This window comes from Poeciliopsis prolifica, unplaced genomic scaffold (assembly GCF_027474105.1).
Source record: "Poeciliopsis prolifica strain line A6 unplaced genomic scaffold, Auburn_PproV2 SCAFFOLD159, whole genome shotgun sequence".
Classification (NCBI taxonomy): Eukaryota; Metazoa; Chordata; class Actinopteri; order Cyprinodontiformes; family Poeciliidae; genus Poeciliopsis; species Poeciliopsis prolifica.
This window is the reverse complement of record NW_026562534.1, coordinates 145,832-290,010: the sequence shown is the minus strand read 5'-3', so window position 1 is coordinate 290,010 and position 144,179 is coordinate 145,832. Positions and strand designations below refer to the sequence as shown.

At 39.2% G+C, this 144,179-nt stretch overlaps 3 protein-coding genes and 2 pseudogenes across 3 annotated transcripts in view; 3 read left to right on the top strand and 2 right to left on the bottom strand.

Annotated features, from left to right (window-relative positions):
* Window positions 1–7,115, top strand: part of LOC129356176 (podocalyxin-like protein 2) — a 9,947-nt gene extending 2,832 nt beyond the window's left edge. Inside the window, 13 exon segments of the mRNA XM_055025776.1 lie at window positions 436–601; window positions 604–777; window positions 1,471–1,574; window positions 2,136–2,346; window positions 2,867–3,016; window positions 3,105–3,250; window positions 3,326–3,400; window positions 3,944–4,100; window positions 4,480–4,541; window positions 5,110–5,289; window positions 5,607–5,742; window positions 5,745–5,767; window positions 6,448–7,115. Coding sequence (XP_054881751.1) covers window positions 436–601; window positions 604–777; window positions 1,471–1,574; window positions 2,136–2,346; window positions 2,867–3,016; window positions 3,105–3,250; window positions 3,326–3,400; window positions 3,944–4,100; window positions 4,480–4,541; window positions 5,110–5,289; window positions 5,607–5,742; window positions 5,745–5,767; window positions 6,448–6,507 — 1,644 coding nt within the window. The 3' untranslated portion in view covers window positions 6,508–7,115.
* Window positions 7,116–11,893: 4,778 nt separating this feature from the next.
* On the top strand, window positions 11,894–14,227 carry blcap (bladder cancer associated protein). Its single transcript, XM_055025772.1, is given in 3 exon segments — window positions 11,894–12,068; window positions 13,666–13,997; window positions 14,000–14,227. Coding segments are annotated over 2 exon segments (261 nt in total). The 5' UTR covers window positions 11,894–12,068; window positions 13,666–13,813; the 3' UTR covers window positions 14,077–14,227.
* Window positions 14,228–15,496: 1,269 nt separating this feature from the next.
* Window positions 15,497–46,646, bottom strand: LOC129356181 (RIPOR family member 3-like; annotated as a pseudogene).
* Window positions 46,647–60,372: 13,726 nt separating this feature from the next.
* On the top strand, window positions 60,373–112,232 carry LOC129356175 (chromodomain-helicase-DNA-binding protein 6-like; annotated as a pseudogene).
* A 22,190-nt stretch (window positions 112,233–134,422) lies between these two features.
* The window catches only part of LOC129356178 (R-spondin-2-like), a 13,473-nt gene continuing 3,716 nt past the window's right edge, over window positions 134,423–144,179 (bottom strand). Inside the window, exons 2-5 of the mRNA XM_055025778.1 lie at window positions 141,232–141,338; window positions 139,444–139,789; window positions 136,994–137,131; window positions 134,423–134,622 (exon numbers count right to left, since the gene is read on the bottom strand). Of these exons, the coding sequence (XP_054881753.1) occupies window positions 134,423–134,622; window positions 136,994–137,131; window positions 139,444–139,789; window positions 141,232–141,338 (791 nt within the window). The remainder of the gene's footprint in view (window positions 134,623–136,993; window positions 137,132–139,443; window positions 139,790–141,231; window positions 141,339–144,179) is intronic.

The window sequence follows — 144,179 nt, the reverse complement described above, 5'->3', positions numbered from 1 at the left end:
TAAATTCTGCTGAACTTGTCCTTTTCTTGAATGATAATTTTGTTTCCAGAGACTTCATAATGAATTTTATTTTTACATTTTTTAATTTTTTACAATATTTAGTATGTTTCCCAATTAGAATTGAATGTTTATTGATCTTTAAGAATGTGTTCTTCCATTCAATTTTTAAAATTGAATGGTTGTGTGACCATTTTGAAAATGGTCACACAACAACAATATTGTGCTCTGCAGATCATCTCCAGGTTTCATTTTGTTAATGGATTCATCGTGTTTTTGGAAAATATGCAGGATTTTCGTATGAGGCTCTTTTATTATATTAAAAGTCTGTCGTCAAAGTCTAACATGTTAAAACATTAATTTGACAGAGGATTCTTACCGTTTAAGACAGTTTAGTTTAATCCTCCTGGAAGCTACCTGATGTGTCCCATGTTTCAGCGGATGGTCCACCTGGCGGTGCCGCTGGGTGCGGATGGCGCCGGGGGACACCTGGAGCTCACGGAGCCAGAGGCAGAACGTCGCGGCGGGCTCGGAGCCGGCGACGCCTCTCAGGAGGCTTCCGGCTTCTACGGGACAGACACGGAGGACAGAGAGCGTGGAGACGACGGGGAGAGGATCAGGACAAGAGAGGAGGAGGCGAGGACGAGTGGGAGAGATACGCAGCGGAGGACAGAGAGAGACAGGGGGAGGAGGACAAAACGGGACGAGAGACGGATGAACGTGGCGTCTCAGAAGCCGTGGAGGTCAATCACACGACTCCAGATATCTACGCTCTGATCGGTCAGTGACTCTCATGTTGCTTTACGCCAAATATTTACCCAGAAACCAACATGGAGAACTTTCTGAAGTTTCTGATGCTGCTACAAGATAAAAAACATGACAGCATTTTACAGATTGTAGGAGATTATCTCTGTTGAACCAGCAGAACAGAGACTCTGACTGGTGGTCACCAGACTCCACTTAGACCTGATTTGGACTCGCCCATCAAATACTTGAAATGTGACTTGGATTTGCTCCTGAACGACTCAAGATTTGACTTGGACTCGACTTTCAAAGTGAGAGATTTGACTTAGACTCATCCTCAAAAACTCTAGACTTAACTTACACTCATCCTTCAAGGACTTTTAATTTGACTAGTTTTTGGATTCTCACCTTCAGAGATGTTTGTCTTGACTTTGACTCATCCTTAAATAGATTTAGACCAAATCTATTTAAGGATGGGATTTGACTTACACTCACAACCAACTGTAGGTTTTACTTGGACTCGCCCTTCAAAGACTTTGTTTTTCTCATTTTAAAGAATGGCTGCGAGAAATGGTCAGTTTTGACAGGAACCAGTCAGACATAAATGTTCCTAATCAGCACTATCAGCAGATGTGATTTCCCATAAGAATGTTATAAATAGTCTCAAACTGCAACTGCTTTTAAAGGAAAACCAGAAACGTGGTTTTGACATGCATGTTTTTGAAACAGACTACAGGTCTTTCTTTCATCCATCCAAGGAGCCCAGCAGGTCCTTCCTGTCTGAAGAGAACGATTTCAGGCCGCAAGAGCATCGCGGTCCCTCAGTCTTGGAGGTAAAGACAGAGAAATGTGTCTTTTGCTTTTTTGTTTGTATTTTATTGCAATCCACAATAATAAATCTTGCAGACATGTTGCAGCGTGATGTCACTTGTGCAAGATCCCGTGCCCATCTTTGGTTATCAACATATTGCTCAAAATCTAAAATGATATGTAAAAGAAAAGGGAAGAGTAGCTTTTCTACTAATTGTCAACACTACAAGAAGTAGTTGACAAGATCAGGAAAAAGCCTTAAAACAGAAAAAGAAAAATAGAGAGGGAGGTGGAAGTAGGTCAGCTATGCTAGCTTGACTTTGACAACCGTAACATGCAGTCAACCTGTAAAAAAGATTGCTATAAAAGGTGACCCTACTATGCTTTATGTTCCGGTTTGTTCAATTCTAGAGTTAAGAAAATCTCTCAGAGTGCCAAAAATGGCCCCCGGGCCACAGGTTGGACAAACCTGTTCTAGCATCTTAGAAAGTGTCAAATCATGGTTGCTTATAGAACTTTCAACAACAAATCAACTAAAACATGAACTATGTCTTCGTCTTCCTTTGCTTTAAACCGACCTCCAGTTGAGTCCTTCAGAGAAAGATCTGTGGACAGCAGAGAAGGACGAAGACGTTCAGTCCAGCGGCTACGGCGTCCTTCGCTCCTCAGTCGCTGCAGCTCGGACCTCTCCAACACCTCCTACTGATTCAGCCCTTTCTGCAGAATCTGACGGCACAGCGACACCAGAGACCGACACCGGAACCGACTTTGGACTTCTGGGAAGTTATACAAAAGGTAAATTCAAACAAAATATTTCCTCATTTTCTCTTGCTTTTGTTACTTTTTTTACACCTAAATGTTTCAGACTGTCGTGGGCAAACTTTAGCTAATGTGCTAATAGCAGGGCTAATTTTTCATTTAACTTTTAAAACGTGAAGTGAATTTAACTTCCCCTAAATTCACTTTTCTGGATAAATTTTAAAGCATTAATTTACTTGGATGCTCTGTAAAGGTCCAATTGAATAAACTTAGTTTGAGGCTAAATATTTAGCTCCAAGCATAATATCTAGCTTCAGATGAAACATTTACCTTGCTACCTAAATATTTGGTTTGACATTTATAAATTAAATGGTAAAAATATGATGCTAAAAAATAAATCCAAATTATTGCTTTTAATTTTTTTTTTTACAAAACGTAATTTAAGAGTAAAATATTTTGAATAAAAGTGGCCCAAGAACTGAGCCTTGAGGAACACCAAAGCTTTGCCACATTAAGAATTTCAGCTGGTGGTTTCTTATCTCTGGCTTGACTTCAGATGGGAAGGAGGAAGCAGGTCTGCCACAATCAGGAGTAATTACCCAGAATCCCACAGCGCCAGAGGTCGGGTTGGCACCCAGCAGACGACCTCTGCAGCCCAGTTTGGAGCAGGAGGAACACTGGGAAGAACGGGAACATGACCTAAAAGGTTAGTATTGATCGACTCTTTTCCAGTTTGGAATGAATAGAGAATTAACGTAAAGTAAACTTTGTATTTATTTCTTGTTTTGGATCAGAAGACGGAAGAGAGGAGTTGGAGGATGAGAGGAAGGAGAGAGAGGGAAGCAGATTCAGAGGAATCATCCCGCTGACCACAGACCCGTCCCATACGAATGGATTCACGGCGACCGGGTTTGATCCCGGACTGGAGGAGCCGCGGCAGGTTGGTTGGTTCAAACTCGACGATTCAACCGGAAACAGAAGAACACATCGAAACATCTCCACTGTGAATGTTCAGGTGGTTTGTGTGAACTGGAACGAGCTGACCGGACGGGGCTATGTCGTCCTCAACATGACGAAGAACATGAACTGTGTAAGTATCAAAATGCAAAATCATCCAAGTTTGGTACCGATCAATGAAAACCTAAACCTGCCGACCACGCATCAGCTCTTAAAGGGGCAGTGTTATGTGTTTTCCAGGCACATTGTGCTGTTTTATAGCACAATCAAGTAACTATGTTACCTTTAGTTGTTATAAAAATGCTACATTTATCAAAATATGACTTAAAAATATTTTTTTCCTGATTTTATGCTTTGAAATTGGGCCTCCTGCTCTTTCTTAAGCTCCGCCTCCAGGAAGTCGTCCCAACATGTCTCCTCTATTCACCCTTCAACGTCTTTACCACTGAGAAGTAACTCCAGTAATGAGATGAGCAGCTGCTTGCTAATGAAACAGCATGTCAGAAATAGTGATCCTCACTATTGCATCTGTTGCCAGGAAAGCAACAAACCGCCGCTGCAGTGAAACAGCGGTCGCTGTAGTAACACGATGGATTTTAGAGAAGCGTCACTTTTCATCAGTTTGAGTTTCCAGGTGGAAAATGATGCAGGAAAACGTGTTTTGTTTGTGAGACAGGAGGAGTTCCGGGTCTGCGGGGGCGTCCAGCTGCTGAAGATCCTGGAGCGGGAGTTTGCACGCAGAATGAACAGCCCTGAAGGATCATGGGTACTTTACCTCAGCAAGCCGACTCACCAGGAACAGCAGCTGCTGATGAATGTTGCATCTGCACATGGTATACGCATACGAGCCTCGCAGCTCAGCTCACCTGAAACCTAACGGCCCTTCATGCTTCATCCGCAGCCGAACCGTCGACAGTCACATTGTTACATAACAAGCTTTTTATTTGTGAAGATGTTCAAAGCCACTTTCAAAATAAACCCAAATAAACAGAAGGTCATCTGATGACAGATCAGGATATTACATAATTTTCTTGTTTTTATGTAAAATTCTTCTTTTAAATTTGATGCCAGACGTCGCATGTTTACGTCAGTGGGGACGGATTTCGTTCAGTTCGTATGAAGCATGTCGGGCCTTGAAGCATTCGGATGTCAGACACACAGGAGTAATTAAACTCCTGTAAACGCTGCTGATCGTCACCTGATGTCTTTCAGGAGTCATTGCTACGCAGGAGGTGCTGGACATGTTGGGAGAGATCAAAAAAGGCCTCGATAAGGTGAACATACAGGTTGTTTTTATCTGGTAAAAAATACATTCACAGCTTTTCTTTGGTCCCTGTCTAAGCAAGCAAACTTTCTTGTAATTTTTCAAAGCTGTTTTGCTCTGACTGGTTTTCAGTTCTTCAAAATTAACTGATATACTCTGCAGTCAGTTTTTAGATCGCCCTTTTTGTTTGTATTAAGCTAGATGTCCTTCTAGTGACATTTAACAGGCAGCTGTTATGCAAATATCTGGTTCTGCATGTTTTTGTTCTTCCATTTGGGTTTCATCTGCTTCTAAAAACAATCCAAGCACCGTCGACTGTCCAAGCAGTGGGCTTTTAAAAAAACCCAATGGGATATTTTTGTCTGGAAGATGAGCCATTTTAAAACCCTCCCGATTGTTTAGTCACAATCAACACAATCAATTAAAAACGATGTGGGATTGATCAAAGTTCTGTAAATAGTTTTTAGTTTTCTTTTTGTAAAAATGGTAAAACTGATTTCTCCCACTGTCCGGTGTGTTGATATTTGTTTCGTTTGAGTTCTGCGGGATAATAAAACGTTCTCTGTCTCGTTTGTCAGCTGGGGATCCAGAACTACAGCGCAGCAACCAGCTGCCAGTCTCGGCCCAGTAAAACCCGCAGCGACTACGGAAAACTCTTTGTGGTTCTGGTCATCATCGGCTCCATCTGCATGGTCATCATCACGTCCGGCTTCATCTACATCTGCTGGCAGAGGCGGCTGCCGGGAATGAAGAGCATGGTAGGCCAAGAATCTGGTTTAAATAGATGCATAAATCATTTTAAATATTATTTTATATCTATCTGGAATGAGGCCAGTGAGATAAGAGATTAAATGTGTTGGATTTTAAATCATCTTTAGTGAGGGAACAATTAAAGAAAGACATTAAAAACCAATCTTCAGCTTTAAAGGCTCAGAATAATAAACTCTGACCTCCTTGGCTTATTTTTGGTGTTTTATTGTTTCTTCTTTTTCGACCACATAAAGATTGAAATTGATAAAACTCTAAGCTGAGTCAGAAGTCTCTGCCTTATTTAGTCAATCTGCCTTTTTGGTAGTTTCCTGCAGAGGAGCTTCACTCTGTGGAGAACGGTTACCACGACAACCCCACCCTGGATGTGACCAATGACAGCCAGGCTGAGATGCGGGAGAAGAAGCCGAGCACCAATGGGCTCACGGGGGCGGGAGGAGGGGGCGGGACGACAGCAGTCGCTGGCAGGTGATTGGATGATGGATTTACACTATTTTTAGCGACTTATTTCTATTTTTCTGTCTAATGTTTGTTACTTTTATGGAAGAAAAGAGAGGAAAACATGATACTTTGGGTAGAATCTGCCAATTCAAAATCTCAAAAATGTATTTTAATCATTAAATTAATAAAGCAGCAAGACATAGACATGAAACATAACTAGTTAAAGAAAATTCTGAAAGTTCTAATTTTATCAAACAATCTGAATTTCCTTGTCAGAGGCCCATTTGGGGATGTGTAAAGCGAATTAACTAAGGCTATAAATGTTGTAGAGCTCAGTATTTGTTTATATTTAACGCTTGTCCTCATGAAAATACATTTTTCATCAATATTATTGAATACTTGACTTAAAACTAACTCTTATATTGTGCTGAAAGTTATTTGTATGTTAGGTTTGTCTTAATTCTAGTGTAAGAAGGAAGGAACTACACCATTAATTGCAGAGTGGGTGTAAGAGAAAACCGTAACTGAGACTTTTTAAAATGAAAATAGATATATTTCTGCAGAAAATCCAAACATACTGGATCATATATCAATTAGTATTTACCTCTACATTTAAATACTACTACTACTACTGAATTTATGCTGCACCCAGCAATCAGGATGCTTTCAACTGATTTTCAGTTCAATCTCTCATCTTTATTTTTCAGGCATTTGTCAACCAGGCAGCAACTGAGGATGACGAAGAGGAGCAGGACACACATCTCTGATTGAGGAAGAGGAGATTTATTTTATTAGAAGAGTCTAGAAGAAAGATCACTGTGATGACAGAGGAGAGAAGAGTAGCAGCAACTGGGAATATGAGGGTCGTAGCTGGAGGAGTCACTGAGGTCAAAATCAAACTTTGAAGCTTCATCAATCGCTGCAAATTTATCCAGATGACATCAGAGCCCTTCTGTTTGGTGTGCCTTAAGCTCTCAGCTCTCCGGACTGAAGCTGCACGAAACGATTTCACAGTCGCGACCAATCACCTCTTCATCTGCAAGCTTTAGTAGCTTTAGCAGCGCAAATGTTTGATTACCTGCAACAGAATGTACCTGTGTCTACGATGACGTGTTAGGGTCAGAAAAAGAGGAGACTTCCACCAAAAATCTCCAAAATTTTGACAAAAATCTCAGAAATTTTCCAGAAAAATTATGTTAGTTTCTGAGTTTGAAAAGTTGTAAATTTGTTTGCAAAAACACAGAAAAGTTTAATTAATCTCAGAAATTTTCCAGAAAAATTATGTTAGTTTCTGAGTTTGAAAAGTTGTAAATTTGTTTGCAAAAAACTCAGAAAAGTTTAATTAATCTCAGAAATTTTCCAGAAAAATTATGTTAGTTTCTGAGTTTGAAAAGTTGTAAATTTGTTTGCAAAAACTCAGAAAAGTTTAATTAATCTCAGAAATTTTCTGGGAAAAAAACATAAAAATTGTTGAGTTTCAAAAGTAAAAATATTTCAACTTCTGAAACGCAGAAATTTAAATTTTTTTCTAGAATTTTTTTGATCTTGATGTGAAATATTCAGCATTTTTACACAAAAAAATTACCCTGGTCTATTTTTTGTCTTCAATGGCTCTAAAGCGCTGTCTTATGTACGGATGGTTGTTGTTACAGTTTCAAACAGCAAACCGTCTGTAAAGTTGTCGCTGTAGTGATACAGAAAGTATCACTACCTGCTCGAATGCCAGGTTGTTTCAAATAATTTAAAAAACTTTCATCAATGTGACTCAAATTCAGTTCGAGAAAGTTCGCGCACTTTCAGCTTTCAATAAAACTTCACAGTATTTAGTAAGTTTCTGTCCAAACCTCCCATGATTGCATGCAGTCATATTAACCAGAAATAAGGTTCTGTTGTGACAACAATTTCTCTAATGTCTGATATGTTGCTGTTTTACGCTGTGTGTGCAATAACACTAGAAATCCACAACGATTTGCCAGACTAAACTCAAACGGCCTAATCAAAGTCCAGACCCAAGTTCTTCCAATCTGAAACATGCTTGCAAGATAGATTGGGCAGAAACTGCAACACCAAGATGAGTTATTAGTTGAATTGTGTGTCACATTAAAGGCATGAAAGGTTTCTAACCGATCAAGTGAATTAAATCTCACTTTTACGTCAAACTTTTTGCATTTTAACAAGCGGATCCAGACTTTTAGATCCACTGTTATGTTGTAATTCTGCTGTATGTTGCTTTATTACAGTGATTCTACTACTGAAATGAATGTTACACTGAGAGTAAAATATTTGCTGCTAGCCAAGCATCGCTTTCACCAGCAGGAACGTCTCTTAAAGTGCGACACCAGTGACTTCTCCCAAATCCCGAACAGCAGGTTTCACCTCTATCAACTGTGAAAGAAAAGTTTGGCACTTTACTGATTCATTTTGGAAGGACGACCTCTGAGATGCTGCATCATGCTGAACTTAGCCACACACAGAGACTGGAATATCACTATTTTTGCTTTTAGTAGTAATTTTACCTGCTGGAGAAGTTAACTGTTTGCTGTGCAACACTTTACATGAAGCTTTACCTGTGCTCTGTTAGCCTGATGTGCTTTTATAAATAGTGCTGGAATGGTCACTTTAGTTTGCTCCTGACTTATTGTTGAGGCTGTGACACATGGGCAACATTCTGCCCATGTGCCCATTGGTGCTCGGCTATAAACAACCTGGACGTTATATCTGTAACGTCCGGTTGAATCACCCAGCTTTAGTTCGAGTGTTGGGTTGATATCATTTGAACTCAGGCGGGACACGTTGCAGTTATTTTTTTTACATCTCACCATTAGAAATGTAATGCCTAGCTCTTCATTACAGTTGAGCCACAGTTGTCATATTATCTCATTTGGTAACATCACTAACATCTCCTCAGTGCCAACATTAAAGCCACTGTGCTTTATACCGCCGGCCAGCAGAGGGCGACTGCTCTGGTGACTAAAATCAAGCAAAGCCAGCCTGTGGAGCTATTTGTAAAGTAACATGGTCAAAAATGAACAGCAGTATTTTGGGTTATTCAGAACATAAAAAATTAAATAAATCACCCGTTACTCAGTAATCATCAAATAAACAGTTTCAAACTAAATATTAGCAAGGTAAATATTTAGTCTGTAAACTAAATATTTACAGACTTCTAGATAAACTAAACATTTAGCTACAAGCAAAATATTTAACTTCTAACTAAATATTTAGTTGACTGGCTAAATATTTAGTTTGGAAGCTAAATATTGAGCTACTGAGGTAAATATTTAGTCCGTAAACTAAATACGTAGCTAAAAGCAAATGTTTAGCTCAAAGCTAAATATTTAGTTCGCATGTCAGATATTTAGCTTCAAAATAATATTTAGTTTGGAAGCTAAATATTTACCTAGGAGATTAATTAACTAAAATACTTAGATTGTGGCTAAATAGCTTGCTAACTAAGCACTTAGTTTGGAGCTAAGTGTTTAATTTAGCAAGCCACGTGTTTAGCTTCAAGCTAAACATTTTGTTAAGCTAAATACTTAGTTTGTAAACTAGATATTTTTCTACTAGGCTTTTTAGTTTACAAATGAAATATTTTTTCTTTAGCCAAATATTTAGATCAGAGTTAAATATTTAGCAAATATACTAATTTTACCAATAGATAGGATAGAGTGGACTGTCAAAATCAAGGTCTTGTTAAACTAAATAAATTTCTGATGGTGAAACTGGTTGACTTGGATTGTAGCTCATGTCACCTCTGCATTCATTTTCCTCTTCACATGTACAACAATTTAGCTTAAAACAACAATGTTTGAGGTGAATTAGCATGTTAGCTAAATTTTTAGCTTGCTAAGAAAACATTTAGATTGGCGGTGAAAATTTAACTTGCTAACTAAATATTTGTTTGAAACTGTAACATTTAGAAATGAACAAATAAGATGGTTAAAATATGACTTGAAGCAAAGAGCCATCATTTTGTCTCCTATGACAGAATAAATAACTCAAATGATCTTTTTTTACTGTAATTTTGCAGATGGTACCGTATAGATACAGTACGGGTCGGTGCAGTTTGGAACGCTATTTTGCTTGTTTCCAGTCCCACTTTAGTTGTAGGACCAAAGCAAATGTTGTTCTGTAGCGTACCAGAATGTAAATGGCGTCATTGTTGGTTATTGTGTCTAAAATGTATGAATACATATATGTTTTATTCAGCCAATGGGTTTTGCCTTTGATGGATCACTTTTTTGAAATGCAATTTCTTACATACTGATATCAATCTGCATATCAAAACTTTATTTTGCACACAATTTTGACTCAAACGTCACTAAATAAAGTAGCGGTTCTAATCAGTACTTTATTTAGGTTGTTCAAAATTTCACTTTAGATTTGTAGCGTTTTAAATCTATTAAAACATTAAGTCCATTCATGTATTTGAAGGTTGTGTGTTAAGTCAAAGGTTATTAATTCAAAAATACATCCAACCTCCCTGCTGAGGCAGCCACTTATAACATTCAACATGCTGAGGTGAGTAGTTCCTCATTGGGACAGACTGAGTGTCTGTATAGCTTAGCAAGAGCTTAAGTGACATTAGAGGTTATCACTGCAACATTTATGGAACATTTGTATCAGATCCTCTACTATATATATATGTATATAAATATACATACAGACTTTTTTAATAGTTTAGTTGATTTGGAAGGAAAATAGAAAGAAATTTGGCAGATTTCAAAATGTTTGTGTAGTTCTGCTATTTTGGTCACATTAAGTCAGAACTGGTTTCTCAAGTCCTTGAAGATAAAAATAGACCAAATTGTCATGGGCTTAAATCTCATGTTTATGTTGTTTCTAATTATTTAAACTCTATTTGACAGATACTGCTCCTCATTTTCATGTTTATCTTCATATATACCACAGTATACTGGCTGTAGTTTGTCAGATAAACGGGATCAGTGAGGTGTTTATTAAGTAATAGCAGTTTGAACCTGTTTATACAACCGCCTGTAGCAAAGGTCGGCCATGTTGGGAGCACTACTCTTAGCTCAGGCGCCCATGTTGATGAGATTGACTACCACTAAGTGACAAAAAGCTAGCATGTAGCTTTCAGAGCAGCACCAAAATAAACTAAACCATTGAAGTTGATTTTTGATTAATACACAATATATATAATTTATGTTGCTGTTTTCTCTTGCTGGTTTTATTCTGTATAAGGAATTTCGCTGCTTGCAGTTTATGGGATTAAAGGTGCAGGTTATAGCAACAAACATTTTTTTTTACTAAACATTTTGTTTTTATTTATTTGTAATTTTGATTTCTTAACATGTTAAATTGAACTTTTTGATTGCCAATTATTCTCCTGTTCATCGCCAGTAAACATATAAAAAACTACAAGTTAAAACATTCATATTTTGTTTTTATGTTATCTATTTAGTACATGATACATCAATAAAAAATGATAAAAGCTTCTTTGATTTTAAATCAACTTTATTTACAGTTTTGGAGTTTTATAATTAATATCATAATTAAAAAATATGTTTATATTTTATTGGGATTTACAGCCACAGACCGACACAAAGTTGGGATAATTCACAAATAAAAGTATGTTTTTCAAATGTTTCATATTCTGCTATGGTCTTGGCTATTTTACTAAGCAGCATAATGAATAATAAATGTGATGATTAATACCAACCAGACTCCAGAGGAAAACATTCAAGATTAACTTACTTCTTATTTTCCTCCAAAGATAAATCAATTTAGTGCAAATAATATTTTTAGTTTTTCCATTTGTTTCATCGCCTACTGTTATTACACTCCAGTCAGCTAGATGGCAGCATTGCATTTTACCAGATTGTGAAGTAAAGTGATCAATATCTTGTAATTTTAACGAGTTTCATATGTTGATAAAACATTCTGCTCTTTCATTTGTGTCCTAGCTAGTTGTAATAGTTAAACACTTCCATATGAAGAACTAAACAAAGTGATAAAAACAGAGGACTTTACGCTACATCTGGTCAATATCTGCTCGATTAATGACATTTAAAATAATTTAAAGAAAACCCAGAGTCACCGACCTAATCAGGAGAATTTACTTCTCTGGCAAGGGCTTGTTTCAGGCCCCAGTCCAGTAGGTGGCGGCAAGTTGGTTTGGCAACTGCCTTTTGGCAAGAGAAGAAGAAGCGGGGGGGAAAAGACCATGACGAGGAGGAAGAAGAAGAAGAAAAAGAAGAAGAACTACTAAAGCCGTTGGCAGCTCGTTAGCCGTTGCTACATACGCAGTCTAGCAGTTAAAAACGAGAGGTTTCTATTTGCTGAGAATGAACCCTACCGATGTCAGGTTTGCTCATGTTATTTTTTCAACTTTCACTGTGTCATGTTTCCGTGTTGTTATGGACGTTTTCTCTTTTGTTTGTTCGGGAAAGTATTTATGAATCTGTGTTAGCTTGTTGTTAGCTTTCCATCATGCTGTTGTTTCGGGTTTTATTCCAAGCGTTAAAGGCCCCGGATTGTGGTTTAACTTCGCATAATTTAAACAATAACTGAAACCAACCACTGTATTTAGTTCGCAGTGGGTTTCTGAACAGGCGTTGGAGATTTTAACGTGTTGTTTGGTAAGTAGCTTTAGCGCTAAGAGTTGATGATAACCAGTAATCAGAGTCCATAAATTCACCTAACCAGAAACTGAACCTTAGACTTTGATATTAAACTACCTGAAATGTCATGTCGCATTTTATTTAGACTAGCTGTGTTATAGATGCTTCCTCCTTTCAGGCAAACTTATAGGATTACTTTAATCAAGCTAGTAGCTTATCTAAACATTTATAAAGAGGTAAATAAAACGTGTAACTTTAATTTCCTTTGGGTTTGTGACCCCTGCTGATACAATGAGAGTCTGTGTAACGCAGGTAGCTGGGCAGTGAACTCAGGCCGGGTTTGGATCCAACCAACAGGCGATATTTAATGCCATCTGGTCATGTGGCAGACAGGGAAGCGCAAACAGCTGCTTCTGCCAGAAATAAATCAGCCAGCAGCGTCTTTGTTTTCCTGCTGAAAACAGACATGTCACAGGCTGAGACGGTTCATGTCATTAAGATAAAACTTCTTCATCTGGATTAAAATGGCAGCAGCTGGATGGGGGCTGAGCCAAATAAAAGGGAGATATTTAGTTTATATTTTGAGTATTAAGTCAGAATATTGAGATGGCAATACATTTGCAGTATTTCAAAACTGCAAATTTTATTACTGTTCTGAAAATCATTTTGATGATTTATGGTTATAGAAACTCATTTTATAGATCTGGATTTTTTCCTAGAAGTGCAGATTTATAAAACATATCTACAGCAAGGCATAATAGCTTTTTTTGTTTTTCTCCCGAAGTTTCTGTCCTTTATACTTACTTAAGTAGTTAAAAACTAATGCAAAGTTAAAATTCTTAAATATCAACATTTTAAGTTGTTGTACAAAAGCATTTTTTAAATATTAATTCTTGACTTTTGCATTTTTTTATGTTAGGTTTTGTTAATTTTATGGCAGTAACCTGGTTACTGAGGAGGGAACTGAAAGCAGAAGTTAAGTTAAACTTTGAGTGGTTATGAATAAATATAAATAAATGGAAAAGGGTGTGGACATTATTAGTCATAACTACTGTGCCATTAAGCTGATAATCTTCATTAAACATATCTATTTATCCAAGTTGTACAGATCAGGAGAAGTTTATGCGGACATGCATAAAAGGTCAAATGGGGTCAAACTAGTCCAGCTGCTTTCTACTGAAGGACATCGTTTTGTTTTTTTTAAATTACAATTTGTGTTTCATTGACAAAACATCAATTTGAAAAACTAAAAGTATTTCAGATATTTAAATCAATGAGATGTTTTTATTGTAAATGTTGATTTTCTGTCATTTTGGTTTAATTTATGCTCTTTTCTTCCAGGGATGACCTGACAACAGAAACCTCCAGCAGCTTCGATCTCGTCCTTCATCCCGGTTCTGTTGGCTAGAACCACGTCTTCATCGCCCCCCGCCCCTGACCTCCGCTCTGACCTCTGACCCCTGACCCCGTACCTCCCCCTGCGGTGACGATGTACTGCCTCCAGTGGCTGCTGCCGGTGCTGCTGATCCCGAAGCCGCTGAACCCGGCGCTGTGGTTCAACCACTCCATGTTCATGGGCTTCTACCTGCTCAGCTTCCTGCTGGAGAGGAAACCCTGCACCATCTGCGCCCTCGTCTTCCTCGCCGCGCTCTTCCTCATTTGCTACAGCTGCTGGGGAACTGCTTCCTGTACCACTGCCAGGACGCCGCGCTGCCCGCCGCCGCACATGACCCCGCCATCATAGGGACCTAGGCGGCGGCGGCCCGCAGCATGATACTGCCACGCTGCAAGGAGAAGGAAGGAGGAATCAAAGGGATCCAGTGAAACTCTGCACACCGACCGGACAATCACCGCCTGGAGTCCTTCCTGTCCATCAGATACATGCTGAGCTTCCTCCAGTTCCTCCATGGTTCACCTTTGACCCCATCTAGTTTTTTTGTGTTCTTTCCTGTGCATGGTTTGCTGGTTTCAAAACATTCTCACAGATTTAATGAATTCTGAACAAAATGCTGAAACTTTCACAGAATCTAAACGCTGTGAGTTTTTTTTTTCCATCTTGATGTGTGAAAGCGGAAACAGTCGGCCATTTTTATCAACCGTAAGCAATACAGGAAGTGAGACCCTCACTTGCAGACGGCTCGTTTCTCCAGGTGTTTTCGCTGTTCGCTCCTGCTGGGGGAGAGTCGCCTCTGATGTGCAACAGGATCGTTTTAATTTAAATAAAGTTTCCTCTGTGTTCAACCTGGACCGGCGCCACCGCATGTTTCTGTTCAACCTGATGGCACGACGAAGCGCTGCGGCCGTTGCGTAGACAATCTCTGACTCGCGCACAAAAGAAAACTAGAAAAATTTGAGTTTGAGGTGAAAATTTACTAGAAAACTTGAAATCAAAAATTTTCTCTTGAAACATTAAATTTCCTAGAAAACATTGCCTCTTTCTAGAATATCTGATATTCAGCTCAGAAATTTACTGGAAAAAAAGGACATTTTTTAATTTGAAAAGGAGAATTTCTTTTTTAGCAAATTCAGTTTGGCAGAAATAATTTTCATGTATTTTCCGCGCAGTCCTAACTCGTATTTGTAGCTCAATGCAACACAAACAATCAGCGTCTCTCAAGTCATGGAAGAATCTCAATCAGATTTTCCACGTCCTGTTCTGGTACCAAATTTCTACATTTATTGCTCTTATGAACACCTGAATATGATTTGGTTTTCCTCAGAATTTTCAACAATTTGAAATAAACTAAAGAAAACCAGGGACAAAAGTCAACCCCTTCTGTGCTCCAGTTTGCTGGTTGAGCCACTAGAGGGGCAGCACTTTGTCTACAACATACAGATTTTCCTGAAGTTTTGGAGATTTTCTAAATCCAAAATAAATTATCAGAATTTTAAAATGCTGGGTTTTTTCATTACAATAATTAAATGTTGAAATTTAAATTAAATCAGCTCTGATTTTTTGCTTTCACTGATAAAATAAATGCGGCCAGAATGACTGATATTTTCTTACATCTTTTTCTTAAATTGTCCTCAATTCATGACGGGTACCTTTATTTTTTATTACAATTTACCATCTGAATATATGTTTTCCGTTCATAATGTTTGTACTAATCTAATCTAAATTAGTTTGAATTTCTTCAGGTCTAATTTTTTTTCATTCAATTACAGTCAAAGCAGCTGGAACCGTTTTGGGATCACGCTGGGTTTATTCATCCTTCTGGGCTTTATAAGCACCAAATATTTACTCATTATGCGTCTTATCACAAACAAAAAAAAAAAAAACATCAATTATGATGAAAATATTTCATTTTTTCCATCATGAAAGAGTCCAAGTCATCTTAAAGCTGCATTTTCATGTTAAATAAATGTTTCTGCAACAGAGAGTCTCTTAAAACAAGATTCTGACCCAAAAATAAAATGGTAAATTGAAGTTCTGCTCAAAGTTCTGCAGGAAAAAGTCAGCTCTTCTTCTCCGATGCAGGTTTTTGGTAAAGTTTGTCTCTGCATTTTATAAAATGGTGATTTCCGTCTCCCAGGTTCTGATACGCTTCATCCTGCATGTCCACCAACATCTGCTCCATCCTCTGGAAAGCTTCGAATCCTTTCTTGCCTGGAAGGAAAAACACATCACGAAACGTCAAAAACCTTTAAAAAGAGTTCGGTGATGAACGATTATCGATCAGGCTGTTACCAAACGATAAACGGTTTCCTTGGCGACGCCACGAAGATCTTCGTCTGTGGATCTGCACAGATCGGCGATCCGCTCCACGCTCTCCGTCGCCTGAAACGCGACAGTCAGTCAAGAACTGGAATAACAAAACCTGTTCGGTTGATTCTTCTGTGGTTCTGCTCACCCGGAGGCATTTCAGAGCCAGGCAGGAACCCGTCTGGATCAGAACATCAGAACTTTTCAGACTCTCTGTGTAGAAAACCACCGACTGCAGCAAACAGAGGAAAAACACAGAAAAAGGGATTAAAGGAAGTTTAACTGAATCTGGTGAAGTTTTAATGAATCCGTTTTATTTAGAACACCAATTTCAGAACAGAACTTTGAGTCAAAATAAATGTTTTTAATTCAAGTAAAATTTTACAGTTACATTTCAAAACCGTTTGAGAAATTGATAAAATAACTTTGGTAAAGTTTATAAATGTAACTAAATGACAGTAAAAACAACAACAAAACAAAAGAGGTAAAGCAACTAACTACTTGTGATAAAAAATTTCAAATAGAACTAAAAATACCGGAAATTTTCTAGTTTCTAAATCTATTTTTAGAAACTGTTAAAAAAAGGTAAATCTTAAAAAAGACAGCTAAATACATTTGTGATAAAAATTAAAAAAATACACATTTGTTAATTTCCAAAATTATTTTTAGAAATGGGTAGAAAAAAATAGAAAATTAAATTTTTAAATAAAAGATAAATTATTTAGAAACCTCATGCAACATTTCTCCAGCCAATTTAAATAAGCAATGAAGGTGGGATCCTTAAACAGAGCAAGTCTATAAAACACAGAAAAAGTGAACCGGTCCGGTTCTTCAGAACCACCTTGCTCCTGAAGGCCTTGCAGCCTGCGGCTCTGCTGATGCAGCTGGCTGCAGCTTTGCAGACTTTGTGGTTGGAGTCCACCAGGGCGGGCGATAGTCTGCAGCGTGCTCTTCAGGGGGAGGAGCTCCGACAGGCTCCGCCCCCTCAGCTTGTTTAAACACTTCCTGCGTTTGGGCCGTTCAGCGCCGACAGGATGTACTCTAAAAACAAATAAACAACAGATGAGCTAAAAAACAAGATAATTGTAAAGCCAGGTGAATTAACCAACGAGCAGAGCAGAAATAAAGACGTTTTATTCAGTTTGTTCACTTTTCTCTCAGTGAAACTCACTTTAAGGATTTTCAAGGAAGTCTTAAAACTTTTAAAGCACCACAATAATGATTTGAAAAAAAAATTAATTATAACATGATATGAGTTTACAACAACATTTAATTTTTGAATATTCATTGCTATTATGTCTTGTAATGGTATTCTACATTCAGGTAAATAAATATAAGAAACTAAAATATAACAACTATGTTTTGAAATGTTTAGACTGAGAACAAGACATATAAAAAAGTTTAAACAATTTTTATATTGTTTAAACTTTAAGAAATTATTGAGCCATTAGAAAAAATAAATATTCATGACTTTGAAACAAATGGTGTCAATCAAAGACTTTCCTGCTGAGATTTAATACTTAAAAACACAAAATGCAGAGAAAGGTATGAGAACATTTTCTCATCAAGTTTTCTGGCTTTTGACAAAATGAATTTCCAAAATTATTCAAAATTACCATTACCTAGCAACCCAAATGGAGCTCCAGAACATTTGGTCAGCTGGTTAAACTGCTGAACAAATTCAATGTTTAAACACAAAATGGAAAGAAAGTTACAAACTGAAATCTCTGCAAAAAAAGTTCAAGTTTTCTAGCGTTTAGCAAACAGAAAAACTTTCAGTCATCCTGACTCACTAAAAACAAGAAAGTTTATAACTTCAAACACTGAGAAAAAAAGTCTCTCTTTTATTTGGTGTATAAAGATATGTGGCTTCAACTGTTAATGTTTCGCAAGTTTAGGTTTTAAATAAAATAGAATGAACTTATTACAAAACGGTGCAGAGTGGATGTCAAGTGGAGAAATCAAACTCTTTCCAAAACTTAAAGCCTCATTTTCAGTGCATCTGTTTTTATAAATTGTTTTTGACACCCATTTTTCTTGTGTGAATCTTTATACCTGAAGCTTCTGTTAAACCAGAATTTCTCCTTTGCAGGATAATAAAGGCTCTTTTTATTGTATATTAATTGAAATTGAAGAGTTTTAAATTATTTCAACCATTTGTTTAGAAGTGAAAACTGTACCTTCTCTGGACAGGCGGGAGATGTGCTCCCCAGATCCTGGAAGCTCCAGCGCTTCAGATAAACGGAGAGCTGGAAAAGAGTGACCCTGTCCAGGCTGCAGACGGGCCGGCCGCCGGACAGCAGCCTGCAGGCGGCCTGCAGCTGCTGCAGGAGTCTGGAAAACTGCAGAGGCGACAACACAAGAAGAAATGCACAAAAACATTCCCAGGAACCAACCCGGTCAGTTTGTTCGCCAGATTTGCACCTCTCTCCGACTGTCCAGGCAGCTTGGCCTTGACTTTGTGAGTGTAGCGCTTCTTCAGCGTCCTGGAGAAGTTTTCCGCGCTGCAGTAGAACGGAGAGCCGCTGGCGTTCACACACTCCTCCCAGAACAGCAGGATTCCTCTGGACCTCTGGGCCTTGGGCAGGACTGCAAGAGCACGAGGAGCATTGAGGTTCCCACTGAGCATCTATACAGTTAGTGTTTCCTCCTAACTGATTCAAATGAAAAATAGTGGAGTTGGGCGAAAACTAAAAAGAAAAACAAAAAACGTCACGCCACTTGGTTGGCAAGACTTGACACAAAACAACTAATCAATCGTTTTTGATATTGACTGATATAAAACGCTTATTTCATGGTACGTTTGTCAGCCATATTGTCCAGCCCTACTGGATGGTGAGTTGAGAACCAAACATTTGTCTCTTCCAGTGATAAAACCAGCTGACCAAACATGCTGGAACTCTGCTTGGGTTGCTAGGTAACGGCGCAGCGCCCCTGGATTGAGACTTAATCTGATACCAAAAAAAACTTATTGCCTAAACCATCTCAGTGTGTTTTTCCAAGCGCTCCGTTTGTTTTAGAAGCAGTAGAGAATTAAATGGAAGAATAAAACATGTAAAATTGACTATAGAACGTTAAATAAAGGGAGTGAGCAGAAGGACTTGTTGTCCTCTGACCGTCTCTCGGTGTGATGCTGTCGCTCTTCTCCAGCAGCAGACCGCAGACTCTGTCCAGAACCGCCGTCTGGTTGGACATCTCCTGCAGCAGCTCCCGTCGAGTCAGACTGAAGTCGCTTGTTTTCATCATCTGGAAACAAACTATCATTTATTGGCTGCAACATTTTCAATTTGGGCTCCAGTTTCAATGTCCTTATTTGCAAAATTAAACAGAACCGGTGATCGCAGATTATAAAAAACATTTTGAGGAATTAGACATCAGTTTTGAAGTTTTTTTTTATTTGCTTCTATGTGTATGGAGGACTAATCCTAACAAAATTATCAACAAATATCAAGCAATTTATGTGCCAAATATTGAATCCAAGAAAAAAAAAGCTAGCTTTTTTAATTAAATATAAATTATTTATCATTTTTATCTGTATTAATTTAAAAATAACCCTCTTCATTTTTCTTCTTTATTTCCAATCTTATTGTTTATTAGTTTTTTTTTATTTATTTTTCACATTTTAATTTTTTTCAAAGTATTACATTTCTGGAAATGATTAAATAAAATATGACAGTAAATAGATATATTTGAAAAAAACGTAATGAAATAAAGTGGGAATTTTTTTGCATGCCATATTTGGCATATTAATAACATTCATTTATTTAAATATTTATTGCCATTTTTGGCAGGATCAGGCCTCCGTATGTGTGATGATCTTTAGTTTTGAATTGTTGAGTTTTATCTGGTTGTTAATTTGATCTTTAATCTGACAAACGCAGCAGGGTTAGCATCCCGTACCTGCAGCAGGATGCAGCAGATGTCCAGGTGCGTCTCCAGCGCCTGGTCCAGACCCCAGTTCCCAGAGGTCAGTGGGGTGATGACCGGCTCGTCCTCCGAATCTGATTGGCTGCTTGCAGACAGGAGGCCAGACTCTTCAGGGTGCTCTGCTGGAACGAACTGATGCTGAAACGGGAAACAAACATTGGTTTCAGAACCGGCTGGAGGTAAATTCATCTACATTTTCATTTTTTTATTTCCTTTGGGATCAATAAAGTATTTCTGAATTGAATAACTGTGTGAACTTTTATAATTTAACAATGGAAGACTCAGTTAGCATAATTTCAGATCATTTAATTGAGTCTCACTGTCCCAATTATAGCAATAAACGATAACATTGTTGGTTTGGTTGAAAATAATGGAAGAACACATTCTCAAAAATCAACAAACTTTAATTTTTAATGTACATTTAACTCTGGAAGATATTTTACATATCAAAAATAAAACAGAAAAAACAAATCAAATGAATTATAAAGTCTCTGAAAATAAAATTGAGGGCAAGTTGAGACCAAAACACCAAAATCAAGACATTTAACATTCTGGTTGAGGGACAGACGGGAAAAAAAAGCAAATTGAAATGATTGAGATACTTTTGATTTAAAATACAATTAATGATTAACTGCGACAGGTTTAATTTTCACACCGATGACTTAACCGCATCTAGATTTGACTTTAATATCAAATTGTATTTACTCTCAACTTAATTTGTGAATTCTTTTATTCTTACATAATTTTACAGTATTTTTATAAATGAAATGTGTTTTAATATAATAGCTTAAATAATAGCTTAACCATATTCCACTTTATTAAAAGCCCGAATATTATTTTATAACTTCACTAGTCATTTAGTTTTTATTTACATTTCCCCATATTTGTGAGCAATATGATGAATATTGAGTGGATAATATTACAAAACCTTTATTAAATCTTTTATTTTAAAAAGATTTTGCCATCTTATTTCTAATATATTTGATGTGACGCTTCCAACTAAGTTTGTTTCCTATAATAACACATTTAATCTCAAACTCTCGTCAGATAAAATGTTACTTTAGATAAAATGTTACTTTAGATAAAATGTTATTTTAGATTTTGTCCGGCTGTAAACTCACCCGCTGTCCTTCAGCCTCACGCTGCCCAAACAGGAAGTGTCATCATCTGCGTTGAAGTCGTTGGACAGGAAGTCGAAGCTGCCCAGGACTTCCTCGACGGCCAGCGTTTCCTCTGATGCGGAGCTCCGGAGCAGGGAGAGGTCATTCTGCAGGAGGAGACAGAACATCAGGCCGGTTCTGGTCCGGATCAGTCAGTGCTGATGTTCTGTTACCTTCAGGATGGTTCCCAGGTGCTGGATCTGATGCTCCAAAGCTCTCTGCTCCTTTTCAGCATCACTCTCACTGCCAAACGATTTCTCCAGCTCCGCCATCAGGACCGCCAGGCGGACGGTCTGCGATCGCCGCTGGGCGCCGCTGGGCCCGGGTCGGACCGATGGACCGGACGGAGCTTCAGCTGGGAGGCTCAGAGATTCCTGTGGAGGCAAAAGAAAAGAAAAATCTGTTTGAAAAATTCTTGAGGTTAATCTCAAGAATTTATGAATTTGAAAAGTCAAAAATTTGCTGGATAAAACTCAGAAATTTTCCATGTTTTTCTGTAAAAATGTAATCTGAGCTTCATCTCAGTTTTTGAATTTTTTCGCAGATTTTTTGACTTGAAACTTTTTCCTAGCAAATTTTTGACTTTTCAAAATTTCCAGGTTTTCTAGAAAATGTCAGTTTTAAAGCTGAAATGTCGCCTCTCCAGGGCACCATCATGCTGGACCTAAAGGTGATGCAGCGCCACCTACCTGTTGCCCTCGCTGCTGCAGAGCTGCACTTTGCGTCTCGGCGTCGGTTTCTCCTGATGGATTCTTCCTCAGGATGTCTGGAGTGCTGCACCTGCAAAAACCCTTCACAGCGTTAGCATCGCAACGCTACCGTCATTTAATACAGTTAAACTTATTGAAGCGCATAGTTTCTATTTAAAACAGATTTGTAAAATGAGGAAGCAACTACAACTGAAAAGGAACATAAAAAATGTAGATATGGAACACCGATGGTGCAAAGATCCATTTAAATTAAAGGATCTTATTTTATGGAAAAGTTGATGGTAAAGTAAAAAAAAAAAAAAAAAAAACTAAGATTTTTATACCAGAAACTAGTCAAATTCTAAGATTTAGTAATTTTGCAGTGTAAATCTCTTCCCTTCTCACCTGGGTAAGGCCAGATGAGACGTTGTTTTAATGGTTTCTGCTGATGAAGTCTTGGACAGGCCTTCCCACTCCTCTTTGTCCGCCTTCCCCTCCACGTGCTGCTCCTCTTCCTCTTCGAAGGAAAGCCGAGTCTGACTTCCTGCCAGGCTGGTGGACGGGTAGCTGTGAGCGCGAGCGAGACGGAAGGACCATTTTACACCGAAAGTTTGTTTTAATCACAGAAAACCCTAGCAACCCCGGCAGAGCTCCGCCCGCTACCTAGCAACCCCGGCAGAGCTCCGCCCGCTACCTAGCAACCCCGGCAGAGCTCCACCCGTTACCTAGCAACCCCGGCAGAGCTCCACCCGTTACCTAGCAACCCCGGCAGAGCTCCGCCCGCTACCTAGCAACCCTGGCAGAGCTCCACCCGTTACCTAGCAACCCCGGCAGAGCTCCGCCCGCTACCTAGCAACCCTGGCAGAGCTCCACCCGTTACCTAGCAACCCGGCAGAGCTCCACCCGTTACCTAGCAACCCCGGCAGAGCTCCACCCGTTACCTAGCAACCCCGGCAGAGCTCCACCCGTTACCTAGCAACCCCGGCAAAGCTCCTCCCGTTACCTAGCAACCCCGGTAGAGTTCTGCCGGGGTTGCTAGGTAACGGGTGGAGCTGTCCTCTTTGAATGAGGTTCATCAGGAGGATTTTTAAATAACTTATTTCCACCAATCAACATCGACTTATTGCCACAAAACATTTTTGAAATACTTGGGCTGTTTCTAGAAGAAGTAAAAACCCAAGTGGAAATGTGTAAAACTTGATTACATTCAGGAAATCTTATGGTTCTGTCGTGGATGCCGACCTGGGGATGAACCGGCTTTCAGGGCCTGACGTGCCGCAGGTGTGCGACGGGTCGGACAGGTAGCTGAGCAGCGACACGCCTCCTCTGCTGGAACGGCTTCTGGCCACCAGGGACTGGAGGGATCCCTCCTGATCCTGCAGCTCACGAACCATCGACTGCAAAGGATCAGGCATCGATCCACAATGTTTAGTTTCTCCTCTGTGTAAATATTAGTTACTAAGGCAGCAAAAACGTTTCACCTCCAGATTCAGCAATATGAATAAAAACAATAAACACTTTGGATCCAAGAGAAAGAAACTGACTGTATGATATTTTAGATCTGGTCATGTAAAAAACAACCTGTGGCTGCATCCTGTTATCCATGTAGCTTTAGCCCATAGTGAGCATGTTAAATATTTACAGTTCATTTCAGACTAATTAGTAACTTTATCCATATGGCCAGAGAAGAATGCCAAATGGCAACAAAAATATCTCATAAAATATTTAAATATGTCATTAATTTATTAAAACTGGAAACATAGAAATAATTTAAATAGAATTGCATGTGCCTCAAAAATCGATTTAATTTCAAGGTTAATTTTTCATCACAATAGCAGACATCATCGTTTCCTCTCGTCTCGCCCAAGAGGTGAAGCTGACAGTTTATAATAATTCATGAAGGAACGTGACATAATTTATGACATCTATGCTGATAAGAAGTCTGGTTTCTTAATGGTATGAAATATAATATTTAATTCTTCCATGTGTTGTACTCACTATAAAGTATTTTTCTGTGAATGACGGTGTGTTTGGCGCCGTCCAGCTGTAAACCGAACCCTTCCTGCTCAGCACCGACTGCTTGCCAACGGACAGCGGCTTCATCTTCTCACTGCTGTCGAACGGACTGGAAAAAAATACACATATAAACAGATGATACCGAGTCTGTGTGCAAATCATTCAGAAATATCACAGTAGGGCTGGATAGTCAATGATCGATATCGCAACAGACATGATCAATATCAATTTGTCTTGCCAAAAGCAAACAAAGGCTATATAAATAAGATTAAAATGACTTAACTACTTGTCATAAGTAAAAATCTGCCAGTGGAAATAACTTTTTTTATGAATTGACTTAAATGAAGCTCCTGAAACGTGGTGAAAAGGTTAAGTTAGTTTTGTCCTTTTTAATGTGGAATAGGATCTTTACACTGGAAACTAGAGGACAATGCTTGTAGCCACATCCCAGTTCGTCCCAGTTCATCCCAGTTCATCCCAGTTCGTCCCAGTTCGTCCCAGTTCGTCCCAGTTCATCCAGTTCGTCCCACTGTGTTTGGCTTCGTCCACTTCATGGGCATTTTTTCCCAATATTCAGGGTCGATGTTTTGCGTGGTGCTTAGTCACATTTGAAGAGTTTTTAATGAGTTTTCATTGATTTTCAGTCCAGTACTTTTCATTTTCTGTTCAACTGATCTGTAATTCATTTGGACAACATAAAATCGTTTGGTTCTTCATTCCCTGCTGGAGTTTAGTCCCATTTCTGTGCCTAAATCTATGAAACAGGCTGAATATAAAGGTTTTCCTCTTCTCTAAGGGTCCTGTCTGCTTTTGTGAAATGTTTTTTGTTCTCTTCTTTCTGCTGTGAAGCAAATGTTTCTGCAGCTTGTGTCGAGAAGCTGCTTGCATGATCTGCAGGCCGCTCTCATAAGGTGAGAATAAACACTTTGACAACAGTTTGACATATTTCACTCCACAATAAGAACCAGCTGTTCCCGCCACTTCCCTAAATCTGTGCTGCCCTTTTGAAATTTTCCTCCATCCACCTGAGTCTTCGCCATCTCCCCGTTCGACCCTTGACCCCTGTCGTCAGGGACAGACCGAGTGCCTTTGCACCTCGGCGGCGTTTTGATTCGTGTTGCGTTTCGGGCGTTTGCGTACTTCCAGGTGACCTCCAGCTGCAGCTTGATGGTTCCCAGCTCTGTGATGTCCACCAACATCAGCTGAGGCTGCGCCACGAAGAAGTCCACGCTGGCGCAGGTTACCACGCCAACCAGCAGCCAGCCCAGGCCCTTCGCCTCCATCACCTGATTGATGGATCACAAACAGGCACGCAGGATTTCAGTTACTTTTCGTCCAAACAAACAAACTCAGTACATATTCAAAATCCACTTTACAGCTTAAATATATTTTATTGTGCACTTTGAGTTTCTAGGGATGCAGCAAAGATACATTTAACTTTTGTTTGGATCATATTTTTCAATTCCCGATTGTGTTTTTTTAAAATAATGACATCACAGCATGGGGCCATTTTCCACGTGAGACGATTAAAAGCCATCATTTTTCCTCCAGTTTGGCTCAAAAACTGAATCAAAGAGCCGATAGTCTGATGTGAGCATCAGCGCTGATCTGCAGAGGATGTGTTAAAACTGGTACAAACTCAACTCTGATAAACTCTTCCTCTGCTCCCCCTCACTGACTCTCCTGCTTTTCATGTATGGAGCCAGAAGGGCCAAAAAAGCCTCAACATTTGACATGACTTTCACAAAGTAATTTTTTTGTTTTTTAACAACTTCCTAACTTAAAGTCAAACACAAACAGTTTATCTAATCCGAGTGTCTGATATTTCTGACTGATGAATGACTGTCCTTCAACACCAACCTTGATCTCAAAGTTATGGTACACGTGGGGGAGGAAGACCATCTCCTCTTCATCCCAGGACTGAGAGTCATCCGACTCGATCCTTCCTCTGATTTTCCATCGCTGCCGTCCCAAACGCACCACCACCTGGTCATGTGACAACAGGAACACATCAGTTTGGAATAAAAAAGTGTTTATAAATGGATTTAATCCAAAACAGAAGCAGAGAAATGCACAGAACTCCAAACGTAACAATTCAAGCTGTAAAATAAGATTCCAGCCTGTGGTTTTGCTTTGTTTCACAAGCAAATATAAACTTAAAAAAAAAAAAAAAAAACACTTGGTATTTTATTCTATGTTGCATGCCTTTGTGTTTTGTGTTTATGATGTAAAGCACTTTGAAATGCCTTGTAGCTGAAATGTGCTATACAAATAAAATTTGATTGATTGATTAAAACTTTGTAATGCCATTAATCTATTAGAAACTCTCCTGTGTAAACGTTTGAGGATCTTGGCAGCTCCTATAATTAAACAAACTGAAATTGCGATACAAATTTGCTTAGTAGAAACACGTCAAAGTGAAAAGCATTCATGTTTGTCAAAGTTTTGAATTGGCTTTTCAGCTGTATAGAAATTATTGTATTTTGCAAAACTGCAACAGACATTTTTTGGCATCAAACAAGTCATGATCAAAAACCAGATGTTGCTTCTGACAGAAACGCAGAAGAAGACGACAGGAGGTGTAGGAGGAAGATGGTGTGGCGTATTTTTTTAAGACTTATTCAAGTGGGTTTTTAATTTTCCTTCTTATTTAATGGAAATATCGCAACTGAGAAATGTAGTTTTTTGAGATTAGCAGAATATTGACAAAATTTTGCACATATTTGTAATGGAAACTTAGCCACTGACGAAACGCTGCATCTGAGATGCACTGCAGAGCGTTATCGCAGGTCCTTCCCTTCAGCTGTAAAGCTACATTCACACCGTTCATCAGCGTGACCCAAATCCCGACTTTCACAGCAGCAGAAAGGATATTTCTATTATACTCCATTTTAAATCTGTCTGAAATTATTATTTTTCTTTGAGCGATGTCATTTTATTGTCGCAAAACACTCTGATCAATAGTTTTTTATTCATGAAGAATAATTTCAAATCACTTGACATTAACAAATTGATACAAAACGTGAAACTTCTCACTCACTTTCTTTTACATTCACCAACTTTAGTGCTAATTTCAAATTGAATCAGAGGAAATGTAATCTTTGCAGCTCCTTCCCACGTTATTATTGATCATCATCTCCCCTTTATGCCAGTTGGATCCAGATGTTCAGTGTTTTAGGGGGAATCTCACCTCGTATTGGTCTCCAGGGCAGAGCCGAGCGAAGCCGATCAGTCCTGTAAATACAAACGTGTGTTAGGACGAAGTGCTGAAAGACGATGCGAAGCCGATAAACTGCGATCTGCTCCGGGACTCACCCTTCATTTTGATGTGCAGCTCTCCCAGGAGGATTTCCAGATCTCCCTCCATGGTCGACATGTCCTGAACGGAGCAGCGGCAGGAAGGAGGAGGGAAAATCAGAGGTTCAGCTTCATTCTGCACTTCAATTTAGCATATAAACACAGTCAGATGTACATGCAGGAACATTTGTATACAAAAAATGATTGCAGTTAAACACTAATCTCCATATATGGAAAGAAACATTGCAGCCGTCTAATCAGACCTGAGTCACAACAGATCAATGACAAAACTCAGTAAATTTTTACTAGAATTTATGTTTTTCTAGCTTCAGTAGCTACTTAATAGGACAATTCTTTGCGCAATTCCTCTTCAGAAAAATCTATAGAAAATAATCACAACAGCCCTGGAATTATTTATTCTAGTTGCATCCCCCAAAATTTAAGTTTTTCTAGACCTACAAAAACAATAAATGCACATTGCATGCATTTCTTTCACAAACTTGTTAGACTTTTATGCTTCAGATTGACTACTTGGTTCCTATGAACGCTTTGCATGTTTGTTCTACCGTAGGCCAGGAGCAAACCACCAGCAGTACCTGCAGGCTGTGCCGGTGACTGCGGCCGAGCTCCAGCAGACTCTCCCTGGAGGCTCTGGTAGACGGGGACAGCGAGAAGGCCCTCTTCATGTTCACCGCTCCCTGGCACAGCTTCCACTGAACGCAGTACGTCTCGTACAACTCCTCCACCTGCAGAGGCAAACAGAAATCACCCCTCAGGCGTGACGGTTCAACAGCACAGGGATCTTCAAAAGCTACAAAAACATGAACACCTAAAGGGGAATTTATGAAGCAAAATTCACATTTGGCACATTTTTATTCTTCCATTTGGATGTCTGTTACTTTCAAAAACAGCCCAAGAGCTTAAAAAAACAAAAACACATTAACTTGTGTTTCAGCAACAAGTTCGTGTTTATTGGCGTTTGGAAACTGAGTCATTTCAAAAATCTGCTGAATTTAATGCCACAAATCTGCAGGCACTGCCCGTTACCTAGCAACCCCAGCCCGTACCTAGCAACCCCAGCCCGTCACCTAGCAACCCCTGCCGTTACCTAGCAACCCGAGCTGAGTTCCGCCCATCACCTAGCAACCCGAGCCGAGTTCTGACACACTCATTGGGCGGGAACCAGTCTGGCCACTTTTTAACACATTTGGTTGGAAAGAAACAGCTTCGGCCAGGTTGTTAAAATCTGGGCTGCTTTTCACAACGTTTAGCAGGATTTTAAGGAGGAAAATTATTTTGAAATACTAGCAGGAAAGCACAAAACGGTCACTACAATGCTGAGCTATTAGGCCTGACACCATATTTTGCCGCCACCTTTAAACAACATAATTTACCTTGCTCATTTGAAACTCTAATCGTCGGATGTATCTCTCCAACGCTTTAATCTCCTGTGAAAACACAGTTTCAACCACATCTTCATTTTCTTCCTCTTCACCAGTAAATCAAAATACCAGGAAGGTAAACAAGAGTGAAAACTTTTTTACCTTTTCCAAATCATATAGAAATGCCTGGAAATGGAAAAAAAAATTCCATTATTTACACCCTGATTGTTGCCAACCATACAGAAAATAATGGTTTGAGTTTTCCTCACCAGCCTGGAGTTCCTCTTGGTTTCTCTCTGCTGTGACGACAGGAGCTCCATCTCTGCCTGGTGAACCTCTAAATATTCCCTGCACACAAAACAAGACAAAGTCTAAGTTGCACACACTACAACGTCACAAAAGACAGTCAGCAATTTAGTGATTACATTTCAGTTTTGTTAAAGATTTTGGTTTCTTGCTCAAGGACATTTTACCAGTAAATTGGGAAGTGAACAAATTACCTTTTTGCTTTAAATGCACCGATTACCATCAAAGTTTATTCATGGGGTATTAAAAGGTTATAAAAATTACTTAAAAATGAATTTGTTAGAAAAGCCAAAATTTGCTCTGGTACTTTCTTAAAACTAATTTATAATAAAACTTAGTGAATCTGGTTTCAGATCAGAAAAATCAGAAGCCCCAAACATTTTTCATAGACTACAGCTATAAAAAATGTTTGATCTTTTTGTTTTCCTTTATTGTTTTGATGCATTTAATGCTGAAGCTGCCAGGAACAGCTTCAGCCATGCACGTGATCTAGACTGATGCTATCGCCACCTGCTGCCACAGTTTGGACACTGCAGTATATTTTAGTTAAAATTTTATCGGAGTTATTGTAATGTGATTAAATCAACCAGTTAAACACATACGATATTCTGTAAATTAATGTCTAATTAAATAAATCAAAGTCACTCAGTAAACAGTTGGTTGTATTTCTGCTGTTGAATCATAACAGACTGTGAAACAAGACGGTTTCTTCATACTTGAGTCCGCTGCGGAGAGCTTGGAAAACCCTGTCCACCTGCTCCGGCTGCGACCAGGTGGTGGCCGACCCTCGGCGGGGAGAGAGGTGCATTCTGGGAGGTTTACTTCCCGCTGTGGCTTTGGAGCGGAAAGAGCCACGCATTGAGGAAGACCTAAAAACCAGAACAACACGATCAAAAAACATATTTAATCTGCAGATTTTCCAGTGGAAAACTGAAACTCATGAGGGTTCAAGAGTTTCAGCGTTTTGTGACGTTCGTGAGACGTTTCTGTTTCCCATGAAAGCCTCAACATGATGGTTCCTGGGAGACAGACTGAAGAAACGCAGCAGGTTTTACTGAATGTTGCCGTTTGTATACAGCACAAAAACACACAGGAAGCAGCCGACGGGATTTTAAACATTTCACACTTGATTTTGGATCACAAAACCTCTCCGTGTCTCCGGAGGCGGGCGGTTTGCACGTCTGCGTTTGTCATTAAAGCGCTTAAGTGTAACGTTTAAATTATTGAGTTCCGTGTCTGTGTTGCTGAAATATGCTATTCAAATAAAGTTGATTGAATCTGTTCACCCTCAGAAAGATGGACAAATAAACAGACCAACTACAACAAGGTCACAAATTGGCAAAAAAGTTAAAATACAAATTTAATGGCGTGAAATTTCACAAAAAAATTAGGCTTTAACCGAGTCAAACTCAAGAATAAACTTCTGAAATTTAAATAATTTGTAACAGATCTCATCTATAAAAATTGCTTCTCAGTTTTATCACAAATAAATCTTTGCTCATATCAAAAACCATGAAATATTTGACACCAGAGGAGGCATTTATTTGTTAATCGGTGTTTATTCCCAGGTAACTCACCGCGGCCGGCTGCTCAGCGAGCCGAAACCCGTGAAAGAGCGGCTTCTGTGGATCAGACCTCCATCCGACGGCGAGTTGAACCGCAGCTTCACTGACATCCTGCAGCACAACATTCATTAAAAATGTCAGTATTTCATATTCTGCATCACACAGGTAAACTCATTTTCACTTTTGGTCACATCAAAAATGTCCTGAAAATGTTGATGAAACCAATTAAATTTGCTCTAACTTTTATGTAATTTGGCAGTGTAGGAAAAATCTAATTGTTGTTCAAAATAATATTTGAACAACAATCATCTTGAGGGATCAATTTATGTGACGCTTTGAGTCTTCAGGGCCGCATAAAAAAGCTATGGTGGGCCAGATTTGGCCCCCCAGCCTCGAGTTTGACGCATTAAATAAAAACAGATTCCAGATCAACTCAAAAACCAAAGATGATCACGAAGTAAAAAAAGGAAAACAAGTGAAAAAAATAAGTTATTTTACTACAATAAGTTATTTTATTTATCCAAATATTTAGTTGGATAAACTGAAGTTTATGAAACTGCCATGTTAAACAAAAGTAAATAAATTAAGCAAGAAAATAGAAAAGATTTTATGTTTTCCCAGCAGAACCTGAAAACACTTGCTGTGTTGAACAAACTGAACGCTTTAATTAAAAGCAGATGTGGGTTCAGTAAAATTAGCTTTTTATAAAAGTTGCTCAACAGTTGTTGTCTGAATTACAGTGAAATTGAAGGGAAAAGTTTCAGTAAAGGTTAAATGTTTGCAGTGCCAGGCCAATTTTGGGCCACATTTTTAACATTTCTGGTTTAAACCAACAGCTTTAACCTTTAGACGCAAAACAGTAAACATGACCAAGATTTTCCCACATTTCAGACCCAATCACTTTCACCCTCTCCTGTGCAGCAGAGAATCTGACCCGGTTTAAAGAATTCAGTTTTGCACAAGTCAGGATAAAACCTACAACTTTCAAACTGATGTTTTGCTCTTTTGGGTCTAATTGTTTCTCATTGGTCTTGTTTATCAAAGCTCAAGTATAGAGAACCAAACTGGAGTCAGATGATCCAGAACAGCTTCTCTGGATCACATTAATGGAACAATATGGGAAAGGAAACACAAATGTGTGACCAAATTCAAGGTTCTGACCCGGTTCTGCAAGTTTGCAATGGCAGAAATGCACATTTTAAATGCCTAATGTCCCAGGGGTGATTCATTTTTAAAATTAAAACAAAGATTTTTCACTTTTTGTTGCTTTCTACTTTCCTTTCAATTAGTCATTTGAAGAGCAAAATAAAAAGGCAGAGAAAAAAACAACTAAAACCAAACAGAAATGTGTTGACTAAATGTTTATTTGATGGAGAAACTGTGATAGTAACGCAAAAAGCAGAAGCAGAGATTTTAAAAACCTGAGAGTAGAGAAGTAATATATATATATAAATAATTCTTTTGTAATGTATATAAATAACATTGTAGTAGAAAAAGTCCATGTCCAGAAAACAACAAGCTGCGTAAGACAATCTGTTTGACATCTGCTCACTTTTTCATGTGGGTCTTTGCAGTTTGGCTGGAACCAAAACAACATTAAAACTTAATTATAATCATCTGTTTTCCCTCTAAATGAATCCAAATCAAGACTTCAAACATATTCCAGTTCTTTAAATGTCCTGCAGAAGATTAAAAATAAAACACTTAAAACCTTGGCATAACTGCTGAAGCATAAAAAATGTTAAATGTTTTTGTGTTTTATCATGTAAAGGAATGAAATAGATTTCTGTGATTGATGCATTTTTATAGAAACGTGATTTGGCTTCCAGATGGCCGATAATATGGAGGTGATTTGTGTGCATGTTGAGTTTTCTCATGCATTTTGTTCAACAGAAACGCAGCATGAATTTGTCCCTCGGGGTCAGACTGTTGCAATCCTGCAGGAGGATCTGAACAAACATCCTGAAGCTCCAGCTTTTCTTTTGTGCAAAAACTTCAATGTTTTAGAGTTTAAAAGCAGATAAACTAAATCAAGGTCATCCAAGAACAACATCCTGGCAGGAATGGCTCATGCTGTCAATGGAAGCAGGTCAGAGCAACCCAGCTCGTAGTCCTGACCCAGAATCTGAGTATTCTCTGGACCAGAGGCCAGGAACGGTTGTCAGTACCAAGTCCAGTAGAGACCAGAACCGAACTTTGTTCAGATGATTTATAGTTTTTAAATGAAATTTGAATTTGTTCCGACTGCACATGCAGACAAGCGAGGGATAGTGCAACCAGGTAATAATTCTTCCAAATCAAAACATCTTCCTTGCTAGAGGGACATGTTTTCTTGTCTTTCTTGTTTTGAAGACTCTCAAAGGAACTGTGCATCGTGGTGCGCCACAAAAAGTCAAACTTTCAGTTACTTTTATCTAATAATCAACAGAATATTTTGCTTTCTGTTCACTTTTTAATCAAAAGTCTTTTTAATGAGCTCATTTGTTTAGTAAAAAGCGCAGTGTGGCTTCTTTGTGCTTCTCAAAAGGAATTTGGGGATTTCCTGCAAACCACCCCATGCGGTTCTGAATCAGAGCAGCGCAGACAGGAGAGGCGGAGCTGCGGAGCGTCTTTGTCTTTAAACAGCGTCAAGATCAAGCTAAATTAAACTGGAATAAAAAGACACAAATGGTAAAAATATCAACGCAAACAGTTACAGTTTGGAAGGAAGACGAAGGTCAGTAGGACTTGATTTATCCCCGAAAACGAGTTGATGTGGCAAAAACAAAGCGTTCAACATGCTGACCCAACCTCAGCAGACACAGCTGAAGATGTTTCACTGAAATTAAGTGACGGAGCCATGAAGTGTTTGCACGAAAGCACAGATCTGCAGAGGATTAAAAGGAAAAAACAAACAAAAAGTATGCAGCAGACGCCTCCAAAATGGCAGCAATAAAAGGATCTGACACATAAATTCTGTGATTCTGTGGCCATAAAATATGGGTTTGGAACGATGGAGAGAATGGATCAGAGATGCATTTACAAAAACGCATGAAATTATAAAATGTACATTTTTCTAATTAAACAGATTAATCAACTTGCATTTCAGGAATTCTGAAAACTGGAAATAGTTTAGTGATTTAAGAATTTTGCCGATTTGCACCGATGCAAAAAGAGAAATGAGACATTAACATTCCTCAGGTGATGAAAAGTGTTGCTGTAGGGGGGCGATTTGTGTGGTCCTGAAAAAATGAGCTTTGACCTTTTACTGATTTACAGGGTCCTGCATGGTGTGGAGGTCAAAGGTCAGGGTTGTGTGTGTTCGCAGGCGTCCATGTGTGGTTGCCGCCACATGATCAGTGCGTCCCTTGTGACGCTCTGCAGCATGCTAACGGCTCCAGACACAAAAGCCACTAAAACGGAGGGAGTTCGGTTTCTCTGGTGTTTTCCTTCCTCTGTCTGCAGCCGTTAAGTTGTGGCTTCAGCAGACGCATTAGCATTTCTTTCATTCAGTCTCCTCTAATTAGCCTGATCTCTTACAAAGTCCCTTTTGTCGACTTCAAATCGTTTTCTCACCAGCTTATGTCCTAAAAAAGAAGAAAGAAAACCATTTCCAAGTCATTTATAATGACTGAATGCAAATATTTACTGAGTCCTTGAAGCGGAAAGATAAATTGCAAGTCATGTTTCCCAAACATTTTTCAAAATGGTGCAAGAAAATCCATGCATTTTGTTCTTTTATTTTTTGTTTCAAAGCAAAAGCACCGATTTTAAAACGTGAATGAAAGAAAAGTAAATGCAAACTAAACCAATTTTTACTTAACCTACCTAAATCCAATGTAAAATATCAAAGAGTTTCTGCAGGTTTCACCAATTTAAGACCTTAAAAAGTCTGAATTAAGACCATTTAAAACCTTTATGAATTGAATTTAAGACCAGTAACTCTACAGAAACGTAAGAACTTCATGCAGCCAACTGATAATACATTTACAAACAGAAAAGAAGTTAGCAGCTTGTTAGCCGTAGCCTCAACTGACAAGTCACAGAACATGGAAGATGTCTGAGTAAATAAATACAAATACATAGAATATTGCCAAGTTACATATGTTAAAATTAAATTAAAATCTTACTTCATTTACATTAATTTATTTGGTCTAAATCGCTGCAACACAAACATCCTCCGCCATCAATTTGTCCTCAAAGATTTTTCAGCAGGCTTATCTAGGGGCAACCTGTCTGTGAGAAGGACCCCTCATCTGAACCCAATAAAACTTTTATTAATTAAATCTGAATCTCTGCTTTTAGATCATGTCAGACACTCTTCACCTCCAGTTCAGGGCCTGATGAAACATGATTTGCTGGCTCATATTAGAGGAGGTCAAAGGTCACAGCTGACTCCTGGTCTCTGGGGTGAAGAAATATGTTGTTGTAGATGGAAACTCGTACGATTCGTCCCAGCAGGCCGGGCTTCATATCGTAAGCTTTCATCTGAATTTTCATTGTTTAAAGTCTTTCCTGTAAATTTTTTACCTTTATTTTAGTTTTATTTGTTCACAGACATTTTGAAAACTCATAATGTTAGAGAGTCGGCAGCTTTGGGATGAGTCTGGATCAGCGTTTATCCGGGTTTCAAGAAGTCGTCAGTCAGCTGGGTAAGTACTAAGTGTTTGGTGTAGACTGTCAGTTTAATTTTTTATTTATTCAAAAGATTTATACTTTTTGGAGCAAAATTATCACATAAAACATCTTACAGTAGAAAATATTGTCAACAACACAAATTATTTGTCTTTAAACATCCAGAATTTTGGCATCCACATATATCCAGTTACTGTTTTTTTTAAATCAGCTTTTAATTTATTAAACAGAAATGACAAAATTTTCTTCTTTTCTTATTTTTAGAAAATAAACAAAATTTTTCATTTTGGTTTCTGCAAAACCATTTTTATGTTTTGTAAAACTAACAAATTCCCAACAACAAATCTGATTATTTTATGCAATTTTAAAAAAGGGCTTCATGTCCTTTTGGCCAAAGGTTTTCATGTCTCTGCATTAACCAACACAATATGGATGTTCAGGATCTTTTACCGTATTTTGTGTTTGAGGCAACAATCTTGTGTTTTCAGACCAAGTCAGTCCAAAGATTAAACAACTAAATCTCTCTCAATTTATTTACATAAACTTTTTTTCTCCTGCAGATTCCATCTCTGAACATCCAAACATCTCAGACCGAACCAAATGAATTCCTTTTGTTCCGTTTCCCCCCCAACACAAATCCAAACAACTTTCCACCAACATCCATCTCTGTCTCTGAAGATGAACACACTAACGCGCCACAGCGACGTCCTTTTCTAAGTCGATGGGGATAATCCTTGTCTGATTGTCTACCAATAAAAATAGAGGGAAAAATCTGAAAAATGTTGAAAACTTTGGAATCCAATTGTGGATTAAAACCAAATTGTTTGTGTTTATCAGACCAACTTCCAGATGCTCAGAGCTGCGAACATAAAGCTGTTATTGTCCAAAGTTTGGTCCGATTTCAGTCAAAACATCTTCCATTCTCAACGTTACCTCGTTTTTCTGCTCCGTTTGTAATGATGTCAGGGCTCAGAGGGTCACTTTGGTGTCACTTCATCCTCTAAAGCTGCAAAAAATAAATCAAGAAATTACACTATTACCTTTCCAAAATCTCTCTACTTCATCCTGGCATTTTTTGGTGCAAATGAAATTTAGTTGCGTTTGTGTAGAGATTGCCTGACTACCAAAGTTTTTCCTGTATATATATAAATACACATTATATGTTACACATAAGCTTTTTTGACATTGAAGAGTCTGAGAGAAATATTTCAGAGAATCATATGAAGTGCTAGGAAACTTAAATCTTCCAGACTAAAATATTGATTACTGTGTTTTTCACCCAAAAAACAGGCAAAATAATTTTACTTCAAGTTTTATATTTCTGACTAAAATGCTGCTGAGATTGAAAGATGATGTTGGCTACAATCTTTCAAAAAACAAAAACAAGAAAAAAAAAACGGTTGATTGTAATAAATTTAAAAAAACAACATCGACTAATACAAACTGCTCACATGTAAGAACAATTCCTCGATTGTTTTTAGATATACCAAACTTAACTTGTTTACTGTAAATATGTTCATTAGCTGATGTTATTTTCAAATAAATAAAATAACCTGGCACACGTCAATACCACTCTGCATCTCAAAATCCCCTTTTTTAGCATTTGCTACTCCTGTAAGTTTAAAATCAATAGCCAACACTAGCAGGATATCAAGGGACGCTAATGATAATATGTATTCTACATATACAAATTATCTTAGGAATGATAAAGCATCTTGTTTTTAAATGTTGATTTTGGGGGCCCCAAATGAAATTTGCCTATTCCCCCAAAAAGCTTTGGACCGGCCCTGTAAACATTCATAACCTCCAAATCCCAGATTATTTTCTACTCGAGGAAAAGTAAAGCATCTGTTCTTCCGCTGTACAGGAATAGCTGACAGCTGATGAAGATTTATTTGCCTTTTGGAGGGAGGAACAGGATGAGGATTGCAGAGGAGAAGCTCTGGGTTTGTAATCACACCGACTCTCTGCGGTACAGCTACCCCCCCCTGCATTAACCTCCCGGAAAGCTACAGCTAACCTGTGCCCAAAACATACTGAGCGCCCAAAACACAATAAAAATTTAAATAAGCCACAAAAAGCAGGTTACATAGTTAACGGTTTCAGTGTTTTGGAGATAGACTGGCCTCCGATCGTCTCCTACAGCTCATTTTCTGTTAATATTTTGTCAAATTTGTAATATTTTGTCAGTTAAATCTTTATAAATAAATTTGGGATAAAAGCAGGTTGTCAAAGGAAGCAACTTCAAGTCAACACTGTGACACATCAGCATAAATGATACAAACCTGCAGAGTAATTAGCATTTAGAGCTAATTAGCCTGTTAGCACACAATGCATTAGCTGGTAAATGTGGAGAAATGTAACTGTTTTTGTGAAAGCACGTCACACAACATTTTCTTGAGCTCAGATTAGGTTTGGGTTAGCATGTAGTGCTAATTAGCATGCTAAACTAAGAGATGATGTAAACATTTCCTGTGTTTTCTGGAAGTTCACAAATCTAACCTCTGATTATCATTCTGATCAACAAGCTAATAGCTGGAGCTGCAAAGCTTGTTGTTTATTTCTGTATGTTAACCACAAAGTAGCTCAAAAACATTCTGTTCAGTTATTGTAACCACCCTGAAACACCTGATGCATAAATTACTCTTTGCAGTGGAGTTACTTGATTTAATAAACTGTAGGATTTAACAGCGCTTGGAAGAAATGACAGTTGCAGAAAATGTTTTACACAACACTCTATAGTTGTTGGAATATACCTGAACTCATTTGTAATGTTTGGGAAACTGATATATCAGAGCATTTCCTGGGAAGACCTGATGGGGTAAATAAAAACCTTCACTTACTTTTACATGCATGTTCTTCATGACGGACTGTATAGGAAGGGCACAAGTCGGACTAAATCAGAGGGGATTGATATTTTGCCACTTGTTGAAATGTGACTTAGAGCAGAAAACTTCTAAATAAATAAAAAACAGGTGATTGAATCTGTTTTTTCAGTCAGCTGATTGGTAACTGGTTGCTCACCTGTTCCAGCTCATACCTGTCATTTAGTCAAACCATTTCAGCTGCTTTCAGCTAACTGTCACTGTCATGTTGGCATAAACTTTTGTTTATAATCTGCATTCCTCTGCTGAGCACAGCTGCATATGTTACTGAACTAAGACTTATTTATTCGATTCATCTTGGAGAATCGAGTTCTTGTGTTTATATTCAGTTTGTGATCCAATCTTGTTTTAATATTCTTTCTCTTGGACCTTTTTAAAAATCCAAAGCATAAATCAAACATGAACAAAGCTCCATTCCTCCCCTAAATCTAACATCAGGCTCCACAAACAGGAGTTGTGTCCAACAACCAAAGTTTGTATTGTGACATATAAAACAGCTGGCCAAGCCAGCAGATCAGCACTTTTAACATCACCATAAATTAGAACAGTTTTAAGCATAAATAATAAGACATAAATAAACTGGATTACTGTTGTGGGACTTATTTTTAAAATGAGACTTAGATGGCAGATGCTGCAGGATGCATGGAAACGAATGGCTCACAAAACTTTAAGCTACTTCCTTAAAGCTTATTGCAGCATCTGGAAAAATCGCACGTGGATCTGGAATAAAAATCTGCTTCAGCTGCACAGATTCAACAGAAATCACAGCTGTTACTCTAAACCCAAGCAGTGCAGGTGGGTGTGATTATGTAAAGATGTCAGGAATTTGGGAATTCCCTAATTCATATTCGGACCTAAACTCCATTCAACTTCCTTTAACTCTGCAGTTTGGATAATAAACTCTTCGGATGAGCTTTGTGTCTCTTAGAGTCCAAATGTGATACAAGACAACAAGAACGAACAAATAAAAAGAAAAAGGACAGAGAAAATACACTTAGCTGTAACAACAAATTGTATTTCAGATTTAAAAACACTTTTGGCTGTTTAATCTGACAACTGTAATTTAAAAAAACATTCTACAGAAAAATATGATTTTTGTTTTCAAGAAGAAACAGTGAAACTTATTGTTTTATCCCAAATATTCAAATGAGAAAATTAATTACATGACAACAAATTACAGTTGAACATAAAAGAGCTTTTGGAAAAACTTTCAACTTCTGGATCTTATTGGGGTTTTTTGGTTAAAAGACAGAAGATAGTTTTTCATTTTGTTTTATTATTATTTATTTTTAAAATCTGGTATATTTAGCGTCCCGATCCACACTCCATTCCAATAGATGGCAGTAATGCGCATCTAAACATTGCTTACCAACTGCCATAAAAATGAAGGAGAAAAGACTCCATGCTCACATCCTGGGTAGATGTTTATGCTACAAAGGAAGCGCCAGTCATTTTTGCCCAGTTAGTAACGTTCAGGTCCCTCAACCACAAAACACTTGGTCTATTTTTAGAAACACCGGAGACCCAAATGGAAGTACAAACATGTGCAAAATGTGAATTTTGCATAATAGTTCCCTTTTAAAATCTACAAGTCTTGGTGTGTTATAATTATTAAAGTTTATGACAGGACACACAGAAAACAACTGAACAAGCATGTTTTGTCAGCACAACTTGGTTTTGCATTGTTCCAGCCGAACAAACCACAAAACCTCTGGGGATCGTTGGAGAAGCTCAAACCAGCAGGCAGCCTGGTGGGGGGAGGCTGATCATTCGGACTTGTTTTGTCTCCATCTTGTTCTTTGTTTCTATTGCTGATGTTTGGCCCAAACTGGCTCATCAACACATCCAGTTTGGGCATAAATCTTTCTGTACAAAGATTAATGTACATAAACTAAAGTCTGGAAAACTCAAAGGACTGAAGCAATGCTGCAAAAACAGTGACGGCTTTCTGATGAATCGTTCTGCTAAAGAGGGATCTACACTGTTAGATTCAATTCAGTTCAATTCAAAAATATATGATTGACCCCAAAGGGAAAATAAATAGATTTAAATAGATTTATTCAAAGGTTTGGGCTTTTGTTTTTGTTGTACTGGGACTTTCCTGGAAGCCCTGTGAGGAAAAAAGGAGCTTCATGTTTGAAACCTTTTCAAAAGCTACACATGTTTTAGCAGTTCAGGTTTCTGCAATCTGTTCTTATTTTGTTTTTAAGTCACCATTTGTAAAACGTTAATTTTTCCATTTCACATGACTGACTTCACTTGTCATAATATAAGCCAATGAAAGGCCTGTGTGTCTATTTGAATCTTCGCCCGAGTGTGAAGTGGAAATTCTCTCTAGGTCAGGTTTGCAGTCCGGAGTCGAGCCAGAGAAATAAAACGTTTCACCAGGTTGTCTTTCTAAGCGAAGAATAACTTCTATTAAAAAAACACAAAACAATTAATCACCTGAGATAGTCTCTTCTTGATGCCAATTAATCTGAGATCACTGATTTAAGGTAACGTCAAAGAAACGAAGCAGCCATTTTATAGCAGTAGAACTGACTGACCAAATGTAGTCCTGCTTGGATTGCTAGGTAATGGTCCGGTGCCAGTGAAATGTAAATTTTATCCTCTTTAAAACCACATAACCGTAGTAATTTACAACTTCACAAAAACAAGTTTCCCCCCAAAAAACCAATTTTCTGGTCATTTGTTTATAAAAAATATATAATTTTCTGTTTTCCATTTTCAATCTGAACAATTTAGCAATAACCAGTCAAATATACTAATGGAAAAAATGTACCAGATGTTTTACAAGTTGCCATAACTTGGTTGAATATTTGCACAAAATCCTTAAAGCAACACATTGTTAAAAAACCTTTTTAAAGAAAATTTTACTTCAGCTTTAATTATTTATTAGGTTTCAAAACAGGGTTCCTATTATAATTGCTACATATAGACCCGCCTGTTGAGCCTCATCGGCCACATTAAAAATAACAAGGAAATCACATGTTTCTCTGTCTTTTCTGGCCATAAAACTCTATGAGCTTTGCTCATTTATGACCACTTTTCTCCGCTGTGATTTTAATGTGAAGTACAACATGCGCCTTGTTCAGTTGCTTACCTATAATTGTTAAAATGTCAGCTGGGTGCCAGACTTTCTGTTGACTAAAATGTCTAAAATTAGAGCTACTAAAAAATAACACTATTTGGAATACCTTGAGATGCTCTAAGACTCCATATTTATTGATAAACAATTTGTTTAACTTATGCATTTTGTCAGCAAAAGGGTCTAAAACAACAAAACTAAAACTAAGTTGAAGCAGATTTTAGTTTAGTCACTCTAAATTAGCTGTATATTTTTGGAAACATATTTTTAAAATAAATAAAACACATTGGGTGACCCAGTCAAGTAAACATGAGATCTTGTTCTTTGAATAATTGGACCATTGAGCAAAGACCTTTGATTCTTGGGTCAGATTTTCCTTCACCCAACAGACTGAAGCGATTCCTCCAATATGGCTCTTGGATATTTATCTGTCTTTCATCTCTCACTTCACTCTACACCGCTAATTCGCTATTGCTACTGCTAAATCCTGAAGCGCAAATTTACTCGACTGTTTTGTAAGCTTTCACTTGAATACAGTTTGACATTTTGGTTCTGGCTATCAATTGTTATGAATTCTTCAAGTAGTTCTACCTTTATATTGATGCTTTTATTTTGAAATCTGCAGCAGTTCTGTTTCCTCTTCTCACATTCTGCACCTGTGAATGTGAGGAGATGACGTGGGGTATCAACATGGCTGAAGTTAGCGCGTTAGCATTAGCTTCTGCTAAATCTTACGTTGATGTAGCCAGTTAGCGTTAGAGTAGCTAATGTTTATGAGCAGGCCTTGGTGGTTAATGCGGATATCTTCTTGTGGGAAGAGTGACACCATGTTGTGGATGTAAAATTAAAGCCTGTGTTCGACATAACAAAATGTCTGACTTTCTACACAGTGGACTGAGTCTGATGCGAGAGTCCAAATACTGAATAAAATAATGTAAAATTCATAAAACTGGTTCTGATTATGCGACAAATGGGCTTCAACAGGTCAGAAAAAGTCCAACCAATTATGTAAAACTGGCAGAGATCAACAATAGAAGTCTGTGTGAAAGTCTTTTTGGTCTATTAATAATAATAATGGTGCATACGTCTATTTACCTTGAACTGGGGTTTTATTCCCAGGAATTTTTACGACATTCTTGTTTTATTAGTCAGTGCAGCGGAGAGCTGACAGGACCCCCTCGGAGGACGTCGAGACGGTGTCAGAGAGTTCAGAACCGCATCGTATAAAACACGACCCAGTGAATCTGACAGAGTTTCCCTGACTGCTTATATAAAATGTAAATTATCCTGAAGGGAAAGTCTAACCCCTTATACACTGAACATGTGGATTTACGATTGGCACGCCTGACCAAAACCAGTTTTCAGACCAGCTAAGCTGAAGGGAGAGGAGAGGCTCGGTGCAAAAAGTCGACCATAGAAAAAAAACTCTCACTCCCACTTTGGCCTGCAAAGAACTGAGACAATAAAACGGAGATTTCTGTAAATGTTTAGTAACAGGAAGTCAACACGATGCAGCTGAATCCTTCAGCCGATTCAAAAAGAGATCTGATGAAAATCAAAGAAACCATAATCACAATAAACTAATCATGAACTAATCGTCAACTAATTTAATAATCATTTAATCGTTGACTGGGTTTTAAAGACAAAAAAAAACATATAACAAGTTTTGCATTTAAGATAAAAATATTTTTGTCTGTAAATATGTTTACTGGAAACGCTTCATGTGTTAAAGTTTAGTTTCACCCAGAGTGCTGTATTATTGCATTTAAAACATTTATTTTCGGATTTAAAACAGGAATTGAATTGTTTATTTGCATTTTTTAAAATCTTGTGAAGTTAATTAAAAAATATGTAGAAAGTTTCCATTTTTAATTTGATTAATTGATTAATCATCAGAATAATTGATAGAATAATTGATTACTGGACTAAAATAATCCTATAATTTGTCCTTTTTGATTTAAATAAAATGTTATAAAGGATTTTTTTCTACAGAAACAAATAAATAACTTTTGTTGCAACATTTTGGTGAGCTGGCACTTTTTATAAATAAACTGAATTGAATTGAAAATTTGATTGAAAACTGAGTCAGTTTGTTGTTCAGATTGATGATAAAAACCAGAACACTGCATTAAGACAAGACTAAAACATGTTTCATAAAATTTGGACAAAACAGGAGAAATAAACTATTTCTCCTGTTTGCTGAACATTTCTGGCATTCCTTTCTTCTTCAGCATCAACTACATACTTTTTAAGTGCAAAAGATGCATCCAGAACCATAACAATCACCGCGAGTCAAAGGGGCAATAAAAGCAAGACAGCAGCACTGAATATGGAGCACAATGGCAGCCAGTAATAACCATCTAATGGGCTTTGACAAAGATCCCTCACCTCCAAATGCTGCTTTGTCGACATGTCTGAACCCGTTTGTGTGAATCCAGAGAGCCAACAGAGGCGCTGTCGTTCCCCAGAGATCATTTCACTGAGCCTGCAGAACGAACCGCAACGCTTCGGTATGCAACAGAGGACAGGAGGAATAAACAACAGAGGGCGCTGATTCTGACCCGGTTTGTTGCGTTGATGTTTTTTCTGGCAGCCGGTCAGTTTGAGCTGCACTCACTGATGGGTTCATGAGAAAGCGGCGCTCTGGCTCTGAGAGCAAAAACTTCTGACGTGAAGATGGGAGGAATGATGGAGAGCAAACATGGAAGATGAGTTTGCTTCTGTGATTTGCACAACTTAAAGTGCTTTCACAGCTGACCGACCGGTAGACTCGGTTCAGTTGGGGGCCAAAGTTGCCACATTTGGTACCAGCAGTCGCTGTGGTTCTCTTTCCATTGGATTGTGTTAAACCAACCAAACCCTTTGAAGAACCTCAAACCTCCTCGCCTGTGGGGGCGCTGCACCAAGAACTACTAAAGGAAACGACACAAAACCCTCAGAAGAAGACATTAACTTCCTTTTTCACAAAATGTAAACAAAAGTGGAATAGCGTTAGATTTTTGTGCTTGTAGGATTTCTCTTCTGTATTTTAGTCAAATCCATGAGTCATTTCTCCTGCTAGTGCTAGACTAGCATGTTTGTTTTGGTTGTTTCTACCCATAATGCACTGGGTAGATACAATCCAGGGCTGCAGGCCACTTCCTGGTTTTGGAACAGCTTCCGGTCTGTTTGGCGTTCACATTAGCATTTGAACCACACCAGAGTTCACTTCAACCAAACCGAGACTGAGTTGCATTCACACTAGTCCTGTTCAGTCCACTTTATTCCAACTCCAGTCCATTTGTCTAGAAAGTCCAGTTCATTTGGGGACATGTGATCGCTAATCAAACCAAAAAGGGAAACTCTGGTCTGCTCTTTGGCCATACGAAAGCATATGCGAACGCTAAACAGGAAGTGGACTACAGTGCAAGGTATTCTGGGTAAATACAGCAAAGACAAATGTGTTAGTGGGAGAAAGGTCTTGGGTTCTTTCAATAAAGACATAAGAGAAATCCTACAGCCACTAAAATCTGATGCTGCTCCATTTTTGTTGACATTTTGTAAAGAAGGAAGTTTAGTGGAGGAAGCAGTTAAGTGTCTTCTTCTGAGGCTTTTGTGGTTCTTGTGCAGCGCCCACAGGCAAAGAGGGGTGAAACGTTTCTTTGACAGTAAGACAGAGAGCAGCAGAACATGTAACAAATGTCTCCTGGCCTTTCAGGAAAACATCCTGAGAAACAGCAGGACAACAGAAAGTCAGGCACAGTGTGTTATTTGGAGAACAAATAACACATTTCATAACATTAAACTGGCTGAATGACGTTCACCCTAAATCTTCCTCAAAAGCCATTTAGTGTTTGATAAATATGGCAAAGTTTAAAAGTTAACTCTTCTGAATAGATTTACTGTGAAATTGAACCACAAAACAAGGCGAGTTCAGCCAAAGTTCCCACTCAAGTGAAGGCTTGATGCAGCTTTTGTGCAGAAATGAAACCTGATATCTGAAAATAAATGCACAAACAGCAGCAGGCCACGAAAACTGATGGGGATCAGAAATAGCAGAAATGACATGAACTGAAAATCACAGTTACAACAGTCAGTCTGAAGCCAACAGCTCTGCTGCACTGCAACTCAGATTCAGTGTTGGGAAAAATACTTTATTTAATAATAGATTGTTAATTGATGTAAACAGGCTTCAAAAAGACCATATGCTTAAAAAAACATTCTCAGAGCACAATAAGCCAAAACTGACAAAACCGCAGAACATTTTGCAATTAAAATTAAAAACTTTCAACCCCAATATTTACGTCCGTTAAATAAAAAAAGGGCAAATAAATGTTTTTCTCAGTATCTGAAGTTTTAACTTGTTTCAGCTCAGATAGAATCACCAAAACTGTTTCTATTTGTCAGAAAACCCGTTGAGTTGGTCAGTAGCTATGATATTATGACAGTACTGGGCCAAAATATGACAAAATATAAAATTATGATTAAAAACTTTTATTGTAAGAATAAAGTCATTAAATTACAAGACGACTTCAGGCTGTCGAATGTTTTGTCTTTTTTTGTTCTTTGGATGTCAAGATAAACAAATGTGCTTCTGTTTGCTGATTGATTCTGGCTCTAGTCTTAATATTATGACTTTTCATACATAATTTCTCCTAATACTACAATTTTATTATATTTTCAGTTTCTTAGCTTGGCCCTAGATGTATTTAGGAAAAAAAAACAAAACAAAAAAAACTTACTTTCTTATGTGAAGAAGGAATTGAAATATTTGTTTATTTGCACCTTTTAATATATTTCTACTGTTGTATAAAAAAAGTTAAATAAAAAATCTTGCAGAATGTGGTGAATTGTTTCTTTCTTTTGTCCAATTAATCGTCAGAATAATCGATAATTAATGTCTAGTCTGTAGCAGGTAGGATACTGACTGCTGTGAGCTAACCGATCCGTTTATTCAGTATAACTTTGAATCGAGGCATTAAACAGATTAAACTTCAGTAATATAATAACAAAATGAGTCACAGCTGCTGAAAGCAAAGGAAACTCACCGTACAGGATGAAGAACCAGTTATTCCCAACTGTCAGCGCCGGTCCAACACGGCGAATGGAATCATATCTAACACTGTGTGTGTGTGTGTGTGTGTGTGTGTGTGTGTGTGTGTGTGTGTGTGTGTGTGTGTGTGTGTGTGTGTGTGTGTGTGTGTGTGTGTGTGTGGATGGGTTTGGCAGCCGTCTGTTCAGGCCTGATAGCGCTCAGTCTTGCAGAAGCTCAGCTGGGTTTTAGAACACTGTGGAAACTGTTTCTTCTTCTTCTCCTCATTTGTTGTGTGAGCAACGTTTATTTTTCCAGCTCTGCCTCTCAGCTGTCCCTCCACTCCCTTTTCTGGGTTTCTCTCCTCCTCTTTCGGCCCTTCCCACACTTCTCACTCCGTCATCCACAGATATTTTATATTTTTTTTTATTTTAACATTTTCTGTAAGTTCATGTATTTCAAACTCTGTCGTTTATTCATGCAGCTTCATTTCTTTTTCTCTTTCTGATATTTAATCATTGCTGTTTTCTTTGTCTCTTGTTGCTTTTTTAAGTACTTCTCTCCCATTTTTAGAGTTTTTTTTATAGAAAAGTCTCCCACTCTTCCCTTCCTCCACTCTTTTCTTCCCCTTCCCCCCGGCTCCGCTTGGTGAGTATCATGTTTGGCTTTAAACTACAGAACTTGGCTCAGACTCAGACCTCATACATCAGTAATCTGATTGATGGCCACGCATTTCTCCAAATAAATATTGCACCCTGGAAAGAGGGTCACCACCTCTGTGTGTTTGGAAATAACCAAACATGTTTAGTTTCTGATTGGGAGGCCTTTGAGTCCAATTATTAAGAACAAAGGAGTTTAATGTTTGTTGGGCATCTAATTATTTGTGTTTCATGCATCGCTTTAATTGCAGTTGTGTTTGTGGTTCACACGGCCATTTTGAAGAAATGTGCAGCCCATGAGAATGAAGAGAAATATGTGGAGTTGTTAAAAGCCACCACATCCAGCCCCGTTTCTCTCTTCTGGCCCTTAGAAAACCAGACTTCCAGTCTCTCAAGTTTGCAGTTAAATTAAAGCCATTCTGACAGCCTCATTCAGGATGTCTTCGCTCCTGATAGTCCAGTCGATCTGATTGGATTTGAGACCAAATTTTCAGCTGCACTGAGTCAAACCAATCAAACCCTTTGAAAAACATGTTCGCCTCCTCACCTGCGGGGGCGCTGCACCAAGAACTACTGAAGGAGAATACACAAAAACCTCTGAAGAAGACGCTGAGCACAACTTCCTTCTTTATGAAATGCTAACAGAAATGGAGTGGTGTTAAATGTTAGTGGTTGGACGATTTCTCAAGCCATTTCTCCCACTAGCATTAGCATTAGCCTAATGTGTTCATTTGGTAGAATGCCCTGATCTGTAGTCCACTTCTTGCTTTTGGAATGATGTCTGGTCCACTTGGCGTTCACATATACATTGAATGCACACCAGAGTTCACATGGATTTTCTAAGCTGAGCTCCAGCACATTTGGTCAGCTACTTTTAACACTGTATGAGCTGTAAAATGGCTGCTGGCAAAGACAAGTGTTTTGTTGTTAAATTATCATCCTGAAGCCACTTACTGGATCCTTGTTCGTTGTGCTGGAGGCTCCATTTCTGCTTTTCGAAGATGCACCATTGTATAATTATGCATCTGCCAAAACTGAAGAGACTGAAATCTAGTTATGTTGGAATAATTGTATGCAATAAATGTAATTAAGATGTTTTGTAGCCCGTAAATCTGTTGGTCACCTTTGTGTCTTAATGCTGTGAAAATATGAAATAAAATTTATGGTTTATAAACACAAAACATGAAAAAAAAAACAAAAACACAAATGCATCAATTTCTCTATTACGACTCACCGTGACGCACCTTTCAGTTTTCACAGGAAGAGATGTTTGTGTGGCTACTGCTCTCCTTTGAAACGCCTCTGTGACTTAAACACTGTTTTTCATCTCAACATTAAATCTGCCTACAATGTTACCATGTCTAATAAAACAAAGTGTCACAGAGTGTGTAACTGAAAACAGACAAATAAATATAAATATGCAAATCTGCCTGGTCTGTAAGACGCTGACACACACACACACCCCCCCACACACACACACCCACACCACACACACACACACACACACACACACACACACACACACACACACACACACACACACTCACAGACGCACACACACACACACACACTCACACACACACACACAGACTCGGTATTCACACATGCTGCATCAGCTGGCCCGTTCACAACCTCACCAACACATGTGAGGCACAGATAAGAGCAAAGAGACGCTGGCATCCTGTTTATGCTGCTCCACTCCCTCTGCACACGCTCGCTGCAGCAGCAGCTGATGATCGGATATACGGCCGTGTTTCTGCTGCGACCGGAATGAGGTTTAAAGGGGCAGTATGATGTGTTTTCAGGCACATGGTGCCATTTCACTGCTAAATCAGGTAACTATGTTACCTTCAGTTGTTATAAAAATGCTCTATATCAAATTTAACTTGAAAGAAATTTAACTTTGTAATTCAACGCCTTGAAATTGGGCCTCTATCTCTTTAAAAACTCCTGCTTATTCTAAAACTTCAGAAAGTCATTCCAACATGGCTCCTCTATTAACCCTTTAACGTTTTTACCAAATAACTCCTAAAATGAGCTCAGCAGATGCACCGTGTGTTTGCTAATTGCTGCTGGCTAGTCTGAAGGAGCTGAATGGGGAGGAGCTATGTCTTGAAGGCGGGGCTAGGTCCAACCAGGTGTTTTACACAGCTGATTGGTTGCCATGGAGGCAGAGTAGTTAAGGATTTCTCAGACATGAAAGAATCAAGACAAAACTCTAGGTTTGTTTCTGATGAGGGAAAAACGTCACAACATGACGGAAAGGTAAAAAATAGAATCGGTTTTAGATTATACTGCCCTTTAAGGTTTTCCACTTGTCAGAAAGAAAGTTTGGGTAAACAACTGGAACTGGTTGTATTCATAAATAATGTTGTTTTTCTCAATAAAGCAACTTTTTACTCTTAATTTTAAGACAGTTTTTGTGGTAAACTTCCATCTTCATTGGCCACATTATTGTAGTTAAACAAAAATTGTCATATTTTGTCTTAAAAACTTTTGATTGAAACAAAAAAACCAAAAACATTCAGAATCAAAAGGTTAAATTTAAAACAATATTAATCAGATGGATCATTAAATCAGAGTTTTTAGAGCAACTTTACTCATATTATTAAGGCACCATCATTGGAATAAAAATCTTATTCCCCACCTTCCAAATAATCATAATTTCTCTAATTATTTCTTTTATTTTTCACCTCATATGTCTGAAATGGAGGCTTAAGTCAAATTACCTTAAGAAAGAAAAGACACAGGCTGCAAATTTGGCTAAAGCAATAAAAATATAAACTTTAAAAATGAATCACACCAAGTTATATGAATATAAAAGAATGCAGTAAATCTTTTTTGTACCATTTTTGATGTAAATATATGTTTTTATGCTTCAGAAACAGAAACATGTTTTCTCTCTGTGGCATGATGCCCTCTGCTGTTAGATACTAAATGACACACATTTTACCATCAGACCAAACTTTGTTTTTCATGAAAAACCAGGAAAATGTTTCGATTTTGTTTCCATTTTCGGTTTGTTTAGATGAGAAATGAGAGTCAGATTCACCAAGAGGCTTTCTGAAATGAGGCATCAGTTGTAAATGTCATTAGAACCTCATGTTTTATTTTTAGACTTTGTTGATGTCGTCACTTCGTCTTCATGCCAGCGATTCCCAACATGGGGGCCCCGGCCCTTTAAAAGGAGCATGAAGAAGCTCAGAGAGGATCCAAGGTTTTGGAGGCAAAGAGAGAAATTTAAAAACAAAAGTCCAGGTGAGATTTACTTTGTTGTCATTTATTGTTAAATTATTGAAGTTAAACATAAAAATAGGTGAATCTCAGAATCCTAGCTAATCTGTCAAAATCCAACTGATAGTCAAACATTCTTGAGTGTCAACTATGTTGCCAGTATGTGAAAATAATCTGGCGGTAAAATTTGTAAACCTTCATGTTATCCACGTTTAGAGATAAAAGTTCAGAAATTTTCTGTTCAGAAACCGGACTATTAAAATGGCCTTTCTCAAAATTATTTATTGATTTAAGCTTTAAGACTAGATTTGCCTGATGTAATATGAACAATTTAAATAATTATTCTTTTTATGGCACTAATATTCCTCCGTAATTTGAGGCAGCGTGCTTTAGGAGTCCTGAGGTTCTGATATTATTTACAGTTTAGTCATTAAAGAAATCACCAGATTTTCATCAAATATTTGTAGAGAAGATAATTTGCCATCCTGATAGTTTTCTTAGTGTTTTTCTGTGGCTAAGAGTAAAAATGCCAATAAAACATTTAACCATCTGATACTTTTGATTACATGTTGTAAAAGACAAGAGTATTTACTCATGAATCCTTCTATTTCACCACAGGCTTTTAAAAATGTTAATATTTCAGGGTGGAGATTCTGTCGTTTCAGGATTCAAACATTGTTTCTAAATGGAAATAAATCCCAAAACCTCAGGAAATTATCCTGAAACTTTTCAAAACAACAATTTGGGGCAAATGATTTCTTTGAGAAATAGTTAATAGTATAATTACTTGTCAGTTGGTACATAAAAAGCAAACACTACAGGCTATCAGAGAGCGGCATTGATTGACAAAATAACCAATTAGAGAACAAACAACAGAAAGAAAACAAAAATAAAAGGAAAAGACAAAACTGTGCAGCATATTCCTCTGCAAAGCATCTGTCTTTCTCTCTCTCTGCTGTTTTGAGGACGTTTCAATCCCCCTCCACAGCAGCGCCATGGCGACATGCCCAAGACTCGGCGCATCAGCATCCGTTACCGTGGCAACAGCCGTGGACCAGGCCAAGGAGCCGACACGGTTCCCCGAGAGCAGCTGCAGCAGCTGCAGCAGCTGCAGCATCTGTCTGCGCCGCTTCATGACCAAACATGGCCGCCTTCACTGCCAACCTGCTTGTTGAAGAAACAAAACTCGTCACGTTGTTATTTCACGGTAAACGGCGGCGATGCAGGTTCACGTCGTCACTGTGGAATCTGCTGTCCTGAAAAACTAAACCAGAGTTTCAGCTTCTGCTTTTCACCGTTTAGGGTGAACTAAACATGTCAAACCGACTAAACAGAGACATTTACAGAGGAAGCACAATAAATAAAGTTAAACTATTTAATATAATCAATAATCTATGGATTAATCAATTATTCTGACGATCGGTTAAAAATGGCCACATTCTGCAGATTTTTCATTCAATGTTAGAAATACATTAAAAATATGCAAATAAAGGAATAATTCAGTTCCTTTTTTAAATAATAAAACATCTAATGACATAAAACCCAACATTGGCCTTCATTTAGTGAAAGGAAGGACTTGCATCACCAGCTCATTGTTAAGTGGTTTATAATTCAAAAAGGTTTTTTTTGTTTTCCAGAATTAAAACCACATGAATTTAAAACTTATCCAAGACTTACATGATCTGAATATGTTGTGCTTTTTCACCAAATGGCTTTTTGAGTCTGTATCCTCCAGTTAAAGAGTAATCAGTTACTCTTTAATCAATTTAGTTGATTGTTTCAATAAGCAATTAATCACGATTAATATTATTAGTCCTTCAGCCCTTTCATGTGGCTCTAGAGACTCCACTTTATCAATCAAATCAAAGATACATTTATCTGTTTACTGGCAAATTACATCAACAAAACTCTGCAGTTATTCACGATTTCTGGATGATACAAAATTTGCGCAAAATTTTCAGATCCCCAGATTTTTTCTCACTATACTCAGCTGTGAGTTGTTTTTCAAATCTTTTGTAAAAATTGTCAAAATCGTTGTGTTAAAGTGATGCTAACGTTCACCTGCAGGTGGCAGTATTTCTTCATTGTACTGTTGCTGCCTCAGCAAAACTTTCAAAGTAAAAAATTTTCAATCTCAGAAATTTCAAAGATTTTTTTTGTTTTTTTTTTCTCACTTTTTTTTTACTTTTCAAACTTTAAAATGTCAAATTTTTTATATTAATTTCCATTTCTGAAATATCTCAATTTTTGGCCTTTTCAAACTCAGAAGTTAATAAAAAAATTTAAATTAATGTAGATGCTTTTTTCTATCTAGAATGAGTTTAATATTCTGTTGTTTATATGAGCACAAATATTACAAAATGCCTTGCAAATATTTCTAAATTGGCACCACAAAATCAGACATTTTTATTGCAAAAACTCACCAAAACAAATATTAAATCCTGAAGGAACTGATCAGTGTGAAAATATGCTCAATATAATTTAATGTTAAGATGTTTTGATCAAACCTCAGAAGCAGTTATTTACTAAAATTTTAACGGTTTATTGTTGTATTTTTTGAGAACATTTGTGGTTGTGATGCGTCCCAAATTGAAAATGAGTTTGACTTTCCTGCTGCAGAGAGTAAAAATAAGTAGGCCACCAGGTTGATGCTCAAAGCTGCAGCAGCCAACTAAAAATACTGCAAACATTTTTAGCATGTGAACATGAGAGCTCATCTTTACAGGTTTAGCATGTTAGCTAAAGCTGTAGCTACAACTCACAACCTCATGAAGCAGAAAACAGAAACTTTATCGACCCTTTTGCTGGGATCCCTCCATGTTTTCAGAGCAATTCATGTTATTTTGATGATAAGGAACAAATCGAATCATATTTTTCCCCTGAAATAAGACTCGTTATATCTGGAAATTAACAAAAGTTCAATCTTTGGAGATGAAGATGCGTTTTTTTTGTAAGATTTATGAAAAGGTTTTATAATTAATAATTTGCATTTTGTGCAAGTTTTGCATAAATATTACACATGTACACATGTTTTAAACATCGTAACAATCACCTAAAATAAATAAATGTTGCTTTTTGTTATTTTAATAATCTGGTGTAATGAATCTCAAAGATCTTGTTCAGGCAAAGTTTTTGCAAGTAGTTTGTGGCTTTGTAGGAGGAACTTAAATGCAAATTTCTGATCCAATATAATTCTTAGACTAAACAATGGGATTCAATTGGATAAAAAAAAACAGAAGAAACAACAACATTTACATGAGATGTAAAACACAATGTGCTTGAACATGTAAAGGATTACTTCAAATGACATCTGCAGTTTTTATTTTCCTCCTTAAATTTCAGCAGCAGCAGCATAAAGGAGCAAATAAGCAGAAATGTCAATGTTATACTTCTCTTTATGCGAGTCATGAGGGACCTCATGATACAAAGATGCTTCAACTTTTTACTTTCTGTTTTCTTTCTGTCCTGATCAGTTCTTGATTGTTTCTTATGTCTTCTGTTTCACTAAATGTGTTTCTATTCACCACAGAGCTGCACAATTTGACATTTCCAAAATAAATTTGCTGAGTGGAATCACCTCAATTTAGAAAAAACTCTAGTTTTTTTTAATACATTTCAGCAATAGAAACTTTTTTGTTGTTTCTTATTTTGTATTTTGCAGGCACATATCAAAAATCAACAAACAATGTTATAAAAATGCTTTAAATATCAAATATGACTTAAATATAATTTTGCAATTTAACTCCTTGAATTGGACCTCTGTCTCTTTAAAAACTCCTGCTCTTATAGGAACACCAGGAAGTCATCACAACATGGCTCCTCTATTGACCCTTTAACATTTTCACCAGCATTTCACTGAAAAGTGGACAGTATGATTAGATTCAGAGAGCCACCAGGTGTTTGTTAATTGCTGCTAGCTAGTCTGAAGGAGCTGAGTGTGGAGGAGCTGCACCTCCAAGGTGTGTCTCGTCCACTGAGGAATTTTGTACAGGAAAACGCCTCAGCTGAATAGTTGCCAGGAGATGAAAGGATTTCTCAAACATGCATTAAACAATCAAGGCAGCACTCCAAGTTTGTTTTAGACGACATTATAACATGATGGAAAGACAAAAAAGTTGCCCCTTTAAAGATGCTTAAGCCGACTTCTTGTTCTCACACATGTTCATTTTGAAGGGAAAATAACAAACAAAATTCACGTTTGCACGTCTTTCTACCTCTATTTGGATTTCAACTGCATCTAAAAACAACCAAGCACTTAAAAAACATCAACATTGTCAATATGTTAATGTTTTCTGTTGTCTGAAAAATGAGCTGTTTCAAAAACCTAGCAACCCCGGCAGAGTTCTACCCGTTACCTAGCAACCCCGGCAGAGTTCTACCCGTTACCTAGCAACCCCGGCAGAGTTCTACTCGTTACCTAGCAACCCATCAGAGTTCTACCCGTTACCTAGCACCCCCCCGGCAGAGTTCTACTCGTTACCTAGCAACCCCATCAGAGTTCTACTCGTTACCTAGCAACCCCGGCAGAGTTCTACCCGTTACCTAGCAACCCCGGCAGAGTTCTACCCGTTACCTAGCAACCCGGCAGAGTTCTACTCGTTACCTAGCAACCCCATCAGAGTTCTACTCGTTACCTAGCAACCCCATCAGAGTTCTACCCGTTACCTAGCAACCCCGGCAGAGTTCTACTCGTTACCTAGCAACCCCATCAGAGTTCTACTCGTTACCTAGCAACCCCGGCAGAGTTCTACTCGTTACCTAGCAACCCCATCAGAGTTCTACTCGTTACCTAGCAACCCCGGCAGAGTTCTACTCGTTACCTAGCAACCCCATCAGATTTCTACCCGTTACCTAGCAACCCCGGCAGAGTTCTACCCGTTACCTAGCAACCCCGGCAGAGTTCTACCCGTTACCTAGCAACCCCGGCAGAGTTCTACTCGTTACCTAGCAACCCCGGCAGAGTTCTACCCGTTACCTAGCAACCCCATCAGAGTTCTACTCGTTACCTAGCAACCCCGGCAGAGTTCTACCCGTTACCTAGCAACCCCATCAGAGTTCTACCCGTTACCTAGCAACCCCATCAGAGTTCTACTCGTTACCTAGCAACCCCGGCAGAGTCTGGGGGAAATAACTGGTTATTTAACTTAAAGCCAGTTTTTTTTGGGGGGGGAATAATTTGTCTTTTCATGAATGAAATAATCAGAGTACAACATTTTCAGCATTTATTTTCTGACGTTAAAATTTGAAACATGCTCTTTTGTCAAAAAACAAAAAAGCCCAGAAGTCGTTTGGTGAGAAAATAATTTTTCACAGTTTTAATCTCAAACCTTTAAATGAACGGCAGTGGGGTTTTGTTGTAGGCACCTTTAAAACCACAAAGTGAAAGAAAGGAGGAGGTTTGCTGCTGCATGGCGGATCATTAGCTCAGTAGGTGTTACAGCGCGAGTTCAGACGACTACCACTACAAACACAAACATGCAGAAATAGTTTTATTTGGTTGTTTACGTGGACGTCCTGCTGAGTTCTGCGCTGGAGGAGGAGGAAATTCAAAAGGAAACTCTCTGAACTAATCTGGACATTTTTGGGAGTGCGGTGAGCGGAAAAAAAAGGAAAAAAACGGCGCTGGGTCTTCCAGCTCTTTCTGGGCTGGAGGCCAAAGCGAATGGAGGAAGGAAGGCGGGAGGCAAAGGAGGAGGGAAGAAGAGGAGAGGAAGGAGAAAGCAGACAGGATCTGCAGGGATTGCAGGAGCACATTAACTCTTTCCTGACCAGAACATCTCCTCTTTTTTAGTTTTCTCTCATTTTACAATTATATTTTCCTTCAATTTGGTGATTAAACCATCCTGTTTACAAGGAAAACTGTTTTGTTTAGAAACTTTAGTGGAAATCAGAGTTCAGAGTGTGAAATCTGCTAAAAATCTGCAAACACCTGCTGGGTTTTAGCAGCGCTGCAGCAATTATGAGCAACTGTTTCTCCTCAATTTGAGAACAAAGGAAGAGGAGAAGGAGTTTTTGGACGTAAAAATATGGAAGAACGTTTGACTATTAACTATTATGAACTGTGAAATGTTAGGAAACAAGCAAAAAATAACTTTGAACAATGCTGAAAATTGTTCTTTATTAATAACAAATATCAAACAGAAACATCATCTCAACACTGCAAAAACACAAAATATTACAAAGAATTTTTGTTCTATTTTCTAGTACAAATATCTAATTACACTTAAATAAGGCACAACTAAGTTATAATTTTCATCAATGTTAATAAATTATTGGTTAAAAACAAGCTCCTATATATTTATGAAAAGTTACTGCTAAGTTAGTTTTGTCTCATCTTAAGTTTACTAAGATATTAGAACAAAATTACTTAGATTTTGTGGGGGTTTTTTTGCAATGAATCCAGTGACCAACTGCAAAATCAAAACAAAATCTTCCCAAATATTTTTGGTCTGGTTTCTAATGCAAATATTACACTCAAATAAGACAAAACTAACTTATTAGTAACTTTCAGCAAGAAATAGGAATTTAAGACAAAAATTTCTTTATTATTTTTTTAAAAATTATTACTAATAAGTCACTTATAAGACAGTTTTCTCATATTTTAAGTGAAATAATCTTCCAGTTGACTTTCAAAACCTTCTGGGGCCCGTAGAGTTTCATTTGTGGGCCCCCACTCCAACATGGCAACGTCAGATTCTTCATCATTCCTAAGACAAACTGTTGTTTTAATTATTTGTCATTATTTATTGATATCAAAGACACTTCTAAATACAAAATCAATAAGTTACCAATAGAACAAAAAAATGGTGAATGCATAACCAAGAACAAAATAATTAGTTAACATTTATTTACTCCTATTCTTTATCTCAGTTGAATAAAACAGATCAATTATCTACTCAATACTTATCAGAAATCTGTGATTAAAAAACATGTTGACCAGCAATTATATTATATTACATAAAACAAAATGATTACAAGTGATCTCAAATAACAGGGTAAGAGAATTTACTGATCCATAATAATCAGCCGATGAACAATACATCTGCAGTCAACAAGATCAATAACTTATATTTCCAATAGTTGCAACAGCATGGAGAATTAAATCGATTATGTACCAACAATAAAAAAAATAACAGAAATTGTTTTTCCATGTTTAATATTAGTTAGTTGATACATTATTTTAAATTTATACATGTATTTTATCATACTAGCCTGATGCTCTTGGGGGCCCTCTGGTGGAGTGGAGGTCCTTTGCAGCCACTTTAACTTACTTTTGTCTTATTTTTAGTTAACTAAGATTTTTGCATTAAACTGGACCAAATTTTTTTTGTTAAGATTTTGTTTTTGCAGTGCATGTCCTGGGATTTCATCTTCAAACATCACAGTTTGGTAACTAGTTGGTATTTTCCCACAATATTTTGCAATAAATTAGATCAGGACAACTAAAAAAAAACTGTTTCTTAAGTTGCTTTTCAAACAATAAATTTGGAGTTTAAATCCACATTTTATCATAAGTTGTTTTTTTCCTTTCCTGCATGTTGCAGCTTTTCTGTCTTCATCCGGAAGAGACCCAAAACGCTGAAAGTCGGGTAAACATCTCCAATGGCCGCCATGCTAATTATGTATGCAGAGACGGCGTCTGCAGGAATCATTTGCTGCACTGTGACTGCAGCAGCGTTACTGTGAGTCTAACCTCAGCTTCAGATTCAACTTTCACTGTTTTTATCTAATATTCTGTCTGCAGTGATTCAGTTTCTCCCTCTGAAATCCTTCCACCCATGAAATTCATTCATTGATCTCTGTACTTGTGTTTGATTCTCCAGTGGAAGTTTGTTTTAAAATGTGTTTCCTGCAAAAGATAATCTGAAGCACTGAAAAAATGTACTAACATTGATTCAGCTGGAGCATGTAGTTATTTAAAATGATAAAAATCATGTTTACTAACATATCACAGAAAACCAAGAAAATAAAGCAAATGCAGAATAGTAATAATAGCAAACCAAAAGTAAAAAGAACCCAATTTACTTAAATTTTTTGGTGCAGTCAAAAACCAGTAAAATAACTGAAACATATGTCGTCAATTGCATAACTACAATAAAAAAAAAATTAGTTAATATGAATAATTGTAGCTACACATTAACAAAAGAAATTAAAGGGACATAATCATGTAAAACTGTTACAGTGCGGTTTCTTAAAAAAATTACCTTTTGCTTTTTTTCTTTTATTCTTTCATGCATGTTTGAGAAATTCCTAATCTCCATGTAAACCATCAACGGTAAAACACCTGAGTGGACCTCGAGCCGCCTTCGAAGTGCAGCTCCTCTGCCACAGAGCTCCTACAGACTAGCCAGCAGCAATTAGCAAACTCAATGCAAAGCTGGTAAAAATGTTGTTAAAGGGTTAACAGAGGAGCCGTGTTGGGATGCGTTCCTGAAGGCAGAGCTTCATAAAGAGCAGGAGTTTCAAAGAGGCCCAATTTTAAGGCGTTAAATTAAGAAGCATTTTTATAACAACTGAATGCAACAGTTACTTGATTATATGCCTGGAAAATTAGTAACTGCCCCTTTAAGTAAATATAACTGAAACTATAAACAGCAGGGTTACGTAAAAATCACATAACAAATTAATAATGTTATTGAAATTCTCAGTAGATGTTACTGATAGAAAGAAGGTTGAGCAATATAAACAGTTAGTTGATTTTGCATCAAAATCCAGCCATGTTGGATTTTGATGCAAAGGTTGGTCATAGAAATCCAACTTTGACACTTGGAATTTGTGTGATTTTCTGTCAATGTAAAAATGCAAAACCTATGCATGAAGGCTGATTTTTATGTTGTTGATGACAGAATAGGAAGCGGTTGGAGAATATTTGCTCTGCAGGTGAAACCGACAAAGAAATGTTTCCTGTAATCAGGCACCTACAGACAGAACATTGTAGGTAGAAAAAAACTTTAACTTTCTGGGCCATCATAGTTATAACACACGAGAAAAAAAATATTTTTTTTTGCAAAAGAATTTCAGAAATTTTCAGATTGAGCTAAACATTTTTCTAAAAACACTAGCAGAAAGTTCCTCAAAAAATAAATAAAATTGGCAGATTCTGAGCTCAAAGTGTTATACGTTTTCCAGAAATTTCCGAGATTAATCACATTTACAATTTTTGAACTTCAAGAAAAAGAGTAAAAAAAATTATTTTTTTCTCTTCACAAATTTACAACATTTTGAGTTCAAAGAATGTCCAAGTTTTTGAGATCGATCTTAAAATTTTAATTTTCTTGCAAATTTATTAATTTTGGAGCTCAGAAATGTCCAAGGAAATTTGATATTCATTAATCTTAAATGTTGTGTTTATTCCTGAAAATGTACATCTTTTTGAACTCTTAAGAAACTCCAACATTTTTCTAGAAACTTTCTAAGAGAAATCTGAAAATCAGAATTTTTCTATTTGAACTCAAAGAATCTCAAAGTTTTTTTCTGAAATATTTCTGACTCACTTATCTAAAATTTTCAAAATTTTTTAAATAAACAAATTCACAACTTGTTTAGCGTAGCTGATATTTTTGTTATTTTTCTAAAAAAATCTCAAAGTTTCAGTTTTTTCTCAAACATTTTCAACTGTTATAGTTGAGAAATTTCACTGTTTTCCCCAGAAAATTTCTGATTCATGAGCGTCACAATTTTTACTTTTTTTTTCTTGGATTTCTTTAAAGTTTCTAAGATTAAACTTTTTTTATGAGATTTCAGATATTTTCTAGAATTTCTTTCTGGAAAACTTCTGAATTTAATCTCAAAATTTCCCAGTTTTTTCTTGCCCATTCACACCTTGAGCTCAAAGATTCCAACTTTTGTTTTTTTTTTAAAGAAAATATCTGACCCTGATCTAGAAACCTGAGAGTTTTTGGCGGACGTTTGCTTCCTACCTACATCGACCGCAAGCCGGAGCGCCGACTTCCAGCGGCTCCAGCCCCGCAGCCAGGCTCAGCATCCGGGAAGCGGAACCCGGAATGCCGCTCTGCTTCGCTTCCCTTCCGCCCTTCAGACCCGGCAATGATGGAGCAGCAAACAGCGACATGATTGGTGGATGCAGCAGGCAGCGGCGGAGAAATGCAAACCCCTCGGCTTTGTTGCATTAGAGGGGGAAACGCCGGATCCTGCGGTGGGAAGCGGACTGGATCCTCCCGCAGCTCTGCGGTAAGAACAAAACCCAGACACACAGCAATGCGATTCGGTGAGAAGGGTGGAAAAAAGGAAAAAAGAAAGAGCCCGGGGGTGCCGCGATAGCTCTCAGACAAACCCGGCTCGGCTTGCTTTGCGTGACAGCTGCGAGACCAATGGAAACATGCGGGGAGCCAGCTGCGCTAAAGGCTGCAGCCAATGGAAAATGTGAGATCCGGAGAGCCGAGGTTAGGCTGGCTGCAGCAGCCAAACTTCCCAGTGAAATTTAAAAAAAGGCTGTTTGTGTTTTGGCTGCTGCAGAGGCCATTTTAGGTAAGAACCGTCCTCTAAGTTGGGGATGCGGGGGGATGATGTTTGCGGGAGCTGGAGCCCCGCATCCAGGCTGAACGCGGTGCGGGCTGCTGGAGGCTTTATGAGGATTAAATAGATATTCCACTCCTCTTTTCTCCCTCCCTCCCCATCCCTCTCTCCCTCCCTCCCTCTCCGTTGCGTGCTAATTTTTTATGCATTTTTCTAAACTGTCATGGCGATTTTGTGTCCTTGGAAATAAAAAAAGCAGCGGGCGCCTCTTTCCCTTCGCTTCTCGGGCTCGCCGGGGTGAGACTGCGGCCGGGAGTCCGGAGCAGGTGAGCTGTCCGCCGGGGGGAGAGGCTTTTCTCTCCCCGGGAAGACGGAGTTTTTAGCGGCTGTCCACACGTGTAAAGGAGACAGGCGGCTGCTGGGATGTATTTACAGCAGCGATGCAGTGACATTACAGAAGCTAGCTGTGAGCTAGCTGCGGGGGCTAACACCAAACAGGACTCTCGGTCTCCCTTTCTCCTTCCTCCCGGTTTTATCCGCTGCTTCTACGTCCCGGTTTTCGGTTCTCCTCGCCGCCAACTTCTCTTCCCATCCTTAGCCAGCTCTCCCAACTTGTGGCAGTTAGCCGCGTTAGCCCCGCAGCTGCTAGCCTTCGTTAAAAAGGGGTTTGCGGACGGCTAGGCTCTTATTAGCCTCTTAGCCTCCTGACTCATTACAGCGGCCAGGTGTGCGGGAGAGCTCACGCACACCTGACCAGGTGTTGGAGACAAAGGATGGCAGCTGAATGCTAACACACCTCACTCCCGTCTCAGTGCGAGCAGGAAGGCATATTTATGTTATGTTACATGCTGCTAGTTATCCAGTTTTTATTTTCTATTATGCATAAATAGAGAAAAAAAGCTGGTTTTCTATTTGAAAATGTGGGCCGATGTTTGTATTACAGTTATAGACATGGCTGGAAAAACGTATCATGATCGAAGCATTTCATATCAGTGGATATCAGTAATTACTGATTCGTTTTTTTGATATTAAATGTGTAAATGCTGCCAAATCCGTGGCATAACCTTTCCTGTTTAGTCACAGTTTTCACTCCAATCCATTGTTTATTTTTAACCAGTTTGTGGCAAAAACCTCAAACTGCTGCTGAGCAAGTTACGCAACAGGTTGTTGCCAGGTAACCAGAGTGAGTGAGTTGATGCCCCTTAGTCTTTCCTTTGCCTACATTTCCCAGAATGCTGTGCGGCTCTGGATCAGAGTTTGATTGTATCTATTGATAAATATCAATAAATACAATTTTTAATAGATACAATATTAAAATTGTATCTAATGGTATTTACCATGCATCTGTTGCGATTTATATATTATTGATTTATTGCCCAGACCTTCTCATAACTGATATTTACCTGCATTACTTATGTGCTAAACTTTTGACAACTTAGAAAAAATGTCTACACTGCTCACTTCTCCTGTTCTTCAGGTAAACTACCCACAATCCTTTGCTACATCACTACCGTCGTCTCATGACAATTGGCAACTTCCTTGTTCCACCTCCAGAAACAAACGGCAACAAGTTGGAAATATAATATCGACCGATGACGAATTCTGATGCCGATATCTTGTATCACATTTTCTAGATATTGTCTGTTTTAAATCCAACAAAAAAAGAAGTATTCTCAATTCTTCCACACTCTAGTTGTATCCTTCATGGCTTCTATGGTTAAATTAAAACCAATAATTTCCATTTCCATGATGTATCGTTGTTCTCTCTTTCTTCTAGAAACTGGATGACAAAAGTTTCCACTATATTATTTTGGTCTTAAATCATCCTTTTTTTGCTTAGAGAGACTTCATAATTCATTGTATTTGTTGCTTATTTATTTTGTATACGTATGTCTTCCAGTTCCAATGTTAAATGTACATTATCCACCAAAAATCATAAACAAAACAAGAAGCAACTTGTTTCTTCTTAAGACTGAAGGGTGTCCCCACAGCATGGTGCTTCCACCACCCTGTTGTTTTTTTCTTGCAGTTAGCATGGCACATTCAGGGCGTTTTCCGCCACTGCTTGTGAGCGGTGGAAAACTTGAGGCGTGTGGCAGACAGTTGTTTTTAATCATGCAAATCGTTCACAGAAGCCAGGTTTGTGGAGTGCATGAGTAATAGTTGTCCTTCCAACAGATTTTCCCTCAGGAGCTGGAACATTAATGTTTATTTATTTGTTTATTTGTTGTCAACAGGCTGGAAACTCTGTGTTTTCAGAATCACCTTTATAAAAGTCACAAAAATTTTGATTAAAATTACATATATAAATATGTAGGAAATAAAGTACAGAATTTCTATAAAATTTCCTCCCAAATATCAACACATAGAAAGGAATATATCTATACACTTGATTGCAAAAAAGTCATTTTTCTCTAGTTTAAAATCTAAAAACAAATAAAATATATTTTTTACTTGACATTAATGGTGGGTGTTTATCATTTATTATTTATAGTGGAAAAATTCCTTATGTTAAGAATTTAAAATTATTGTCAATAATTTCATATTCAAAAAACTTATTAAAATGTAATTTTTACTCCAGTTTTTTTTCACAAAAGCATCAATGAATTTCAGTAAATTCAAAAATATAATTATTACTATTTTTAATACTTGTCCAGTGTGACACTTGAAAATAGAAATAAATTTAGCATTTATGTGCAGTTTAGTGATATAAATCACACTTCTTTAAGTGTCCTGAAGAAACTTATTTTATTTTAAACAGCAATGTGTTTCAAGAGCAGCATTTACATTTGTGGCGCTATGAATGCTGCGACATGCGGTTCCCTAAATAGTTTTATTGTTATCACATTAGGAATACAAAATATCGGGATAAAATTCAAATTCCATATCGCCTACCCCTACTACACGTTTTAAAAAAATATTATAAGCAGTGTTTTCACAAATTGTTTAACATTTTAGTTTTATTTACCTGGATTGAGGGTAAAACTGGCTTTTTGACTTTAAAGGTTGCAGACCTATGGCATAGTCAAAGACTGGCTTGCTTGAGGAAGTGTGAATGAATAATCAAACTCTGGTTCACCTAAAAACTTCAGTCTCTTTTTGATTAAAGTGAACTCTGGTGCCTTTTGAATGGATATTTGAACAGCAAGTGGACTGGAGATCACTCCAAAAGCAGAAAGTGGACTACAACACAGGGCATTCTGGGTAAATTTAACCAAAACAAACACGCTACACTAGCAATAGCTTTTACCAGAGACATAAGAGAAATCCTACAGCTGCTAAAATCTGATGGTTCTCCATTTTTGTTTACATTTTGTAAAGAAGGAAGTTGCGCTCGTCGTCTTCTTCAGAGGTTTTTGTGTTGGTTCCTTTAGTGGTTCTTGTTGCAGCGCAACCACAGGCGAGGAGGGGAACAGGTTTTCCAAAGGTTTGGTTGATTTGACTGGTTTTCACAGCAGCTAGAAATGTAACAAATGTTTAAATTTTAGAGCTGAATTGATCAGAAAATACCACACTATTAGGTGTGAAAACAACCTTGAAGACAAATCTCTTCTGAAATGAAACATGAAGTGTTTTTCTTTCATTACCCACCTTTTCTGTTTTCATTTTAATTTAATGGTAAATAGAGCCATGCTTTTTGTACATTTTAAAGGAAACTAGGATCACAAATGCTTACACTTAACGCAACAAATGATTTTGAAGAAGGGAAGAGTGACCCAAATTCAGTTCCTGTTGCTCAAGTGTTGAAGACAAAAATGTGTACGCCTCTTTTTGAACTACGCTTCTTTTCCCCAAATGGATCCAATTTAGGGATCCCATTTCTACACCAATCAGACGACGAGTCACAATAAATACTGTAGCATTTTTAATAAGACTTATTTTAATATGTAATTTGGAAACTTGTAGACTTTGTTTAAATCAAGCTGTAAATGTAATTATGTTTTAAAAAACCGCCGAGTTCATTGATGTGAGAACAGTTTTCAACAGAAAGTGTAAGGATTAACAGATGTTCTCTGTTTCTGCATCACACGTGTCTCTAATATTTATCAGCTTTCTACCAAAGTCAGAGCAAAAGTGCATCTTTATTAGGCCTGAGCAGCCTAGCATTAGCAGTGCAATGCCTCGCACTAGTGGCAGCTCTGCCTTTTCCATTAAATAAGCAGTTTAGCCTTTTATTTATTATCCATGTTTAGTATACTTAATGGAGCAAGTCACAGTAAGACGACATGCTGGTGATGCCCCACATGTCACTGACAGCGTTTAGGCTAATATTAGCATTTTGGATAATTTAGCTTCTACACTAATGTTTGAACACTGAACAGATTGAGTTCATGTTGGTCAACAAAATATTGATACCTCAAATGGTATTAACTGTGTTGAAGCTTACGTTAGCATTGATGCTAAGTTTTAGCACACGAACGCTGGGTTCCAACAGAGGGTCACACTTTGGCAGGCCCAGTGCCGGCCCAAGGCATAAGCAAATTAAGCAGCCGCTTAGGGTCCCAGAGCCACTAAGGGCCCCTCAGTGGAGCTGATTTTTTATTTATTTTTAGTAATAATTTCTGCCATTATAATATCAAAAACACACAATTTCACCATGAAGTGATTTGTTTTTACAATAATAGATATTGATTATGTTTGTAGAAATGATTATTGATAAAATAAATAAATTGCTCTTGGGGGCCCCTGCTGGCCGCGGTAGGTAACGCATGGTTCGGTATCATGAGCTGCATCCAAACATTAAAGCTCCGGTCAGAAGCTAAGTTAGCAAAACTATGTCTCAAAAAAGGACTTAAACTTCAGGGAGAGAAAAGAAAGAGGAAAACAGAAAAAAGCCGAGATAAAAGTTTGTTTTAATGTGATGTAAAAGATTTGTAAAGCCTCTAATAGAAAATGAGCTTGATAGCAACTGAACGGTCCAGGTCAACAGCCAAACATTTATTCTCGGGTCTTTGGGTTTGTATGAAACTGAGTTTAAACTTTCAGTTGATTCTCATGGTGCCTCTGTATATTTCTGAGGTGTTTCATAACGTTTGAAAACAATAATTAAAACTTGTCAATGTTTGACATTGTCTATCAAAATGTTTTTACGTCAGGCTGCACTGACTGAAGGGGCAGCTACTGGTATGGAGGCACACTCCATACCAGTGCATTACCAGCTGGCGGTAATGCACATGTAACGTTTCTTGTCAACAGCAAGAAAAATAAGCAAGAAGAAGAAACTTGCGTTTCTTATTTAATGAATTATGAAATGGCTGTTTTTTAGACGTTGGCCAATGTTGACAAAGTTTTGTGCAGATTAGTGATGAAAACACAGTGGCTGAAACGGACCCGGCCAGTTGAGACCGTAGTTCGTGGCCAAATGTTTGTGCCGTTTGTTTCTCCCCTGCAAAGCTTCTGTTTGTTTGCATGGTGTTAAAATGCAGCAGTGCATTTTAGCAGCGGTCACAACATACAGAGGTGACAGAATGTGGTGCAACACCGGCTTCTCTCCTGGATCTGGTTTTAATTTGAGCCAGTTGAGTCACCGTCGTCTCTGAGGAAGGTTCTCTCCTGCTGGTTCAGGTCCATCCACAGGTTAGCTTCTTTTATGGGTCAGGCTAAGCCAGGGGTTCCCAAAGTGTGGGGCGCGACCCTCGGGGGGGACGCAGTGCCATTGCATTGGGGGTGCGGGAAGCGGTATGGATGAAAAAAACAAAACAAAACTGTTACACAGCTAAAGTGTTTAACTGTTAAGATGGTTTGTTTTGTTGCAACCTGAGGTGTGAAATAAAACAAAATATTTATGTCTGGTTGAACGATGTGCCCAGTTAATTTTGTTTTTCTTTTTGGGGGGGTTTAGTAGTAATCCATAGGGGGCCTGAACATCTTCGGGAACCTCTGGGCTAAACAATGGAGCAGATTACAAACCAATCAGGAGCTCAGTTTTCAACAACGTGAATTTAAAGGCGGCCGACTATTCAAATTAATATTTCACAGTATTTTGTACTCGGGTTTATTTCACATTTCTAAATGTCTGTTGTTTTTAATTAATCTAACCCCGGTTTGCTGTATTTCTCCCTCTCAGATGGTTTCTTAATGTGAAATAATCAGATTTATCTGTTTCTGTTACAGATGCTGTGAACGGATAGAAGATGAAAATCCTCAAGAAGGACAAGCAGCAGGTTTGTATTTCCACTTTACTGAATTTAAGCTCCAGTTTGATACGAGTGATAAGGTAAATCACACATATTCCGTTTAATCCAGTTTAACACTCAGTTAACCCTGGATTAACTGCATGTTAATCCAGGGTTAACTATTTGCTGTGTGAATTTTCCTAACTAATTCCTAAAGCGGATTACGGGAAATCATATGAGGGATGTTTTCAGCTTGGCGTTGTTTGGATCCATCAGCTTCATTGTTTTTTTGATATTTTGATATTTGCTCTGCTTAGTGATGCTTGTTTATAATCATGAGTCAGGCTGAGCTGAAAGATGAGTCAGAGTTTTTAGTGGGTTTTCTGGAGATGATGCTGCTGTTTCTTTAGCCAGCAGACTCATACTAATCTTTATTTAATGCTTTTACCGACCAGGTTATTATTTTATTTACTCATAATTATTTTTAAGACATTCAAAGAGGTTGCAGCTCAGGCTTATAAGATAAGATGAGACAAAGTCTCTATTGTCATTGTCACAGGAACAACATTTTATAACGTGCCATCAGTCAGTTTATACGCTTAACAAACTATCAAATCTACACACGATGTAAAAAAAAAAATCTTATTTATGAACTACTACAGATAAACAAAATGTATTAAAAAATAAACAAATGATAATTTATCAGATTAGCTACAAAGTTAATTTTGTACTAACCTTAAAACACTGGCATTGTAGTTAACAGAAGCTAATGGTAAAGGATTAATTTCAATCCAAATTATACATTAACATTATAATTTACGCATTCTCTAATGCTTTTAAATATTATATTTATGTTATCTTGTTTGAAATAAACTGGGAGAAAAAAAGAGAACGTTAATGTAGGAAGTGGAACTGGATAAACAGACTTCAAAATAGACTGAAACATTTTAGCAGTAATCACTTAATAAAGATTATTTAAGCTGCATTTTAAAATTTCTTTCTCCTGAATAGTTTGACATTTATCGTGTTGTGAAAATCAAGATATAAGTTTTTATTTGTCTTGGTCTCAATTAATTTCAGTTGATGTTTTTTTTTATTTTTTTAACTATTATTGTAGGGGTTATTATTTGTTTTTACAATTTTCTCCATTATCATTAAATATTAGTATATTAGAAAATAATGAAATGCATTTACTGTGTGCAGTTCGGTGATATAAATTACCTTTTTTAAATAATTGGCTTTCTGAAGAAACTTATTTCAAATGGGAATATTTTCCAAACATTTGTGCCATGGATTCACAGACATTCACAGTTAACATGGTACCACTTTAGAAAAAGGTTCCCATGACATGTCAAATATAAATACTTAATATAGCATTAATAATTGTTCATTAAGCCTTAATAGTTCAATAACAACTTTAGATAAAATATAAAGGTAAACAGACTTGTTTCAATATTCGGCAAGAAACAGGCAGATTTTGTCTCCTAGTCTCCCCTAATTAATGCACAATAAACAGTTATTAATGAGTTATAATGTGCTTAGAGTGGAGGTAACATTTGTGAACTACTTTTTGACCATTTTAATATAAAGTGGCACCAAGAAAGAAATAAATGTTTTTTTTAATCATTTTTATTGTTATTAGAAAGTGCCACAAAAAGTTGGGATAAAATTAAACATTCATATTGCCCACTTCTTCTTCTTTACAGGATTTTCAGTTAATCTTCAGTTTTGTAGGATCATTTCTGGGTCACAAAGATCTGAGCAAAAAATATTAAAATCAAACTCAAAGTTTTCAATTCTTATTTTTGATTCTTGAACTGAAATTGAAGATGTGAAAAATGAAACCTTTTTGTTCTTTTTTTAACAGATTCAACAGATAACAGTTTCTGGAAAAAACCCCCAAAACTTTTTCATTCTTTGATTAGTTGAAAACAGACGATTGATTTGTTTTTGTTTCTCTGTTTGTGTCCAGCGCTGTTGAGTTTTTACAGTGCAAATCTGATCAGACTTTAGCTGGCGTCTCGTTTTGTGTTTGCGCCGTTTGCTCAGTTGTTTATCTACCTGCAGCATCTTCAAACGGAGCGCTTATGTCATATCCGCACAGCGATCTGAGCGTGGAAACGTGCAGAGACGACCGCCGCTCAAAACAAACAAAATTAATGTTTTTATGGCTCCTTTCTATCGGGAACGCAGCAGATCTGTTTGTTCAAGCAGAAGCCGCTGAATTCAGCTGTTACGTTGCTAACAGTTTGTTTGAAGCCTCTGGTCGTTAGAGTTTATATTCTTCATTGTAGTCTTTAAGTATTTAGTTAATTTGTGGCCCTCGGACTGATGATAATGCTGCCCCAAACTGCAGCTCAAGAACAAGTTTATCCAAAGAAAATAATCAGTATTCACTGAAAACTTGCTTTTCAAGCCATTTCATTAAACGTGGCTTGAAAGAAAGTGACCCAACTATTGTTCTTATACTGAGAATAAATTTATTCAGTCAAAAGCCACATGCCTTTCAGCTGACACGCAAAATTATTTTCTAGTTTTTGATTTACATTGTTCATTTTAATTATTTAAGTGTTTTTATACACCAGTAAGAGTGATGCTAAATACGGGTTGTCCAGGTTTTACCCAGAATACCCTGCGCTGTAGTCTACTTCCTGCTTTTGCGGTTTCAGATCTGCTTGGCGTTCACATATGCATTCGAACCGAACCAGAGCTCACTTCAACTGAACTGAGACTGAGGTTTGTCTCAGAATGGATGCCTTACCCTAACCCAGATTTAGAGTTTTTGTCTGGTTTTGCATTCACACCAGCCTTAAACAGTGAACTGGTGGATTTTATCATACAAACATCTGATGTGTTTTTGTTGTTATGATTCTGTGTTCGTTTTTCTATGTTTAAAAAAAAAACTAAATGAAATGAACGCCTGAATGTAATGAAAAGTGCAACGTTTTGGTTTCATTTCCTGTGAGAAAACTTTCAGTCAGGAGGAGGTCAGAAGTGTTTCCTGTGTTCACAAATTAATTCAGTAATTCATTAATTCAGCTTTCCGTAGCGACTGTGAAAGGAGGTTTCAGCATCGATGGAACTGCAGTGTTCATGTCTGTGTTTGTGAAGGAGAGACAGACTGTGTGTGTGTGTGTGTGTGTGTGTGTGTGTGTGTGTGTGTGTGTGTGTGTGTGTGTGTGTGTGTGTGTGTGTGTGTGTGTGCGTGCGTGTGTGTGTTGTGTGTGCTTTGTGAGGCAGGATTATTGATTCATAGCCGATGTGATTGCGGGCAGCCCCTTTCAGTCGTGTTTGCTCGACTTCTCCAGTCTGTCAGGCCCAACGCTGCAGCTCATCACCGCAGCCTCTCTGGATGTTTGACTCTGAAACCAGGGTAAAGAAAACCAAAAAAAAAGAATTTCAAATCAATATTTCCGATCAGAGCTTAAAATGTGGATTTCTGCAAGATTTACAATGACGTATTAGAGACACTGTAGATAGAAAAACAGGAGGCAGTTTCTGCCAAAAACCTCAGAAATTTTTAGATTAATTTTCTAGAAATTTGTTTGAAATTTCTGAGCTTCTGCTAGAAAAGCAAATCAAAATTGAAGACTGTTCTCAAAAATAAAATAAAAAAGTGAAAACTTACTAGAAAAAAACTAGAAATATGAGATTAGTGTCAGAAAATTTTCCAGAAAAACATGAAAATATCCTGAATTTCAAAATCTGAAAATTTACTCGAAAACACATTCATCTCAGAAATTTTCTAAAATAGAATACAAAAGTTTGATAAGTCAATTTGCTAGAAAAAAACTTCATAAATTTTGAGATTAATCTCAAAATTTATAGAAAAAAACATGGAAATTTCTGAGTTGTGAGAAAAATTCTGAAAATCCTGAGTCAGGAACTCAAAAATTTGCCAGAAATTCTTTTTACTTGGGATTAATCTCAGACATTTTCTAGAAAAAACTACTTTTAAATCTAGAGTTTTGGTGTAAATGTTTTTTTTTCTCTGATATGTCATTGTAATTGCAGAGTAAATAGCAGAATCATTTTTCTCTGGTGTCTTTGGTCACCAGGTCTGACCTGAGTTCACCTGAGTTCACCTGAGTTGATCTGAGTTGACCTGAGTTGAGTCGGACTCTCACTCTGTGATTTGGTTGTTTTCTTGGTGAAATACAGTCTGACCTCTGGAGATTCGCCCTTTGACCTCTTCTCAGCCGAGACAAAGAAGAAGAGAAGTGCTTGTTTGGCTTGCATTGCTTTGTGGAGGCTTGTTCTCCCTGAAGGAAGCTGGATTGAGCGGCGCACGCCTCGACACGTCCAACAGAACGACACTTTGTCCTGTCTTAGTTTTACACACCACCTGAAAAACGACCTTCAGTGTTTTTCTGAAACGCTGAATAACTTTTTTCCTGAACGCTCTTCATCAACAGCAATAAGAATAGGAAATATCAACATATCAAACAAAATCAAATCTTGAAAATAATGGCCATAAGGAAAGGAGTTTTGATTCTGTTCCATCTGTCGCATCTGCTGAAAATCCTCTAAACCAGAGATGTCCACAGTGTGGTCCGAAACACAAAACAATTGATGACCCAAAAATGTAGGAAAAAGTCTGTTTTTCTTTTAATATGGCAACATCCCAAAGCTTCTTATGTTTTGAATCTTTAATGATGTAAAGTTTCATAAAGGTGTGACGCCTTCCTGCCATTTTCTGTTGGACTTTTTCTGCATCACTGCTTCTACTAAACAGCTTTTAAATCTGGGGTTGTTGGCACATAAAAATTATTCTGACAATTAATCATTATTCTCAGATAATCGATTAATAATTATCAGTTATTTTGATGATTAATCAATTTATTTGGATAATTAATCACCTGTCTCATTAATTGACTTAAAAAATGGCACATTGTGCAGATTTTCATTGAATCGCTTAGTTTATTTTATACCATAGCAGAAATGCATTTAAAAAATCCAAAAACAAATAATAAATTTTCTTTGTTAAATAAGAAAATTTAAGATTTTTAAAATGATTTTTGCTGAATTTGAAACAGATGTAGCTAAAATGTCATTGAGGAGTTTTGGGGAGAACATATTTATAGACCAACAATGTTTTGCACCTTCAATAAAATATTTTCGTATTTTTTGTAAATTAATAACTGATATCAGTGTATTAGAGTTTATATACTCCAATTAAGGATTATGTGAATTATTTAGTTTTTTAATAACTTCTCTGTACTGTGCAGTTTGTTGTTCATATTTTTATATTTTCTGTTACTTTAACTTGCTGCTGTGACATCTGAATTTCCCCTCTGTTGGACAATAAAGGTTGTTTCTATTTTATTCTCATCTAAACTGAACTTACCTGTTACTATCTCTCTAGTAAATTTTTATAAATAATGGTTTAATAATCGACTGAAAAAAAAAATCACATGAAGCCTCTGACATGCAGCTTCACGTCAGAGGTGGACAAAAGAAGGAGTCGGTCCACGTAGATGGCTTCGAACGCGTTACCGTGGCTACCGCGTGTTTACGTCTGCCTCGTCCCAACAGCGGCTCTGGCACTGGGAGCCAGTTTCCATGGCAACAGCCTTGATACCCGCGCCTCAATCGGACTGATGATGAGGCGCCACGGCTCGCCACGCGAGTGCCTGCGCTGCTGTGCATGTTGCCTCATCACCACGTCATGTTGTTTATTTTATTGTTGACCTTGTTGAGATGCAAGAGAGTTTTTTAAAGTCTAACTCATTTTCACAGTTTACTATTTTTGTTGTTTTACTGTTCAGATTTGTGTTTTGATTGGTTATGAACTGGCTGCTGGTACAAAGGTTCAACTTCGGGTTGAACAGTTTGACACGTGGCTAGCTTTACAGGCCTGTGTGTGTGTGTGTGTGTGTGTGTGTGTGTGTGTGTGTGTGTGTGTGTGTGTGTGTGTGTGTGTGTGTGTGTGTGTGAGATGATTTATGATACCTGTGTGAACGTCTGTTTGCACATCTGAATGGGTCTCACGACACCAGGCAGTCACACTTTCTGCATAAATGCAGCCATTCGTCCATCATCCAGCTGCTACATCAGATGATTATCAATCAATGATTGATAATTTAGCTATATTACTTGGACATTTTGTTAAATTTTCAATATGTGGTGCTTTTTTTGTCACGTTTTTTGACCTTGAGGAAAATCCTGCTCCTTCCTAACATCACAGTTTTGGGACAAAAGTACTTTAAAATAAACTTGTATGACAATTGAATAATTTTTATTTAAAGCAAAAAAGTAACATTTAGTGTTTGAGTTCAAGTGTTGGACGCATTTCTATAAACCTTCTGCTATATTGGTGCACCTTGTGCTTCGCTGTAATAACATTCCCAAGGTTGCTAATAGAGGAAAATGCTTTTTAGGGCTAAACACCAAATATACCTCAATATGCTTTCATACATCAGCCAAACTTTCAGTCTTTTTGGCCCAAACTGGCAAATTTAAACTGATGGGCCACAAATACACTTCTTCAATAATAACAAGATTTTTTAAGAATGCATATATCATTGAAAAAAATTTGTTTTGAAAAATTCCTTTTGATAAAAACGTTGATTTATTTTTGTCTTGTTAGATTATAATTAATAATGTAGATAGAACCTACAAACTGACAGTATTAATAAAAATGTTATGTTTACGATTTTATCTGTCTATTGATGCTTCCATTAGAGCATCGATATATATTAATAAATTCTAAAATATTGTTAAATGCAGTTACTGTGTGACATTTAAATCACATTTCTTGAAGTGTCATCGTGAGGAAGGGTGTAAAGTATTTGAAAATGTTATTCTAATAGCATCTCAGTTAGCATTGCGCCATATTTTAGCTCCCCAAGCTGTATTTTTTTAGATCTAATTTACCCAAAAAATCAGCAAACAGGCTGATTTTGTTGTGAAAATTGTAACTTGCAATCCACAGAAAAATCCACGAATAGGTAAATTCACATTATATTACAGAAATAGTTTTAAAAAGCTGCTCTGATAATGAAAACCTTCCTGAATCCCTTCAGGATATTTATTTATTTTTCAAAATCGTCAGCCATATTCAGAAGTTTCTGATTGAATATTCCTCATCATCAGAGAAACGAGTTGCTTCTGGCTCGTGTTCAGTGCAGATTCTCCTCTTTTGCCAAGCGCAGAAATGTGCCACAGCTTGTGCTGGTGACATTGGAACAGAAAACATACGGACGAAGAGCCGCCTCTCACTTCATGTGCAGATGGACGGAGCGCAAAACAGCAACAGAACACAATCTGACCCAATTGATTCGCGTTGGGGATTTTTTCTTTGTCTCTATTTCATATTGAACTAAAAATAAAAAGTATTTCACAAATTTTAAAGGTTTTTATTAGGAAATTATTAATGCTAGTGTTGATTCTGTCTGTTGCAATAACTTTAGAAAAATATTTGACAATTTTTTCCCAGAGGTGGGAAAAGTAGCTGCAGCATTTAAGTTTTATATTTATAAAAAAAAATTTACGTCTTGAAACATTTTTTTACAGTTGACATTGTAAAAACTGTTGTGACAGCAAATGAGACAGAATAAATCTCCTCTTCCTTCTCCCAGTGCCAACTGAAAACAACCAATCACAGCTCAGAGGCGGGTCTTAGCGCTGTCAATCACCCTCTCTATTTTCTCTCTGCTATGGTGAGCTACCATCATAGAAGAAAAACAATCTGCTTTACATTTTTGATATGTATTCAGGGGCCAAAAATGAAAAAAGCCATTCTACATTTTGGAATGGCTTTTTTCCAAAAGCCCTGATCTGGTTGATCTGAAGGGACAAAATTAATTCCTTGTTATTTTATGCAATCATTTCAGACCCATAGCATGATGCCGCCACCACCATGCTTGACGGTTGGCTCAGTGCCTTTAGGTAAAAAGCCTTCTCCAATGTTCCTCATCAAATAACTGAGTGTTTGCTTCTTCTGACCGTGAAAATGTGGCGTTTCGGAAACTTGGTGGTTCCTCACAAATTTAATTTCCTGTTTATGGTTCAAATAAACTTAAAAATAAGTCACTTACACCCACAAGAAGCGTCTCTGAAACCAAATATATAGAGGTGATGGAAATATGCAAAGCTGTCTTCACTTTGTGCAGCTGTTTCTCTCCTGTTTCGTCACAAACACGTCCCGGGATTTTCAGGGAGCAGTCACGAGATCGAGGAGACGGTTATAAAGTCTTACGCTCTCATGCTACCATCTGATGCTTGGTACTCAGTGTGTGTGTGTGTGTGTGTGTGTGTGTGTGTGTGTGTGTGTGTGTGTGTGTGTGTGTGTGTGATTTGTGTGTGTGTGCGTGTGTGTGGGTGTGTGTGTGTGCAGGGGTGTGTGTGTGTGGGTGTGTGATTTGTGTGTGTGTGTGTGTGTGTGTGTGCACGCGTGTGTGTGGGTGTGTGTGTGTGCACGTGTGTGTGTGGGTGTGTGTGCACGTGTGTGTGTGTGTGTGTGCGTGCGTGTGTGTGTGTGTGAATGTGTGTGTGTGTGTGTGTGTGTGCAGGTTTTAGCAGCCATTAAACACAGAGTTAATCATCTGCAGCTCAGATTTTTTTTATACCTGACAAAGTGAGCGTCATCGTCATGCTGCAAATGATCCGCTCAACACGATGTAAAATAATCCTTTTTTTTTTGTAGCTATTTTCGGTGGATTGTTTATTCTTCACAGATACATTAAAGTTGCTATATATGAAGAAAGTATCTGTTGTATAAGCAAAAAATGTTTTATTTTCAGTAAACCTCACTGTATGTTGGTTAAGACAAGAGCAATAAATGATTTACTTTTTCTTTTTGCGTTATTATAAAAGTGTGACTTTTTAACCATTTATTGTTTGATTTCTGCTGGAGTTCTCCGGTTTGAGCGAGTCTCTGTGACTGAATAAAGACAATTTGTGTCTCTGAAATAAGTGAACTTTACGAATGAAGCACATTTTCAGTGATTTACATAATAAAAACGTCACAAAGTAACCAATTATTAAACAAGCAATAAATATTACATGTTATCAAATCATCAAGGTAATATTCATCAAATATGTTTCAGTTATTATTAATCAAAAGCAATTAGTTTTTTTAGTTGTGACTGTTTTGCATTCTGCATCTGGTTCTGATGCAGAATGCAAAACAAATGCTGGATGAGTTTCTCTAGATCTTGCAGAGACATTAGTTCTTTAATTCCGGAAATGTTCTTCAGGTGACAGAAGGCTGATTTTCTAACCATCTTTATGTGACTCTAAAGGTTCAGATTAGAGTTCATCACTACACCTGGATAAAATAAGGGCTTAAAATGTTCATAAAAAAAGTGAAAGTTGACCTTGAATTTTGTCATGGCATGACAATTTAATCATTTTCATTGCATTTAGAGCCTTGAGATGGTTACGGCTATTGCTAAATAGCAGCTGATATACCTTGCTAGTTAGCTAACTTTTTTATGCTGGATTGCGACATTCGTTTTGTCAACGGCTCATTTCTGCTACCAAATTGAACGATGTTAGGTGCAAATAACCACAAAATCTTTAAGCTAGGTGCTACATGGGCTAAGAGAGACATACAGCGCCTTGCGAAAGTATTTAGCCCCCTTGAACTTTCAACCTTTTGCCGGTTTTCAAAACATTATTGGATATTGTAAACTTTTTTTAACGCAATAAAAACTGCAAAGTGGGGCTTGTGATATTATTCGGTCCCTTTACTTCCAGTGCAGCAAACTCGTTACCCCAAAATTCAATTAAAAGATACTGTATTGACACCAAAGGAAATTTAAATATTTACTTTAAATTAAATCTTTCATATTTATTGTTTTTTCTGTCTTAAGTTCCTTCAAAGGGGCATTAAAAAGGTGTTAAAAAGTGTTAAATTTACTCTGCAGCCGACTAAAATTATTCAAACTGAAATAATCCAAACAGACTCCGCAGTCAATTCAAAACATCTGTGTTTTTTTCTTGGTGCTGTTGCCTCAGTGGACACATTTGAGCTCTTTGAAATCATCTATCTGCTGTTTATTGAGGCTTCTCTGCATGTTTGATCCAAATGGATTTTTGCCCACAAGCTGCACTGACCTTGAGGTCCGCCTACCGGTCATGAATATTTATGACCGCAAGCGTTTATGCAGAAAACTGAGACAATGCAGCGTAGCGATCGGAGTCAGTCGGATGGAGTTCCTGCAGGCCGCATTGATCCCTGGCTGGTTGCAGGAAAAACTTGCTCCGTCTTCTGCAGCAGATAAAGAAAACTTTGTGGATTTATGACCATTTCTGCAGCTTTAACTGCAACTTCAAACCGACTTCATCCAAGCAAACATTTTCTCACTGCAAACAACTTTTTTTTGCATGTCACTCCTGTTGTTGTAAACTATTAATCATGTGAATGAATGATTTTATTAATTATTCTGATGATTAACCTACCATAGTAATATAATAATAAAAAAAAAAGTTTTGCAGCAGTTAGTGAAGCTAAAGTTTATTTATTTCACAGTCACACGTTAAGTACCATAATTTATGTTTAGATAACTGTTTGAAAAGGAGTTTGGCAGAAGTATTTATACTTATTTGATCCAGCACCGTTTCTTTTGTTTTACCTAACACATTATACTTTACTTAAGGAAGAAGAAAACAAAATAAAATAGCAAAAGAAGCACAGAGAAAGTGCTTGTAAAAAACCCCAATTAATTTTCTTTTTCAAATAAGAAAACATTTTATTATAAAATGTAAAATGATTCATTATGTTAAAGTTACTCCCTCATCAAAAACATACCCAATTCTACAATGCATGTCTGCGAAATCCTTCAATCTCCATTTCAACCATTCCGCTGCAAAACGCCTGGGTGGACCTCGCCCCGCCTTCGAGGCACAGCTCCTCCCCCACTCAGCTCCTGCAGACTAGCCAACAGCTTTTAGCAAATGCCTGGTGCATCTGCTGAGCTCATTATAACAGCAACTTGGCAGAGCAACGCTGGTAAAAACGTGAAGATTTAATAGTTGGAATGAGTTTCAGAAAGAGCAGGAGCTTCTTAAAGAGACAGAGTCCAATTACAAGACATTAAATCAGGAAGTTAAATTTCTTTTAAGTCATATTTATGTATGTATAACATTTTGCTGTAAAATGTCACTCTGTGACTGAGAAACGCATAGAAACAGAGTATTTAAGCATCCTGGATGTTTCTGCGCGCAGTCTGGCCTGGTTCACATTTGTTTGGTTTGTTTACGTCTCGCAGGCAGTTTAATCGTTTTAACACTCGCGCCGTCCGTGTTGCGTGAACCCCAAAAGGCTGCAGCATCCTGCAGGCTGATAGAGGAATATTCTGCATGTTAAGTGTTTAGTCACAGCATGATTCACAGCAACAACGGCGCGTGCTCAGAATGGGACAGTTCTGCAGTTTCACCACTATTATTCCCACACAAATCATTCTCTGTGTCATGTAAGAATATACTTTACTACAAGCTTTTCCTAACATCAGTGTTGAAAATATCAACATCAGGCGATGATGCATAATTAGAAGTTGCATCACTGTTGTTTAGTTTCTTCTATTCCCTAAATTCACCTTCTGCTCTGTGGATTATTCTAATAACCTTCATTTTTATTATTATTTGTGCTTGTTTATGGGCATAGTGCGCTTCTACTTTCTGTAATAAGTAATCATTTCGATTAGTTTATTTAAATTTTGAGTGTTTGACATTTACAGCATATAGTGATCCTTCCTCCTGTCACGTTTTATTTTTCAATCTCGACTGTTTCTAGTTTTATTGCTGAATTTTACACCTTTGTGTCCCACTAAGCTTTTTTTATTCAAGCAAATAAATTCATTTATTTTTCTGTTTAAACTGTTTATTGATGTCTTAGGGAATTATCTCACTTTGAAGCTGATATCAAGGCAAACATTTGCTGTTCAGTGACAAACTTTTCATAACAGGAGGTCATAAATCTGATTCTAAGAAAGTGGCCTGGATGACCTTTTATGACCCCTGAAACATTCATTAATAAAATGAGAGCGGCACAAATTAAAACTTTTGCAGCTCAAGTTTTGTTAGATTTGAAGAAGGTGGTGGGGTCGACTTGACTCAGCTGCTCATTTTGTTTTTCTGATTCCAGATGTTCACTGGCCTCCCGAAGCACACGCCGCCTCCAGCCTCACCCGCCGCCGCCGCCGCCGCCTCGGACCCAGGTAGCATCGTACAAACCGCAGTTCCCACAATCCCTCGGGGACACCTGGTCGTTGGCTCCAAGGACCAGCTCCGGATCCTCACCCCAGTGGGCAGCACATCGACGGCCAATCACTGCGCGGTGGTCGGCCTGCACGCCTCCAGGTCCCACGGCTCCCTGAACGAGGAAGATGAGGGAGGAGGCGGGGGCAGGGTGAAGAAGAAACGGAAGAAAAAGGACAAGAGGCAGTGGGAGAAAGTCGACGCCGAAGAGGAGGAGAAGGAGAGCAGCAAACCAAAGAGACAAAAGGAGGAGAAGGAGACGACTGTGCTGACGCTGAGGAGGAGCAAAGAGCCGAAGGAGGGCAAGGAGAGGAAGGAGCGGCGCACCAAGGGGAAGGGCAGCCGGAAGGAGAGCGGCACAGATCCCAGGAATGCGGCAGGTGGGAAAACCTCAGAGCCGCCCGCGGCTTCTGGACCGGTTCCAGTCCCGGTCAAAATTCCTGGGAAAAGAGGTCGGAAACCGAAGATCAAGGTCCTTCCTCCTGTGCCGGCCAACCAAGGTTCGTAGAAACGTCCAAAATGGTGTCATTTTTATTAATGCATTTAAATTGCAGCTGCATCTGAACAATAAATCAACAATATATAATCATCTGATAGAATAATCAATAATTTCTGATCCAGAACCACAAGGCATTCTGGGAGATGTAGGCAAAGGAAAGGCTTCAGCCACATAACCTCACTGCTAACTAAGCTAGTTTGGTGGAATCGGCTAACTCACGAATCCTTTGGTTACCGAGCAACAGCTGTGTAGCGGTGTAACTGAGGATGAAGCAGAAAAACGTCACGGCAACAACAGTTTAAAACAAAAAACAGATCAATGATTATCGACATCCACCGACATGAAATTCTTGCATCGTAATCAGCGCAGGAAGAATCAAGAACAATAAATATTGCGATTGACACAGACAGACTTGGGCTGTTGTCAAAGAATATTTACGATCATCCCAGGAATTGGATCTCTGTCTCTCCTATTGTTATCGACTGATATGAAACGCTTACCTCGTGGTTTTTTAGCCACAGGGCCTTGAAATCCTTAAAAGTGCTTGATATTCAGCTTCTCAGCTTTGCAATAAATTTCCATCTAACATTTGATTTAAAGCTTAAATTTGGAAAATATTATTAACAGCTGAAACCAGATATTTTCATACCATGGCTCAAGTTAAGTTTGTCTGACCTTTTGTAGTTTTTGTTTACTCAGAATAACCAAAATTATTTCTATCTGGTAATTAGCAGAAAACTTAGCAAGAACATTTTTTAGAATTTTTTTCAACTTTTATAGCATTTAATTTGAGCAGGAAAGTCATTTAACTTAACATGACTTGTTTGGATTGTTTCAATGTATTTATTATTCTTAATATCTCAATGACTTATTTATCAGCGTATATTTTTAAAACAATATTATTGAAATTAGGGAATTCTTTCTAAGTTACTGTTTTGTTCTCAGACCAATCAGGTGTAATGGGTGTGAGAGACATTTCAAAACATCATATTTTGTTTTATTTTACTTCACCTAGAATGTAGAATACTATCAAATGTTTTAAATTGGCGACATGCTCCTCAAAGTTGAAATGACAGCACCTCCATGCCAGAACAGATTTTATTGGACTAACGACTGTCCTAACTGTCTTCCTGTTTTCCACTCTTGCAGCAGGACCTCAAGTAAACAACAGCCAGGCCGCCCAGATCCATGGGAAGAGTCATGGCCAGGCCAACAGCAAGCCTGCAGCCCCCACAGCGCCAAAGCAAAGGGGCCGCAAACCCAAGTAAGAACAACCACAAGCTCGGAAAAGCAGAATCAAGCTGCATGACTCAAATAACCAACACAGGGCACAATGGAAAGGTTGGTTTCAGGTGATTCCAGGGCTTAAGAGTGAAGCATTTAAAGCTCAGCCTGCTGCATTTCGCTTTTATAAACTCATTATAATGGTATTTACATCTAGTTAAAAATAAATTATCTTCTTGTTTAAATGAGGTCATAGTGAGCCTGTCACAATAAAAAGTAAGTCGATGAATCGCATAATAAATTAAAATGAGCGTGATAATTAAAAACTCCTGCTCTTTTTGAAGCTCTACCTTCAGGACGTCGTAACAACATGGCTCCTCTATTAACCCTTTAACGACGCCTTCACCAGTATTTCTCTGAGACGTAGCTCCTACAATGAGTTCAGCTGATGCGCAGTTCCACCAGGTGTTTGCTAATTGCTGCTGGCTAGTCTGAAGGAGCTGAGTGGGGGAGGAGCTGCACCTCGAAGGTGGAGCTTGTTCCACCCAGGGGTTTTGCACAACTCAATGGTTGGTATGGAGATTAAAGGATTTCTCAAACATGCATGAAAGAGTGAAAGCAACATGCCAGGTGTCTTTTTGATGACAGAATAACATGATGTAAAAATTTATTTTTACATGATACTACCCCTTTAAGAGAGCAATATTCAGTGTGTGAAACCTAAAGTTGCTGCCAAAGGCCACAAACATTGACAGTTTTTGCTATGCTTGATTGTAATGCAGCAGTCTCCCAAACAATCCCTGCATTGACAGGCTTAAATTTCATTCAAACTGGCTTAAAAGTCTTAAATTTGACTTGCTAAAACCTGCAGATATCCCTTTATTAGAAACTTCACTGATACTGAAAATACCTAACTTTGAGTGTATTTCCTTTCCTCAAAAAAGTGTTTTTGACAGAGCAGGTGGTGCATTCAGTGATCAGAAAAGGATCAGATTTCTGAGTTTTTTGGTCAGTCAGTTCCTGTCAAAAGCTTAATTCCTCGATTTCAAATGAAACTTGAAGGAGCCAAACTGCTGAGCAGAACCCAACCTGCATGAAATCATGAACTGGGTCTGGATGTAGGAGCAGATTTTACAGCCGGTAAATTAAACTGCTCAGAACATCATTAAACTCATCAGAGACTATTATGGTCTGTCTTTAGAGCGCCTGAAGGATCCTTAAAGATGCAACCAACCCGGATCCAACCGGTTCAGCCAGTTGCTGCCTGCTAACAGATTTAGGAGCTGTTTGTTTCCTCAGGCTACAGAAACTAATATTTGTACAAATTCATAATTAAGATTTACACCTTGGATTTGAGAGTGTTGTCTCTTTAACAACCCATAATCATGATTTGACCGATCTGATCAGGAGCAGAGAGGAAGGTTCAAGCATGGAAGAATGTAATGAAGGAAAAATAAAGGAATGAAAGCAAAACAAACCTCAGAGGATGAAGTGAAGGGATCTGTCCACCAGGTCACGTCTGCATGGTTAACAGTAATCACCACAACTTTGCTGCTACATTTAGTGACATTTCACACAATCAGTGAGCAGTCTGCAAATCCTTTGAAAAGTCTTAAATTCAGGTCTTAAAAGTCTTAAATCGATCCATCTAAAATTAAGGCTTTAAAATGTCTTAAATTAGCATATTTAAGGCCAAATGTAGGTTGGCCTTAAATATACTAATCTCAGGTCTTAAATTTGATTGTTGCTGGACTATTTGAACTCGTATTTTTTCTTGCAAAACTTTTATGTCAGGCAGAAATTTGAGTCATAACTGTGACTTGAGGCTAATATACTACTGTTAGCCAACTGGCTAACTAGCTTTTTTTTTGTGTCCATCCTGGGTAATGGGTGTAAATGAATCATCGTCACTTCTGTTGCCAACCGAATCAACCACTATATTTACATGTTTTTTAAAATTTTCATTTAAATTTTATTCCAGGTTACTCAGCTTTTTGGAAATAATTTGATGTTTTTTGCGAAAGGAGCCGGTTTACTCGAGAACGTAACAAGCCGTTACCTAGCAACCCAGCAAAGTTCCAGAACATTTGGTCAGCCGTGTGCTTTTATTTTTATGACATTTAAATTAAATTTCAATTTGAAGAAATACTTGCATACCAAAACAAATGCAAAAAATCAAACCCAGTGCAGGACTGGATGGTTCATAAATGGATTTCTTCCTACACCCCAACTATAATAACAACACTGTTTCACTTTGAGTTCTAAAGGGTTTAGGTAAGTCAAGGAAATGTAATTTAATTTATATAGAACATTTTCAGCAACAAGGCAAATCAAAGTTAGCTGAAAATGCTAACTTTGATTCTTGCTGTGCGTCTCGCTTCTTCTTTCCCATCCCAGCTTTGAAACTGAAAACAAATATTTAGACTTACGTTCTTATCCAACTTTCTGGTTGTGAAAGAATGCTGCTGTTCCTTCAGAGACCCGGGTGCGGCGCCGCTGGAGAAGAAGAAGAAAGGGAAGAGGAGAAAGCTGGAGCTGGCCGTCCAGGAGGGGGCGGAGAGCGACGACACCACCTCAACTTCGGCGCTCAACATGGGAGGCGACGACAGCCAGGACGCCCTGGACAGCGCTGTGAGTTCAGGAGGAATAAAGACTGAATAACAAAATGCATAAAGTGAAACTAGACAGTAAACTAAAATAAAAGTATCCCAAAGTCAAGTTTTATGACTATTAGTAAACTGTTTCCAGTGTTGGTCAAGTTACTTGGAAATACTAAATTGGTTTCTAATAGACCTGTTGCAATAAGCAATTAATTAATTCATTGATCAATTAATGGCATAAAAAATTAAAACAAGCTTGATCATTTCCATTTGTGTCATTTAGTGTTTTTTTCTTTTTTTTTTATCAAAAGCTGGATAATAAACATCTTCATTCTGGTGCTTTGGTTTCGACTAGGCCTTTTAGTTGAATTGTCCCAGAATTTATTGCGATAAGCTATAATATTATTGTTTTGAGACCATTTTCTAGTAATAAAATGATAATGGCGCTATAATGCCAGAACATTTTATACTCACAGATCAATAAACTTAGAATCCTAGCGAACATTTAACACTGGAACCGGAAGACATTTTAAATACCCCAAATGAATAAAACAACAAATAAAATGATTTATTTTATATCAAAACAGCAAACTGAAGTCTTTAGTCGTCCAGTTTTTGGTAAAAAGAGACAAAAGAGGAAAACAATAAATCATGCAAATGGAAACCATTTAGCTTATTTTAATTTATTATCCGGTTGTTTGATTTGATGCTTATTGCGACATGCTTACATTATTTGTAGGACATTTTTGTTGACGGGGACTTCATAATTCATTTTATTTGTTGTTTTGTTTAGTTATTCCTACCACGGTCAAGAACCTTTAAAGTCTGAAAGAATTGTTTCCAGTAAGTGGTTTTCAAACAGCTTTGTTTGTTTCGTCCGCGGCCCGTTCTGCAGAAGCGGCGTTCGGGTCGACAGGTCAAAAGGAGGAAGTACAACGAAGACTTGGACTTCAAGGTGGTGGACGACGACGGAGAGACGATCGCCGTTCTGGGAGCCGGACGCATCTCGGCGCTCAACGCTACGGCTCTGGCATGGCAGGCAGAAGTAAGACACCACTCACATTTCTGGTCCGATTCGGAAAAATCTGCCTGGAAAAAAACAAAAAGATTCATCCAGGTTATGGGTTTCAATGGTTTAAATGTTCTGGCAATTTCTAGTTGTTTTCTGCAGTTTATGTAATGGTTCTGCTGTTTGAGTGAAGATGTTTTGTTTCTGTTTCTCAGGAACCTCCAGAGGACGAGGCCAACATCATCGAGAAAATCCTGGCTGTCAGAAAAATGAATAAAGAGGTAAAAAAAAATTCTACCTTTTCTTAAAATCCTGAGTCATCCAGATTATAAATTACTTTTATTTCAGAAATAATGTTGGTTGATTTTCCTAACAATGTGCATTTAATTTCTCTCTAGACTTCATCAGAGGACCAAACGGAGGACATGGAGGAGTTTTATGTCAAATACAGAAATTTGTGAGTCTCTTTATAAACTTTTGATTTTGTTCAATTTTTAAAACAAATATCCTGATTTATGGTTTATTTATCTACTTCTGCTGACTTAATTTACTGCGCTCTATTAAGAAAGTATTAAAACCCCATTTACAAGGATATTTAACTATGTAGCAGTGGGGGGTTTGCTCACATGTTTGTGCCTTTGTGTAAGAAAATCCCAAATAAATCCAAACTTCTTCAGATTCAATACATTTTCAAATATTTGTTTAATGATTTAACTCAGAAACAGAGAATAGCTGTTAGCGTAATTATGGCCACCAATGTGAACATGTTTGATCAGTTGAATTTTATTGGACTTGATATTTTCACACCAAGTCCAAATCAAAGCGGATCCCGAGTTATTCCTGCATTAATTTATTAAATAAACATTTCAAGCTGTTTTTATGTTGACATTCCATGTCTGACTGGATCCTGACCTGAACTGAGCTCTGTTAAAAATCCTTCGTTGAACATTTTTATGACATTTATTTGGCTTTTGCCCTCTAACAGCAGTTTGTGTTTAGAAATGCTGTGTTGTGGTTTTTGGGGGCCGCTGTTCCCAGGCTGCAGTTATTATCCGTTCAGGAAGTGTTTCAGCTCTCGCAGTCAGAGCGTCTCCGGAGACTCCTGTGTACTGCACTTATTCTGTCATTTATTCTCCGAGGATGATGAATAAAACATAACTGGATGGATTCGAACTTTACATTTTCCTCCACTTTGTTAGGATTAATTTATTTGTGCATCATAAAGTTGCAGGAAAAATCTTTATTATTCATAATGATGGGTGGTCATGTTTATAGGCGGTCAATTATGAATGAAATCATGCAAATAAATGTTGCTGTAGTTACAACAGCTGATGCCTTTCCAGTGGATTTACAGTTTGAGACATTTTTTCAACGTCTAACTTAAAATGATTTCTAGACTTTATTCCTCCTCTGAGTGCCTGCATGAAAAATCTGTGAATTGATTAAAAACAAGTTTCTCCAACCGTCCAGATTATTCTCCGTTTGCTTCATGATCCTAATTAAAAAGGGGAATCTATGTAGAAATGTCGACAGAAGTGGAATAAGGCTACTGAAAAAATTATCATCTTAACCTCAGAATTCTGACTCTGTTTTAATCAAAATAAAAATTCTGACTTTCATTAAAATTCTGAAATTTTAATGTAATAAAATTCAGATTTTTTCAAAGTCAAAGTTCTGTCTCTTTTTTTTCCCAATTAAAATTTTGACCTTTTTAAATTAACATTCTGATTGTTCAGGATTCTGTCTTTTCCCTGAATTGGGATTTAAATTTTTTTTAAATCAAAAGTTGTATTTCTGAGAAAAATGTCAGATTTCCAAATCCTGTCCTGTAAGTTTCTGCCATTAATTCATACTGAACTTTATTGGTTTTGTATCCAAATGGAGAAAAACTGAGTGAAAGCTGCATGATTTAAATCATCTTTTTGCTTTTCTGTTTACGCCTGTAGTTCCTACCTGCACTGCAAATGGGCCACTTTGGAAGAACTGGAGAAAGATCCCAGAATCCACCAGAAGATCAAACGATTCCGGACCAAACAGGCTCAGATGAAGCACCTGTTCACTGAGGTGAAACTTCCTGGAGTGATTAACCAATTATTGAATGTATCATCAACTCATTTAGAAATTGATTGATCGACAATACAGACTAAAAAAAAAGTCAATTTGTTGAAAGAACAAAACACAAATATTGAAAAGATGAAAAGTCTTACTAATCTGTTCTACCAGAACTTCTCAAGCGGCAGAGTTACTTTGTTCAGATTCTGTGAAATTAATCTCCTTTTTCTTTCTAATTATTAAAAATAAAACAGAAAATCCCTTCGATGTGTTGATGTTAAGTCGTGCAGAAAGGCCTGAGGTGTGAAGTTACAAGTATAGTTTTAAGCGACACATGATGGTTTATTAAAGAAATACTGTTATTGCATTTATTATTTAAAATATAATTTTAATGATTAGTTTAACTGCATTTTAAATCAAAGTGCCAAATATCAGTAATTTTTCCAAATCAGAATAATTTATGAAGAATATTTGATCACTGAGCTGATCACTGCCAGTCGATAATCTCCGTTTTTCCCCCTTCAGCCCGACGACGACATTTTCAACCCAGACTACGTGGAGGTGGACCGCGTCCTGGAAGTGGCCGTTACAACGGATACGGAGACGGGCGAGGTACGTTCCCAGACAGGAAGTTTCATTTGCTGGAGGTTGTTGAGGGCGGCGACGCAGCGTGTGCTTCTGCGCGGCTGCAGGAGGTGACCCACTACCTGGTGAAGTGGTGCAGCCTGTCGTATGAGGAGGCGACCTGGGAGCTGCAGGAGGACCTGGACCCGGAGAAGGTCCGGGAGTTCGAGGAGATCCAGAAGCGTCCGGCGGACCTCAGACACATGGTGAGAGAAACGAAAAGAAACCACGTTCAAGTCCTGACGAGTGACGGCGTGAAAGCGATCAGCATGTCAGATCTCTGTTGATTCAAATGCACTTTACTATTTGATCTAGCTTTATTTCACATATAAATAACCGTCATGTTACACCCAAGTGGCTGCAGATAATAACTGTACAAGCAAAATATAAGTGCAAAAATTAGCACATCTGTGGAAAAATAAAGTAAAATAAAGAGAGTAAATCGATGAAGATAAAGATATAAATGAAACATTTTACAATGCAGCATAATTATTTAAATAATGAATAATAAATCTTCCACCTATAAGAAACATAAATAAAAACTTGTATGGAAAATAAAAAACCATTTAATTAATAAATAGTGAATAAATAAAAATCTTTTTATAGTCAGCCCATAAAATGTAATAAACAAATTAATAAATCAGTGACAACTCCCCATTAGTTAACCCAATAATATGGTAAATAAATTAAAAAACTTGTAAATAAAAAATAAATTGTACAGTAAAAAACTCCTTATTTTTAGCATAAAATATGATAAATTAATAAAAATAACTAAAATAATTAAGCAAATAAACCTTCTCCTTAATCAGTCCATGTAATATGATAAATATAATAATAAAAGTAAATTAATTTAAAAAAATTTAAATATGACAAATAGATAAAAAATTAATTAATAAGTAACTAAAAGAAAAATTTAAAATGTCCTTTTAATCAGCCCATGTAATATGATAAACAAATAAAATAGATAAATTAATAAATAAGTAAAATGGAAAAAATAAATGAATTGAAAGATTAGTGTAATAATAATAGAAAATAATACAAAATACAAATCACTTTGATAAATAAATGTTTCTTTGCTTGAAAAAAGTATAAAATAAAAGTTCTTTAATTTTTTTTTTGTTTATTAATCTTGGAAAGATTATTTTAAATTTTCCGCCTGGCAGGAACGCCCACCTCCAGATAAATGGCAGAAGCTGGAGCGCTCCAGAGATTACCGGAACGGAAACCAGCTCAGAGAATACCAGTTGGAGGGAATGAACTGGTTGATGTTCAACTGGTACAACAGGTGAGAGCCCAGGCCCACTGGGAAGCCTTTTCCTGTTTCTGGCCTCTTCCCTCCCGCTCACCTTCTGCTCGTTTCAGGAAAAACTGCATCCTGGCAGATGAAATGGGTTTGGGAAAGACGATCCAGTCGATCACATTTCTGTACGAAATCTTCAACATGGGCATCCGCGGGCCGTTCCTCATCATCGCGCCGCTGTCCACCATCACCAACTGGGAGCGGGAGTTTCGCACCTGGACGCACATGAACGTCATCGTACCACGGCTCGCAGATCAGCCGCCAGATGATCCTGCAGTACGAGATGTTCTACAGAGACCAGCAGGTAGGAAGTCAGGAGGTGAAAGGTCACCTGCGCCTCGGTGGCGTCCAGAAATTCATCTAGCTAAAACTAAAGCCATGAAATGTCACGGCACTTTTCAGTAAGGCAGAAGTTTGAGTCGCATGCAGACGGTTGAGGCTAACGCTAACTAGCAGCTAATTATTGGCTTATTAGCTTTATTGCTACATCAGTAGCCGGTTAGGTTGCCATGGTTTTTGCTCCATCGCCAGTGGATTAGCCAGTTTGATAAATTACTAAGTGGCTAAACTAGCAAACTGGCTGGCGAAGACGTTCATCTGCACCGTTGTCCTCAAAACGCTGTAATTTCACTTTTTAAAAGTTGACTTTAAATACAACTGGATGTTAATACTGGCAGAAATTATGAGACAGGAAGTTTTTTTTAATAACTACGTAGTTTAATAACGATTGTGTTTTTTTAACATTAGTGCAGTGACATTAACGTTCTGCGCGCACATTTGTAATGGAATCGCTTCTGATGACAAAACATTTGTCTTAATTTCATTAATGCTGGTCTTTAAAAGTCCTGAATTTGAGCCGGAATCCTCTGCTGCAGGGCAACACGATCTCAGGCGGGCTGAAGTTCCATGGCCTGATCACCACCTTCGAGATGATCATGGCCGACTGCCCGGAGCTGAAGAAGCTGCAGGCGCTGCGTTGTGATCGACGAGGCCCACCGCCTCAAGAACAGGAACTGCAAGCTGCTGGAGGGACTGAAGCTCATGAACCTGGTCAGCGTCTGTCCGCAACGCTCAGTCGCGTCTCCGGCTGTGATGCGTGTTGTGAAACATGTTGTGGTCTGCTTCCTGACAGGAACACAAGGTGCTTCTGACTGGAACGCCGCTGCAGAACTCGGTGGAGGAGCTGTTCAGTCTGCTGAACTTCCTGGAGCCGCAGCAGTTTCCCTCGGAGAGCTCCTTCCTGGAGGAGTTCGGAGACCTGAAGACAGATGAGCAGGTGGGTCTGCACGGTCCGGGTCGGCACGGTCCGGGTCGGCACGGTCTGGGTCGGTCCGGGTCTGCACGGTCCGGGTCGGCACGTCCGGGTCGGCACGGTCCGGGTCGGCACGGTCTGGGTTGGCACGGTCTGGGTCGGTCCGGGTCGGCACGGTCCGGGTCGGCACGTCCGGGTCGGCACGTCCGGGTCGGCACGGTCTGGGTCGGTCCGGGTCGGTCCGGGTCGGCACGGTCCGGGTCGGCACGTCCGGGTCGGCACGGTCCGGGTCGGCACGTCCGGGTCGGCACGGTCCGGGTCGGCACGTCCGGGTCGGCACGTCCGGGTCGGCACGGTCCGGGTCGTCCGGGTCGGCACGGTCTGGGTCGGCACCGAGGACGCCAGGACGACGTCGACGTTGTGTTTTTATCTGCTCTTTGCTCCTCGACAGGTGAAGAAGCTTCAGTCCTTTTTAAAACCAATGATGCTGAGGAGACTGAAGGACGATGTGGAAAAAAATCTGGCGCCAAAAGAGGAAACCATCATCGAGGTTCGGATCTGTCTGCATAAAGTAAAACAAACTGAAATAGTAGCACAAACCTAGCATCTAGTTTACCTTAAAATGCTGTAAAATGTCTTAAATTAACTGAAAGAAACGTAACTTGGCTGTAAATGTTGTCATGAAGGACTATTTCATCACTTTTTTCTGTTGTGCGTCTTCATTACGTTCAATTACTCAAAGTGGTTGAGGCTAGCGCTAACTAGCTGCTAATACATCTCTCCTCGCTACGTAGCTCTTTTGTGAGATAGAAGACGGTCAATTTCTGCCAAAGTTCCAAGACATTTTGAGATTGAGCTCAAAATCTTTCAAGACAGAAACAAGAACATTTCTGAGTTTTGAAAAGTTGTAAATTTGTGAGAATAAATCTGAAATTTTCAGAATAATTTTCAAAAAAGTAAAAAGTTAAATTTTTGGAGAGTTTTTCAGCTTCAAGAGTCAAAAATGTTTTATTTTTCTAGATATTTTCTGAAATTAATTTAAAAAAAAACAAAACAAGGAAAATTCTGAGTCAGAAAAGTTGAACATTGTGAGAAAAAAATAGGAAATTTTGACATTAATCTCAGAAAATTTATAGAAAATGCAGGGAAATTTCTGAATATCAAAAGCCTTAAACTTTATTGTGGCTCCACATCCTGACTGGTACATTTTTGTTGCGCAGTCATGGGGTTTCTGTTGGGGATGGTTCAAGTTTCTCCTTCTATTTTTAGAGCTTTTTGTGTGTGTGTCCAGGTGGAGCTGACAAACATCCAGAAGAAATACTACCGGGCCATCCTGGAGAAGAACTTCTCCTTCCTGTCGAAAGGAGCAAACCAACACAATATGCCGAACCTCATTAACACCATGATGGAGCTCCGAGAGTGCTTCAAACACCCGTACCTACGCACAGGTAGAGCCTCGTTTATGGAGCAAACATTCTTCAGATCTACGACGTTTTTATTCAAACCGTTTCCTTCTTCAGGCGCGGAGGAAAAGATTCTGGAAAGCTTCAAGAAGAGCCACAGCCCGGAGGCGCCGGACTTCCAGCTGCAGGCGATGATCCAGGCGGCCGGGAAGCTGGTTCTGATCGACAAGCTGCTGCCCAAGCTGCTGTCGGGGGGCCACAAGGTGCTGATCTTCTCCCAGATGGTCCGATGCCTGGACATCCTGGAGGACTACCTCATCCAGAGGCGGTGAGCCCGATCATCACAGGCAGACTCTGATTCCAGTCCAAATTAATCCATGAAGCACATGATAAATAATTAACAAACTCAGTAGTTTCCATTTCATGATGTAGTATTTTTCTCTCTTTCTACTAGAAACTGGTTGATAAGACTTCAGTCTGGTGCTTTTATTTTGAAGGACAATTTGCTTACAGACACTTCATAATTCATTTTATTTGTTGTTTTGTTTATTTTTGGGTATTAAAATGTCTTTCAGTGTGACATTTTCTATAGAATTCAAACTTTATTAATATCAAGCAATAACAATTAAATGTCCTAATGAAAAAAATAAAACTAAATATGAGTGGAAATTTTTTTTTTTTTAATGTGGGAGTTTAGTTTTATTTATTTATTTTTAAATATAAATGCATAAATAAAACTGGAGTTATAAAATAAGTGAAATATATAAAGTAGCTCAACAAAATAAAAAATAAACGGTGAAATAAAAATATATCTTGAAATAAATAAAGTTGGGATTTTATTTATTTTTTATTTTTATTTAAATGAAAAAAATTTATTTTCAGAAACTTTTTACTTTATTTTACTTTCACAGTGCAGTGTAGAAAACCACAGTTAATAACAGCCACAGTTTCCATAAATCTGCTTGTTGGTTCGTTCAGCTACACGTACGAACGCATCGACGGCCGAGTGCGAGGGAACCTGCGGCAGGCGGCCATCGACCGGTTCTGCAAGCCCGACTCGGACCGCTTCGTGTTCCTGCTCTGCACCCGAGCCGGAGGCCTGGGCATCAACCTTACGGCCGCCGACACCTGCATCATCTTCGACTCGGACTGGAACCCGCAGAACGACCTGCAGGTGAGTCAGCGAGCCGGGAGACACAGGCCGGCTTAGGCTGGACCGGAGCGGGTCGGACCGGACCGGACTGGATCTGGGCTGTCAGAAGCCCTGAGAGAGAAGTTCTGATGTCAACTGCTGCTTTAGTTGCCACTTGTTTTATTTAAAACAACTTTAAAACAGGCTGAAGTTTATTAAACCAGCTTAGTTTTTAAATTGGTCCATTCAGTTAAACCACATTCTTTTTACATTTCTGCTCACGTTGATTTGTCTGAGCCTTTTATGTTGTGTTTTTTTCAGGCTCAGGCTCGATGCCATCGGATCGGACAGAGCAAAGCGGTGAAAGTCTACAGACTGATCACCAGAAACTCGTACGAGAGGGAAATGTTCGACAAGGCCAGCCTGAAGCTGGGTTTGGACAAAGCCGTTCTTCAGGACATCAACCGCAAAGGAAGCCTCAACGGGGTGAGAGTCTGAATAACGAGGAAACAGGAGGAAAAGCTCAGCGTTTGGAAAGTGCTTGATTTCTGTCAAAATAATCCTTGAAATTCAAACTACACAGTTTTGTAAAAAATGCATTCTAATATTTGTTTGAAAACCTAAATTTGGAAAAAATATTTACAGCTGAAACCAGATAATTTTATAAAACTAAGAAAATAATTTTTACCTTATTAGCTATTTTTCCATCAACCGTAAATCACTTAAATTCGAGAGAGACATTTCATAAAATTTAGTTATAGTTCAGTTCAACTTGTCCCTGAAATCTGTCACAAAACATTATTTATACCAGTAATAAATGGGATCATGTAATCCTGAATTGAGGCCGTTTTTTGGTTTATTTGATTGATTTTTGTCTCCAAAGTGTGGTGCTGCAAGAGCTTGAAAACGGACCTTGAAAATGCTTGAGAAGTTCTTGAATTTCAGTGTTTTGTTTGGTGCTGCAGGTGCAGCAGCTTTCTAAGCTGGAAGTGGAGGATTTGTTGAAGAAGGGAGCGTACGGCGCGCTGATGGACGAGGAAGACGAAGGCTCCAAGTTCTGCGAGGAAGACATCGATCAGATCCTGCAGAGGCGAACGCAGACCATCACCATCCAGTCTGAAGGGAAAGGCTCCACGTTTGCAAAGGTTTGATACTTTCTGCTAAATTTATTAATTCTGCTCATAAAACAGTTTTAAGATTTATTTTCGTTTCTTCTTCTTCAGGCCAGCTTTGTGTCGTCCGGCAACAGAACGGACATTTCTTTAGACGATCCAAACTTCTGGCAGAAATGGGCAAAAATCGCTGAGGTGGAAATCGACTCCAGATCAGAGAAGGCACGATGTCCCTTAAATGTTTATTTGCTGTGTGATGCAAAACAAATTCAGGCAAGTGTCGAAAAAAATCCAAATTATTTTATGTCCCGTCCTCCTTTCTCTCCGGCTGCCCAGGAGTCCCTGGTGATCGACACGCCGCGCGTCAGGAAACAAACCCGCCACTACAACTCCTTCGAGGACGACGAGCTGATGGAGTTTTCCGAGCTGGACAGCGACTCGGAGGAGCGGCCGTGCCGGACCCGCCGCCTCGGCGAACGCACCGGCGGTACCTCCGCGCCGAATGCTTCAGGGTGGAGAAGAACCTCCTGATCTTCGGGTACGACGCCCCAGATTCTCCCAGTGTGTCGTGCTGACGGTTCACAGTGTGAGATCTGCAGAGGCGTGTTGTTCATTTAAATCTTGGTTTCCAGTTGGGGTCGGTGGAAGGACATCCTGAACCACGGTCGGTTCAAATGGCACCTGGCAGAGAGAGACATGGAGGTCATCTGTCGGTAAGAAAAATACTAAATAATTGATAATGGCTGAACTTTCCTTGTTTTAAGTGAAAGCATTCAGACATAATTTGACTGTTTTATTTTTTAGGGCACTGCTGGTTTACTGCCTGAAACACTACAAAGGTGACGACAAGATCAAGAGCTTCATCTGGGATCTGATCTCTCCTTCTAAAGACGGACAGGACCAGGCGCTGCTCAACCATTCGGGTTAGATTTTCTCTGCCCACACGTGACGCGTTCTGCTTTATTTTTGCCCGTTCAGGTTGACGCGTCTCGTTTGTGCGCGCAGGTCTGTCTGTTCCGGTTCCTCGGGGCAGAAAGGGGAAGAAGCTGAAGAATCAGCTGAACGTTCCCGACGTTAAAAACGCTGACTGGCTGGTCCACTGTAACCCTGAGGTGGTGCTGCAGGACGAGAGCTACAAGAAACACCTCAAACAGCACTGCAACAAGTCAGTACAGGAGCTCAGATTGAGTAAACGCTAGAAGGTTTTTCTCTAGCTTAGTTTTAAAGGAACCATGTAGAATATATGAGGGAGGAGCTGCAACCTTTTCTCCCCTCAATCCAGATGAATAAAACTCATTTTGAGCAGCTGGTGTCCTCCTCTCAGTGCACTTTACATGTTACACTAGTTTAGCTTCAGTTTTCGTTTTCAACCTTTGCCTCAGGGTGCTGCTGAGGGTGAGGATGCTGTACTACCTGAAGGTGGAGGTTCTGGGTGAGGCTGCTAATCAGTCTCAGGAGGGGGTACCTGCCAGGTACGTAGCAAACATGGAGGATGTAGAAGAAAATCAAGAGGAAAGGACTCGATAAATGGTGCAGATCTTGACGGTAACAGCTGGATTATTTGTGCGCCGACAGTAAGCTGGAGGTGTCGCTTCCCGACATCGACTACATCGAGATCCCAGTGACTTGGTGGGACGCAGACGCTGACAAGTCTCTCCTCATCGGAGTCCACAAACACGGTGAGACTCGGAAAGTTTCTGTCATTTCATCAGAGTAACGCTGAGATTACAGCTGAGATTACTGCTGAGATTACAGCTGAGATTACTGCTGAGATTACAGCTGAGATTACTGCTGAGATTACAGCTGAGATTACTGCTGAGATTACAGCTGAGATTACTGCTGAGATTACTGCTGAGATTACTGCTGAGATTACAGCTGAGATTACTGCTGGGATTACTGCTGAGATTACTGCTGGGATTACTGCTGAGATTACAGCTGAGGTTACAGCTGAGATTACTGCTGAGATTACAGCTGAGATTACTGCTGAGGTTACAGCTGAGATTACTGCTGAGATTACAGCTGAGATTACTGCTGCGATTACAGCCGAGATTACTGCTGAGATTACTGCTGAGATTGCTGTTGAGATTACAGCTGAGATTACTGCTGAGATTACAGCTGAGATTACTGCTGAGATTACAGCTGAGATTACTGCTGAGATTACAGCTGAGATTACAGCTGAGATTACTGCTGAGATTACAGCTGAGATTACTGCTGAGATTACAGCTGAGATTACAGCTGAGATTACTGCTGAGATTACTGCTGAGATTACTGCTGAGATTACAGCTGAGATTACTGCTGGGATTACTGCTGAGATTACTGCTGGGATTACTGCTGAGATTACAGCTGAGGTTACTGCTGAGATTACTGCTGAGATTACAGCTGAGATTACTGCTGAGGTTACAGCTGAGATTACTGCTGAGATTACAGCTGAGATTACTGCTGCGATTACAGCCGAGATTACTGCTGAGATTACTGCTGAGATTGCTGTTGAGATTACAGCTGAGATTACTGCTGAGATTACAGCTGAGATTACTGCTGAGATTACAGCTGAGATTACTGTTGAGATTACAGCTGAGATTACTGCTGAGATTACTGCTGAGATTATTGCTGAGATTACAGTTGAGTAATCTCAGTGTTGCGTCCCGATTCACAGAGGCCGCTTCCAAACCTGTCCACCTGTAATAAAGTGCAATCTGACATTTTTAAAGCCTAAAACTGGAAAACATTCGTTGGAGTTGAAACCAGATTTTCGTTCTAATAAAAAACTAAAAATGTTTTTCTCACAGTGTGTCAGACTGAACTCTGGTTGTAGGAATTAACCGGGGTTGGGGTTGCCAGGTAACGGGGCTGGCTGGGGTTGCTAGGTAACGGGGCTGTATTGCCTGTTCCTGGAAATGTTTGAAAACTTCCCTTGAAAATGCAAAATTTTCTCACTTTGTAGTTTCTGGTAATCTTTGCGTGAATTTAATGAAACCTGAGCAGCATTTTTGCTTCCTGCTGTGCGTTTTACCAGTTTCTGCTCCTGTCCGCTGACAGGATACGAGCGGTACAACGCCATGCGGGCCGATCCAGACCTCTGCTTCCTGGAAAGAGTCGGGATGCCGGACGTCACCGCTCTGTCTGCAGAGCAGGGAGGACCGGAGGCGGCTGCCGAACTGACGGACAGGTGAAAATTATGATTAATTCTCCCCCCCAAAAAAAACATTTAATTTGCATTTAAAGACTTCAGACTTTCTATTTAGACAGGAAAAAGGTTGAATAAATCATTGGAGAAAGGTAAAATAAATTAAGTTTTGTTGACTTGCAGCAGTAGGAGGTAAAAAACTGCTACTAGATGATTCCCTCTGGATATAAATGAACTTTTATTTCTATTTTTCCGTTTTTAAATCAAAAGTGGAACTTTTTATGCTTTGCTAGATGAATTTTATTGCACAAAACAGATCAATTTCTCTTCTTTATTATCCTTAAATTGCAAAAACCACAGAAAATCCTATCGAGTCATTTTGATCTAGTTCCTAAGACAAAACTAACTCAAAAGTGACTTTTCAGCGAGTTGTAGGAACTTGTTAGAGTAGATGATATGAAAAGAAACTGTTGCACGTTTTACTTGAAGTGTCACTCTTCTTACTTTAGTAAATTTTCTGGATTCTTTTCCCACTGTGAATAACTGAATAAAAAACATTCAGTTCCTTGTTTGGTAAAAGATTTATAAGAAAAGAAACTTATTTGGAAAAAAGTTTCTTTTGCCTGACTTTATTATTTATGTTATTTAAATAAATTGTTGTCATTTTGCTATTTGAAATACCAACATTTCCATTTATCTTATATTTTGGTTCATCTGATGGAAATTTTGTAATATTGCTGATTGTTCTAATCAGTTGAACAGCTGCTCTGATGATCGATAGATTTCCCTCCTTCGATGTCTTTTCTTTCCTGCAGCAGCTGTAAAACGGAGGAGGCGAAGGAGAAGCTGGAAAGCAAAGCGAACGGAGAGGAGGATCAAGACGACCCCAGACAGGTAGAGCTCCGGGTTTTTGCTCTTTTGTTGCTCTCTCTGGTAGAAATCTGCCTTCTGGATGCTGTAAAAGCAGCAGGTTGGAACTCATCGGAAAAATTCATTTACAACTTTTTATTGCTTATTGATGGATGCTAAGAGAGCTTGGGGCGCTGCAGCTTTAAGAAAACGCACACAACCTGTTAAAATACAGGAAAACACCAGAAACTGCACTGGAATCTGAAATGTCTCCAAACGGCGTCTCTCAGACAAAAAACTGCTTTTTCCGTGAAATGAGTCCTGGACTGTAATCGATGAAGAAAAGCAGCTAAAAGCCATCAGAAAAACATTTTATTTTGTTTTCTGAGGGGAGGAAACAGGTTCCAGCATCGACGCGTCAGAGAAGCCCGACAGCACGGCTCAGGCCGAGGCGGGGCAGCAGCAGCAGCAGCAGCAGCAGCAGCAGCTCCAGCAGCAGCAGCAGCAGCAGCAGCTCCAGCAGCAGCAGCAGCAGCTCCAGCAGCAGCAGCAGCAGCAGCAGCTCCAGCAGCAGCAGCTCAGCAGCAGCAGCTCCAGCAGCAGCAGCAGCAGCAGCAGCAGCTCCAGCAGCAGCAGCTCCAGCAGCAGCAGCAGCAGCAGAAAGACGTTCCAGTGAAGAACGCTTCCCCTTAGCCAGCCAACCAGGATGCTTTCACTAAGACCTGTCACAATTAGCAATAAATAATTAACTGCATCATAAATTAAAAGATTTCCATTTTCTACCAAAGTCTGGATGATAAACGTCTTCAATCTGGTGTTTGGTCTCAACTATTCCTTTTCTGAAGGACAATTTTGTTTGATAATTAATTTATTTGTTGTTTTGTTTATTTATTTAAAATATTTTCCAATTCTAGTGTTAAATGCTTATTAGAATTTAAAGTTTTCATCAATTTATTAACTTAAATAAAGTTACCTAAAACTAAATGCCTTTATTTTGTTGAAAAGTTACTTGTGCTTTAGTTTGTCTTATCTGGAGTGAACTAAACTGTTCACTGCAGAAACTGGACCAGAAAAACTTGCTCATATTTTCTACGTTTGCATTTTGAAGCTCCACTAAAGTTCAGTGGAAAATCTGAACTTTTCTTCAAACCGTTTTCCTCCACAGATTCCAGACGCCGGCTGAGCCCTGCAGCCAAGACGGACCCCTGGTCACCACGACGATGACGGGCACCGGGTCGGGCGTGGCGTCTCTTCACGTGGTCCAGGCGCGGCCGCTGTGGCCCACCGGCCCGGCCCTGACGGCCCGGTTCCGCCGCCTCATCACGGCCTACCAGCGCTTCACGCTGCGCAGGGAGCCTCTGCTGCGGCACGACTTCCTGCTGCACGACGGCCTGGTCGGCATGACGATGGGGGGCGCGGGGTCGGCTCACCCGGCGGCGGCGCGGCGGCGGGCCGCTGGCCTGGCAGCTGGGCGAGGAGCTGAGGAGGTGCTCGGTGGTTTCCACCGAGACGGATCCGTTGTTCCTGGAGTGGCAGAGGAGGTGACGCCGCTGCAGATTGTCGTTTTATCGGGGTTTTCCCCGGCATCAGGGATTCATCCCTGCGGTTCTGTTCCAGGTGGACCCGCCGGGAGCAGGCGGACTTCTACCGCACCGTTTCGTCCTTCGGCGTCGTCTACGACCCGGAGAGGAAGGCGTTCGACTGGTCCCAGTTCAGAGCGCTGGCCCGGCTGGAGAGGAAGACGGACGAGAGCCTGGAGCGATACTTCAACTCGTTCGTCAACATGTGCAGGACGGCCTGCAAGCTTCCGCCGAAGAAGGAAGAAGGTACAGAGGCTCAAATGGCCGCCGGGAAACTCTACCAAAGCTCTGCCAACTTTGGTAGAGCTTTTCTGAATTTCTCTGGGGGCGGAGCTTAGTCACACTTTAAAATGCAGTGAATCTTAATTTTTCTGTGTACGTCTTACCATCAGGAATAAATGCAGAACTTTTGCTAAAACAGGACGTTTAATCTGATAATCTCCACTTTGTTTCCTCAGGGTTGACGGATTCTGGCGTTCTCGTGGAGCCGCTGACCGAAGAGCGCGCCGCCAGGACGCTGTATCGCATCGAGCTGCTGAGGAAGATCCGAGAGCAGGTCGGGTCTTGCAGAAACGGTTTGCTTTTCTGGGCCTCCGTCGTTGAAGCGGTTCAAAACTTGGTGTCGACCTGCAGGTGCTGCGCCACCCGCTCCTGTCGGCCCGCCTCCAGCTGTGCCGCCCGTCCCTCTACCTCCCGTCTGGTGGGAGAGCGGGAAGCACGACCGGGAACCTGCTGGTCGGCGCGGCCCGCCACGGCCTGAGCCGCACCGACTTCTACATCCTCAACGATCCGCAGCTCAGCTTCCTGGAGGCTCACAGGAACTACGTCAGGCGGCACCCCGCTCATCTTCATCCCCATCATCACCCTCACCACCCTGGGATGGCGGCGTCTTCGTCGCAGATTCCTCACTGCTGCCTGTACGAGTCGGGGCTCGGCCATCACTCCCCTCAGCCTCCGGAGTATCCGCACCAGGCCTCCAACCACACCAGCACCACCAGCAGCCGCCGCCCACACCCTCGCCCTCCTCTTCCTCATCCTCCTCCTCTCACCCCCACCTTCAGCCTCCGCCGCTGGACGCCGGGGACTCCGGCTCGCCCAGCCTGGGCATGGTGCCGGGGTCGCGGGTGGACTTCCTGGACTGCGCCCCGTTGGATGAGACGCTGGAGCTGGAGCGCTGCACGGAGGGAAGGTCTCCAAGGACGCGCTCAACGGATTCCCCTTCAACTCCGCCACCGGCGGTCAGAGCATGCTCAAACGAGTGGGCGGAGCCGACCTGGACGCCAACCTGAGGAGCGACGTCCTGGTGGGTGAGCAGGGGTCATCGGAGGAAACGGGGCTGCTGGCGCCGTCGGTGGAGCTGGATCAGCTACAGGTACGCAGCGTCTCGGACCAGTCAGAGAACAGGTGACGTAATTAAAATGTAATCAAATTTGTTACATCAAGTTTATTTGTGTACTTTCGGACTTTACGCCAACCGTACTTTAGAGAAATAAGAAGAAGAGAGAGGAAAACGGGCCCACAGGAAGCGTCCCGATCCTCCTGCTGAGCCGATCCAGGCCACCTTACAGTTCATCTGTTGTTTTTGAAAGATTTAAAATATAGCAAAGTAGAGTTATTATTTTTTCCCTCAGAGTGGTTCAGTTTCAGATTGAACAGCATTAGATATAAAACTGAGATGAGCAGAAAAAAGTCACCACCTGAAGCTGGTTTAGTTTTTGGATTTTCTGACAATAAGTTCAAACTATGAATTAAATAATTATGGCAAAAACAGGAGGATTTACTTTGAAAACATGTAATTTTGAGATGTTAGCTAGTTCTTAAGGTGTGTTCTTTTCCAAAGCACATTTTCATCTTTTTCATCTGCATTTCTAAAATCTGTTTTTTTGGTATTTTCTGATCTGTGTGGTTTCCTGCAGGCTCCCTGGGACAGCGCGGATCACACCAGTCCAGCTGAGCACATGTTCAACGAGTCTGACCCCATCCTCGGCCCCGCCGCCCTGGAGACGGGCTTCCTGGAGGAGGAGGACGAGGAGGCTCAGGGGGGAGACAGGGCAGGAGAGGAAGGAGGGACTCTGGAGGAGTGTTTAGGCCTCCCACCTTCATCCTCTCCGTCTCACCCTTCGACGGGGGATTCAGTGGAGCGCTGTCGTCGAGCTACATGCTCTTTAAGGTGGGGCCTTGAAGAGAACCAGATGTTTTAAATCAGCTAATCTACCGCTGCGGTGTTAGCTTAGCCACTAGCAGTCATAGCTGACGAACCACATTCATCACTTTTTAATTGTTGCAAAATCAACATCAAGCCTGAAAACGGTAACGGACTGAAGGTTCTGGTCTTTGTGCGAATGATTTCTGGTGTTGGATCCTGAGGTGACGTTGTTGTCGGTTGCTACGGCAACAGTCTGCATATGGCACAAAGAATGAGAAAAGTGGTTTTGAGTCACTTTTTTCCCTTTTTATGGAGCACTTCACGAAATGATAATCCCTACATCTCCAGGTTTCATTTAGTGAAGTGTTCTGGTGCGGCAGCTGAAAGAATCGTCTCTTTGCCTGTCAGCGTCGGCCTAAATAACGAAACATCTGTAGCGGCTGACAGCTGTCCTGTCACAGACGTCACTGTGTCTCACCATGTGTAGCGGACTCGTCGCTGCCGTCCTTAACAGAGTGTGGGTTTCCCGGCACACTCGGGTGCTAAACTCGGTGCCCATTATTGCTCAGAAAGGATGAAGATGATCAGAATAGACCTGCAGTAATCCAGACTCCTCTGTGTTCAACCCTTCAGGACATCGGAGTGAACGAAGAGGCCAGTCCGGACCAAACAGACCTGTCGGCCAGCCCGCCGCTCCCCTACGTCCCGCCTCCGCCCCTCTCTTTACCCGACATCTCCGCCCACGAGCCGCAGGACGGACTCGGCCACTCCAACGTCTCGGAGAGCCTGATCCACCCAGCGGAGGAAGGAGACGACCAGGAAGGAGGCGCTGGGTTTGAATTCGAAGAAAGATGAAGAGGAAGCAGAGAGGAAGGTGGGTCAGATTTTATTAAGACTTCAAGGAAATCTCCTTTTCATTGCACATTTCAGAAATTAATGAAAGTATTGACAGTCGGGACCGTCTTAGGAACTAGTTAAACAGTTTTGGGACCTGATACATTAACAAATATTTTGCTGGAAGCTTTGATATTGTTGTTTTGAGACCATTTTTGAGTAATATAGATGTAATGGCATAAAAATGCAAGAACACATTCTCAAGATGAATAAACTTTAAATTCTAATGAACATTTAACACTGGAACAGAAAGACATTCTTAATATCCAAAATAAATAAACCACATTTTATTGTTTCTGCTGAAAGCTGCGGACCGTGGCGTCAGCGTCCTGGACGGGCCCCAGGAGGAGGACGGAGAACGGGAGCCGGAGAGACGAAGGAGATCCTGCAGCGGCTTTCTCCGGACCTCCAGGACGACGGCGAGGATTTGTCCCGGGAGGTGCAGCCGTACCTGGGGAAGCTGGAGCAGGACGGCAGCTTGCGTGTCCGGCCTCCATGGAGGCGCCGCCAGAAGACGTGGACGGTCTGATCCTGTACCAGACCGAAGAGGAACGCTCGATGGACAGTTCTCTTGACGCCGAGGCGTTTATCCGGAACGAAACAGGAGAGTTTTTGGAAATGAAGGAGAGCTCTCAAAGTTCTGGCGGCGGTTTTGGCGCGGATCAGGTTAACGAGATCTCCGAGGGTCGGCTGGACTGCGTCTCTCTGGGCACGCTTCGGAGGAACCGATGGAGGATAAACCCAGCCTGATGGCGCTGGACGGGTCAGAGTTAGCAGAACCTAGAGCGCGCACGGTCTCAATAGATCCCGACCTGAACCGGAGCGAAACTTCGTCTTTCTCTCTGGATCGGGAATCTCTCCTGGATCAAAATGAAATCAAGGCTAATTTGACTTTAAACGACGTAGACGCGAAGTCATCGGATCTTAAATTCTCCATCGATGAGGAGAAGAAGTCCCTGCGGTTCGTGGTTTCGAAAACCGAGGCAGCAGAGGACGTGCCCGGACAGCTCGACATCAAGCATTCCCGTTTCCTCTCCTTCCCCGTGAAGTCCGAGGACACCAAAGCCGAGCAGCTGGAGTTTCCTTTGCGAGCACCTTTGCTCAACGTCAAACCCGAAGACCTCAGCTTCTCCATGAAGTCCGAGAGCTTCGACGTCAAACCCGAAGTCCTGCAGTTTGTTGCTTTCTCGGACGCCGGCAAAATCAAACCGGAAGTGAAGCCGGCCGACCTGCGGTTCGCCGTCTATCCAGACGGCGCGAGGTTCAAGGCGGAAATCAAACCGGAAACTCTGAGGTTGGCCGGATTCCCAGAGACGTCCGCTATCAAGCCCGAAAGCAAACCTGATGCTCTGGAGTTCGCGGGATTCCCGAACAGCGCTGGGATCAAAGCCGAGGTGAAGCCGGAGGTTCTGGAGTTCACAGCCTTGCCTGAGGTCAAGGTGGAGATGAAGCGGGAGACGCTAGAGGCGGACAGCACGGTCCTGACGCCGAAGCTGGAGCAGGGCGAAGCGGCGGCGGCGGAGAGTCCGCTGAAAGGCCAGGTGAAGGAGGAAGGCCGAGCTCCCCGGTACGAATGCAACCCTCCGATTTCACCTTTCCTTCTGATTCATAAAGCATCACTGGGTTGAATTGGAATATCTACGGAGGAAGATTAGGGCCAAAAATTTGACTGTAACCTGAGAAGATAAGTTAGAATTCTGAGAAAAGAGAATTTAAGGAAATTAAATAATTTTGAGACAAAAAGTTATAATTTTTTAGAAAAAAGTAAATTACCCTTTTTCTGAAAAAAAATATATATTTTGATTAAACAGTCAAAATAAAGTAAATGTGAATTGAATTTGAATATCTACAGAACAAGATTAGGGAAAAAGAAATCAGATTTTTATTCTCGGAATTATGACTTTTGATTTCAGAAAATTAAAATCAGAAACCTGAGATTAAAGCTGAAATTCTGAGAAAATGTCAGAATTTTAAAATACTGTAATGATTTATCGTTAACTTCGTTTAGTCTGATATGTAGGACAGACATAAATTTAAACCTTGTACCTTTAGCTTTTCAGTCAAATTGTTTAAATTTTTGCAGTTTTTTTAACTACAAATAAATTATTTAATGACTGAATAAATAGAATAAATATCAATAAGTGAATTCAATAAAAGTGTTTCACCGCTTGACCATCGGCTCCCGTTGCTCGCCGTGAATGGTTTCTCTGCTGTCCTCTGCAGTTCCCGCGGTGGAAGGATATCCCGGCAGTCCGAGGTTTGCAGCTCCGGCTTCCATGTGTGAGATTCCCGACGGCCTGCATGAGAGCCGGGAGCCGACCATCGCTCAGCTGCTGCAGGAGAAAGCGCTCTTCTCCTTCTCTGAGTGGCCAAAGGTTCGCTCAGCCCTTCCGCAGCCCGATCGGATGCAAGCTGGGCCGCCGTTTTCTTTAAAACCCTGTTTTCTCTTCTATCAAGACGTCGGGATGTGATACTGATTCCAAAATTGATTCCACTAATCGATTAGGTTCCTTATCCTTTCTCATATGGACTTTCATTGAGCTAGGAAATAAACTCTAACAGTTTTTGCGCTGACAAATTTGCATGTATAGAGGAAAGATCTTTCAAGACTTAAGATTTCAGATGTTATTTATTTGTGCCTGTTATTTTACATTTAGGGCCACCGCAGAAAGAAAAAATGGACGACATTTCTGCTGAAAATCTCAGAATTTTTTTGAAATTTTCTGAAATTTTCTAGAAAAAACCTGGAAATATGTGAGTTTGAAAGTTTAATCAGACATTTTCTAAAATAAAACAGAAATTTTGAGATTATTCTCCTAAAATTTCTATGAAAAAAATGAGTTTGAAAAAGTTGAAAATGTGCAAGAATAAACTTTGAGATTAATTTCAGAAATTCTGTAGAAGAAACTTTGAAAATTTAGTTTGAAAAAATAAAATAGAGAAAAAAAATTGGAAATTTGAGATTAATTTTAGAAATTTTGGTGGAAATTCAGCAGCTAAGAAGACCTGCCAGATGTAAAAAGACCAAGAACAAAACAAACACGGTAATCCTAGGGAATTTATAGCTACCCTCTGCTTGTGATCGCCCCCTGCAGGACAGAGTTATTATCAACCGGCTGGACAGCATCTGCCACGCCATCCTGAAGGGAAAATGGCCGTCATCGAGCGAGCAATACGACTCCCCTGGCTCCGTGGCGGCTAACTCATGCCTGGCTAACAGTTTAGCGCAACACCACCACCACCCGAGCCGGGTTCCTGCCCGGCGCTGCCCCCGGCGCCGGGCCGGGCCAGCCGCGGGTCCAGCTGGGCGGTCTGGGGTTCCCCGTCCCGCCGCCCCTCACACGACTTCCCAAGGTGAGGCGTTCTGCAAAAACCAGCGGATTAATTCAATATTCTCCTTTTTACATATCTATCACCCGTCCACATGTTTCTGTCTTCCATGCCATGGTTCTGTCCGGTTTTTGTCCCCAGAAGTGCTCAAAAAGAATATCTGCAACAGAATGATCAGAAACTCAAACCCAGAGGATGTTACACTGCAAAAACACAAAACCATATTCACTTAAAACAAGCTCCTACAGCTTCCAGAAAAGTTACTTTTAAGTTAATTTAGTCTCATTTCAGGAGTACTAAGATATGTGGAATAGAAATTCATCAAAAATAGAAAGATTTTGTTTTTTCACTAGAAATTAGTGAAAAAACAGAAAATCTTACCAAGTATTCTTGGTCCAGAAAAACCTGAAGTTTGTTGTTGAAACTTGACAAAATGAACACAAATCAGTTAATAAATATGTAGATATTCTACAGTGTATTAAAAACATTAAATTCCCTTTTATGATCAAAAGAGTTGAGTCAACGTTGAATTAGCTTCAGCTGGTCCTGCAGCACTGGGCTCCTCCTGTCAACATGTTGCTTATTCTGTACCATGTAAAGCTTTTATATGTGGATATCAGCCTTGGGTGGATGATCCCGTTGCACTTTGCAGTGTGATCCTGCTGCCAGCTTCCTGCTGGGGGGCAAAAAGCTGCTCGTCTATGATGACTGTTAATAAAACATGCTGAATCTTAAATCTACGTGTGATATATGAAAGAAAAACGGACGCAGTGCGTTGCTACCAATTGTCAACACCGTCAACTAGATAACAAGGCCAGACAAGTTTTCATATAAAAAATTAGTGAGGGAGAGGCAAGTAGTTCAGTTATGCTAGCTTGACTATGAGGACCTTAGCATGTACATGTGATGCGTTATCCTGTGTGTTTTGGTTTAGTTACAAAAATTGAAAATAAATCTGACCCTCACACCAAGTCTGACAGAGTATCAGTAGAACATGTTTAGTTGATCAACCACCGCTCTGTTAGCTTAGCTAATAGCAGCCGAAGCTAATAGCAGCCGTAGCTAATAGCAGGCATAGCTAATCTACCACAGCGATCACTTGTTAATAATCTCAAAATAAGCATCAAGCCTAAAAACACAAAACTGTTATTTTCTGAACCTTCTGTTTCCGGGTTTTTTGGTGTTGAATCCTGAAACATTAGTGGAGCTGTTGTCAGTCAGTTGCTACGGCAACGGTTCTGGGTGTAGTGTAGTCGACACAGAGAGCGAGATAACGAAGGATTTGAGTCATTTAGAGTTTGTTTTTCCCCTTGCTGCACTAAATCAATCCCTACATGCCCAGGTTTCGTTTTGGTAACAGTTCCAGTTCAGCAGCGCAGCCATGAATAAAAAGGAACAGAATCGTCGTCTTTTTGCCCTCCAGCGTTAAGCGCCGGATGTAATCAGTAACAAGCAGTGTGAATATTATTAATGCAGCTTCCAAAACGTTTCAGTTTTGAATCTGGCCCAGGTCTGAATCCACAGCAGCCCGTGCGTTGTGTCTCAGTCCATATGTGTGTTTAACCAAAGCCATCATCTCTCTCCCATCCTTGTCTCACCCACCCTGCCCACCCGACAGTACGTGCCGCGGGGCGCCGCATGTGGGCGCGCAGCTTGGCGCCTCACCTCCTTGCCTCTCTTGCAGGAGAGGCTCGTGGCTCCTCCCTTCCTCCCTGAGCTCAAACGGGCCGGAGGTCGCCGGTCCTTCGACTACGAAGCCGCCGCCGCGGCCGCTAAGATCTTAGCCGGGAAGTCTGCGTCGCCGAGCCACACGAACGCCGCTGCTGCTGCCAGCAGCTCCAGCGAAGAGAAGGTGGCCACTCCGTCCCACCGCGCCGGCGCCTTGCTGAACGGCTGGCAGGAAGCGGCGATAGATCTGACAAATCTTCTGGAGAAATCAGCACCACGAGCGGCGCGGGGACGAACGAAGCGGCCGGAATCGGCCGCCCTACCGCCGGCGCTGGAGGCAGCCACAAGCTGCCGCCGCTGCCGCCCATCACGGCGCCGCTGCCCGGCTCGGTGGGGATCGACATGTCGGGCATTCTGCAGGCGGGGCTCATCCACCCGGTCACAGGGCAGATCGTCAACGGGAGCCTGAGGGGAGACGACTCCCTGAGGAGGAGGAGAGGGAGGCGGAAATGTAGAGGCTCTATACTCCGAGTTCGCCAAGAGCCGAGGGCTTCACCTGCCGGAGGCACAGGTGGGTAGAGGGGCGTGGCGTAGAGTCCGAGCAGGTAGAAAAACTGAGGACGACCCAAAAGCATCTGAGTTCAAAGGAGAATCAAAAGTTTTATTTTGTACATTTTTGTTTTTCCTCTTGGGTTTCTACTGCTTCTAAAATAACCCAAGTGTTTTGTTAAAAAGAAACGCAGCTTTTTTTTGGCAATAAATGAATGTTTTTTGGTGTCTGGAAAATGAGCCATTAAAAAACATCTGGGACGTAAACTCGCAAATCAGCCGTTACCTAGCAACCCCGGCCAAGCCTTCCTGTTACTTAGCAACCCTGGCAGAACGCCAGCATTTTGGTTGGTTGTATAATGGCTGCTGGAAAAGACAACAAGTTGTATAATGGCTGCTGGAAAAGACAACAAGTGTTTTTCGTTTCAGGTTTTATCCAATTTTTCACTTTGGTTTAGTAAACAAAAAACTTTTGTTTCTTTGTTTTTGTTTCAGATGAAAACAAACTGTCTGAATATACGTGGACCTGTCTTGTTGGGTGTGCAGGAGGCTCCATTTCTGCTTTTCTTTCCAAAGACACAAACCACAATTCATGTTGTCTCCATCTTGTTTTCCTCCAACCACTTTGTTTCTTTTTTTTTAAGATGTGCAGTTGAATAACTTGACATCTGTTTGCAGCCATTTTCATGTGAGTGTAAACATTTAAGTTGGGGGCGTGGCCAGAAGCAGCTTATTTAAAGTGACGGAGACTCTAAAACAATTCATAATGGGCAGAACTGACCAGACTGAATAGATTTAGGGTTTAAGGAAGAATAACGGGTCACTTTGAACATCTGCGTCTGTGTGTCCACCTACAGGCTCGGGTTGAGGCCATCAGTCACTCCTCCGTGTCGTCCTCCACCTCCTCGCCGTCCCCGTCTCCGTCCGAGCGGCCTGCTGGTCCTCCCACACCCTCCTCCTCCTCCACCCCGACCCCCACCCAGACGCCTCCTCAGCCAGATTGTGGCCATCGACAGGGAAGCGGCCAGCAAAGGCCTGATCGAGTGGCTGAGACAGAATCCGGGCTACAGCATGGATCTGCCGGCCTTCGCTCACGTACGTATCTCTGTTGGTTCAGGTGAGAGTTGCTGTTAGGAGAGCAGCAGGTGTTAGCCAACGTGAGACTGATGGTTTGGAGTACGGCAGCAGGAGAGGGTAGGTCAGTGGGTTCTTTGAGGAAACAGCGTTTTAGCCAATGATAACATCCGGCTGTTGGTCACGTCTCCCATTTTGGAATTACAGTTTGATCAGTTTTCTAACTAATGGAAATGCGGTAGAGATGGACTTAAGCAAATGCCCAGTTGCTGCTCAACAATTATTCAGTAATTTTAAAAACAATTTAAATCCACTGATTTGCAGTGAGAAGTATTATTCTCTCTTTGAAAAAACTAAAATAAACCATCATCCAGTTCCTGTCGTCTTCTTTGTCGTTTCTGCCAGTAGAAACATTAGGCTGTTGATCAAGTGATTCCTGAGATGCAAATAAATTGTTTCCTTTGCAGTTTTGCAAAGTACATCTGTTTTGATACACCTGAAAAACCAGATTTTTCCAAATTAAGGGAATTTATTTTCATAATTTCAATTTGTGAAATTATTTGGTTAATGGAAATGCAGAAAACCAGAGCAAGGGCCGTAGAAAACCAACAAACTAAAGCAGTTATTCAGAAGAACGCCACCAGAGGGAGCTGCAGACCACAAGCCTGCTGCTGGGTCAGATGCTAACGCTGACATGACGTTGTCCTTAAAACATCCATGGAGACGTTGATGTTTTTAATGACTTTGCTTCGTCTTGTTTGTTCTGCTCAGTCGGGAGCGAGTCTCCTGCACGGCTTCGTGGAGCCCCAAACAGAGGAGGCACCGCTGCAAAGATCCCACCAAGCTGGACATCAACACCCTGACGGGAGGAGAGAGTCCCTGTAGCAAAGGAGACAGGAGGACGCGCACACACGCCCACGCACACACACGCACCACACACACACACACACAGACACACACACAGACACACACACACACACAGACATACGCACACACACACACACACACAGGCACACACGCACGCACGCATTCACACACACACACACACACACACACACACACACACACACACACACACACACATACGCACGCACGCATTCACGCACACACACACACACACACACACACACACACACACACACACGCACGCATCCACACACGCGCACGCACACACACACACACTGGAATAAATACTGTTTACGGTTAAGTCAGGCTGTAGTTTGACCCTAAAACAGAAGTGGGTCAGAACCATCCAGATAGAAGCTGACCACAAAAAAACTGGCATCAGCTTTCAGACACATTTTTAGCGTCCAGAATTTAGTTTTTTGTTAGTTTCAACTAACTTTCATACAGGAGTCATCAGTTTTGCATTGTCTGCATTGCTTCTCTCTGCAGCTTGGTGGCGCTATGGCTCCGGCTATCAAGGAGCTTTCCAGGTGGCTTGATGCTAACTCGGAGTACTTCGTCGCTCCAGACTGGGCGGACGTGGTCAAACACTCTGTGAGTCTCAGCTTCTTTTTATTTTTTGGATTTTTTTTGTAACTTTCTTTGTTGATTTTGAGTTTTCAGTTTGAACCTGAAGCTCATTTTACCTCAAAACGTTTTGATTGATTCAGGATGATGAATATTCATTACTGACTTGTTGATCGTCTCATTTTTCATATGCTGAACAAATAAAGTGTGAATTTTAATCTAGATGCTGTCACAGAAAATATTAGCAGTAATAAATAAAATCATATGAAACATAATTTGTTTATTTGTATTGTTTTTGTCCCAGAAGTTTAAAAAGTTTCTTGAATGTTCCTGAATGTCGGCTCTTGCTCCAGGGTTTCCTTCCTGAGGGGAAGTTCTCTCGGATCCTGACGGAACCGGTCAACCGGGACCCGGTTCGCGTCGCCGCGGTCGACGGCCGCGCAGCGAGATGCCGAAGCCGCTCCTGTCCGTGTCGGACTCCCGGCTCCCCAGGCCTCGGCCCGCCGCTCTACATGAACGGCGGCCTGATCGGCAGCATGGACTCCATCGTGACCCTGCAGAACCTCCGCGGTGCCATCCCCGGGATCCCCATCATGGCCGCCGGATTCCCCCACGGATTCACCGCGGGGAGCGGCGGGTCGGCGGCGGACGACGCCAAGAACGGGCTGAGCATGCTGCCCATGATGCACGGCATCCCGCACGGCGCCGCCGCCATCCCCAGCACGCCCTGTTCAGCGTCGGCACTATGATGGCGCACGCGCCGCCGCACTCCACCGCTTCTGCATCCACCGTCACCACGACGACCGCAGCGTCGGAGGCAGCCAGCCCGTCATCGACGACCGCCGCCGCCGAGCGAGAGAGCGGCGCAGACAAGGAGAAGCCAGCAGAGGGCGCCAAGCGGGAGGCGGCAGCGGCCGTCATCACCTCCACCAGCAGAGTGCATCACACCTTCAACCCCTTCCTGATCCCCGGCGTGTCGCACGGCCTGCTGTACCCGCACATGTTCCTCCCCCACGGCGGCATCATGGCGCTGCCTGCCGTGACGCCGGCCGGCGCCGACGGCGCGCCGGGAAGCCCCAAAAGAAAGAAGGAAACGGGCGAGGGAGGAGGAGGAGGAGAGAGAGAGGGGGAAATCGGGAGACCGGATGAGAGAGAAAGTACAGTTACCGTCACCGCGTCCTCGTCCGCCTCGCCGCCGAGTGAGGAGAGCCGGGCCGGCCGGGCGGAACCGGACTCCATCAGCCCGGAGAAAAAGCCGTGGCGCCGGAGGAGAAGGAGGACGGGTCGGAGGAGACGGGGGACGAGGCGGACAGACGGGACGGCGAAGCGGCGTAGGACATCGTCTCCCTGCGTGTCGCTGCAAAAACACAAAATATCAACAAAATATCGCCAAATGTTTCTGTCCAGTTCTACCGAAAGTAACCAATCACACTTAAAATGAAACCAAACTAACTGAGGAAAAACTTTTCAGGAATAAATAAGAGCTTGTGTTACGTCAGGGGTTTCCAAACTTTTTGGACTTGAGGACCAAAACAAGCTTTTACAGTGTAATTAGCGACGCACCGATGCAGTTTTACCAAGACCGATATCTGAGGTTCAGTCCATCAGAGGCAGAAATCAGCTGTCTTTTTTTAAAACAGACATAAATGTATTGAATTACAAATTAATTTGAAATATATAAATAAATATCTTCACACGTTTGGAGTAAAACAGAATAATGTAAAATAAATTAAATTTTATTTGTATAGCACATTTCAACAGCAAGGCATTTCAAAGTGCTTTACATCATAAACACAAGAACACAAAGTCATGCAACATATAATACACAATACATTGTTACATATTACATTTCAAATACAATTCTAAACAGGTGTGTTTTTAGTTGCGATTTAAATAGTAAGAAACTGAAACCATTAAAAATGAACTTCAAAAACCTTCAAATGAATCAGAACGTTAGGAATTTTAAATATTATGTAAAATAAATAAATAATAAAGCAGAATTAGACTGATTAGATCCGATTGTTACCGATACCCGACCAAGAGTTCAATATCGGGGCCGATACAGATATTAATATCGGATCGGTTCAGCTCTAAACATAATACTTTAAACAAAGGAAGTAGTCAGATTTCCTTTTTTATTTTAAATAATTGTAGAGCCAAAACCTGATTATGGTTTTGCAGATTTTTCTTATTAAAATAAATACTTATCAGGAGTTTTATTTTAATAACTAATAATTTTGTCAGTTCAGGTTTGGAGCTGGATAGTTTTAATCTGCGCAAAAAAAGGAAATAATTTGTATTTTAACAAGATTTCAATTGTAGATTTCTATTATCATTGAAATGCAGTCTGGGGCCACAAAAAGTCAGTCCAGGAGCCGAAAATGGCCCCTGAGCCGCACTTTGAACACCAAGTTTCAAGTTATTAATACAATAAAACAGTTCCAGTTCAACTTCAATATTTTATCAATATTTATGAATAATTTACTGAAGACAAGTTCAGACATTATGCTGAAAAGTTGCTCGTAAGTTAGCTTTGTTTTATTTTAAGTGTAATAAAATATTTCCACAGTAAACTAGACTGAAATATTTGGTCAGGTTTTGTGTTTTTGCAGTGCAGTACGTTGCTCTCTTCTTCGCTGAGCAGCCATGTAAAGTTGTGCCGAGTCTGTAAGTCAACGTCCATGTAAAGACTTTTATTATGATGATGATGATGATTTATTCAACTTGTTATATACCAGGAACCCCCACCCACCCAGTCCACTGTAAAAAAAGAAAAGAAAACACGAGTTAAATAATCTCCGTATTCCTGCCCGTCATCCCGCATCCAGACTGAAAACAGGAGGGAGAACCGAAGGAAGGGAGCGATCCAAAATGGTTCCTCTGCACTGTAAAACATCACACCAAAACAATTTTTTTCATCTGGTTTCTACTGAAAATATATTCATACATTTGAATTAAGACAAAACTAACTTAAAAGTAACTTTTTTGCATTTTTTAGGTCAATAATTCCTTAATATTGATGTAAAAGTACTGAAATAATCTGATCATATTATAAGTTAAAGTGTCTTGTTTCACCTGTAACAAGTATTTTTTCACCAATATTTAGGAATTATTTACTTAAAACAGGTTGCTCAAACTGTGGGCCGGGGGCCGTTTGTGGTCCATGAATGATTTTGTTCGGCCCTCTTGTCAAGCGGGCCGAACAAAATTATTTTCTTTGATCAAAAAAATAAAGAATTGACGACCCCAATTTTTTTTCTTTTAAATGATTTAAAGATTTCATAGAAATTTTCCTATAAATAAAAAAAAAAAGAACAATTTTTGCATTTTTAATTGAATTAATTTGTGTACCGCTAGTAATTTAAATGTGCCATTTTTGGCAAAACTTTCGGACACTACTGGGTTTTTATATCTTGCTGAAAAGTTACATATAAGTTAGTTTGTCATAATCAAGTGTACAAACATATTTGCACTAGAAAATAGACAAAAAATGATTGATTTTGTTTGTTTTTGCAGTGTAAAACATGTGCAATATTTAAAAGAAAACTGCCATCCGAATTAATCTGAAAAAAAATCCCACGCAGATTTGACCGACGCTAAACCATCAACCGAAAAATGTCTTCTAAACTTCCTTAATTAAAATAATCCTTTAAAATGCAGCCAAAGCTAATTATCCCAATTTTACCAATGTTTTTTTAGGTATTACATATATTGTGACAAAACACTAAAATACGGAAGAGAATTAGTGCCACTTGGAATTTTTTTTTTTTTTTTTTATACTTTGTCTGAGATTAAAGTCAAAATTCTGAGAAAAAAATATTATTTTTTTTATGGCACTAATCTTCCATACTAAAAGGCTGCACCTTAAACTTAAACTTTATTTTGATTTTTTTTTTCACTGCTAACATGAAAAATTAACTCCTGCTCTAATTCAAAAGCAAAGAACAATCATGGGATTTGTTTCGGCTCAAGCCACAGAGTCACTTTGGGAGATTCCTCCCCTTTAAAAAAGTGGTCCAGTCCAATCAAGAGCTCAGTCCGGCCACCAGGGGCAGCAGCTGGCAGTTGTAGATGCAAACAGTGGGTAGAAGAGGGTGAGTTTTCCTCTTGAAATCATTGGGAAAAGTGCAAAAAGACTCGAATTTTGATCTGAAGCTCCAGTTTGAGGTTTTGTCCTGAAGAGAAAGACTGAACGCCTCGTTGTTTCCTCAGATTGCAGTTCAAATATATAATATTTCATCTGTAAATCTTGCTGTACATTGCTGTCTTTTTTTTTAAGTGCTCCATGTATCTCTTTCCTGTTTCCGCCAGGAAGCAAACCGACTGTACTGTACGTTAACAGGATGCAAGTCGCTGGTTCTACTCCGATTTTCACGACAGGTGGAAATGTTTCCGTCGACGGCTTTCCGTATCTCCGGTTTTCATCCATGAAAACGTCTTTTTTTTGTTTTTTTGCACAGCGTCCTGTGAACCTGTTGTATTTTTTTTTTTTTCCGTTGCGGAGCTCGAGCAACTGGGAGAAAGTTTGGATGTGTGCATGCATGCGCACACTTTTTACAGTGTTTTGTCCTGACAGGTCACAAAAAAAAAAAAGTCCATTATTGTTGCCTTATCACAAGTTTGTGGCTCCATATAATTTATTATATTTTTATTTTTTTGCCAAACTTTCACCAAATATTTTCCTCAGTTTCATTGTATTCGTCAAAGTAAAATGCCTTATTTCTAGCTGTTTTTGCTGTTACATCTCCCCACCTGGTGGCGTTTTTGTTGTTTTATCTTTTTTTTTAATGGAGACCCGACAGAAACAAAACATTCTGCAGTTTTTAACTCACTACATCGACTCTGAAAAGGCCAATCACTCGTCCCTCAAAGCACAAACGTTTGCGTATCAGTGCCTCTAAAGTTAAAACGCGTTTCCTCCCGTGGGCTTCACTTGCACATTTTGTCCTGTTTCACCAAATAGCAGATCGTTAATAATGATGGTAGGAGGTGGAAGGAGCATGTGACTTGTTTTTTCTACGACAGCGTCATTGGGGCTATTGTAGATTTATTTTTTTAAAGGAAAAAAAAAGTAAATTTCAGCCCAAAAACTGTTTTGAAAAGCCAAAATTTGGTAAAAAACTTTTGAGATTAATTTCAGAAATTTCTGGAACGAAAACGTGTTTTTTTTCGTTTTTTCTGTTTTGTTTTGTTTTTCTGAGGTTGAAAAGTTAAAAAATTAATCTCAAAATTTGAGATCTTTTTAGCAATTTTTTGACTTTTAAAAAAGTTTTTTTGGTGTAAATGTACTCTTTTTTTCCTTCTTTTTTGGTCCTAATGCAGTTTGGATCATAAACAGTGAATCCAGTTAGTTTCTGTACAAATTGACTTCATTTTTAAATTGTTTTTTCAGCGGGGTTGTGTGGTGCAGTTCTGAGTAGTCAGTATCTGACCTGCAGTTGGAAGCAATATATTCATAAAGTCATTACCGTCTAAAATGCCTCAAACACGATTTATTTCATCTGGCATCTTGGCATTTATGCCACATTAACTTTATGCTAACGTAGCGTAAATGTGTGAGCTGCATTTGCCAGAAGCCGTTTGTTCTTTTTCACTTGTTTTGTTTTTATATCTAAACTCTTTTTTTCACCAGGAGAAAATAATAAACATCTAAATTTAAATATTAAAATTTAAAAAACCAATAATATTTTTAATGTACAGATGTATTGATGCTCTTGTAAAAAAATTGAAGATAATAGTAAAAATAATGTTTTAAATTAAAATTTACTGTTAAATCAAAATTCTTATCTCAAAATTTGTCACGATTAACGCTAATCGATACGATAAATGCCGACATTTATTCCCAGGGCTGGTCAATAAATCAGTATCAGTCAGAGCGGTGGCCGAATTCAGGGTCTGAACGATTCGAAGGACGGATTTGTAGGCCGATGAGGTCATGGCGTGTTCTGTCCGACGGAGAACGCCTGACTCCGACACATGGCTGCAAAAACTCCCGCCAGCTTTCCCAAGGAGTGGAAGTTAAACACCGAGATTATTCAGAGAAGTAATATCTAGTTGTAAAATGTTTGGTTTACTAAAGTATTTAATTTATTCCTGAGCAAATCGGTTTGATTGATTAAAGTGAAACTTTCAAACATACTAGCTTTATTTAACTGCTTATCCCAGATTTGGAGAGTATTATATTTGAAAACGAATAATTTGCTTCTATTTATTCCTGGTAGAAATGTGCAAAACATGTTTTACTATGGAACAGCCGTTACTATAAAAGGTGAAGAATAATACAGACATCAGGAGTAAAAAACAAACTTTCAATATCTGATCAATGTCAATAGATAGAATATTCAGTAATTCTGATCCAGAACTGCAAAGCATTCTGGGAGATGTAGGGAGAGGAAGGACTTTAGCTGCTCAACCTGACAGTGGTAGTTAAACTAGGATCAACTAACGCACTCACTCTTTGGTTACCTAGCAACTCACTCACTCTTTGGTTACCTAGCAACTCACTCACTCTTTGGTTACCTAGCAACTCACTCACTCTTTGGTTACCTAGCAACAACACGTTGCGTAACCGGCGCTGCAGCAGTTTAAGGTTTTGCTTCTTAAAAACAAGAAAAACGCAGCAGAGTGAAAACTGGATAAAACAGGAACCGTCGCTCTGTAAGTTCTGCAATATTTCAGATATTTAAAACAAAAAGCTGATCAATAATTATCGATGTTGACTGATCGAAACGCTTGATTGTGACGTTTATTGTCCTGCCATACCGACTCTTAACTGATTCTTTAATCTAGGTTCATATGTTTACATGTTTCCAGAAGAAGTCTGAACATCCTCTTCAGAAAACCGTGTCTTCAGTCAGAGGCTTCTTCAAATTTGCTGTAGCACAGACAGGAACAGGAAATCTTTTGTAGATAGCCGTCGCCATCTACTTTGAAGAATTTCAATTTGAATGAGTTACAACAGCATTTAGTTTCCACTCAGGATAATTAAAGTATTTTTCAAATTGAATTTGTCGCTGTTAAGATACTGACTGCTCCGAGCTACCCCGCATAACCACATTTTAAATCGGACCTTTAGGTTAAATTCAACTCCGAAACTCAGACACCGGCAGGAAAACGCACAGGAACATGAAGTAGCATCTGTTAAGTCGGTAGTTTGACCCTCACTGCATTCCTTAGCTGCACGATGCCTTCTGTTTTCTTCTGTCTCATCCAGTCTGTCTGTTTTTTTATTTTATTTTTTAAACGAAGCTGCGGCTGCGCATCACTTCCTGTTCTCGTGTGAAGACTTGAAACGGACTCGTGGCGACCACGTGCTTTCTGTCAACAGTGTTTATTTTTTCATGGAAGTCACCTCAACGTGTAAAACTCTGATCAGAGATGATGTATTTATTGTACAGTTCTTGTCTTTACATTGTTGTCTCACGACTGATTGATGGCTGTTTTTGTTACCCTGAAATACAGAAACATTTTGGTTCACATGGAAATGAAACGGATCTGTGTTTCTGTTGCCTGACGGATAATCTCAGTCTGGAAGCTGCAAATGTTCAGCTGGGTTTTGGATCAAGACTCGTTCGCATTTAGGCACCAAGATGGCCGAAAATAATGAACATACAGTGAGACGCGATGGTGTATTAGCGCCACGCTAAGAAAATAATAATAACCCATAAAATTATGAGAATAAACTCACATGAGAATAAAGATAAATTTAGTTTTATTTCGACTTTGCTATATGAATAAACTTGATTACTTTATTCTCATAATTTTACAACTTTTCTCGTTTTGACTTTATTCTCATAATTTTTTTTATTTTTTTTCTTTTTGGCCCTAAACTCCTTTGTACAAAGATTATTCAGACCCAGAAGAAAAAAACTGGCTGCAGAATCAACTAAAATATGATCCATTTAAATTCATGAGAAGGGAGGTTGTGAGTTTCCTCATCCATCCTTCAGCTTTCGTTTCGAGTTTTCTTTTTAAATTTGTGCGGCTTTTATTCGTGTTTTGGCTTAAAAGGATCAAATCTGGAAAACCTCACATTGAGAACATAGATTTAGTCCAGGTCACCTTTAAATATTCCTCGTTATTCTTAAATATTCAGATGAAAATCTTGGGTCAGGTTCTTGTTTTCTGCCAGATTCTCAGCAGAGCCAGAATCTTCTCCCAGTTTAGATTTGTTTTCTTTTTACCGTGTAAATTGTATCTTTAAAACATCAAATCTGAAAGTTTTATCAACTTATTGTGCCTGTTTTATTCTCTACAGAGGTCTAGCTTAAGTTCTGGCTCAGACCCACAAACCCTCAGTCAGTGATGAATGCAGCTTCAAATGCAGTTTGGTGTCTGAATAAACTCACCGCTCAGTCACGTTGGCGTTGCTGAACAAAGTGCAATGTAAAGGTCAAAGGTCACAGGAAGCATCTGATCCTGACACTGCAAACCCATTCTAGCTAGAAAATGTAAATCACCTGGACTTCATGGGGGTTTTATCTCATTTGGTTACTTTTGTTTCTTATTGTTCTCTATAGCGCTCTATATTCCCATGTGGACCAATCTGACAAGTCAAAACATGGTATGTGTGATCTTTTATCGTGCAATAAAAGATGACTTTCAAGTTCTCCTTGTCTGTCGTAGATCATTTATGTTCTTGGTGACCAAATTTAAGGTTTGGTGAATATTTAAACCTTCAACTGGGTTTCTGTGTCTCGGATCGACGATGGCGCTTTACGGCTACAGTGGACAGAAATAATCAAAACTAGAACATTTACGCCAAAAAGCTCAAAAATGTTCAGAATCATCTAAAAAATAGCTAGAAATAAGGTGGAAATTTCTGAGCTCTGAAAGTTGAAAATGTGGGATAAACTGAAAATTTCAAAAGAAATTTCTAGAAAAACCTTGGCAATTGTTGAGCTCCAAAAGTCAAAAATTTGTGACAAAAAACTCAAAAAAATTTCGATTAATTTGAGAAGAATTCTAGAAAAACCTGTTAATTTGTTGAGCTATAAAAATTGGAGATTTGCAAAAAAAAAAAAACAACTCAGAAATAATTTTATTAATCTCAGCAAGAAATGTAGAAAAAACTTGTTTTTGAATTTCTAAAAATGTCCTGAGTTTCTTGGCTGAAACTTTTGATTTTAATCTCAAAACTTAAATTTTTTTTATTCTTTTATTTTTCATTAGCGTACATTGACTAAAACTTGTACTATTATCCTGTGATGTTACCAAAACGCACTACAACTCATGCATGTTTTTCTCCAGCAGTTTTCAGGCAAGAGAAAATAATCAGAAACTGGCCGCCGGGCAACAGCACCACCAACTGCGCCCCCTGTTGGGCAACAATGAAATGACTGAGAAAGAAATCACACCATCCAAAAGTTTAAAACAATAGCAGCTTGTTTTAATCTTGTCAGATTATTTCATGGTGATCAGAAAATAAAACAAACAAAAGCAAAAATCTTACATGTTGAAGGAAAAATGCATGAGAAGAAAATGTGCAGTTTTTGTGAAAGTTATGAAATTGTCTAAAATTCGGCGGATTTTTTATGTTTTTTTCTTTGTAAAGCTTTTTCACATCTGAACCCAGAATAATCTGAGATAATATAAAAATACACATTTACAGAGCGACACATTCATGTTGTGGAAACATTTCCCATTTCGTCTCTTAAGAAAAGTGATAAATATTAATTTGGTGGGAAAAAAGAAGAGATTTTATTTGCTCTGGAGAAAAAAGGAAGAGAACTCACATGTTGCCATGCAAGCTTTACTTGTGCAATATCAGATAAATCATCCCAGATCAAAATATTACATCATACAGCTCAATTATATTACACACAAACCGACAAACTGCGAGATAGTTTGGACTAAACAAGCAGCGTTTATTATCAGCCATTAAGATGCACCAGAAAAACTCCTTTCTTTCATCTTTGGGCAAACTTAGAGGAAATGAACCAAAACTACAAAATAACAACCTTTGACAATAAACCAGCTGAAGTTCTGCAGATATTTTACTGGCTTACTGGTGGATTTGTGGAAAATATTGCAGCAAGAAATATTGTAGGTCACTTTAAACCTCATAAAAATTATTAAATTTAAAATTTTCAACGACCAAAAAAGAGACTATTTGCACTTTTGCCCATTTTTCTCCAATATATTCAAATTCACAAGTTCAAAGTTGGATAAAAACATGTGAGAAACCTCCGGAGGTTTTCAGTTTCATTCCTGAAACGTCCAACATGGCCGCTGCGGAGAAACATTATACGTCAGTAAATCCTGTTAAATTCATGACAGTAATCTCTGTTATTCCCAGATCCGCGTTCCAGTTGTCCGACTGCTTTGAACGCATCATTTCTCAGGCTGAATCTCCAATCTGGTTTCAGTGATAAATGAACTAACTTTGATTTTATTTCTTGTTTCTTATTTCAGTCTTATTTTTGTCTTCAAATAAGACCGAATAAGACTTCAAATCTGGACTTTGACTATGCCATTTCAGCACACTAAGCAATAATATAATCACAACTTGAGATGAGTGACCATTTTTCCTAAATCAAGTGGATAATATTTCACTTTAACGCTTTTATCCAAACATTTATTTTTTATGTAATCAGTTTTGAATGATGTTTGCAATAAATTTAACCAGGATGAAATTGATTAATTGAATGAAAAAGAGGTAAATTCAGATCAGTGCAGCTCCTACTTTGATTTAATGTTTGGAAAACACATTTTATTCTCACATCATGGGGATAAACTGAGCAGTCGGCTCAGGCTGCTTTTGTCCTCTGTGGTTCTGGTTCGGCGGGCCAACATGGTGCTGGATCCGGTTCAGCCGCCGGTGTCTGTTGTTGCGTTAGCCGATAGGCTGGCGAGGAATCGCTGTCGTTTCCTCTCCCTCTTTCTGCCAAGTCCTCCTTTTTTATTCCGTCTTTTCTCTGACAAAGACAAACGGCAGAGGAGAAAAACGGGACATGAAAACTATGAAGGTCAAATATTTCCCATCGTTTCACCTGCGGCGAACCGCGTTGGATCTGTCGTTAGCATCAGAGATGGACAGATAGAAACTCCACCTGTTTATTGTTGAGCCATAATAAATGAAACATGATTTCTATGATAGCGCTTGTCAAAATGTAATATTTGCTTCTGGTTTCTTAATTGGTGGCTGTAAAACATTTTTATTTTTGTGTTTTTATGATGTAAAGCATTTTGAGTTGCCTTGTTTAAATATGCTCTACACATAAACTTAATTGACTGATTTATATTAGTTTTGTCTTATAGGTTATGAATTTCTCTATATTTCAGAACATTTATGATCCTTTCTATAAATTGGGGCAGTCTAATGTGTGGCCTGGGGTCCATTTATAGCCCAGGAAATGATTTTATTTGGCCTTTGACTTTAAGACAAAAATGATCAGGAAAAAGTTTCAATTATAAAAAAAATTGAGAGAGATGGAAGTATGCCAGTCATGCTAGCTTGACTATGCCAACCTTAGCATATAGATGTGACGTAGAATTTGATGTGTTTTGGTTCAGTTAAAAAATAAAAAACAGATGATCTACCACAGCTGTGTTAGCTTATAGCCATGGTAGCTGATCTACCACCGCTGTGTTAGCTTAGCTTGTAGCCGTGGTAGCTAATCTACCACAGCTGTGTTAGCTTAGCTAATAGCTGCGGTAGCTAATCTACCACAGCTGTGTTAGCTTAGCTAATAGCTGCGGTAGCTGATCTACCACCGCTGTGTTAGCTTATAGCCATGGTAGCTGATCTACCACCGCTGTGTTAGCTTAGCTAATAGCTGCGGTAGCTAATCTACCACAGCAATCATTTTGCAATAATAGCAAAACACAGAGGGAGAAATGTTTACATGGTTTTTGGTGTTGAATCCTGAAGCATAGTTGTTGTCAGTTGCTACAGCAATGAGTCTGTGTGTAGCGTAGCCGACAGACAGCGAGACAAAAGTGGTTTTGAGTTGTTTTTCATCCGTTTTCTGCTGTATTTTTTCCCTTTCCTGCTGCGCAAAGCACTAACTTAATGATGCCAACATTTAGTTAACGGTTTGTTCCACTGCAGCTGTGGATGAGGAGTCAAGAATCATCGTTTCGCCTTCCAGCGTTGAGGGCAACATTTCTGGATGTAAGCAATAACATGTAAAAGGAGTCCATAACAAGAGGAGTTTATTGTAATAAGGCTTTACATAATCCTGTTTCATAAATAAATAAAATGGTAAATTTGTTTTTCCTCCAGTGACTCTTCAAACGTCGGGAGGAAAAATGTTTTCTGGCTCTGCTGATGCGTCAGGTGTTCTCCATCCTCATATGGCGGTTCAGGCCCGACACCCGCAGGATTTTTGGGAACTCATCCATCATTTGGCCAGAAGAAGAAGAAGAAGAGTCCTCCAGGTTGAGTGTCAGGTAAATATTCTGGGTGATGTATCGCTGCTTTGATGGTTGGCTGCAGAGATTATACGATGCTTTTACAGCATAGGGACTCCAGATCACACTGCTACATATTTTCAGATTTTTACACCATAACTCATGTATGAGATCAGGTGTGATGATTCGGGTCCGGCTTGGATGGATAAGCTGCTGCTCTGGCTTCACCTCCTTTGGCTGCAGTTTAAAAAGAATCAGATTTACTGCAGCAGTGAGAACATTTTGAGGGTTTTGTTTTTTGTGTCGTATGTTGGTTTTTTTGAGAATAGGATGCAGAGGAAGCAGAAAATGTCAACGTTTTTCCCCTGACCTGATTTTTCTGCTGATTCCTGGTGAACTTTGATTTGATGATGCTGATGATGAGGAGTTCATCCAATCAGAAGCCGCCGTCTGCTCTTCGTTACGATCGCAGAACAAGAAGCTTTCATGACTCTCCATGTCTTTTTTTCTCATGTTCTTTGTCGTTGTTTGAATTTTTAAGATAATTTGTTTGCAATTAAATTTGTTTTTAAAGTGTGGGTTAAATGCAGATGTGCACAAAACTTTGTTCATAAATGTCAGAAAAACACAATTTCACAATTGCATTATTAAATAAGAATGAAATTAAGATCAGACATGAACAAGTTAGTTTATGTGATAAGTTTTTAGAAATCATCCTCCAACCAATTTCTTTGCTAGCGGTAGAAAAAAAATTAGGCAAATAGGAATTAAAAAATACATTTACTAAACAGAAACACAACAATTCTGACAAAAACGTTGACAAAATGTTTTTGCACTGGGATGAGGTGGCTCTCATCGTTTCAACACTAGTGCATCACTCAAACCTGCAACAGAAACTTTTTTTTGTATCACATGATCAACAACCAGCTGTTACTACAAACGACAAAGACAGGAAGTGGAAGAAGGATGATACTTTTTAAAATGGCGTAAACAAACCTATTCACCTTAAATGCGTTTCTTTCGTCATGTAAAGACAACAGTTGCAAAACTGTGTTTTTTCGACATTCGTGGAATAATGTTGATATTTCATATCGAGGAAGTTTGGCTCAGATTTGAATCGCGAGTCCAATTCTCCTGACCTTTGCCCTTCTGGTCCTAAACCAGAATCTGAGCTCGACTTCTCACTTCTGGGACTTTTGTCTTTCATAGATCTAGTTAATACTGGAAAAAAATTCATTTAATTTTACACCCTTTTCTTCTGAGACAGAGATGGTTAATATAATTATTTCTGCCTTTTTTATTACATAAATCTGAAGTTTATTTACTAACAAAACTGTGCTCAGTGTTTCCAACCTTCATGACTTTCTAAGTAATTAATTGTCTAATATTAAAGAGTGAAAGTGGTTTAAATGTTTATAAACAGCATTAAGTTCTTACACTGAATTTAAGACAGAATAAAAATGGAAAACATTTCCACTTTACATTCCTGTAAAATCCTCAAATTTAACCATAATTTTGCCAAACCTAAAAACACAGATCAGCAGATCAGTATTGTGTAATAAAGTGAACTTTGTGAATGTTTGTAACTTTCTGCAGTGATATTTCTAAGAATATTTCTGAAAACTATGAATCTTTGCAAATGTTTTATGACTATCTGTTGTCTCCAGCTGCAGTGGTCTCTCTCTGTTTTGGGTCTTTTTGGCATCTTAAATACTTATTATTGGTTTTTACATCAGTCACTTTTAAATTTATTCCAACCCACAGCAGTAAAAAGGAGAAATCCCAGATTTACATGCAACAGTGACGTAAATGCAGTCTTGTTTTTGCAACGTGATGCTTGCTTCAGGAAACCAAACATGCACATCTGTAAAGCTCCTCAGCGATTATCAGAACTGTTTCAGGCAGAAAGTTGGAAAACCGCCCAGTTGGTGGCGCTGTGACCAAACCTCAAACCAAACTCACAGGCAAACATACAAGGACTTTATGGAACTAAATGAGAATGAAAGTTTGTGTTTAGTTCAGCTGAACTCCATAGATGATCAGAAAAAGACAAGATTATCTGCAGGATCCCAAACTGGGCGATTGTTTTTAAGGTCCAGTTTTTTCTTGATTTCATACAATCCGACTGGCAGCACCAACATTTGTAGTGGTTTCTTTTTTGTAAAAGTGTTTAAACACATTAAAGAGACTAAATGTTACCCCTTAATCCAGATCTCTATGCTCAAACTACATTTAATAGAAATCTGAATATTGAATCTGGAGTCTGAATATTTCGCTCGTTTAGCTCGACAGTGAAACCTGACATGCATTTCACTGGCTGCTTGCAGAAGTGGACGACTTGGTTTGTAAACTAACTATTCAGCTTGCGAATTAGTTTTGTCAATTTTAATATGTAAACAAATCAATAACATAGCTTGTTATTTTTTGCTTTGACAGATTAAATACCCAGATTATTGTTGTTAAATTTTGACTTTGTAACTTTACAAACAGATTTTTTGCGACCTTTAACCTTTACATGATCTTGATCAAATCAGTCCAAAACTTTAAAACTCGCACAAAGAGATAAAAATCGTATTTCACTGTAATTTGTTGCAATCATTGAGCCTCGATGGCATCAAAACCCAAATGACCTTTTAAATGCAGCAAGTATCCCAAGCAAGTCTGGAAAACGACCAGAACTTCGCAAACACGAATAAAAGTTGGAGGATTTTCCAATCCTGGTGTTATCCTCTCAATGCGTTGGACCCTTTGGAAAACAGTCGTAGTCAGAACCACATGTTGCGGTGGAAGAAAGAAAAGCACTGTACATGGGTATACGGGTAATAATCAGCATGAAGCTTTAAACGGTATGGAGCCATGCGGGCGAGCGCGGGAACGGGGGAACCGACCGCCGGTCACGCAGACCCGAACACGCATCATCACTAATATGTGCAAGTCTGAATACAGGTTGGTCTGTTCTGGTCGTTAATTTGATTGTGAACCTTAAAACAAACATGCTAAAGGCTTTTTTATGCGATGCTAACGATGGCCTCCCTCCTGAAATAAAAACACAGAAACCACAGCTGAGCCGATTTCCAGCTGCAACGTCGAACCCAAGCCGCCGCAAAAGGATCTGCGTTTGAAGTGCAGAATGAGCTGCAGGCCAGACACGATCAAATAACAAACGGGGGTCGTGATTTGCCCCTGTTAGCGCTACGAAACGTAGCTCTGCTTTAATTTCACCTCTTTTACTGTGCGGTTTCCAGGTTGGCACTGAGATCCGCCAGACGTGCGGTTTGGTGGCACCGAGACAAAAACTGCGGCCCATGTTGAGATTTTCATTAAGAACCTGCTCAACTCCACATAATTACTGCATGAACTCGTGCATTACTCTTAGAAAATTCAGATTTTATCTCCTCAGAACAGAAACACAGCAAAAAATATTTTAGAAAAGAACACTCACTTATTTTTTACAGATCAATTTACACAGCAAGAAAATTTACCTTAAATATAAATATATTTTCAGTTGTATAATTCCTCCTACTTCAATTATTCACTTAATAAGTCTGTGGCTGAAACAATTAGTCACAACAAATAAATGATTGAAATTATCAATAACTGGAAAATACAGATAAAACGGACATTTGCTGAAAACATTCAGAGGAAAAATTAACCAAAAAAAACTTTTGAATTTAAGATTAAAAAAACAACATTTGTCTGTAATATGTTTTCACCAAGAACTCATCAAGTGGCAGTTTTGGCTTCACCTGGTTCAAATTCTGGAAAAAACTAACTGAAAGGCATCTATCAAATATTAGTCGTTTAAAACCAAAAGGTGTTGATGCAAGACGTATTGTTTTAGCTGAAGATGAATCCTTTGCTATAACTGACTAAGGATTCGCTAAAGAAATGCTGTTTTTGCACAAAAAATAAATTTTCTCACTTAAAATTAATTTTATAGTGTATTTGCAGATTTCTATGCAGTTCTAACATTTTATAAAGAGGTTAAATTAAAAATCTGTGGCATAAACCCAATTTTTTATCCGATTAATCATCAGATTAACGGATTAATCGCCAGATCAATTGATGTATTAATTGATTAATCGTTACTTGCCGCTCTAAATGAATGTCATTAACACTTTGAAGCTGATCAGACCACCACTTCCCGTTTGAATGTAACTATCTGATACACAAGACCCAATATTATCAAGGCTGTAATGGATGTGAACATTTCTCCAAAGCTCAGAGAAGTGCAGCAGCTTGGGGTCGCAGCATCAGCCACGATATAGAAAAGAACTGGTTGTTTCTGAAGCATTGCAGAAAAGCTTTTTTCTCCTGACATCCTAAATGTAAACATGTGGAGTTCACTAAACTCTTCTGGGACCTAAACTGGAACCATATGGTTGGGTCAGATTAGACTGAAACTCAGCTTTTCTGCTAAAAACAGCCCAAGTAAACATGTCTGTTAGACACGGAGGAGGATCTGTGATGCTGTGGGCTGATTTATATCCTTGTGGCAGCATCGATGGATCTGCCACATCCAATGATGATCCAAATATGTAGAAAAACGACAAACTTCATCCAAAGAAAACGGAAGAGCTGAGAAAACAAGAGACTCTGAAACGATTTATCATGATTAATCAATCACTGAAATAATCTCCTTTATAGAAAGGCAAAATGCTGAAAGAACAACGTATTAAGAGCAATAATTAAGCGAATATTGTACAATTATGAATACATTTTGCATTTAAGATAAAAAACATTATTTTCTGTAAAACATTTTCACCCAGAACTCGTCAATTTTAGCTTTGCCTGCTTCGTATTCTGTGAAATACTCACAATAATGACCCTTTTCTGCCCGATTGTTAATTGGTTAATCCAATTAATAAAGTTGGCCCAACACTTTGTTCATGTCAAGCTGAATTTTTCACATGTTGATATTGGAGATTAATGCATCAATAAGATGTTACATGAATAATTTGTTCATCTGCGTCTTTTAATTTATTTCTAATGTGTATGAAATAATCATAAGTGATTAAATGAAAAATCTGCAGAACAAGCAAAAGTTCTTATGCGATCATCGACTAAACATCAGAATAATAAATTTCTACACTCATCGTTAGTTGCAGCCATAGAAAGTAGATACTGAAAAGTAAAACTGAAAAAAAATCCCATGTTTTGATTCTACATCTGTGCAAACTGAATTTCTGCTAGATCTTGTAAAATTTGGACGAAACGAGCAGAAGCCTCTCGCTGCTGACGGCAGCAGCAGAGCAACAAACCGTAGATTACGGCTCTTTACGGGTTAACGACAAACTCCAGCTTCGTTCTGATCAAAATCAGAGAGCAGCTGTGGTCCATAACAACTGTCCAACCTCTAGATGAGTGGATGAAAATGTTATAAAAGTAATTCAAATGAAAAGATTCCAACTGAATCAGGCACGCAAGCAGAAAACCTCCATCCAAGCGAAAATGTTTGGAATTTGCTGAAACAGATTTTTCTCATCTTTGTCCACATTGTGTCCAAAAAGAAAAAGAAAAAGAAAACCTGCTTTCTCTGATTAGACATGCCTCTAAATTACTTCAGGGATGTTCGTGGAGTGAAAGTGAGGCCAGAAAAACCAACTTATTGTGAAATCAGTACCTGTTGTCCGGGGTTTTGCAGTGCCTGAGGGTCTGTCTGTGAACATGATGCGTGTTGATGTTGGGTTTAAATCCTGATCCGTGAGCTTCTGAGTGAGAGGGACACCGAGGTCTGCCCTTTAAAGTGGCAGAGAGCCTCTAATCTGCAGTAACTCCAGTTCAATCTACCAGGATTTGTCTGGATGTACTGTAAGTTGGCTGTCGGCGCCGTAATCTTGTATGAAATGTCAGAGTAACAAACAAACGGCAAAACGAAAAACAAAAGTGGCATCTGTAAAAACCGAGCGAAAACTCAAAAATGGGCCAGCAGGAGATTTTATCCAAAGCAGAGTTTGGATTTACTCTGCCCACTTCTGCTTTATACGTTTGAATTAATTACTGCACATGCTGTGCATTTGGTCTCAGTTACAGATGACCGGATTTGGAAATACGACCCAGACTGACCCATTGCCACCAAGCCACTGATGGACCTCTGTTCACGTTATTGACAACCGTTGGGTTTCACTGGGATTTTTACTCCCAACTGTTTCACATGCCATTAGATTTAAACTTGCTGATTTCACACCAGTCCTGCTTAATCCGCTTTAATCCAACTCCAGTTTGTTGGAGACTAAAGTTTGAGGCATGAATCTGGAACCAAATCAAAAAAAGCAAACTTTGGTCCACCTACGAACCTCTGTCTCAGTTTGGTTGAAGTGAATTCTGGTCCAGTTCAAATTCAGATTTCAACACCAAACGGATCAAAAGCAGGAAGCGGACTGCAGTGCAGGGCATTCTGGGTAAACATAAACAAAACAAGCGCATTAGCCTAGTCTAATGACAGAGTTGTGTTGTAATATGTTGCGTTACTGAATTAGTTAACAGTAATTTGGTTTGGTTCAAATATTTTACACTAAGTTACAGTGTGATTGATGTATAGTGAACCAAATGAACCAATATCTGATGAGCACGGTCATATTCTGTCCATTTATATTTCCATAATAATCCCAACATTAGTGGTAAGATGTTACTTGTTTTTCTTTATTTTTCCTTTTGCGTCAGGCCAAGATATGGCAAAGTGTAAAACTGCAACAGCGCCTCCTATCGTCAGAACAAATAAGGTGTAACACAGGAACCAGGAGAAACCCAAAGTAATATGGACACCACGAGAGAGAGCGGTTTCAGTAAAACTCCGGAGGTTCTGTTGGACGAATCCCAAATCGCTGTTGAATGTTCTTATTCAGATAAAGAACTGTTCCCATGTTCCACAACAGAATGGAAACCAGATCGACCCTCTGAATGTCCTGCCACAGTTTGAGATTATACTAGCAATGTTGATTCACACACATTTCCAAACCACACATAAATACAAAGACATTGTTTTAGTCTTAGACCATTTACTTTATAATAAAATAAACTACAGTTAAACAGAAAAGTCTTCTGGGATGGGAGGTTTCTGGTTCAGTTTGTTAAATTATTTACTCTTTTCTCAGTCAGGACTGCAGGTTAAAGGGAAGATCTGATATTTTAACTCAGGAATCTCTGGGAGGATCCCAGACGGGATGGAAGTTGTCAAATCACAGAGGGAGGCCTCTTGGTTTGACAGTCTCAATCGTAACGGAGGGACTTTAGTGTTTGTGGTTACAGGCGCCAAAAAAATGGGGTTGAAAAGAAGAGAGTTTGGGCGCTGGCGCGAGTACAATGAAAATGTTGTTCTCCACATGGCATTGATCTGATCCGTTTCCCACGTAGACACATTGCACGTCATACATCAAAGTGATCGTTATTTAATCTGGAGGAAATCAGTCATAGCACATGGCAGCGCCGCCATTTTGCAGAAACAGTCAGTGAGATTCATCGTTTGAAAACTGTCTGCACAGGTAACATTTTATTTGGAAATATATAAATGCAACAGATAATAAATGAAATTTCTGAGGAGCTGCAGCTGCTTTATTGATTTATTTATAATAAAACTAACTTCTTAAACTGTTAAACTATTTGTTAATGAACTTGTCCATTGTAATGTCACCTTTTACGTATTAATATAGAAATACACTTGATGTGGCTCTTGAAATCTAGATTTATGATCATTTTATCGATATAAAATGATATAAAAGAATCCATGAATAATGTAGCAGTTGGAGTGAAATATTATTAGCTAGACGTATAGCTATGATAGATACATTTTACTCTACATTTTACTTTATATGTGACTGAAATTCATTTTTAACAGGGCTCCATGTCAAAAATGCATTCAAGGTAAAAGAAAAAACAACAAATGCATAACAAGCACTAATTAGATGTTCGTACAAAATAACCGAGTTAAACCAGTCTGAAAAACGGGATTTTTAACTCTTCAGCCTTGTTTGATGAGGTTATTGCAGGAATTATTTGACCTGCTCTGGTGCGGTTCCGAGCGGACCAGTTAGGCTCCAAGAGCAGGAAGTGGACTGCAGCACAGGGCATTCTGGGTAAATGCAGCCCTAACAACCCAGCATGTCTACAGTTAGCAGGAGAAAGGATTTATGTTTTTATTAAACAAAAGAGAAATCCTGCAGCCACTAAAATCTGGCGTGACTCCATTTTTGTTTGGTTTTGTGAAGAAGGAAGTTGCTCTCAGTGTCTTTTGGTTTCCTTCAGTTGTTCTTGGTGCAGCGCCCCCACAGGCGAGAAGGGGAACAGGTTGCTCAAAGTGCTGCAGAGTTGTGACAAATGTCATTTTAAGTGAACCAAATGGCCTCAAGTGAACCATATGGCCTATCAGAAGGTATGAGAATAACCCTGTGGGCCTCATTACATGTACCCTGGAGCCGTCTCAGGTGTAAAGAGTAAAACTCTTTGTAGGAATGAACAAACCGATTCGGGTCCGTTTAGAAGCGCCATGATTTGTGAGTTCATAAATCTGCTGAGATAAAGCTGCTGTTGTCCTGCTTTCCCCATCTAAGAAGAATAAACTTGTACAAATTAATCCCGGCTCTGTTTCCGATTAGCCAGAGAACAAAAGTAACGACCCGGCAACAAGCCACCAGAGACATCAGTTTGGGATTATAACTCATGTTGGTTCGCTTCTCCTTCACATGGGAGAGAACACATCGCAGCACAAACACAATACCAATAAAAACTTGACTTGCTGGAGAGCTGAGTCACAGTTATTAGAGAAACAAGTGTTTCCTATAACAAACCTCCATGAGTGTGTTTGGGTTCTGCAGCAGGGGAAATGTATTGTCCTAAATGGGAGCCACACGGTTGCTCTGTCTTTGTGAAACACAGCCTGAGTTAATCTGCTTCTCTATGGGAGATTATCATCCACATAAATACGACCTAATAAGCTGTCATGCTAACACTAAACATGTGTCTGTGACTACAAAGAGATTTTGCAAACTAGATATTTCAAACTTGATTTTGATTTTCTCCTCTGGCCAACAAATACAAAAAAGGCAAAGAGAGTTCTGGTTCATTTGGTTCACTATACATCAATCAAGAAATCAATTTTCCCAGAACTTTATGAGATGAGAGACTGTAAAGCAGGGGTGTTCAAAGTGTGGCCTGGGGGCCTTTTATGGTCCTCGGACTGATTTTGTTCGGCCCCTCGCTGCAATTCAAAAGTGATAGAAGTTTGGCTCATGGATGCAAATGGAGACTTTCAATTTGTAATCAGGATAACAATTGTTATCAATAACTACTGAAAAGCTAAGTTTGCTGCAGCCAAATCAGCTCTTATAGTTTCTTGGCTAAATATAGAAAACATTTGATAGAAAGTGACTAAAAACCAGTTCTTGTTACTGAAAATATATTTAATCAGTCAAAAGAAACTGAAAACTAGACGTCCTTCTTTTAATAAAGCTAACATGCAAAATTAAAGTAGCAGTAAGTAATACCATTTCTGCAAAAAAAAATTTAGAATATAAGAACTTCTCTACAAAATAAACGTGAAAAATTTAACATTTCAAATGTCGACTGAAAATGTTGAAGTTTTCACTCGAGTTCTGTTGTGGTTTATTTTAAAAAAATCAACTACGCAACAGCACAGGACCTCAGGTTAGTAAAACTTTGACAAAAAGCAGAAGAAAATCTCTTGTTAGAGAAAAATAAGAGGCTTCATCTGAGGATAATAACACATTTAGGTACATTCAGTTACATTTACTTCACTGACCTTTTGAAAAAATGTACTGTTTTCCTACGCTGTGCTTTTTTCCCCTGAGTAACTGTATTGTAAAGTATCTCTACTTTTAACCAAAACACCTGCAAATGTATAAACTTTTATACATTTATTGTGAAAGAAACTGAATTGGAAAAAGTTTCTTAATTTTGTTTATAATATGAATTCTTTTCATTTTTGTCTTTAAAACAAAAGATTTCCACTTAACCTTATAATTTGGTCAGTCTGTTGATGTAATTTTTAAATATGAAATGACTGATAATTTACTCAGTTACTTGATAACTTAGACTTTTTTACTTTTACTTGAGTAATTTTGTTTGTGCTCTACCACCTCTGGAGACGGAAAATTAAAAAACTAAAGCAGTGAAATCTGGGAGTTGCTTCTTTTATCCCAGATGTGTCCAATCCCAGAAGATATCTTCAGAACCTACAATATGTCGATGATAATGATAAATACTTCAAATGACACGCCTTATAATGTGGATAAAGTTCAAACACTCGATGCACGTCTGAACTTTTAAAGGAATTGCTGTAAAAACCAAAAACATGCTGCAGTCTCATCTTCTGCTTTGTGTCTCACAGTGCCTTGTTTTGGTTTGATGGGAAAGTCAAAACCAGCTGCCACGTTTAATTTTAATCCGTCTGGGGTTCATAATTAATTAAATCCAGAGTTGAATCCAAAGCCAGGTGCTGTCACTTCAATACTTCTGTCGCTGCTGAAGACGCCGAGCGCACATTGTTTTTTTCTCCTCCCTTTTTTTACAGCCTAAACTGGGTTTGACAGCATTTACACAACAAGAGGCTTTCAAAATATTTGCAGTCGGAGCCTCCACCACAGAGAACAAGATCAAAGCGGATCCGGAGCGAGAAACAGCATGCAGGCGTCAGACCTGAAAGAAACCTCGGATGGTTTGCTCCTTAATGTAGCAGAACAGGTAGCGAGGTGCAAACTGAGCACGTTTTTTGGTGTTTCACGCATTTTTTGGGGGGTAGAGTGGGTGGGAACGAGGGAATCCCTTTCCCTGCTTGCATTTTGTAGGCTGTTCTGCCATCATGGAACCACAAATGGGAACAGTCTGGACAGATGTTGGTTCCAGATGACGCTCCGGAGAAGAATGCAGCGGTTGAAAAGGAGCGTGATGCTGCTAGCCTGGATGTTCACAGATTGATGTGCAGCCTGCAGTTTACTCTGCAGGAGAGTATTAGCAGCTTAAAAGCTGAATGCTGGATGTCAACTTTTTAAACCCTGAATACGTTTGTTTTACTTCAGGGGAGTCCAAAGTGCGGCTTGCAGGCCATTTGCGGCCCTGGGAATTATTCTGGGCGGCCATTATCGCAATTCAAGTTGAGTCCTGAAGAAACTGATTGGAAGTGGGACTATTTTTCACAATATTTATGTTTGTGGTTCTATGAAAGCTGTGCCATACAGTTACCTAAAAATCAATAATAAAAATGTGTCTTATCTTAAGCTTTATTGTGTGCTAATTGCTACTGGCTAGTCTGAAGGAATTGTGGGGGAGGGAAGCAACATAATCCTAACTTCCTTCTTTACGGAATGAAAGCAAAAATGAAGTGGTGGCTGATTTAAATTAGGATTTCTCTTTTATCTGTAGCTAAAGACCAGGAGCCATTTCCCCCACTAGCACTAGCCTAGTGGGTTTGTTGTGGTAGTATTTACCCAGAATGCCTTGGACTTTAGTCGACTTCCTGCTCCTGGCATTCACATATGCATTCAAACCACCTCAGAGTTCACTTCAACCAAACTGAGACCAAGTTTTTTAGATGGACCATAGTTTTCTTTTTTCACCCGATTACGCATTCACACTTCTTTATATGGACCGGACTTTCTGAGGAAACGGACTGGAGTTTGTTTAAAGCAAACCAATCAGGGCTGGTGTAAAAGCAGTCTAAGATTATATGTACACCTACATACTTTTGGTGAATTAATATTTAGTTTGGAGAATATGAAATACCGTGGGGGAGGGGGACAAAGTTCAACTGCAGAGGGGCAGTGGCCCCCCCTTTGCTCCTGTGTAGATCCGCCCCTGGATGAATGTTGAGCTGAGACCAGTAACGACTTTCTGAATGGCAGGAGTCACAAAGTTCTTAAAGCAGTGTCTAAACAACCGTAAAAGTTCAAAACAAATGATTAAAAATCAGAAACTAAATGTTTATCTCCAGGCATTAACTCGACATGATCATCTCTAACAGAAGCCCAAACTGCAGTTTTCTGGTGTTTATTGGGAAGAGATGTTAGCTTGAAGAGGTTTTTATGAGTTGGCTTTAAAAAGACAAAGGTTATTAGATTCTTCAGTTCTTTTTATTATCTTTATATTCGCCTGTGATGTTCACAGGGCAGCAGTAATAAAGACCAGCTGGACCAAACCTTTTATAGGGAGGGAGCTGCTGTTATAGAGCATTTGCGTGGCTGGACTACTAATAGCCACTCGATGCTAAAGTTACTAAACTTTATAACTTTGGTTTTATAATACCAGACGACCAAATATGACCTTTAAAAGGTTAGATGAGATCTGTTTCGTGTGATGCCAGGAGAGGATATCTATAACATTACAGCGCTGAGCTGGAGGAGGCTGGAATGTTTTTAAAAGGTCCAATTCCCCCCAACTTGGCATTATTAATGGCACGACTGCATCAAAACACAGATGTCGGCAGTTCACTAAACAAAGATGCACAAACAAGTTGCGTGTTTTGCTCATTTTAGCGCAGCTGCTAACACTGTGGGATCTTTCGCTCTCACCTATGGGACATTTTTCTTCATCCTGCACCTTTGTGTTTCACGTTGGGGCGGACAGACCGACGCTTTTTCAGTCGCTTTCCCGCTCTGGCTGCTCTCCCGGACCCGGGTCTGCTTTCCCCATCTGAAACCACAGGTGGCGCCGTCACGGACGCAGACGCTCCACTCGCTCCACTCTCCCAGCGGAGGCAGGGGACAGACCTCTAGACAAAACAAATAATGCAAAACAGAAAAGACGTGAAAGAAAAAGTGGTAATAATGTATTAAAAAACGCTTGGAAGCGGGGAGAACTCTGGAGAATTTCAATTAAAACAAAGCGCACGCTTTTCAGTTCTTTAGTTTTTTATCTCAGGACATCAGTCATGGGCAAATTTTCGCGTTAGCAAAGTTCAGCCAATCTTCGCTTCCCCTAAATCATTTTAAAATTCTAAAGTGAAAATCTATTCGGGCCACTCTAAGTAGAAAAAGAAAGGACGAGTAAATTTCCACCAAAAAAATTAGAAATCTTGAGATTGATCTAAAAAATATTCAGGAAAAAAACTCCCAAAGCTCCAAAAGTGAAAAATTTGCAAGAAAAATCTCAGAAACTTAAAGACTGATCAAGAAAAAACTTGGAAGTTTTTGGGGTTTTTTTGGGCTGTCAACATTAACGCATTAATTCATGCGATTAACCTGAACATTTTAACACATTGATATTACACACTGCATGTTAATCAAACTATTATTTTGATCTGAAAGCCTCTTTCCTGGAGGATTGTCTAGTTCACAGCTGCATTATATGGACCTAGTGATTAATCGTGATTAATCACTAGTACATTTTTAATTGAAAGCACAAATTTTTATGCAAACTTTCCTTTAAATGTGTTTTTTTAAAGTCAGAATCATGTAATCAAATCCATTATGTATAGACCCATAATATATTTACATGAAGCAGTTGAAAAAAATGGCATTAAATATGGACAAAAACATAAAAACAAGCTTGGATATATAAATGTTGAAGATCGCTTATTACAGAGAGCGAATGTGACAGCAAAGATAAAATAAACTGCAACTATAACTCAGCATTGGACTAATGCATAAGATTTCCCTGGATTTCTGGCAGCAACTGTGCAATTATTTAAGGTAGATGAAAGCCAGCTGAACATTAGCTGGTTACTCAGGAAGAGGGATGTCATGCAGCCTGCAAGGCCATGAAAAACTCTGCAGCTTCAGCCAAACGGCGCCCACGTATCTTTATGATCGTCATCACAGCCGTCAGATTTGAAAGCACAGGCTTTGTTAAGGTGTGTACCCAACAGTTGGACGTAAAACCCCAACAGCACCATTAATACCAGATGTTGCCTGACTGCCAGAAAAGAACCGTAGCTGCAGATGTTGCAGGTGGATGGCGGAGGAGAAACGAAAAGCATCAAATGATGACCGAGTTCAATCATATATCTCACTTACGGAGAAGAGAGGAATGAAGCCCCAAACCACTCTGAAGGCTTTTAATGCGTATCGTGTGTTATGTTGAGAACCTGGCCCCATCCAAACGGATTTAACTCAGATAAATACAAACGAGTTTCCAGGTGACATTGGGAGGCTAAAAACTAAATCAAACGCATGTTAAACAGATCCCAATAGGCTGTCATTTAAAGGGATTATGAGTCATTAGGACCCGATAAGATCAACATGAAACCTGCAGGTGAAGTCACACAGGCTGTTTAAGGTGGAATAAAAACGGCTGAACACTCTGAGTTTCTCAGCAAAAGGAGTCTGCTGTTAATTATGCTACCAGCTTTAGTTTCACTGATGTCTCTGTTGGAGAGGGGAATCTTTTTAAAGGTGGCATAGATTAGGTCAGAGCCTGCAGTAACCTCATGATTTTTTATGTTAGCAATGCAGATATGGGTCTGTCGTTTTCAATCCTTATGCAACAATAAGACTGGTTATTTCTGATATATTCCTTTTTCTTTTTCTTTCTTTTTGTTTAGAATTTTGCTATTTTTTTTTGTAAAGTGTTGCATATTTGTCTGGTTTTTCCCAGGATTTTGCTTGTATGTTTTTACTTTATGATAGTTGTAACCACATTATCAAGGTATCATTTTATTTTTACAGCTGGGAGCGGCTGATTAGCATCTCAAAAGCCGAAACAATATCAGAGCCATTATTGGTGTGAGTTTACACTCAAATGTGAACTACGACTACGATTAATATCACAGTCTAGTGCTGTGATGAATCAGAGCGCTAATGATTAATCACAGATTAATCACGATTGGTGTGATTAATCGTGTTATTCATATCATTATTGGATATCACTGGGATTAATAGCACACTGATGTTATTAATCTTATCTGATCATCACTGAATAGTGATATTCATATCATTGTTAGACATCTTGATTATTTGTACATGTCTTAGCAAACTAAATCAAAAAGAAAAATGCATTTGGTCATTCTTCTTCCTAAGGCAACAAGATCTGAATCTTGATATGTTTTTAGAGGAAATTAACCTGGCTTGGAATTCCTGCTGCTTAACAAAGAAAATACATCAGTTATCTGTAAATATCTCCAAATATTGCAGTTTTTTACTTACCGAGGCAGTCTGTCTGATGAGCGAAGGTTCCCTCTGGGCAGTGGATCAAACACTTGCCTTTGTGCAGCTTGAAGCCAGGCTTACACTTGGTGCAGAAGTCCCGACTGAAACAAAGCTCGCAGTCCAGCGAGCGGCATTCTGGGAGAAACAGAGCGCCAGATAAACATCACACACTGAAAATCTGAGTTTTACCTGCAACCTGCAGCTCCAGAGGCAGGTTGTGGCTGTTTAAGATTATTTTTAGTTAGAAGAATTTACAATTTTGATTCAGCTTACAAGAACTAAATATCTGATCATAAATTTCAATAAACATCACAATCAAACTTTTGTTTTGAACAGCGCTTAAATAATGAGGGAAGGCAACTGTTGCTTTAAAACTAATATTTGCTTTAATAAAACTCGCAACATAAGACACAATAACCTGCCGCTAAGCACCCTGGGAAATATTTCCTAATCCCGCTTTTTTCGTTTTTAATTTTTTTAAGTGCCAACTTAAAGACCCTTGTTTACTTTTACAGATATGACAATCTTAATAATGTTAGCACAACTTACTACTGCAAGTTTATCTTTCACAAACTCACACATTTAAAATGATCAAGATTTCTATTACTTGAAGTTAGTAGAACAATTAAAATATTCCAGGAAACCCAAACTATAAGAGAGATGAAATGTCATAGTCTTTGTCCAGGATACATTTAAATTGTAAATCTTTTTTTCTTACTTCCCTACATTTTGTGTTTATTAAAATGCCACATAGCCTCTGTTGCTCTCCACACCAAAAACTAATTTACAAGATAAATGCAGTAACTTTGCATGGAAACTCATGCTGAGATATTGAAGGTCTGTTAAAGTGAAACCTGGAGACATTGGTACGATTCATTTAGTGCAATGGGAAACATCACTAAACATTACTGCGGGGAAAAAAGCTGACCAAAAATGCTGGAACTCAGTTTGGGTTGCTAGGTAACAGGCAGAACTCTGCTGGGGTTGCTAGGTGACAGGCGGGACTCTGCTGGAGTTGCTAGGTGACAGGCGGGACTCTGCTGGAGTTGCTAGGTGACAGGCGGGACTCTGCTGGAGTTGCTAGGTGACAGGCGGAACTCTGCTGGTTGCTAGGTGACAGGCGGAACTCTGCTGGGGTTGCTAGGTGACAGGCGGAACTCTGCTGGGGTTGCTAGGTGACAGGCGGGACTCTGCTGGGGTTGCTAGGTGACAGGCGGAACTCTGCTGGGGTTGCTAGGTGACAGGCGGAACTCTGCTGGGGTTGCTAGGTGACAGGCGGGACTCTGCTGGGGTTGCTAGGTGACAGGCGGAACTCTGCTGGGGTTGCTAGGTGACAGGCTGAACTCTGCTGGGGTTGCTAAGTGACAGGCGGAGGGGTTGCTAGGTGACAGGCGGAACTCTGCTGGGGTTGCTAGGTGACAGGCGGGACTCTGCTGGGGTTGCTAGGTGACGGGGAAGCAGGGTTTGTTGGGTTATTACAGGAGTATTTGGTTCATTTGGTGATTACCTAAAGAAATAAACGCAGATCGGCACATTTTATTTAAAGGTGGTTTCTGTCCAAATATAACGACTTTTGGGCCAGTAAACATAACGTGATACTCATGCTAAAGTGTTGCGCCACCATGGTATTTAGCAGCAGTTACTGCTAAAATGCCGACCTCAATCCAACTACATCCTCCCTTTTAAGACTTTTACGTGTCATGTTTAGATCTTCTTCTCTACATTCCAAAGTCTTTTCTGTCCTTGTATGTTTTTTGTTTTAAATAAAATTATTGGAAAAAAGAGGGAGAACTTAAGGAGAGGAAGCAGAACTGCTGCGTCAAATAACAGAATGAATATAAACGGCTAATCAAATTATAACAGTCGATAGCCAAAAGTTGAAAACAAATGCAACACTTTATTAAACTAAAAAAAATAAGTGAATCAAAGCCTTAGAATTGATCTGGAAAATGTTATTTAGAGGAAGCTAAGTGTGCTAAACATTTTCAGTCATTTGTAGACTACACAAAAAATTTCCTTTACAAATTAGCTTTACCGATGTCCTATCGGCCTTTATTTCACCACTAAGTGGATTTAATCAATCAAGTTTCAATCCATGAAGTTTATTTGTACAGCACATTTCAGCAACAATGCAGTTCAAAGTGCTTTACATGATAAACATTTAAACTCAAACTTAATGCTTTAAAAAATCTTTTCAAAGGGAACTGGATGGAAGATTTAAACAAGTGGAGCAGTTAGGAAATACTTTCATCAATTTGAAATGATGAAAGTATTCTGCTCAGGGACAACTTAATAAACTGAATACCAAAGAAAAACTTTAAAAGATTAATTGAACTATTGATCAAGACAGTCAGGCTGATTGAAGGTAAAAGCCGTCCTGAAAACGAGTCTTTTCAGGTCTTATCTTTATAAATGAATGTGTTTCTCTATAACACATTTATACGTACTCATGCAGCGGTTCACATCCCTCCCTCTTTGCCCAAAGTGTCCGGTTGGACAGGAATGGAGACACGTCCCATGATGAGACATCCCTTTCCTCTGGAGAAACAGGAAGAGCCGCTCTGGGCAGCGTACACAGCCGTTGTCCCGCGAACACTCCAGACAACTCTGACAGTCTTCTGACGTCTCTCTGTGAGCTGCAGGAAGCACATTAAGACAGATCCGGATTATTCGAGGAAATATTAAAACAAAAATAAGACGAGGGCAAGAAAGGAAAGCAGGTGGGGAAGGAAGGCTCCATAAATCCTCAAGATGCAGAAGATCAGCATCTTGGCTCTGGGCTCCATGGAAATCCTGGACAGAGCTGTTTGAAATACTAAACTGGACAGAGCTGTCTGAAATACTAAACTGGACAGAGCTGTCTGAAATACTAAACTGGACAGAGCTGTCTGAAATACTAAACTGGACAGAGCTGTCTGAAATACTAAACTGGACAGAGCTGTCTGAAATACTAAACTGGACAGAGCTGTCTGAAATACTAAACTGGACAGAGCTGTCTGAAATACTAAACTGGACAGAGCTGTCTGAAATACTAAACTGGACAGAGCTGTCTGAAATACTAAACTGGACAGAGCTGTCTGAAATACTAAACTGGACAGAGCTGTCTGAAATACTAAACTGGACAGAGCTGTCTGAAATACTAAACTGGACAGAGCTGTCTGAAATACTAAACTGGACAGAGCTGTCTGAAATACTAAACTGGACAGAGCTGTCTGAAATACTAAACTGGACAGAGCTGTCTGAAATACTAAACTGGACAGAGCTGTCTGAAATACTAAACTGGCAGAGATGTCTGAAATACTAAACTGGACAGAGCTGTCTGAAATACATTGAAAGGTTTCCACATGTACTGGAAGTGAAACTCCTCTGCACCTCGAATTCACTCCAAGGTGACCGTTATGCTTCCTTCAACATGTTAGAAAATGTTTACTGGCCATATAAAACATGTTCATTACAGTTTTTCCACTAAATAATTTTTAGATATTAATATTTTTATGTGTTCAAAGTCCTGGGACTCAGATTTGGTTGCTAGGTAACAGGACTCACCGGCTTACGAGGTGAAAGGTCAACGCTTTCTGGTTTGTGACGTTACATTCTGGACGTTTTTTGAAATGTCTAATTTGATAAAGCATCAGCAGAGTTCCTGAATTAGGAGATTGAATTGTTTTTGTTTAAGTCCGTACGCCAGGATTCATAAATGTTTTGTTTTTCAGTTTCATTTTTTTCAATCAAATGACCACCTTGTTTTAACACTAACAGTTAAAACACAACTGATGTGTTAAAATAATTTGACACAATAACTGTGTAAATGAGCATGATGATGGTGCTAAATAATTTAACACATTTAACGTGTTGAATTATTAATAATTAAATTATTGATACAGTAAACGTGTCAAATGAACACAAAATGTGTCGGCCTCATTTAGACACTATTTTGTTGAGTTTGGAATCAATTTGTGTCGAATCAATAAATAAATCTGGCAATATTTCAAAAAGGTGAGGTTAATATTTACAAACAAAGAAGGTTTTTCTTAAATGCAAAATGTATGTATTTTTTTTGTTGGAGTTTTTGGCTTAATTACTGCTCTGTGTTTTTTTTTTTTTTTTTTTGTCTTTTTGTGTCTGTAATCCAGTTAACTATGAATCGATTAGTAAATTATTTTCAATAATCATGATTAATCTGATTGATCACTCTGCCATAGAGCTATGTGTTTTTGAGCAGGAAGTGAACTCACGTGGAAGGAGGAGGCTTCCTGCTGCCTCCTCACGGTAAACCTCCAGATGCTCGCTGATGAGTCGGGCGAAAGATTTCCACTAACACTTTCCACCCAGTCTGACTCAGCTGTTTTACAAACCAATAAGTGCAAAGCTGAAAACACAGAAAATGCTTCATGTCTATAAATGTAAGAACAAATGTTGGTTTAAACAGTGGAATAAATTGAGATTCCAGGACAGAAATCACACTGGAAACACCAGTGATGTTGTTTAAGGTCTTTTTTTTTTTTGCAAACATACTGGGTGTGCTTTACATCTCACGGAGAGTCCATTCCATTTGGGTCTCTACTGCTTCTAAAGACAGACTATGCAGTTAAAAAAAACAAAACACCCAGCTGGTTTTAGGCCATAACTTTTTTGGTCCAGTAATCTCTGGGTTGTTGAGTCACATTCAACACGTACAGCGCCGATACCGAGCAACCCCAACGTAACTGGAGCATGATTAGTTTTAGTGTTGCATGTGCTCTATAATAGTTGCTGAAAAGACAAGTGTATTGTTGTTGGCTTACCACCGGAAACCAATTTGCTGCATACCTTTTGGTTGTGCAGGAGGCTTCACTAATGCTTTTCAAAGATGTGCGGTTGTTTAATTGCACATCTGTTTGCAGCCATTTTCAGGTGTGAGAGCAAACATTGAGTTGGGGGGCCAAGGCCAGCAGCTGCTTATTTGGATTGGAAGAGCAAAAAACCCTAAAATATAGGCTGAACCAGACTAAAGTCTCATTACCTAAAAATGTTTTTGTGCAAAAAAATGTAATGAACATGTGTACTATCACCCATAAACTTATCCTAAGCTGTTCTAGGAAGAATGATACATTGATTGAGAAGTTTTGAACCAGGAAGCATCCAAATCAGTGGCCTCCAAATCCTCGAGAGTTTCTATCCTGTGATTCCTCCCTTCAGAGGCGCGGTAGGAAGCCCGGCTCAGAGGCGTTAAAGAAGGGAAGTGTCTTAAAGTAACAGGAGAGAAGATCTTCAGGACTGGAGAGTTGATTTTCTTCACCAGAATCAGGGTGTAAAAGAAAGACAAATTTTCCAACAAACAAAAACAAAAAGTCGAACCAGAACACATCAGTCAAATGTCCCGACCCAATTCTCATTTCTTTACATTTTCCTTCCTTGCTCTTCAGCAGCGGTTTCTCAGAGTCTTTCTTTGGACTTTAGCTGTTTTGTAAATGATTTCCTTTATGAACTATTTCACTGCAAAAACACAAAATCTTACAGAATGTTTTTGGTCTAATTTCTAGAGCAAATATGTCAGTACATTTGAACTAAGACTAAACTAACTTACAAGTAGCTTTTTAGCGAAAAAAAAAAAAAAAAAAAAAATATTATTTATATATATATATATATATATATATATATATATATATCTGCCAGTGGAAATAGTATTTTTTTAAATCAATATGAAGGAATTATTGACCTAAGAAAAGCTTCTTTATCTTGCTAATAAGTTACTTGTAAGTTAGTTTTGTCTTAATTAAAGCGCACTACTGTTTTAGACCTTGTATTTTTGCAGTGTTCGGGTTTATGTACAAAGCAATTTAGAAGAGAACTAACCATTTTAAGACAAAGAAACTGAAAACAAAATACAGCAAATAAATCCTTGGGGAACTACATCTTTGTGTGCCGTAAAATTGATCCTCTGGATTTTATTGGTTAAGAAAATCAGACAGAAGCGATATATTTCTAATAGAGGGCTTGCCACAATATAACTGAAGATAAAAATTTAGGTTTCGTTTTTTTTTTTCTTTTCAGTTTTGACTAAGAAGGATGGCAAATGACTGAGAAACAGCAAATGCTCCAAACTATTTGGAAACGACTCAAACGTTTCATGCAGATCTGTAATTACTTTAGGATACTCTGGGTTAGTCATCGTGTTTAAATAATCTGGGCTCAAAAAGATGACGGATCTGTTGAAGAAGTTCAGAGTTCGGGGCGGATTTTCCCCCAGAACAACCGCTGAGGTCTCAACCCAGCCATCTAAAATGCCGCTCCGCACACATGTGCTGCGGATCTGCAGACTTAACAGACTTTCAGAGGAGCTGCAGGTTTAGGTAGCATAAAATCGTGACCTCTGAACTTGCATGGGATTACCCTGGGATTTTGTTTTTTCTTGAGTACGTGTGTTTTATTTTAACAAGCTCCATGTGTAACAAGCTCAGTCAGTGTTTCGGGAAAAACAGGAAGGAATTTTAACCTGAAACTGAATTCACTGGAGCACCACAACCAAATATTTCACAGATTGCAAACAGTTTACTTAATGAGAGTTTTGATGGGTTCACCCTCCTCTGTCACGCTGCTAAAAGTGTTAATTTATTTTCAGGTCAGACTGTCTGTGACATCAATCAGCAGTTGTTAGAGTAGAATTCCCACAATGCATCAGGATGCGTGTATTAACAAGAAAAAGGTGCCAGCTGCCTTGCCGTGTTAAAATAATACTCACTGTGTGTGTCTTTAATAGCCTTTCTGCAACTGCAGGCAATTAATGCCAGTCGGGTTAGGAATGCTTCCTTACTGAAAACTATTTTTTACCCGTTCAGGTGCAGATTTTTAAATTGTGTTTTAGGAATTAATTTAGTTGAAAGGCCAGTAAAGACTCGTGCTCACATGGAAAAAGCTGATGGGATTAACAAGGGAAAAAAGGAGCCAGCAGCTGCTGATTAAATGCAGCCGATTTAACAATAATTATCAATAAATGTGAGTTTTAGCAGTTTGCTGCTTTTCAGGAGCAAGCGTAATGTCAGAGTGGAAAGAAATTAGAAATTCCTGTGGGTGGCATTAAAGGCTTTTTCAAAATGAGTTTGATTACCTCAGGAGAACAGCTTAGACTGTTTTCATTAATTTAAAGGTATTTAACCAGGTTAGAGTTAATATTTTACCATGTGTTTTTGCTTTCATTTAGTAT